The 144,179-nt window shown below is 49.0% G+C and overlaps 2 protein-coding genes across 7 annotated transcripts in view; both read right to left on the bottom strand.

The window, feature by feature from the left end:
• Positions 1-24,608: 24,608 nt before the first annotated feature.
• LOC119975688 (HEPACAM family member 2-like) lies at positions 24,609-114,335 on the bottom strand. Of its 5 annotated transcripts, none has more exons than XM_038815473.1 (12): positions 114,043-114,334; positions 68,065-68,176; positions 58,128-58,466; positions 53,544-53,804; positions 37,931-38,047; positions 37,052-37,141; positions 35,686-35,790; positions 34,323-34,448; positions 34,139-34,234; positions 32,105-32,203; positions 27,257-27,321; positions 24,609-24,762 (listed from the first exon to the last, which is right to left on the bottom strand). In XM_038815473.1, the coding sequence occupies exons 2-12, from the start codon at positions 68,114-68,116 to the stop codon at positions 24,718-24,720; spliced, it is 1,395 nt and encodes a 464-aa protein (XP_038671401.1). In that variant the 5' UTR covers positions 68,117-68,176; positions 114,043-114,334; the 3' UTR covers positions 24,609-24,717. The 5 variants fall into 5 exon arrangements, with proteins under 5 accessions (XP_038671401.1, XP_038671403.1, XP_038671402.1 ...); XM_038815475.1 differs by lacking the exon at positions 114,043-114,334 and adding an exon at positions 99,581-99,635; XM_038815474.1 differs by lacking the exon at positions 114,043-114,334 and adding an exon at positions 70,881-70,938.
• An 8,019-nt stretch (positions 114,336-122,354) lies between these two features.
• Positions 122,355-144,179, bottom strand: part of LOC119975689 — a 45,144-nt gene continuing 23,319 nt past the window's right edge. Inside the window, exons 5-9 of one of the 2 annotated variants that reach the window (XM_038815480.1) lie at positions 132,680-132,799; positions 128,792-128,890; positions 126,159-126,260; positions 124,503-124,573; positions 122,355-124,057 (exon numbers count right to left, since the gene is read on the bottom strand). In XM_038815480.1, coding sequence (XP_038671408.1) covers positions 123,983-124,057; positions 124,503-124,573; positions 126,159-126,260; positions 128,792-128,890; positions 132,680-132,799 — 467 coding nt within the window. In that variant the 3' untranslated portion in view covers positions 122,355-123,982. The remainder of the gene's footprint in view (positions 124,058-124,502; positions 124,574-126,158; positions 126,261-128,791; positions 128,891-132,679; positions 132,800-144,179) is intronic. The other variant, XM_038815479.1, reaches the window with a different exon arrangement.

The raw sequence follows: 144,179 nt of genomic DNA, 5'->3' as shown, positions 1-144,179 counted from the left end.
AGTCACCGCTGGGAGAGAGTCACTGCTGGGAGACTCTCTGCTGGGAGAGAGTCACCGCTGGGAGAGAGTCACTGCTGGGGACTCACTGCTGGGAGACTCACTGCTGTGAGAGAGTCACTGCTGGGAGAGACTCACTGCTGGGAGAGAGTCACTGCTGGGAGACTCACTGCTGGGAGAGACTCACTGCTGGGAGACTCACTGCTGGGAGAGAGTCACTGCTGGGAGAGACTCACTGCTGGGAGACTCACTGCTGGGAGAGAGTCACTGCTGGGAGAGAGTCACTGCTGGGAGAGACTCACTGCTGGGAGACTCACTGCTGGGAGAGAGTCACTGCTGGGAGACTCACTGCTGTGAGAGAGTCACTGCTGGGAGACTCACTGCTGGGAGAGACTCACTGATGGGAGAGAGTCACTGCTGGGAGACTCACTGATGGGAGAGAGTCACTGCTGGGAGAGAGTCACTGCTGGGAGACTCACTGCTGGGAGAGAGTCACTGCTGGGAGAGAGTCACTGCTGGGAGAGAGTCACCGCTGGGAGACTCACTGCTGGGAGAGAGTCACTGCTGGGGAGACTCACTGCTGGGAGAGAGTCATTGCTGGGAGAGAGTCACTGCTGGGAGAGAGTCACTGCTGGGGAGACTCACTGCTGGGAGAGAGTCACCGCTGGGAGACTCACTGCTGGGAGAGAGTCACTGCTGGGAGACTCTCTGCTGGGAAAGAGTCACTGCTGGGAGAGAGTCACTGCTGGGGAGACTCACTGCTGGGGGAGAGTCACTGCTGGAGAAGAGAGTCACTGCTGGGGGAGAGAGAAAATCACTGCCAGGGAGAGGGTTAACACTAGGGAGGGAGGGTCAATGCTGTAGGAGAGAGTCACTGCTTTAGGAGAAGAGTGATTACTGGGGGAGAGTCACTGCTTTAGGAGAAGAGGGATTGCTGGGGGGGGGGGGGGTGGGAGAGTCACTGTTGGGGCAGGGGTTTAATCTTGGAGATAGTCACAGCTGGGGTAGAGGGTGGCTGCTCTAGTGGAGAGTCAATTCAGGGACGATGGGACGAGAGGATCACTGCTGGGGGACAGTCTGCTTCGGGAAAATGTTAGGCTGAGCAGAGAGAGAGAGAGAGTTAGTACGGGAGAGTCGTTGCTGAGGGACAGGTGATCCCAGTGGTTGAAAAAGGTCTGCTGAGATGAGGAGGAAAGAGAATTTTAAATGGTCTTATTTCAAAAATTCAGCTTCCACTTTAGAACTCGAGCCAGCCTTTTCACAACTTAGACGCTAAATTGTGAAATGGCGCCCCCACTGGCTGTGAGAGGGTTGACACGTTGGTATTACTGGAGAATATGTTCAACTAAAATAAAACTCTTACACAATGAGAAACTTTATTCACTTGAATTTGAATCAAATGCAATATCGAGAATAATGTCGGTACAATTAGTGTGACAATAGTGTGAGGAGTAATGAGCTGGCTCCCCTTCTTTATTCAAATCTGCCCCTCACTCCTTCATTGGTCGCACCAAGGTTAATTCAAAAGGGATTCCTTCCCCCACGGATACCAATTCCCAGTCCAAATGTATTTAACTTTTAGAAGGAATCCATTTAACCAGGCTTTTTTGAGTCAAGCTTATTAATTACTAAAATCACTGGCTTTTAAAGCAGACCAAGCAGGCCAGCAGCACGGTTCGATTCCCGTACCAGCCTCCCCGGACAGGTGCTGGAATGTGGCGACTAGGGACTTTTCACAGTAACTTCATTGAAGCCTACTCGTGACAATGAGCGATTTTCATTCATACCAGAACCCAGGAACAAAGTACCCATCCATCTTCGGTTTGTCCACTATTGTAGATGGTGGTACTTTGCAGTTCTTCAATTGGGTGTTTCTGGTAGAGCTGACTTTAGCAGTTAGTTTGGAGAGATCGAGTTCTGCACGTAGCTAAAGAGGGTTGCCCAATTTCCTTTCGATGGTGGCTTCTGCTGAAATGTTTTCCATTAATGCAGCTCGAGTTCCTTTGCCTGCTTGTCTTTTTGCAGAGGTTACTGACGGCTGTCTCTTGGAGTTTCACAATCAGCCTCCATAGTGGGAACTTCAAGAGATTAAAGTTCAGTCTTTTGCATCTTTCATATCCCCCCTTAAAAACCTGTTTGAAAAAGTCCCTGTCACCTCTCAGTTATGCTCTTGGGACTGGTCAAATATAATCCACATAAAAAATTTCCAGAAAGTGGTTACTTTACATTTGCTACAGTTTATGTCTGAAAACAGCCGTCCACTCTTACCCTCCAAGATCCTCCTATCCTCCTCCACCTTCATCACATCCAAACTCCCATTCCTCTGATCACTCTCCCGCCTCCCCAGCCACCACATTCATTTATATTCATATTTCTGTCCTCCACGCAGAACCTTTTTCCGTTCATGTGCCTATTCTTTAATTTAATAGCCTTCAACAATTGTTACATGATGACTGGACTGCTTATTCTCACTGGGTTTTCACTTGACTCATCACACCATTACAAAACAAAAATCTCCACACCCATCAGCTAGAATGCCAAGTTGGGAAAGCCTCAGCGTGATTTCTGACAATATAAAAATGTGGGAGTGAATGAAAGTTGCCAGGTGTTCGGCACGTATATATGATCGTGAATCAGACGGGGCAAATTACCCACTGGTGGGGCATTCAGATGTGGAGGAGTGAGAACGTGATTCTGGTGTGTGTTAGTCACCACTGTTTGTATAATACGTATATTAAAGGTAATACGGTAAGGCTCCTGTATTACAGGTACGGGGGTAGATCCCTGCCTGCTGGCTCCGCCCAGTAGGTGGAGTATAAATGTGTGTGCTCACCGAGCTGCAGCCATTTCAGTAGCAGCTGCAGGAGGCTACACATCTCTGCTTAATAAAGCCTCGATTACTCTCTCGTCTCGTCTCGTCGTAATTGATAGTGCATCACGGTGCATCAATTTTTAATGATCATTCAGGAGTTGGAAAGGGATGCAAACGTGTTCACCACAGGCATCAGCAAGAAACCTAACCTGCCATCCAAATCGCAAAACCGAAATTCCAAACTAATTTCCCACCCGTGGGAAGCTGACTTTTCATATCACTCCATGCTTGTTCTCCCACTCTCCACAAACGTGCCGCTGGTGAAAGCAGAAAATTCCACCCTACAAGTTCCTTCGGCATTCCCGGGATTCATTTGCCTATTCATGCTGGTTCCAATTCTGTCTTCAACTGTAATCGACAAAACTCCTCAAGATGTTTCCATCCTCATCCCATTTGTCTTTAATCCTTCCATTGAATTGATACAGGCGTCCAGTACCTGGACCATTTTTAAAATGTAGCATTCAGCAATCCTCTATTCTTTCTGGTACTGCAGAATATCTGGGGCAAGATTCTCTGGTTCCCCCCAGCCATGAGTTTCTCGTTGGCGTGCTGTTCGCTGGTGGTGGAGTTCTCCATTCCCGCTGCTTGTCAATGGGATTTCCCATCGATGCCACCACATGCCTCCAGGAAACCCTGGGGGCAGTAGTGCGCTGCCGGCGGGAACAGAGAATCCCAACAGCCGGAGAATCCTGCTTCCTGTTTATTCAATGAAGGCTGCCCAAGTGACTATTTCCCTGGGATTTTTTTCATGGCAGCAGTTGTTTGATCCAACAGGTTCTCCCTTCCCAACCAACCAGACAGCTGTTAGATCCGGAGCCTCACCATTTGTGTGGCATAACCTAGCAATTTAGGTGCCAGTACTCAGTCGTGATGACCACGCTGGGGTCACGTAGGTGCCTGGAGCTCCTGGTGGTTGAGGGACAGGCCTAGCAATGCCCACCGACAGTGCCCCCCAGCTGCCCTGCTCCATTGAGGGTGGCGGGGGGCACCCCTTCTGCATAAGTGGGAGGGCTCCCCTTATCAATGGTGGGAAAGGAAAGATGTCCTTTTCTGTGTGTGGGGTGTTGGCTTCTATATTTGATGTGAACCACAATCTTTTGGAGCTGCTCCAGACTTAGGGTAGAATAACTTTTATTTTTTTTAAAAACAGGCTTTTCCACAGGCATGACTTGCTGGGAGTTCAGCTTTTCCTGCTGTGGGCTACGTTCTCAAAACAGCCAGTTTGCGTATGGTGAGCTTACTCCTTAGTTTTTCTCCTATAGATTTTCTTTTTGATGGATCCCTTATTGGAACCAAGTCACTCTTTATTAACCTCATTTTGTGAGTGGTCCTTTTAGAATACAATTGTGGAATTAACACCCCCCCATCTCCTTTGAACTTCTGACACGTAATTTAAACCGCCCTTGACATTCTATTCGCCATTGTTATCAACTTCGCTTGAGCTGTTCACAGTGGTCAGAGAATCTCTGCAATGCAGAAGGAGGTCATTTGGCCCATCAAGTCTGCACGACCTTTGAAAAGGCCCTACCAATGCCCATAGCGATTTGGGCACTAAGGGGCAATTTATCACGGCCAATTCACCTAACCAGCACATCTTTGGACTGTGGGTGGAAACCGGAGCACCCGGAGGAAACCCACGCACACAGGGGGAGAATGTGCAAACTCCACACAGTCAGTCACCCAAGGTCAGAATCAAATCCAGCTCCCTGGTGCTGTGAGGCAGCAGTGCTAACCACTGTGCTGCTAGGCTTATCAACATATCAAAAGCACCATTTCCATCAACTCAGACAAACTGTCTCCACTACACAGTTTCCATTCTGAAATAGCTCCTAAAAATGTACAATCAATGAAGCACACTTGCTTCACACTTGATTTCCTTGATTTTTATATTAGCATAGTTTCTTATCACTACACTTGAAGCCCAAAGTTAAAATGCACATTTACATTTCAAGTCAAACATTCTCTGGTGCATACAATCTGAGGGAATTTACAGAGGTTCCAAGTCTCTGTATATATTGATGGGAGAGTATGGGACAACAGCCTGTGGCTACATGGCTGGTATAGGAGGGAAGGCTTCAGATATGTGGTAGCCATGATGTGGAGATGCCGGCGTTGGACTGGGGTGAGGACAGTAAGAAGTCTTACAACACCACGGGGCAGCACGGTAGCATGGTGGTTAGCATAAATGCTTCACAGCTCCAGGGTCCCAGGTTCGATTCCCGGCTGGGTCACTGTCTGTGCGGAGTCTGCACGTCCTCCCCGTGTGTGCGTGGGTTTCCTCCGGGTGCTCCGGTTTCCTCCCACAGTCCAAAGATGTGCGGGTTAGGTGGATTGGCCATGCTAAATTGCCCGTAGTGTCCTAAAAAGTAAGGTTAAGGGGGAGGGTTGTTGGGTTACGGGTATAGGGTGGATACGTGGGTTTGAGTAGGGTGTTCATGGCTCGGCACAACATTGAGGGCCGAAGGGCCTGTTCTGTGCTGTACTGTTCTATGTTCTATGTAACACCAGGTTAAAGTCCAACAGGTTTGTTTCAAACATGAGCTTTCGGAGCACAGTCACCTGAAGAAGGAGCTGCGCTCCGAAAGCTCGTGTTTGAAACAAACCTGTTGGACTTTAACCTAGTGTTGTAAGACTTCTTACTGTGCTCAGATATGTGGGTCATAGGGCAGCACGGTGGTCTAGTGGTTAGCACACCCGCCTCACGGCGCTGAGGTCCCAGGTTCGATCCCGGCTCTGCGTCACTGTCCGTGTGGAGTTTGCATATTCTCCGCGTGTCTGCGTGGGTTTCGCCCCCACAACCCAAAAATGTGCAGAGTAGGTGGATTGGCCACGCTAAATTGCCCCTTAATAGAAAAAATAATTGGGTAATCTAAATTTTAATTAAAAAAAAAAAAAAAAAGATATGTGGGTCATTGGGATATCTTCTGGGGAAGGTGGGACCTGTACATGAAGGACGGATTGCACCTAAACTGGAGGGGCACCAATATCCTGGGTGGGAGGTTTGCTGGAGCTCTTCGGGAGGGTTTAAACTAGTTTGGCAGGGGGATGGGAACCAGAGCTATGGATCAGAGGATAGGGCAGCTGTTGAACAGGTAGAAATAGTATTCAGCAAGTTTGTGAGGAAGGATAGACAGTTGATAGGGCAAAGTTGCACTCAGTAGAATGGGTTTAATGGTGTCTGTTTCAATGCAAGGAGTGTCAGGAATAAGGGAGATGAACTTAGAGTATGGATCAGCACTTGGAACTACGATGTTGTAGCCATTACGGAGACATGGATTTCACAGGGGCAGGAATGGTTGTTAGATGTTCCGGGTTTAGATGTTTTCAGAAGAATAGGGAGGGAGGTAAAAGAGGAGGGGACTTGGCACTGTTAATTAGGGAGTGCACCACAGCTACAGAAAAGCAGGTAGTTGAGGAGGGTTTGTCGACTGAGTCAGTATGGGTGGAAGTCAGAAACAAGAAAGGAGCAGTCACTGTTTTGGGAGTTTTCTGTAGACCCCCCAATAGCAGCAGAGAGATGGAGGAACAGATTGGGCGGCAGAACAGAAGGTTCAGAAGTAACAGAGTTGTTGTCATGGGTGACTTCAACTTCCCTAATATTGACTGGAACCTCCTTAGTGCAAATGGTTTGGATGGAGCAGATTTTGTCAGGTGCGTACAGGAAGGATTCCTGACTCAATATGTAGATAGGCCGACTAGGGGGGAGGCCATATTGGACTTGGTGCTCGGCAATGAAGCAGGCAAGGTGTCAGATGTCTCGGTGGGAGAGCATTCTGGTGATAGTGACCACAACTCCTTGATCTTTACCATAGTCATGGAGAGGGATAGGAACAGACAGTATGGGAAGGTATTTCATTGGGGGAGGGGAAATTATACTGCTATTAGACAGGAGCTAAGGAGCATAAAGTGGGAACAATTGCTCTTGGGGAAATGCACAGTAGTAATGTGGGGTTGTTTAAGGAGCACTTGCTACAAGTGCTGGATAGTTTTGTCCCACTGAGATGAGGAAGGAATGGTAAGGTGAAGGACCCTTGGATGACAAGAGAAGTGGAGCTTCTAGTCAAGCGGAAGAAAGAAGCTTAGGTAAGGTTGAGGTAGCAAGGATCTGGCACGGCTCTAGAGGGTTACAAGGGAGCCAGGAAGGAACTCAAAAATGGACAGGAGAGCTAGAAGGGGGCATGAAAAAGCCCTGGCGGGAAGGATTAGGTAAAACCCCAAGGCATTCTACACTTATGTGAGAAATAAGAGGATGATCAGAGAGTAGGGCCGATCAGGGATAGTAGAGGGAACTTGTGCCTTGAGTCTGAGAAGATGGGGGAGGCCCGAAATGAATATTTTGCTTCAGTATTCACGAGAGAGAGGGGCTTTGTTGCTCATGAGAACAGTGTGAACCAGGTTAATAGAATCAAACAGGTTGATATTAAGAAGGGGGATGTACTGGAAATTTTGAAAAGCATCAGGATAGATAAGTCCCCTGGGCCAGACGGGATATACCCAAGGTTACTATGGGAAGCAAGGGAGGAGATTGCTGCGCCGTTGGCGATGATCTTTGCATCCTCACTCTCCATTGGAGTAATATCGGATGATTGGAGGGAGGCGAATGTTGTTCCCCTGTTCAAGAAAGGGAATAGGGAAATTCGTGGGAATTACAGACCCGTCAGTCTTACGTCTGTGGTGAGCAAAATATTGGAAAGGATTCTGAGAGATAGGATTTATGATTAGTTAGAAAAACATAATTTGATTAAAGATAGTCAACATGGCTTTGTGAGGGGCAGGCCATGCCTCACAAGCCTCATTGAATTCTTTGAGGATGTGACGAGACACATTGATGAAGGTCGGGCAGTGGATGTGGTGTATATAGATTTCAGCAAGGCATTTGATAAGATTCCCCATGGTCGGCTCATTCAGAAAGTTAGGGGGCATGGGATACAGGGAAATTTGGCTGGCTGAAAGAAGACAGCGAGTGGTAGTGGTTGGAAAGTATTCCGCCTGGAGGTCGGTGACCAGTGGTGTCCCGCAAGGATCTATTCTGGGACCTCTGCTCTTTGTGGTTTTTATAAATGACTTGGATGAGGAAGTGGAAGGGTGGGTTAGTAAGTTTGCCGATGACACGAAGGTTGGGGGAGTTGTAGATAGTGTTGAAGGTTGTTGCAGGTTACAGGAGGACATTGACAGGGTGCAGAACTGGGCTGAGAACTGGCAGATGGAGTTTAACCTAAATAAATGTGAAGTGATTGACTTTGGAAGGTCTAATTTGAATGCTGAATACAGGGTTAAAGGCAGGATTCTTGGAAGTGTGGAGGAACAGAGGGATCTTGGGGTCCACGTACATAGATCCCTCAAAGTTGCCACCCAGGTTGATAGGGTTGTTAAGAAGGCATATGGTGTGTTCGCTTTCATTAACAGGGGGATTGAGTATGAGAGCCACGAGATTTTGCTGCAGCTTTATAAAACTCTAGTTAGACCACACTTGGAATATCGTGTCCAGTTCTGGTCGCCTCATTATAGGAAGGATGTGGATGGTTTGGAGAGGGTACAGAGGAGATTTACCAGGATGCTGCCTGGAATGGAGGGCAATTCTTATGAAGAAAGGTTGAGGGAGCTAGGGCTTTTCTCACTGGAGCGAAGAAGGAAGAGGGGTGGCTTGATAGAGGTATACAAGGTGATAGAGGCATGGATAGAGTGGATAGCCAGAGACTTTTCCCCAGGGTGGAAATGGCTGTCACATAATTTTATGGGACATAATTTTAAGGTGATTGGAGGAAAGTATAGGGGAGATGTCAGAGGTAGGTTCGTTGCACAGAGAGTGGTGGGTGCGTGGAATGCACTGCCAGCGGAGGTGGTGGAGTCTGAGTCATTAGGGACAGTTAAGCGACTCTTGCACAGGCACGTGGACAGCAGTAAATTGAAGGGGTGTAGGTTAGATTGACGTTAGATTAGGATAAATGGTCGGCACAACATTGTGGGCCAAAGGGCCTGTACTGTGCTGTACTGTTCTATGTTCTATGTTCTAACAGCCTTTCCCCATTGAGCCTTGGCAGTGCCTGCCCCAAGCTTTAGTGCATCCTTCAGCCCTTGACATTGGAATATGCCAGCCTGTAAGACTGGGTCATGGACAGCTCTTAGACCTGGAAGATCAACAGGCTTCAGCCAAATCAAAGAGTGTCTTTCAGGGAGTTGATGGTCCTCCGGCAGTGATTGATGTTTGTGTCAGTGTGCATCCTGCATCCTGGAGCTGTTCGGGGTGAGCATGGACAAAGAAAATCCTGCATCTCTTTCCAGACCTGGATTTGCAAAAGCACTTTCCAGAAATTGATGGGCAAAGGACTCTTTCCCACAGCAGCCAGCTCGTGGGCAATGTGCAGCTGTGTGGGAAGGTAGTGAGGATCCACGTGCGCAGGAAAGATCTGGTGGGGTAAGTGCTTCCCACCAAGCTACATCTTGTTTTTTTTTTTAAATTCTGGCAATGAAGCATTCTGCCAAATGATTTTGACAGCGAGCTCAGAAAGCCATCCAGCAGGACATCATCTTTTCCCGGGGATGGGACGTTTCGGCATGGCCAGTTCGGCGTGGCCGATTCGGCGGGGCCAGTTCGGCGTAGCCGATTGGAATGGGACGTTTCGGCGTGGCCGATTCGGCGGAGGAGTTTTTCGGCGGAGGGACGGAAATTTATTTAAAAATCTATGCTAGCGCTTCCCATTGAGAGTCTACTGGGGGCGGGGGGAGAGGTCAGACCCCCGTAGACTCTCAATGGGAAGCGCTAGCATAGATTTTTAAATAAATTAAAAACCCCCTAAATTTCAGCGGCCGGAGAGGGAAGCTGCTCTCTCACTGAAACAATCAGCCGGCCGCTGAAATTGACACTGCCGGCTGCTCTTTCTCTCCAATCCAACTTTTAAGTTTTAATGTTTCTGATTGGAGGGAGAGAGCAGCGGGCAGTGTCAATTTCAGCGGCCGGCTGATTGTTTTAGTGAGAGAGCAGCTTCCCTCTCCGGATCAAAGTGAGCCGGCCGCTGAAATTGACACAACTGACAGTTGGGGTCCATAAGCTCCCCCGCGGAGCACCAAACCGGGTCTGACTTTACACAGCCGGTTACTGAAGATATTGTGACTTTACACAATGTGTTAAGTCAGACAGCAGTGTAGATCACTGGGCAGCTGCTTCAATACTTTCAGTAACACCGGCTTTCTTTAAGAGTTTAACGTTGGTGCCTTTCTTTAAGAGACCCGGTTTGGTGCACAAACATGATATCTGAGGCGGCTGGAAGGAAAAGATACAAGAAATGGGCTGCACAAACATTTTGCGACTATAACTAATTTGACGCCGAAACGTCCCTCCGCCGAAAAATTCCTCCGTCGAATCGGCTACGCCGAACTGGCCACGCCGAATCGGCCACGCCGAACTGGCCACGCCGAATCGGCCACGCCGAACTGGCCACGCCGAACTGGCCACGCCGAATCGGCCACGCCGAACTGGCCACGCCGAATCGGCCACACCGGACTGGCCACGCCGAATCGGCCACACCGGACTGGCCACGCCGAATCGGCCACACCGGACTGGCCACGCCGAATCGGCCACGCCGAACTGGCCACGCCGAACTGGCCACGCCGAATCGGCCACGCCGAACTGGCCACGCCGAATCGGCCACGCCGAACTGGCCACGCCGAATCGGCCACGCCGAACTGGCCACGCCGAAACGTACCAAACCCTCTTTTCCCGCAGGGCGTCATCTTTTCCCGCAGAGCCTTGAGGAGGTGTGGACTACTGGCTTGAGGCCTTGTGTTTTTCTGCACACACTTTTCCACAAGGTGTGGAACTTGTGAAATTGGCAGCTCGTCCTCACCCCACTTTTTTTGTTTCTTTGGATTACGACCTGAGCCATGAGCAAATGGGCATCGGGTAAATATGATAGAAGAGTCAAATGCATGGCTCCAAGGTTGGTGTGGGCCAAACGGGTTTCAGTTCATGGTCAGTGGTACCAGCACACAGATAGATGGAGCTGTACTGTTCCCCTGAACTGGGCCAGGGCCATTGTCCTGTCAGGTTGTACAGCTAGGGCTGTGGAGTGGGCTTTAAACTAAATTGTGAAAGGGCGTGGGGGTGGGTTTCAAACGAGGACAGTTTTGGAATGGTAAACAGGCGTGTTGAGGAAATAGAGCAAGACCATTATCGATATTCTTCGATGGATGTCGCTAGCTAGGTTGGTACTGCCCATTGTTATGGGCCAGAGTTTAGAGAACCCCAAAGTGTATCATGGAGTTCCCCTGACCACAACTTTTAATAGATTGTGGTATGGGGAGCACACAGCCCACTCTACAGGTGTGGTAGAGCAGAAATGGAAAAGTATTTTTTAAAGCAAAACAATGTTTATTCCATGAACTTAAGTTAACCTTTTCAAAACATACAGTGAACATCTTAGCAACCATCAATTCAAATACAACCCCCAAAGAATACAACACTAAGTAATCCTTAATAACCTCCCACACAACATCCAGAAGACTTAAAACACCTTTTACCAGAAGCACGTCAGGTTAAAGTCACGACTGTTATTAGTTTTAAATCACCAGGATCGATTTACAGTCTTTAGGTTACAGAGAGAGATTCATACACCTTCTGGCTGTGACTGCAGCCATCCAGCTCTGAAAAAGAAACTAAAACACACCCTGCAGCAAACAACCTAAAATGAAAGTTAAAATCTGACAGGCAGCCCAGCTCCACCCACACTCTGACATCACTGCAGTAATATGAGCAGCCAAACATTTCTTAAAGCGACATTCTCATGACACCATCCACACTTGCCCTTTGGGTGATGATCGTGAGCTGCCTTTTCAAAAACAATTAATTTTTTCCAGTTAAGGGGAGAATGTGCAAACTCCACATGGGCAATGACCCAGAGCCTGGATCGAACCAGGGACTTCGGCGCCGTGAGGCAACAGTGCTAACCACTGCACCACTGAGCTGCCATGAGCTGCCTTTTTGAGTCATTGCCGTGCATGTGGTGTAGGTATGCCCACATTGCTGCCAGGGGGGGTGTTCCAGGATTTTGACCCAGCCACAGGCTGGTACAGCAGAAATGGAAAAGTATTTTTTAAAACAAAACAATGTTTATTCCATGAACTCAAGCGAACCTTTTTAAAACATACAGTGAACATCTTAGCAACCATCAATTCAAATACAACCCCCAAAGAATACAACACTAAGTAATCCTTAATAACCTCCCAAACAACATTCAGAAGACTTAAAACACCTTTTACCAGAAGCACATTGGGTTAAAGTCACGACTGTTAGTGAAGAAACGGTGATATATTTCCAAGTCAGGGTGGTGTGCGCCTTGGCGAGGAATGTGCAGGTGATAGTGTTCCCAGATATCTGCTCACCTTGTCCTTCCAGACGGTAGAAGTCTCTCGGAAGGTGCTGCCCAAGAAACTTTGGTGAGATGCTGCACTGAATCTTGTAGATCAGGGGTGGGCAAACTACGGCCAACGGGCCGCATGCGGCCCGCCAAAGGTCTTTATGCGGCCCACCAAGATCAAGTCATAAAAAAAAATTTTTTTAATTAAAAAAAATTTTTTTTTTTAAAATTAAGATTAATGTGGGGGCGCTGTTGAGTTACTGGTATAGGGTAGATACGTTGACTTGAGTAGGGTGATCATTGCTCGACACAACATGTGTTTCATGTGAAGTTTCTACTTTAAAATATTAATTAATAAAAATTAATTGCTTTTTTTTCTTTAAACTGAGTTACTTTGTTTTTCAAATAAATGTGTTTCATGTAAAGTTTCTACTTTAAAATATTAATTAATAAAAATTAATTGCTTTTTAAAAAAAAAACTTTTATTTTGGCTATTTTAAATATTAATTATTTTACTTAATATACTATGCGGCCCTTTAAAATTTTGAATTTCTGAATGTGGCCCTTGCACAGAAAAGTTTGCCCACCCCTGTTGTAGATGGTGCACACTGCTGCCACTATGCATCGGTGGTGGAGGGAGTGGATGTTGAAGGTTGCGGGTGGGGTGCCAATTAAATAGCTTCTTTGTCCTGGATGGTGTGAAGCTTCTGGAGATGTGCTCATCCAGGCAAGTGGAGATTTTTCCACCACACTTCTGACTTGCGCCATGGAGATGGTGGACAGGAGTTGCTCTCCGCAGAATTCCCAGCCTGCGCTTGTGGCCAGTTTTTATATGCCAATCCAGTTCAGTTTCTGGTCAATGATAACCCCCTGGAAGGTGATGGTGGGGAATACAGCAATAGTAATGCCAATGAATGTCATGGGGAGCCGGTTGCGTTGTATGGCAGGAATGAACAGCACATAGAAAAATAAGAGCACACCAGCTGATTGGTTCAGAGCAGGCTTTCAGTAAAGTCCCACACGAGATTAGTAAAATAACAAAATTAAATCAGCAGGGATTGAGTCTGATTTCAGATAGAAAACAGAGTAGGGGTAAGTGGATCAATCTAGGATGGCAGGCTGTGACTAGTGGCGTTCCGTGTTTTTGATCAGTGTTTCAGCTCCAGCTACACACAATATAAATATTTATGCATACACATCAATAATTTGGATGTGGGCACCAAATGTAATCTTTCTATGTTTACCAATGACAGAAAACTTGGTGGGGAGCAGTGAGGAGGATGCAGAGAGCCTTAAACAGGATTTATACAGTGAGCAAGAACATGGCAGAATTCATAAAATTGATGTTTTCCACTTGACAGGAAAAACAGAAATGCAGAGGGCGGAATTCTCCGTAGCCCAACACCGAAATCGGGATCGGGCGGAGAATGGCTTCTGACACCAGAATTGGGGCAGGCGCCGATTTGACGCTCCGCCCCCTCTAAACTGGCATCAACGGGGTGCGACCGCCACAACGCCATTGCCACTTCATTGGCCGGCCCACTCGCAATGCTCCACCCTCGATAGGCCGAGTTCCTGACGGCGCGGGCCTCGTGTGGTCCCAATGCTCGGGAATCAGGCGTGCCGGCTGCAAACAGTATCCTGTACCGCCACATTCAGCCAGGTTCCGTGTCGCTGGTCAGGGGGTTTCTGTTAGGGCTGGAGGGAGTGGTGGGGAGTGGCCATGGGGTGGGCATTGGAGTCGGGGTGGGTGGGTACGTGGTCCAACATGGCCACCGCCATGTTTTCCGGCATGACGGGTGCAGCTAGCCAGCCCTGCGCATGCGTGGCCCGGGACCTGCGATTCTCCGGCCATTTTCCACGCAATCCGCGGGCATTTCACGCAGTGCTAGCCCCTCACGGATACCGGAATCAGTAAGGAATTCGCGGCGATTTTCCCGTCGTGAAACTCCCGCAGATTCTTCTTTGGCGCCGGCACTTAGCCTCAGGAATGGAGAATTCATGAGCGACTGGTAGAAAGGGCCGATACCGTACTGGACGTAACCAGGAAGAAATGGGAGGAAAACCTGGGGATGGAAATAGGGTGGGGACTCTGGAGCGAAGCACTGCATAGGGTCAACTCAACCTCCACGTGCGCAAGGCTCAGCCTGACGCAACTAAAAGCGGTACATAGAGCCCACTAAACAAGAATCCGTATGAGTAGGTTCTTCCCGGATGTGGAGGACAGATGTGAACGGTGCCAAGGAGGCCCGGCCAACCACACCCACATGTTCTGGTCTTGCCCCAAACTTGCGGGGTACTGGACAGCCTTCTTTGAGGCAATGTCCAAAGTGGTGGTGATGAGGATGGAGCCATGCCCGAAAGTGGCGGTCTTCGGGGTTTCAGACCAGCCAGATCTATTCCTGGGGAGGAGGGCGGCGCCCTTGCCTTTGCCTCCCTGATCGCCCGCCGTAGAATCCTGTTCGGCTGGAGGTCAGCAGCACCGCCCAGAGCTGCAGACTGGCTGTCCGACCTCTCGGAATCTCTCCAAATGGAGAAAATCAAATTCGCCATCTGAGGGTCAGACAGAACGTGGGAGCCATTCACCCAACTGTTCCAGGACCTTTTTGTGGCCAACGAACAAGCAGAAGAATAGCCAGGTAGCCAAGAATCAGGGGAAAGTAGCCAAGGTGTGAGAGGGAGGGATAGACCAGGGGGGGCGGGGGGGGGGGGGGGTGGGGGGGACAGCGAAACCTAAGAGAAAAGAAAGGCGAACCATCGGAGGGGAGGGGAGAAGGGGGACAGAAGGGAGGGAGGGGAGAGAGGGAAGAGGGAGGAGACAGGGAACAATAGAGGGGAACCAGAGGGGGGGGGGGGGCGGAGAGGCAAGGGAATGAAAACCGGAAGGAGAGCACCAGAAACGATAACAAACTCAGCAACCGCAAGAAAAAAAGCAAGGAAAATACGGGCAAAAGGCGGGACGAACGGCCGAAGCGGAGGTGAACGCGAGATGACAACGGCAGCAAAAACCGTTCGGGAGAAGCAAGTGACAACACCAACACTAGATCCATTCGCATATTACCCTCTATGTATTGGACATAACTACTGTAATTGTTTCTCTGGCACCCAAATGTATATGTCCCTCCCCAGTTCACTCCCCCCCCCCCCCCACAAACAGGTGCCTACTCATGTATTAAAAATAATATTGCTAACTGTACAGAGTTGCTGTTCTTGAGCTAGTGCACAATATCCTCCCAATCTTTTTTTCTTCTCTTCTATACATATTTTTTATTCTGTGTACATAACTGTAAATATACTTTGTTCAAAACCCCAATAAAAACATTTATATAAAAAAAAGGAATGGAGAATTCCTCCTGTGTTGTTCCTCGTGTCTTAATAAAGCTCGTAGTCTCAAATGTGGAGAAGATGCTTTATTGTGAATTTGTTCTCTCTTCAGAGCTTAACTTACAGCTACCTCAAATGCTGCCTGCTTGTGTGTCTGTGTCCTGCTACCAGTTCTACCTTCCGTGAAGTGTGTTGTCACTTTCTGTCCCTGTGTGTATATATCTCTCCCGTGCTCCCTCTAGTGCTTGCTCAGTTGTATTGCATCTAGTCAGATCTACAATCACCACACCTCCCAGAATTTTTTAAAAAATGGGATGTGTTGATGTCGAAAGAAAATTCTGTGTCCTTGTTCATAAGTCACAGAAAGCTAAAGTTCAAGTACAGCCAGCAATTAGGAAGGCAAATTAATGTGAACAGCAAAAGGATTTCTGTATATGACTAAGGATTGCTGCAATTATATTAAGTCAAGTCACCATAGTCCAAGATGACCATAGGCTGCTTTCCCCTTTGAGGGCAGCACAGTAGCACAAGTGGATAGCACCGTGGCTTCACAGCGCCAGGGTCCCAGGTTCGATTCCCCGCTGGGTCACTGTCTGTGCCGAGTCTGCACGTTCTCCCCGTGCACTTTCCAGGAGACTCATCCGGAGTGAGACTCGTACAGAGTGGAGGATTGAAATTTGGTAATTTGGTGCAGTGAGGTAAATCAGCAAAGGTAAGTGGAAAATCTAATTCTGCTGTTTTTCAGTTAAAAGTGCAGTGTGGAGCTTAGTGTCTGATTGGTTGAAGCTGCCCCACCCTAATTGCTGAGAGGCAGTTATCTGGCAATCACTTGAGGCCTGTTGAGGCCTGTTTAGGGGCACATTGTATTCTTCTCTTTGAAGTTAAGGTATTTTTTTGAGTCATCGGTTAGCTGAGGTCTGTATAAAAGACAGAGAGACTGCGCACAAAGTAAGCAAGCACTTTCCAGGAGACTCATCCGGAGTGAGACTCGTACAGAGTGGAGGATTGAAATTTGGTAATTTGGTGCAGTGAGGTAAATCAGCAAAGGTAAGTGGAAAATCTAATTCTGCTGTTTTTCAGTTAAAAGTGCAGTGTGGAGCTTAGTGTCTGATTGGTTGAAGCTGCCCCCACCCTAATTGCTGAGAGGCAGTTATCTGGCAATCACTTGAGGCCTGTTGAGGCCTGTTTAGGGGCACATTGTATTCTTCTCTTTGAAGTTAAGGTATTTTTTTGAGTCATCGGTTAGCTGAGGTCTGTATAAAAGACAGAGAGACTGCGCACAAAGTAAGCAAGCACTTTCCAGGAGACTCATCCGGAGTGAGACTCGTACAGAGTGGAGGATTGAAATTTGGTAATTTGGTGCAGTGAGGTAAATCAGCAAAGGTAAGTGGAAAATCTAATTCTGCTGTTTTTCAGTTAAAAGTGCAGTGTGGAGCTTAGTGTCTGATTGGTTGAAGCTGCCCCCACCCTAATTGCTGAGAGGCAGTTATCTGGCAATCACTTGAGGCCTGTTGAGGCCTGTTTAGGGGCACATTGTATTCTTCTCTTTGAAGTTAAGGTATTTTTTTGAGTCATCGGTTAGCTGAGGTCTGTATAAAAGACAGAGAGACTGCGCACAAAGTAAGCAAGCACTTTCCAGGAGACTCATCCGGAGTGAGACTCGTACAGAGTGGAGGATTGAAATTTGGTAATTTGGTGCAGTGAGGTAAATCAGCAAAGGTAAGTGGAAAATCTAATTCTGCTGTTTTTCAGTTAAAAGTGCAGTGTGGAGCTTAGTGTCTGATTGGTTGAAGCTGCCCCCACCCGAATTGCTGAGAGGCAGTTATCTGGCAATCACTTGAGGCCTGTTGAGGCCTGTTTAGGGGCACATTGTATTCTTCTCTTTGAAGTTAAGGTATTTTTTTGAGTCATCGGTTAGCTGAGGTCTGTATAAAAGACAGAGAGACTGCGCACAAAGTAAGCAAGCACTTTCCAGGAGACTCATCCGGAGTGAGACTCGTACAGAGTGGAGGATTGAAATTTGGTAATTTGGTGCAGTGAGGTAAATCAGCAAAGGTAAGTGGAAAATCTAATTCTGCTGTTTTTCAGTTAAAAGTGCAGTGTGGAGCTTAGTGTCTGATTGGTTGAAGCTGCCCCCACCCTAATTGCTGAGAGGCAGTTATCTGGCAATCACTTGAGGCCTGTTGAGGCCTGTTTAGGGGCACATTGTATTCTTCTCTTTGAAGTTAAGGTATTTTTTTGAGTCATCGGTTAGCTGAGGTCTGTATAAAAGACAGAGAGACTGCGCACAAAGTAAGCAAGCACTTTCCAGGAGACTCATCCGGAGTGAGACTCGTACAGAGTGGAGGATTGAAATTTGGTAATTTGGTGCAGTGAGGTAAATCAGCAAAGGTAAGTGGAAAATCTAATTCTGCTGTTTTTCAGTTAAAAGTGCAGTGTGGAGCTTAGTGTCTGATTGGTTGAAGCTGCCCCCACCCTAATTGCTGAGAGGCAGTTATCTGGCAATCACTTGAGGCCTGTTGAGGCCTGTTTAGGGGCACATTGTATTCTTCTCTTTGAAGTTAAGGTATTTTTTTGAGTCATCGGTTAGCTGAGGTCTGTATAAAAGACAGAGAGACTGCGCACAAAGTAAGCAAGCACTTTCCAGGAGACTCATCCGGAGTGAGACTCGTACAGAGTGGAGGATTGAAATTTGGTAATTTGGTGCAGTGAGGTAAATCAGCAAAGGTAAGTGGAAAATCTAATTCTGCTGTTTTTCAGTTAAAAGTGCAGTGTGGAGCTTAGTGTCTGATTGGTTGAAGCTGCCCCCACCCTAATTGCTGAGAGGCAGTTATCTGGCAATCACTTGAGGCCTGTTGAGGCCTGTTTAGGGGCACATTGTATTCTTCTCTTTGAAGTTAAGGTATTTTTTTGAGTCATCGGTTAGCTGAGGTCTGTATAAAAGACAGAGAGACTGCGCACAAAGTAAGCAAGCACTTTCCAGGAGACTCATCCGGAGTGAGACTCGTACAGAGTGGAGGATTGAAATTTGGTAATTTGGTGCAGTGAGGTAAATCAGCAAAGGTAAGTGGAAAATCTAATTCTGCTGTTTTTCAGTTAAAAGTGCAGTGTGGAGCTTAGTGTCTGATTGGTTGAAGCTGCCCCCACCCTAATTGCTGAGAGGCAGTTATCTGGCAATCACTTGAGGCCTGTTGAGGCCTGTTTAGGGGCACATTGTATTCTTCTCTTTGAAGTTAAGGTATTTTTTTGAGTCATCGGTTAGCTGAGGTCTGTATAAAAGACAGAGAGACTGCGCACAAAGTAAGCAAGCACTTTCCAGGAGACTCATCCGGAGTGAGACTCGTACAGAGTGGAGGATTGAAATTTGGTAATTTGGTGCAGTGAGGTAATTCGGTGCAGAGTGTGAGGAGGTGCTCTTTAACCCTGGTAAGTGACTGGTAAGTAGTCTCTCCTTTTCTTTTCATTGTCTAATATACTTATTTTTATTTTGAAATTGTAGTTGTTTAAGTTTACCAAGGGTTTAAGACATGGCAGGAGATCCCAGACCCGTGTCATGCTCCTCGTGTGCGATGTGGGAGCTCAGGGACACGTCCACTGTCCCTGGCTCTTTCACGTGCAAGAAGTGTGTTCAGTTGCAGCTCTTGTTAGACCGCTTGACGGCTCTGGAGCTGCGGATGGACTCACTTTGGAGCATCCGCGATGCTGAGGAGGTCGTGGATAGCACGTTTAGCGAGTTGGTCACACCGCAGGTGAAGGTTACTGAGGGAGATAGAAAATGGGTGACCAAAAGAAAGAGCAAGAGTAGGAAGGCAGTGCAGGTGTCCCCTGTGGTCATCTCCCTGCAAAACAGATATACCGCTTTGGATACTGTTGAGGGAGATGGCTCACCAGGGGAAGGCAGCAGCAGCCAGGTTCATGGCACCGTGGCTGGCTCTGCTGCACAGCAGGGCAGGAAGAAAAATGGCAGGGCTATAGTGATAGGGGACTCGATCGTAAGGGGAATAGACAGGCGGTTCTGTGGACGCAATCGAGACTCCAGGATGGTATGTTGCCTCCCTGGTGCAAGGGTCAAGGATGTCTCGGAGCGGCTGCAGGACATTCTAGGGGGGGAGGGTGAACAGCCAGCTGTCGTGGTGCACATAGGCACCAACGATATAGGTAAAAAACGGGATGAGGTCCTACAAGCGGAATTCAGGGAGTTAGGAGTTAAACTAAAAAGTAGGACCTCAAAGGTAATAATCTCAGGATTGCTACCAGTGCCACGAGCTAGTCAGAGTAGGAATGTCAGGATAGATAGGATGAATGCGTGGCTCGAGAGATGGTGCAAGAGGGAGGGATTCAAATTCCTGGGGCATTGGGACCGGTTCTGGGGGAGGTGGGACCAGTACAAACCGGACGGTCTGCACTTGGGCAGGACTGGAACCGATGTCCTAGGGGGGGTGTTTTCTAGAGCTGTTGGGGAGGGTTTAAACTAATGTGGCAGGGGGATGGGAACCAATGCTGGAAGTTGGAAGGTAGTAAAACAGGGACAGAAACAAAAGGAAGTAAGGGGAAAGTGCAAGGCAGAGAAGACATAGTCAGAAATCCATAAGGGCGACAGTACAAGGTACAGTGACTGAGGGGAGCACAGTGAATAGGCCCAGTAATAACAAAAGGAATAAAACTGGAGATGTTAAGATTCAAAACAGAGGTAAAAAAACCAACATAAGTGTACTTTACCTGAATGCTCGTAGTATTCGGAATAAAGTAAATGAGTTGGTGGCACAAATCATCGTGAAGGACTATGATTTAGTGGCCATTACTGAAACATGGTTAAAGGATGGTCACGACTGGGAGTTAAATATCCGAGGGTATCAAACTATTCGGAAGGACAGAGTGGATGGTAAGGGAGGTGGTGTTGCTCTGTTATTTAAGGATGACATCCGGGCAATAGTAAGGGATGACATCGGTGCTATGGAGGATAAGGTTGAATCCATTTGGGTGGAAATCAGGAATAGTAAGGCGAAAAAGTCACTGATAGGAGTAGTCTATCGGCCACCACATAGTAACGAGATGGTGGGGCAGGCAATAAACAAAGAAATAACTGATGCATGTAGAAATGGTACCGCAGTTATCATGGGGGATTTTAATCTACATGTCGATTGGTTTAACCAGGTCGGTCAAGGCAACCGTGAGGAGGAGTTTATAGAATGTATCCGTGATAGTTTCCTAGAACAGTATGTAATGGAACCTACGAGGGAACAAGCGGTCCTAGATCTTGTCCTGTGTAATGAGACAGGATTGATTCATGATCTCATAGTTAGGGATCCTCTCGGAAGGAGCGATCACAATATGGTGGAATTTAAAATACAGATGGAGGGTGAGAAAGTAAAATCAAATACTAGTGTTTTGTGTTTAAACAAAGGAGATTACAAGGGGATGAGAGAAGAACTAGCTAAGGTAGACTGGGAGCTAAGACTTTATGGTGGAACAGTTGAGGAACAGTGGAGAACCTTCCAAGCGATTTTTCACAGTGCTCAGCAAAGGTTTATACCAACAAAAAGGAAGGACGGAAGAAAGAGGGAAAATCGACCGTGGATATCTAAGGAAATAAGGGAGAGTATCAAATTGAAGGAAAAAGCATATAAAGTGGCAAAGATTGCTGGGAGATTAGAGGACTGGGAAATCTTTAGGGGGCAACAGAAAGCTACTAAAAAAGCTATAAAGAAGAGTAAGATAGAGTATGAGAGTAAACTTGCTCAGAATATAAAAACAGACAGTAAAAGTTTTTATAAATATATAAGACAAAAAAGAGTGGCTAAGGTAAATATTGGTCCTTTAGAGGATGAGAAGGGAGTTTAATAATGGGAAATGAGGAAATGGCTGAGGAACTGAACAGGTTTTTTGGGTCGGTCTTCACAGTGGAAGACACAAATAACATGCCAGTGACTGATAGAAATGAGGCTATGACAGGTGAGGACCTTGAGACGATTGTTATCACTAAGGAGGGAGTGATGGGCAAGCTAATGGGGCTAAAGGTAGACAAGTCTCCTGGCCCTGATGGAATGCATCCCAGAGTGCTAAAAGAGATGGCTAGGGAAATTGCAGATGTACTAGTGATAATTTACCGAAATTCACTAGACTCTGGGGTGGTCCCGGTGGATTGGAAATTAGCAAACGTGACGCCACTGTTTAAAAAAGGAGGTAGGCAGAAAGCAGGAAATTATAGGCCAGTGAGTTTAACTTCGGTAATAGGGAAGATGCTGGAATCTATCATCAAGGAAGAAATTGCGAGGCATCTGGATAGAAATTGTCCCATTGGGCAGACGCAGCATGGGTTCGTTAAAGGCAGGTCATGACTAACTAATTTAGTGGAATTTTTTGAGGACATTACCAGTGCAGTAGATAACGGGGAGCCGATGGATGTGGTATATCTGGATTTCCAGAAAGCCTTTGACAAGGTGCCACACAAAAGGTTGCTGCATAAGATAAAGATGCATGGCATTAAGGGTAAAGTAGTAGCATGGATAGAGGATTGGTTAATTAATAGAAAGCAAAGAGTTGGGATAAATGGGTGTTTCTCTGGTTGGCAATCAGTAGCTAGTGGTGTCCCTCAGGGATCCGTGTTGGGCCCACAATTGTTCACAATTTACATTGATGATTTGGAGTTGGGGACCAAGGGCAATGTGTCCAAGTTTGCAGATGACACTAAGATGAGTGGTAAAGTGAAAAGTGCAGAGGATACTGGAAGTCTGCAGAGGGATTTGGATAGGTTAAGTGAATGGGCTCGGGTCTGGCAGATGGAATACAATGTTGACAAATGTGAGGTTATCCATTTTGGTAGGAATAACAGCAAACGGGATTATTATTTAAACGATAAAATATTAAAGCATGCCGCTGTTCAGAGAGACTTGGGTGTGCTAGTGCATGAGTCACAGAAGGTTGGTTTACAAGTGCAACAGGTGATTAAGAAGGCAAATGGAATTTTGTCCTTCATTGCTATAGGATGGAGTTTAAGACTAGGGAGGTTATGTTGCAATTGTATAAGGTGTTAGTGCGGCCACACCTGGAGTATTGTGTTCAGTTTTGGTCTCCTTACTTGAGAAAGGACGTACTGGCGCTGGAGGGTGTGCAGAGGAGATTCACTAGGTTAATCCCAGAGCTGAAGGGGTTGGATTATGAGGAGAGGTTGAGTAGACTGGGACTGTACTCGTTGGAATTTAGAAGGATGAGGGGGGATCTTATAGAAACATTTAAAATTATGAAGGGAATAGATAGGATAGATGCGGGCAGGTTGTTTCCACTGGCGGGTGACAGCAGAACTAGGGGGCATAGCCTCAAAATAAGGGGAAGTAGATTTAGAACTGAGTTTAGGAGGAACTTCTTCACCCAAAGGGTTGTGAATCTATGGAATTCCTTGCCCAGTGAAGCAGTTGAGGCTCCTTCATTACATGTTTTTAAGGTAAAGATAGATAGTTTTTTGAAGAATAAAGGGATTAAGGGTTATGGTGTTCGGGCCGGAAAGTGGAGCTGAGTCCACAAAAGATCAGCCATGATCTCATTGAATGGCGGAGCAGGCTCGAGGGGCCAGATGGCCTACTCCTGCTCCTAGTTCTTATGTTCTTATGTGTCTGCGTGGGTTTCCTCCAGGTGCTCCGGTTTCCTCCCACAGTCCAAAGGCGTGCAGGTTAGGTGGATTGGCCATGATGCATTGCCCTTAGTGACCAAAAAAAGGTTAGGAGCGGTTATTGGGTTACGGGGATAGGATGGAAGTGAGGGCTTGGTGCAGACTTGACGGGCCGAATGGCCTCCTTCTGCACTGCATGTTCTATGGGGAGAGCTGACTGGTGGTGATTCAACCTGATGGTCACCACACGGCAAGCTGCGCATTCATGAATAACCTCACCCTGTTTGGGATTGAACCCACGCTGCTGGCTTCACTCTGTCCAGCAAAGCAGCTGTCCAGCAAAACGAGCTAAATCAGCCACAACTTTACTCTGAGGGAACGCCCGTGCCGGAATTGCACATGGTTTGTGAGCAGGCGCTCTTGACCAGACAGTGCGTGAAATTGCACAAGAATTGGGCTGTGTGCCCTGCCATCACTTTTTCCCGGCGGGTGTGCATGGGAGTCAGAAGTAGTTGTTGACAATTAAACGGGCAATCAGCCCTTTACATGGCCTGTCTACTCTTACAGTTGGGCCAATCGGGCAGGCAGCCTTCACATATTCACTACAACTCAATACAGAGCAGGAGGAAATGCCCAGAGTGAAATAGTGCATGTGCGCCCACGGAGCAGGCAATTCTCCAGCCGTATCCACATCTGGAACCAGGGGCTCTATGCTGCGTGCCTGCTCGCCCCCCACCCCCCGCCAGACGGAGAATCAGTGCAGCTTTTGTGCCATTCTTTCAGGCGTGACGGTGGCCTAGTGGTTAGCACAACCGCCTCACGGCGCTGAGGTCCCAGGTTCGATCCCGGCTCTGGGTCACTGTCCGTGTGGAGTTTGCACGTTCTCCCCGTGTCTGCGTGGGTTTCGCCCCCACAACCCAAAAATGTGCAGAGTAGGTGGATTGGCCACGCTAAATTGCCCCTTAATTGGAAAAAATAATTGGGTAATCTAAATTTAAAAAAAAAAAATTCTTTCAGGCGTGAAACATCACTGTTCCCACCCCGACATGAGCCCACGGTCTCTCAAACGGAGAATCCAGCCCACAGAGTCACCCAGCAGGGCATGCCAGAATAAAAAGCACCAATCCACAGCGAGGATCTGCTTAGCCCCAGGATTACAATGGAGTTGATTAGTTGCTAGCGAACTCCATCAAAACGACATCACGGGCTATGCCAGAGCATCAAGGGAGAGGCCTGAGGCAGTACATTAGACCAGGGCTGTTTCCAGTTTGACCAAAGTCTACAGTTTAAAACAAAATCTGCAGTGTTGCAGGACAGAAATTTTAAAAAAAGAAACAGGGAACAGGCAAGGATTTAAAAAGTTCCTTACACAGAGAACAGCTTGTTTCTTGAGCTGAGTGTTTGATTAACATGGTAGTTCTTGATATGACAGAATTCAGTCAGTCCGTCCCTAAGAAATAATTAAGTCAATTTTTTATTGTGACCTAAAAAGCTTGTTGCTGGTAGTAATAAATTAGAAAATTGCTACAATCTTGCATCTTCTAAGAGTGTGAAGATTCAAGTTCTCAATTTGGATCTGGAATATTCAATGGTTCCAATTCTCTGCCAGCCTATAATGAATGAAACACATTAATTATTTGCAATGATTAAACATTCACATACAAACAATGGAAACATAGACAAATGAAGACATGTGGATAGTACAACGAGACAGTAATAAACAGACAAAGAGAGACAGAGTAGCAGAGAGAGAGAAGAGAGAGAAAAATGAGGGAGAAAACATTTAATTATGTGAATAGATCAAAGTAAACAATAATCTGCTGAGCCTGATACAAACTGGAAGAAAATGTCCTGATTATAGTAAGCCCATAAGTTAAAGGGCTGATATGTCTCGGCGCAGAAACAATGAAATAATAATCAATACTATACACCAAAAGAAATCCAACAAACATTTATGCACCACCATAAAAAAATAGCCCAGAGGCCAAATGTTACTTCTGATCTGTGTATGTATATGTAAATTACATTATAAATAGTGGTCAGGATTTTTTGAGTGGGAGAGTTTCCCTTTCTACCATCCAAGTGTCAGTGTAGAACACATCCCTACCGTTACTGCCTGCTCCGCAGCCATTTAACGCTCCAACAGGCATTAATTGGCTTGAGGCAGGCCTTTTACACTCCACTTGGTAGGAAGCCCTGCCTTAGAGAGCTATGGTCAATCTGATAGGCCAACAACTCTCTCGTCCCTGCAGTGCTGGAAGCTACAATGGCCAGGACTGGGGCTGCAAGCAGTCCTCAGCACCAAGGCCTGGGATTCCTGGGCCAGGTATGTATGGAGATCTTGGGGCAGAGATGGAAGGCAAGGCTGAGAGAAGTAGGCCGAGGGGGGGTTGGGGGTTTTGGCCGAGAGGCAGAGGTGGAGGGAGCCCCCAGGAGTCAGAACCTTTGAGGGGGCAGCCCGTGTTAAATGATATACTGCTGGTGGAGGCCCCACCCTCTCATCTAGATACCTGGGAACATCACCACCTGGAGGTTCCCCTACAAGTCACGCAACATCCTGACATCCTGATTTGGAAATGTATCGCTGGTCCTTCACTATCACTGGGTCAAAATCCTGGAACTCTCCCTGACAGCACTGCAGGTGTACCTACATCTCATGGACTGCAGTGGTTCAAGAAGGCAGTTCATCACGCCTTTCTCAAGGGAAATTAGGGATGGGCAATAAATGCTGGTCTGGCCTGTGAAACCCACATCCCGTAAAAGTGAATGAATTTTATAAAACCATGAAGTCCTCCCACCAGCCTGAAAATGGAGACCGGAGCAAAACTGCTCGAAGTGGTCTAGTGATTAGCCCCTTGAGGGCCTCAATTGAGGCAAGGGCAGTCCAACCAGCCGAGGCCTCGCCTGTCCAATCATAAAGTTGAAGAGGCCACAGGCGGGAGCCCAGTTGGAAGGCCATCAAAAAATGTTACGGTCAGCACCAGTTCCAAACTCACCGGGGGGAGATTGTGAAACTCTGCTCAGTGGGAAGACGCCCTCATTTTTAATAATAATAATAATCTTTATTGTCACAAGTAGGCTTACATTAACACTGCAATGAAGTTACTGTGAGAAGTCCCTAGTCGCCACATTCCGGCGCCTGTTCACGGGTACACGGAGTGGAATTCACAATGTCCAAATTACCTAACAGCATGGGCGGAATTCTCCGACCCCCCTGCTGGGTCAGGGAATCGGCGCGGCACCGCAGAAATCGCAACACGCCGCCCCAAGACCGGGACGCAATCCTCCGGAGTGCGGAAAATCAGCGCCCTGTCGGCGCCGCGTTAGTCAGGGTATGCGCCGACTCTCCGGCCCGGGCCGGCGCGCCAATTCTCCAGCCCGGATGGGCCGAGCGGCCATCACCAAAAAGCCAAGTCCCGCCGGTGCCGTTCTAACATCCTCTGAGCCAGCGGGACCTCAGCCTTGAAGAGTCTGGGGGCGGCCTGTGCGGAGAAGGGGGGGGGCCTCCATAATGGCATGGCCCGCAATCAGGGCCCACCGATCGGAGGGCCAGCCTCTCTGCCCCCGGCCTCCTTTCCTCCGCGCCGGCTTCTGTAGCCCTGCGCCATTTGGCATCGGGGCCGGCGCGGGGAAGCAGGCCACTGCGCATGCGTTGGTTGGCGCCAGCCCAACTGCGCATGGACGGACCCCGCGGCTCTGGGTTCAGGCCGGGCTCGGCAGCTGGAGTGGCTTAATTCTCCAGCACCATCCTAGCCCCCCTGTGGGCCGCAGAATGGGGTCCCGGAACGGGCGCCGACGCTGGAGTAAAACACTCCTGTTTTTACTCCGGCGTCGGCACTTAGCCGCCCAATGGGAGAATCCCGCCCCATAATCTTTCGGGACTTGTGGGAGCAAACCGGAGCACCCGGAGGAAACCCACGTAGACACAAGGAGAACGTGCAGACTCCGCACAGACAGTGACCCGAGCCGGGAATCAAACCTGGGATCCTGGAGCTGTGAAGCAACAGTGCTAACCACTGTGCTGCCATGCTGCCCACATGTGCGTGTGTCTGTGTGGTATATTAATTAAGAACATTGTAGAAATCTACATTGATAATAACATACTTGCTGTTCTTGATGGTTTTCGGCACCATTGTTTTCGGCCCCATTGTTTCCATCTTTATTTCTGCCTATAATGAATAAAATGATCCTTTGTAAAATCCAGACACCTGCCAGAATATTATGAGACTTGGTGTCTGTTTCATCACCAGAACTGTTAAAAGTTACAATGGCCTCAGATTTGCCTCTGAAGTAGGTTTTGGACATTTCCACGGGACAATGTGAAAAGACTAAGCCATCAATGGAGACTACCAATCTTCTCATCTGGTCCCTCAGGAATAACGTCAGGGGTGTTTTCACACAATGCCAATCAGGAAGCTGTGTAAACCTGGGCTGGGATTTTAGCGGGATAGAACTTCCTGAGCTCAGAGAACAGAGAGTCCGGCTGCAGACTTCTAATGCTCACTGGGGAGTCAAAGTAGAGAGACTGCTCACTCTTTATAAATCCGCTCACAAAATGTTGAGTCTCCCTGGCAAAAATCACTTTGGGACTTGAATCATAAGAATTATGCTCTGAATCCAATCTTTCAACCGAGACTGATATTTCCACATTCCAGCATACCATGTTTTCCAAATATTTATTGTGAGGGCTCATTTCCCAAGTTCTGATAATTGCTCCCATCCACGAGGACCCCCCTCCACTACACTAACCATTGTGTGTGCGCAGACTGCGCATGTCTGTGTATGCATGCATATATGTGTGTGTATCTGTGTCAGTGTTGTCATAAGAGAGGCTGTCTAGAAAAAGCCTTCGGCACATTTGATCTCATCATCCCAGGATCCTACAACCCTACCACTTGCCCATTGAGGGAATTTATTTACATAAACCAGCCATGCCCATCCATCTCTTCCTGGTAATGGCTCTGATGTACCATCAATTGGACTCGAGTCGTGAAGAAGTTCCATATATCAGGCTTTAATCAACTAGTTGTGTGCCCGGCAGTCAACTTACAGAGAAAGCACGTTAGCACAGGCCTCAATCTCGCTGATACCTAAGAAAGACAAAGACCCAACGGAATGTGGGTCATACAGACCCATATCTCTGCTGAACGCAGACGCCAAAATACTGGCCAAAATCCTAGCCAAAAGGCTAGAAGACTGTGTACCTGAGGTGGTCACAGAGGACCAGACGGGCTTTGTCAAAGGTAGACAGCTGACCGCGAACATCAGGCGCCTGCTGAACGTGATAATGACCCCCTCCGGGGAGAGAACACAAGAGGTGATCGTCTCCCTGGACGCAGAAAAGGCCTTCGACAGAGTCGAATGGAAATACCTCATAGAGGTACTGGAGCGGTTCGGGCTTGGAACAGGGTTCACCGCTTGGGTAAAGCTCCTGTACAACGCTCCCATGGCGAGTGTACAGACCAACAATACCAACTCCCAATACTTCCAGCTGCACAGGGGCACCAGACAAGGATGCCCACTGTCCCCGCTGCTGTTCGCACTAGCAATCGAACCGCTAGCAATCGCGCTCAGGGCAGCAAAAAATTGGAGGGGGATCCGAAGGGGAGGTAGAGAGCACAGAGTCTCACTCTATGCGGATGATCTGCTCCTCTATATCTCGGACCCACAAAGCAGCATGGACGGAATCATCGCGCTCCTGAAAGAGTTTGGAGCCTTCTCGGGCTACAAACTCAACATGAGCAAAAGTGAGATCTTCCCATTACACCCGCAAGGGGGGGGGGCAGCACTAAAGGGGCTGCCGTTCAAACAAGCCCGACATAAATTCCGCTACCTGGGGATCCAAATAGCCCATGACTGGAAAGGGATCCACAAATGGAACCTCACCAGCCTGACGGAGGAAGTTAAAAAGGACCTGCAAAGATGGAACACACTCCCGCTCTCCCTCGCGGGGAGAGTTCAGACGATCAAATGAACGTACTGCCCAGGTTCCTCTTCCTGTTTAGATCCATTCCGATCTACATCCCCAAGGCCTTTTTCAAAGCGCTGGACAAACTCATCATGGCGTTCGTATGGGGGGGTAAAAATGCTAGGATCCCAAAGAAGGTCTTACAAAAAACAAAAACCAGGGGAGGGTTAGCCCTCCCGAATCTACAATTCTACCACTGGGCAGCAACAGCCGAGCGAGTAAGGGGATGGATCCAGGAGCCAGAAGCTGAGTGGGTGCGTGCGGAGGAGGCCTCCTGCATGGGAACCTCCCTCCGGGCCCTCGCCACGGCAGCACTCCCATCCCCACCCAAAAAACACTCCAGCAGCCCAGTGGTGACAGCCACCCTCCAATCCTGGAACCAACTGCGGCAGCAACTTGGCCTGACCAAAATGTCGAACAGGGCTCCCATCTGCAACAACCATAGGTTCAAACCAGCACTGACCGACGCCACCTTCAAAAGGTGGAGGCAGGACGGGGGGACACTGTCAGTCAGGGACCTGTACACGGACGACAGGATCGCAACACTGGACGAACTGACAGAGAAATTTCAGCTAGCTGGGGGGAACGAGCTACGGTACCTGCAGCTCAAAAACTTCCTACGAAAGGAGACAAGGACGTACCCACAACCGCCACGACAGACACTACTGGAAGACCTACTGGACGCAAGTATCCTAGAGAAAGGGAACTGTAGTGACATGTATGACCGACTGGTAGATAGGGACGACACCGTACTGGACGCAACAAGGAGGAAATGGGAGGACGACCTGGGGATGGAGATCGGGTGGGGACTCTGGAGCGAAGCACTGCATAGGGTCAACTCCACCTCCACGTGCGCAAGGCTCAGCCTGACGCAACTAAAAGTGGTACATAGAGCCCACTTAACAAGAACCCGTATGAGTAGGTTCTTCCCGGAGGTGGAAGACAGATGTGAACGGTGCCAAAGAGGCCCGGCCAACCACGCCCACATGTTCTGGTCCTGCCCCAGACTCGTGGAGTACTGGACAGCCTTCTTCGAGGTAATGTCCAAAGTGGTGGGAGTGAGGGTGGAGCCATGCCCGATAGTGGCGGTCTTCGGGGTTTCAGAACAGCCAGATCTATTCCTGGGGAGGAGGGCGGATGCCCTTGCCTTTGCCTCCCTGATCGCCCGCCGTAGAATCCTGTTTGGCTGGCGGTCAGCAGCACCGCCCAGAGCTGCGGACTGGCTGTCCGACCTCTCGGAATCTCTCCAAATGGAGAAAATCAAATTTGCCATCCGAGGGTCGGACGACGGCTTCCACAGAACGTGGGAGCCATTCATGCGACTGTTCCGGGACCTATTTGTGGCCAATGTACAAGAGGAAGAATAGTCGGGGGAAGGTAGCGGGAGGGGGGGGGGGGGGGGCTACAGGTTCGTTACGGGGGTTCGATGGCTAGCTAAGGCCCAAAACCAAGCTAAATAAACATGTTGAGGGGGGGAGGGGGGGGGGGGGGCGCAGTTACTACTACGAAGATGCTTACCTGTAAATATGTGTGTTAATTTTTGCGTGTTTGTTTTTGTTTGTTTTTTTTTTCTCTCTCCTAACAATTTGTAATTTGTTCAATATAAAATACGAAAACTGAATAAAAACATTTATAAAAAAAAAACTTACAGAGAAAGGCCGACTGCCGGGTCGTACTGGTTCTTATACACCGCCTCGTAGGCGGGACTACTTCACATGACTAGCCTCAACCAATCAGCAGAGAGGCACATGACCGACCTGAGCCAATGGGCAGCGAGTGCTCTACACCAATGGCAGATAGGTACCGTAAATCTCCTAGTTGTACCACCACAGGTTCCGAAGGTTGAACTTCCTGTGTGAATTAAATACTTCCTGACATCTCTTCTAAATCTTCTCTTCACAACACAGAACGTGCACCTTAAAGGAATGTTGCACGTTCGCTACATTAGAATTCATGCAGCATGGTAGCACAAGTGGATAGCACTATGGCTTCACAGCGCCTGGGCCAATGTCCCAGGTTCGATTCCCCGCTGGGTCACTGTCTGTGTGGAGTCTGCACGTTCTCCCCGTGTCTGCGTGGGTTTCCTCCGGGTGCTCCGGTTTCCTCCCCCAGTCCAAAGACGTGCAGGTTAGGTGGATTGATCATGATAAATCGCCCTTAGTGACCCCAAAAAAAAGGTTAGGAGGGGTTATTGGGTTATGGGGATGGGGTGGAAGTGAGGGCTTAAGTGGGTCGGTGCAGACTCGATGGGCCGAATGGCCTCCTTCAGCACTGTGTGTTCTATGTTCTATCAAGTCCCACCTATGTCACCAGCTACGAGGCTGGCAGCCACGTGAGACAATGCTTAGAGAACTATTAAGTAATCGCTTCAAAGGGCAGCACGGTGGCCTAGTGGTTAGCACAGCTGCCTCACGGCGCTGAGGTCCCAGGTTCGATCCCGGCTCTGGGTCACTGTCCGTGTGGAGTTTGCACATTCTACCCGTGTCTGCGTGGGTTTCGCCCCCACAACCCAAAAATGTGCAGAGTAGGTGGATTGGCCATGCTAAATTGCCCCTTAATTGGAAAGAAAAAATAATTGGGTAATCTAAATTTTTTTTTTTAAACTAATCACTTCAATCACTATCAGATTGTCCACAGCCCATACATGACATGAGGAAAATCCCAGTGGTGGAGAGATTTGGGAACCAGTTAGGAATCTCATTCACTTCAATCAGGTCCCCGGAGACATTTCTCCTTCAGGTTCTGCTCACTCACATTGCTGCACACAACTACATTACCAAGTCAGTGCAACCTGCCTATGCTTTCAGCCTTTACCTTATACACAAAGATGTGAAAATGAGTAGTGTACTCATGAGGTTTCTTTTGCAATTTTCCATTTGAAAGATATAGGTGATGGCAAAAATCACTGGTTAAAGCTTTCATTATAAATGAACTCCTTAGAATGTGACTAGACTGGTAAATCCTTGGATTGATTTGATACTCACGACACCATATTGCAGAGGCTATCGACAGGATGATAAGAAAGATGATCAGTATTGAGCCCACTATCCACCAAGTTAAATAGACAGCATGGCAACCTTGATCTGAAAATGTACAACAACGAATGCAATGAGTTAATTCACACAGAATATCTCCCTTTCCGATTTGCATTTATACAGAAACTTAAGCATAGTAAAACATCCCAAGGTGTATAAAGGAGTGTTTCCAAACAAATATTGACACAGAGCTGTAACAGATACACAGGAAAACTAAGCTAGGTGACCAAAGCTACGAACCCTGCAGAAAACCCTGACTCCCCAAATTGTCTGCCATCTGCAAGGTGGATGGTCAATTTCTTTTTGGGATGTAACTAGTAGAATAGATAGGGGTGAACCAGTGGGTATGGTGTATTTAGATTTTCAGAAAGCTTTTCATAAAGTCCTACTGAAGAGCTTAGTGTGCGAAAGAAAAGTGCAATGGGAGTGGGTGATATATTGTCATGGATTTAGAATTGGTTAGCAGACAGGAACCAGAGCGTAAGAGTAAACGTTTTTTTTTTAAGTGGCAGGGAGTGACTGGTGGGATCAGTGCTTGGGCCCCAGCTATTCACAAGATACATCAATAGAATAGACAGTGCAGACTGAGGCCATTCGGTACCGACACTCTGAAAGACCACCCTACCTAGGCCCACACCCCACCCTATCCCCATAACCCCACCTTTTGGATACTATGAGGCAATTTTAGCATGGCCAATCCACCTAAACTTTGGACTGTGGGAGGCAACTGGAGCACCCTGAGGAAACCCATGTAGACATGAGGAGAACGTGCAAACTCCACACAGACAGTCACCCAAGGCAGGAATTGCCCGGCTCCCGCCCGCTGTGAGGTAGCAGTGCTAACCACTGTGCCACGATGCTTTGGATGAGGGAACCAATTCCGCGATGGCCAACGCAGAAGGAAAAGAGTGCTCCCGCGGTTGGCCCCGATCACAGGCCAAGCCACCGTGGGAGCACACCCCCCCCGGGGCCAGATCGCCCCACGCCACCCCCCCCAGGACCCCAGACCTGTCCCGCCGGTAAGGGAGGTGGTTTAATTTACGCTGGTGGGACCGGCATTACAGCAGAGGGACTTCGGCCCATTGCGGGCCGGAGAATCGCCGGGGGGAGGGGGGGGGCGCCGACTGGCGCTGCACGATTCCCGCCCCCGCCGAATCTCCGGTGCCGGAGAATTTGGTGGCCGGCGAGGGCGGGATTCACGTCGGCACCCCCCCCCCCCCGCCAATTCTCCGACCCGGCGGGGGGCGGGGGGGGGGGGGGGGGGGGTCGGAGAATCCAGCCCCTGTTCATTGAAGTTGAGTGAGGAACAGGGAACCATTCATTAAAAGACAGAACTGAGTTTAATACCTTCACAATGAGAGCTGCCAGGAAACCGATCGCAGTGAACAAAATACCTCAATTTTATTCTCCATTGACTTCAATGCGCTATGAAATTATCTTCCCAGAATGTCACTGAATGGCCATCAGGATTGGGAATACCGCTAATTTTACCCTCCCTAATTTGGGTTGGAAGAGGGTGGAGTGGGAGAAGGGGGCACCGAAGTTTAATTGTATCCGCCCTGCTATTGCCCCCATTGAGACTTACTTACTCAACACAAACCTGGAGCCTTCCTATTTATTCTACATGGTTCAGCCATTTAATGGAGAAACTTACTGAAAACAGACAGGTAACACAGAAGAGGATTCAAATGTTATGAAGAGTTGGGAGGCATGGTGGCACAGTGGTTAGCATTGCTGCCCACGGCGCTAACGATCTGGGCTTGATCCCGGCCCCGGGTCACTGTCCGTGTGGAGTTTGCACATTCTCCCTGTGTCTGCGTGGGTCTCACCCCCACACCCAAAGATGTGCAGGATTGGTAGATTAGCCATGCTAAATTGCCCCTTAATTGGGAAAAAATAATAATTGGGTACTCTAAATTAAAAAAGGGAACAAAGAAAAAAGAAATGTTCTGAAGAGTAATGAAAAGTTTGCAGTATACTCACTGTTTTGCTGAATTTCTTGTACTAGGATGACGATTGAGATGGCGATCACAATAGAGGGACATGTGTCAAAACTTGCATCAAGTAAACCACGAAAAGCTGTCAAGTGCAAACCACACAATGATTTAGTGGTGCAGTTTCATTTTTAGGATTGGAACTTTGTCGGATAAAGAAAGTGTTTTTTTACCTGCACATTTCAAAAATGCTGTAGTGCATTGATGTTCCAAGCTCCAAAGTTGTATGGCGAATGCCAGAGCCAAAACTAGCAGGCCAACCACAAAGATTAAAGCCATCGCCGACACCGAGGCAGTACCTGTACAATAGATCCAAAATAATGGGAGTTAGTCTCATCTAATGGCAGACTAAGAGGTGCACAAATGTTTTTGTCCAACACTGGCTCGGATATTAATTCCCCATTCCTTTTTTTTTAGCGTGGTCAATCCACCTAGCCTGCACATCTTTGGGTTATGGGGGCAAAACCCACGCAAACACGGGGATAATGTGTAAACTCCACATGGACCCAGAGCTGGGATCGAACCTGGGACCTCGGCGCCGTGAGGCAGCAGGGTTAACCCACTGCGCCACCGTGTTGGCTCTTCGACTAGAAATGCTGTTGCCCTTATTCTGAGGGAGCTGTGAGCTTTTAGGTAGGGAATTCCAGGCTACAAACCCAGTGATGTGTATGTGCTGATATTGTGATATTGTTCTTACCAGGAATGTGCATGCTGGTATTGTGATATAATCGTTAGTAGGAGTGTACATGTTGATATTCTGATAATATTGTTACTAGGAATGGATATGTTGACAAGTGTTCTTGCTGATATTCTGATGTTACCATTGATGGAACCATTAATTCAGCGAACTCGTGTAGTTGGATCTGAACAGAGGCTTTAATACACTTACAACAGAGCCAGCCTATTCATCGTTGAACTTCAGATGAACTGGCAGGCTGGCTCTAAGGCACTGATCTTTATACATCGGTCCCAGGGGGAGGAGTCCTGGGCAGAGCCAAGGGAGGAGCCCAGTACAAACTCTCGCGTACTCCCAGAGCGACTCCCCCTGGTGGTCGGGTGGTGCAACTGCACTTACAATGGTGGATAGTGAATATATATACACGGAGTTATATTGGCAACTATATACAGCATTCAACTTACAACGGGTAGATAACGAACATATATACATGGAGTGATATTGGCAACTATATATAGTGTGAATCACATTCACCACAACCATTATTAGGGGCAAATGTGTCGACACAATGACAGGAACTAAGGAGCCACAGAGATCTCTGCTGGTGTGTCTGATTATTCAGCGTGGCGAAGACCAAGGCTAACACTAAAAACAGGGTCATCAGCCGACAGAATCCAAGAGATGTACCTGCACTTCGCAGAGGGTTATGTGGGCCAGGACCACAGTAAGCTGCTTTTTACAGACCACCATGTATTGACTAAGCTGCTCATTCTTTTTTGAATTTACCCTGCAGAATACTAGCTCGCCTCACCTTAACTGATTATTTTCACATAAATAAATCATTTTTTCTGAACACATACCTTTCATTGCTATCCAGGAAGTGAGAGCAACAACAATGGCAACAAGCGACACGATGTTACTAAACAACAGGATCATAAACGCATGTCTGCCATAGTTCGCTGGGGCTACAAGGAAAGGAACAATAATTAAAGCTATTTAGCATCCAGTTTAACCTACCTTATAACAATACTACATAAGAGAAAGTGAATTGTACACACAGCATCTGGACAGTGCATAACTGGTTACAATGGTGATCTCTGGGTTGGACGTGCTGCAGGTGTTACTGGTATCGCAGTCTTGGGGTAAACTAACTACTCATCAATGACATTAGATACAACGCATTAGAGCAGTAGATTGAAGAAACTCAATGAGCTGACTTTCACCAGAGGCACCGATGAGAGCCCAAAACAACATATCACGTCATTCAGAATTTCTGGACACAATTTACATTTCAGAGCCAATTTTATAAGGTGCACCACTAATGACGCCCCTCGCCCAGAGAATGAAATGGAGGATATGCCATCACCCTTTCCCTATGTACGTCAGCAATGGATGAGGCTCCCTTTTAAGCAAAGTCCACTGCAGAAGCAGGCCTAGCCTGCTATATCACTCTACTGATCGCGAGGCCTAAAATTTATATCGTTCTGAATAATATGGGGCAAGTACTGGGCAGCACGGTAGCACAAGTGGCTAGCACTGTGGCTTCACAGCGCCAGGGTCCCAGGTTCGATTCCCCGCTGGGTCACTGTCTGTGCGGAGTCTGCACGTTCTCCCCGTGTGTGCGTGGGTTTCCTCCGGGTGCTCCGGTTTCCTCCCGCAGTCCAAAGACGTGCAGGTTAGGTGGATTGGCCATGATAAATTTCCCTGAGGGTCCAAAAAGGTTAGGAGGGGTTATTGGGTTATGGGGATAGGGTGGAAGTGAGGGCTTAAGTGGATCGGTGCAGACTCGATGGACCGAATGGCCTCCTTCTGCACTGTATGTTCTATGTTCTACTGATTCTCAATTGCTCTATCCAAATTAGACTGTTTGCCAGTGAAGCCTGTTCTAATGGCTGGAAATAGATCATAACTGTGGACGCTTACAGGCACTAAAATAGGTCTTATCCTGGATGGAAAATTTAACACTCCAGCGTACAAGATTGTCCAAATGGTCAGAGCCTAAAACATACACGTTAGAAAGGAGCTCCAAATTCAAAAATTAAATAACACAGATACTGGAAAATCTGAATGAAAACCAGAAAATACTGGTAACATTCGATACGTCTGACAGCATCTGTGGAGGGAGAAACTGAGTTAAGGTTTGGCATCCATAATTTCCACACAGGGAAGACGAAATGTAGACTGGGTGACCGGTTTATGTAACATCTCCACTGGGTGGAGTCATACCTGACACAGATGAGGATGTTTCTGGAAGTGGGGGACCATTCATCTCGGATGCAGAAAATCGCTGCAGGAGTTCCACATGAGAATAGCGCCCTAGTTTAATAAGGACATGGGGAGTCCACACAGAGTACAATAAGAAACAAAGTTTTATTTATACAAACAATATGTACACTAACCGGTAAATCCCTGCCAGTTTCTAACCTGCCTTACTGGTCGACCTTATATATAGATAATGATTATTGAGATGCGCAACCCCTAGTGGGGGGAGCCCGTATTCCACAAGGAACACGGGGAAGACAATCATCCCCACCCCGTAGGTCGCATGTGGGATATTATACCTCGAGCCAACCATCTTCAGCTGCTTTACCAATGATCTACCTTCTGCCAAAAGGTCAGAAGTGGGGATGTTCGCTGATGATCGCACAATGTGCAGCACCATTTGCGACTCCTCAGTTACTGAACCTGCCCATGTTCAGCTGCAGCAAAACCCGGACAACATCCAAGCTTGGGCTGACAAGTGGCAAGTTCTATTCACGCCACACAAGTGCCAGGCAACAACAATCTCCAACAAGAGAGAATCAAAACCGTCACCACTTGATATTCAATGGCATTACCATCAGGGAATCCCACGCTAGGGAATGGGCCGAGGTAGGGCGCTCGGTTTGGAGGGTCGGTTCAGACTCGATGGGCCAAATGGCCTCCTTACGCACTGAAGGGATTCTATGATAATTACACTTTGCAGGGCAAAGGGATGGGGTGAAGTTGATTTGTCTCTTAATCTCGATTCAGTAAGCAGAAAATTTGTTTAAATGTCACTGAGAGGAAACTATGAATTAATATTTATGTGCATTCTTAATGTTTATTAGATCTATTGACACATACCCTGCCTGGACCGTCTCTTCAAGCAGCAAAGAAGCATTAATCCAATAAAAGCTACTGCAGAAAACACCAATGCTGCGATAGCTGCAACAATGATTGTGCTCTGCTCTGGTGGAATGCCTGATGAATAGAACACATAATTAACATGGAACCTCAGAAAATGGCATTAAAGCTATCAATTGTCACAACCCAACATTTCACGGATGGCCTTCGGAAAAGGGAATCTGCCTCCCCCTACCTCAGTCTGGTCTGGCCTACATAGAGCCATACAAAGGTTATGGTGCGATAAAAGGCCATTCTGTCCATTACGTTTGCACTGGCCAGAAAAAGAGAAAAAAAGAAATTAACCACTCATTTTAATCTTAATACCATTTTCAGCACCAGGTCAGTAAATGTGCAGGTTTCAGATGCAGATTCAGGTACTTAATAAATGAATCGAGTATTTCAGCCTCAACCACCTACTTAGGCCGTGAATTCCAGTCGCCCTCCACCCTCTGGATGAAAATTTTTTTCCTCATGTGCCCTCTAATCCTTCTACCAATCTGTGCCACCTGATACTTAACCCTTCGGGGAAACAGGGGCAGAATTCTGTGGTAATCGGCGGGGCGGGCAACTCCGGCGCTGAGGAGTGGTGTGAACCACTCTGGCATCGGGCCTCCCCAAAGGTGTGGAATCCTCCGCACCTTCAGGGGCTAGGCCGGCGGCGGAGTGGTTTGCGCGGGGATGGAGCTTGGCGCCATGCCAACCGGCACCGAAGGGTCTCCGCTGGCCAGCACGAGGTTGGCGCATGCACGGGAGCACCAGCGTGTGCTGGCGTCATCCCAGCGCATGCGCAGGGGGGGGATCATCTCCACGTCGGCCATCGCGGAAGAATAGAGTGCCCCCACGACACAGGCCCATCCGTGGATCGGCGGGCCCCGATCGCGGGCCAGTACATCGTGGGGACACCTCCCAGGACCAGATCCCCCTGCGCCTCCCCCCCCCCCCCCCCCCGCCCCCCGAGGACCCCGGAGGCCGCCCGCGCAGCCAGTTCCCGCGTGTAAGTACCTATTCTAATTTACGCCGGCGGGACTGGCCGAAAACAGGCAGCCACTCGGCCCACCGTGGGCCGAAGAATCGTTGGGGGGGGGGGGCACGCTGCCAGCGGTCGCCGACCGGCACGGCACAATTCCCGCCCCCGGCAGCCGGAGAATTCGGCAGCCGGCGGGGGAGAGATTCACACCGCCCCGCCCCGGCGATTCTCCGACCCGCCCCAGATCTTTCCTGTCTAGGCTCCTCAGTTTTGTACATCACAATGAGGTCACTCCTTAACCTCTGCCATTCTGAGGAAAACAATCGGAGTCTGTACAATCTCTCTTCGTAGCTGCAATTTTCAAACTCTGGCAACATTCTTATCAATCTCCTCTGCACCCTCTCCAGAGCAATTATGTCCTTCCTGTAATATGGTGACCAGAACTGTGCACAAAACCCCAGCCATGGCCTAACCAGCATTTTGTACAGTTCCATTGTTACATGCCTGCTTTTGTATTCAGTACCTCAACCAACAAAGGAAACCATTTATATGCTTTATTGATCACCTTGTTGACCTGTCCTGCCATCTTCAAGGTCCTGTGGACATGCACTCATAGGTCCCTCACTTCCTCTACCCCTCTCAGACTGACCACCATATAGTTTTCTGGCCTGTCCTCTGCACCCAATTTACATAACGGTGCAATATTCGTAGACCTCCAGTCTTCTGGTACCTCGTCTGTTTGTGAATATTGGAAAATGATCCTCGGAGCATTTGCTATTTCCTCCCTGGCTTCCTTCAACAGCCTGGGATATAAGTCATCTGGTTCTGGTGATTTATTCACCAACAAGGATGCCAGTTACTCCAGTACCTCCCCTCTCTCTGTGCCTGCAGTACCTAATATTTTGCAATCCTCCTCTTTAACTAGAATTTCTCAATCATCCCTCTCCTTAGTGAACACAGAGACAAAATACTCATTGAGAACGCTGCACACTTCTTCTGAATCAACACACAAGTTACCATTTCTGATAGGCCCTACCTTTCCCTTCGTTATCAAAGAACAAAAAAACAAAGAAAATTACAGCACAGGAACAGGCCCTTCGGCCCTCCCAGCCTGCACCGATCCAGATCCTTTATCTAAACCTGTCGCCTATTTTCCAAGGATCTACTTCCCTCTGTTCCCCGCCTGCTCATATATCTGTCTAGATTCATCTCAAATGATGCTATCGTGCCCGCCTCCTGCTCTTCACATATTGGTGAAACATCTTAAAATTTAATTTGATTTCACGCGCCAATCTTTTTTCATCTCCTCTCTTTGTTTTTCTCATTTCAATTTTTTCTTCATCCCATGCACTTTCTATACTCTGAGGCTTTCTGCAGTATTAAGTCTTTTGTGACTGTCATAAGCTTTTTTTTCTGCTTTTATCTTGGCCTGTACAGTATTCTTCTGAATGACCGAGAAGCTCTAGATTTGGCAATCTGCTATCTGTGCCCTCAGCTCAATGGATTTATTTACCATGCTCCTTGCATTTACATATACACCTATTAACACCACCACATAGCTGTGCTGTTACCTTTTAACCTCTTTGTTGCTTGTCTTTCAGAACCACTCATTAATCCTCTATCCCCCGTTCCCTACTCTGAATAGGGGCTGGTTTAGCACAGGGCTAAATCGCTGGCTTTGAAAGCAGACCAAGCAGGCCAGCAGCACGGTTCGGTTCCCATACCAGCCTCCCCGAACAGGCGACGGAATGTGGCGACTAGGGACTTTTCACAGTAACTTCATTGAAGCCTACTCGTGACAATAAGCGATTTTCATTTCAGTTCAATTTGCTCTGGGCTTTCCTTTCCTCTGCCAAACTAGCTTAAACCCTTACAACAGCACCAGCAAATTTCCCTGTGGGATATTCGTCCCAGTTCTGTTCAGGTTATGGAGTCAAGAGTTTATACAGCACGGAAAGAGGCCCTTTGGCCCATCAAGTCCACGCCAGCCATCAAGCACCTATTAACCCGAAACCCATTGACCAGCACTTGGCCCGTAGCCTTGTAAGCTGTGGCATTTAAGTGCTCATCCAAATACTTGTTAAATATTGTGAGGGTGGTTCCTGCCTCTACCACCCTTTCAGGCAGTGCATTCCAGATTCCCATCACCCTCCGGGTGAAAAGGCTTTTCCTCACGTCTTCTATAAATCTCTGCCAATTACCTTAACTCTATTGCCCCCTCCACTAAGGGGAAAAGCTCCTTCCTAATCACTCTGCCTATGCCCCTCATAATTTCATACACTTCACTCCGGTCCCCCCTCAGCCTTCTCTGTTCCAAGGAAAACAGCCCCAGCCCATCCAGTCTCTCTTGATCGCTGAAATGTTCCAGCCCAAGCAACATCCTGGTGAACCTCCGCTGCACTCTCTCCAGTGCAATCAGTTCCCTCCTATAGAGTGGCAACCAGAACTGTACACCCTATCCAGCATTTTATACACCCCCATCATAACCTCCCTGCTCTTAAATGTTTTGGTTAATAAGTATTAAAAATTGCTTTCCAGCCACATTATCGCCCTGACCTGCTGTCTTCAGGAATCTATGAACATGCACACCCAGGTCCCTCTGATCCTCTGTACTTCATAGAGTCCTGTCATTCATTGTATATTTTCTTGCCTAGTTCGTCCTCCCAGAATACAGACTAGCCATCTTGCATTGGTCCCACCTTCCCCATAACTGGTCCTAATACCACAGAAATCTGAAGCCCACCCTCCAACACCAGGTTCCCAGCCACATGTTTAATCGTTCCTGTTTCTATACTCACTTGGACTGGGACTGGGAGTAATCCTGAGATTACTGCTTTCGAGGTCCTGTTTTACAATGTCCTCCCAACTCCCTAAAGTCTGCTTTCAGCATCTTATCCCTTTCCAACAGAAACCATTGTTATCAACATGAACCACGACCTCGGCTTGATCGCTCTCCTTCAGAAGAATATCCTACAGCCGCTCTGTGACATCCTTGACCCTGGCACCAGGAAGACAACATACCGTCCTGGAGGTAAGTTAACTTCCGCAGGAACCACAGAAATGCCTGTATGTTCCCCCAACTAATGAATCCTCTATCATTACTGTTCTTCTCCCCCTCCACCTCCCTCCTGTAGAGCAGAGACATTTGTGGTACCACAAATTTGGCTCTGACTGCACTCCTCTGAGGAACAAACACACTCACCAGTAAAAAGAAATGAGCAAAACTTGATTGATGAGCGAGGCCCTAGGCGATTCTTGCACTACCTGACTAGGTTTCTTGGGCTGCCTGGCAGTCACTGTTCACTTTCTACCTCAAGACCTGAAAGATGCGGTGTGACCACCTCGCTGAACCTGCTACCCATGTAACTCTCAGCCTTGCGGATGCGTTAGAGTGACTCCGACCACCGCTTGAGCCCCAAAACATGGAGCGCAAAGTTCTGCAGCTGGTGACACTTCCTGCGCATGTGGTCGTCTAGGACACCAGGAGTGTTCACAACTTCCCACATGCTACAAGACATACATTCCACATATGTTGTCCTGCCATGACTTCAGTTTACTTCCTTATGTTAACTTTATTTTACTTGATTATTTCCCCATTACACATTATTTCTCCATAAAGTAAGTAACCCGTTCTTTTAAAAATAATGGGTGGGATTCTCCATCCCACCTCACCTATATTCTGGTGCGGTGCGTCCCCGTCCCACCAGCCGACCAATGCGGTTTCCCATGGAAGGCACCCCCACGCCATCCAGAGGTCTGCAGGCGTGAGTGCGCTGCCGATGAAATTAAAGATCACGCCGATGGGGAATCCAGACCAATGTGTTTTTTTCATTTTCATCTACTTGATAATCCTCCCTGTTATGGGCCAGGGTTCAGAGAACCCCAAAGTGTATCATGGAGTTCACCTGACCCACAACTTTGAATAGATTGTGGTATGGGGAGCACACGGCCCACTCTACAGGTGTGGTACAGCAGAAATGGAAAAGTATTTTTCAAAAGCAAAACAATGGTTATTCTCTGACCTCAAGTTAACCTTTTTAAAACATAGTGAAACATCTTAGCAACCATTAATTCAAATACAACCCCCAAAGACTGCAACACTGAGTAATCCTTAATAACTTCCCAAACAACATCCAGAAAAGAAAAGAAACACCTTTTAACAGAAGTACATTAAGTTTACATTCATTTCTGAGAACATTTGTAATTCTGAATTCACCAAATGATCAAGAGATAGTCTTTTCATGGCAGAAAGATCAACAATACACCTACTCTGTCTGGCTTCAGCGCCAACACTGAAAACGAAACTAAAACACACCCTGCAGCAAACAGCCTAAAACAAAAGTAAAAAGCTGACAGACAGCCCAGCTCCACCCACACTCTGACATCACTGCAGTAATATGAGCAGCCAAACATTTCTTAAAGAGACATTCTCATGACAATGTCCTCCTTTATTTGGGCGGGTAAGACTCCAAGGATCCGTGGGCTTTGCTCTAAAAGAGACAGAAAATTGGGGGGGCTTGTTGTATCCAATTTATTGTTTACTATTGAGCAGCCAGAACTCAGAAGATATTGTTGAGTTCAGAGATCCTGGTTCAATATAGGGACAAATGGAGGTGCGCTCCTAAATAATTTCTAGCCTTTGTGCAATAGTTATTACATTGTTGCCTTTCTCTCCAGTGAGAATGACCCTGAACCCTGTGGTGGTCTCCATCCTGAGTTCAGGCGGCATTTCTATTTGTTTCCGTTGGTCCTCATCATCAATAACCACCTTTTTCTACCAGCCGGTTTGGACTCGAAGTTTATGTCAAGGGAGGGCAAGGGTCTGGAGAGGTTTGGAGACCTGTCATGGAGGGGAGGTTTGCTAGTTTTAAGGAGTTAGCGGAGAAATTCCAATTGCATGGTTCCGGTCTTTTCAGCTCTTTTCAGATTCAATATTTTTCATGGAGGGCTTTCCCCTCCTTCCCCTTGGCACGAACCTGTGTAAGAGGATATTGTCTTTGGCCGGGTCTGATGAGGGGACTATTTCCGGCATTTATGGCCAGATCCTGTCAGCGGAGTCAGCTTTGTTGAGTGCGGTGAGCAAGAAATGGGAGGGTGGATTGGGTCCCATTCTGGATGGTGAGGTATGGAGTGAGGCCCTTCACAGGGTCAACTCCACGTCTTCATGTGCTCGGCTAAATGTGATACAATTCAAGGCTGTGCACAGGGCGGATTTAACTGAAGCGAGGATGAGCGAATTCTCCTCTGCTCTCGGGGGCCGGCTAACCACACACATACAATTTGGTCTTGTCCCAAATTGCTAGGCTTCTGGGACTTTTTCTTTAACACCACGTCGGAGATACTAAAAGTAGATTCGGATCCATATTCGCTGGTGGCCAGATTTAGGATGTCAGACTCGCCGGTGCTTCTGTTGGGGGTGAAGGTGGATTTTCTCGCCTTCACCTCGTTGATAGCCCAGAATGCTGCTTGGGTGGAGATCTCCCACTCCGTCCAGTGCCTCAGCTTGGCTGGGTGACCTCATGTCCTTCATACATTTGGAGAAGGTTAATTAGAGGGGGGGTAGAAGGATTCTACCTAAAATGGCAGCTATTCATTTCCTTCTTTAAGGAGCTCGCCTCTTTGATCTATTGTGTAATTTTGGTTCATTGTTTTGTATGGTTTTGTTTAATATGAAAAAAATTCAATAAACATATTTTTTTTAAAAACAGAAGGACGAAGTTAACTTATCCAAACCAAAAATAAAAAACTTGCATCCAGTCCTTTGGTAGTACAGAACTTGAATATCCCTGAAGCGAGTCATGCTGCCGAAGCTTTCATTTTGTACAAGAATGCCAAATTTAAATGATCACAACAATTTACAGTATTGGAGGAAAGGCTGCTGATTGGTTGACAAATCAACTCTCGCTGGCTGAGCCATTACCATGGAGACAAAAATGCCAAGCTCCGCAAAACTTGGAAAGCCAATAAAGGTGTGAGGCTGGAACGGATTCTTTTTGCAGGGAATGGCCCCCTGCTTATGAATGTTTGTCACTTCTCACAAGCACAACCTGTCTGAACATGCCTGAGTTTCTTGAAGTGGTTGTTAGAGGGCAGGTTTAGCTCAGTGGGCTAGGAAGCTGGTTTGTGATGCAGAACACTTCCCGTACCAGCTGAGAATTCTGAATTCTCCCTGCGTTCCCGAACAAGTGCCGGAATGTGGTGACTCGGGGCTTTTCGGAGTAACTTCATTGCAATGTTAATGTAAGCCTACTTGTGACAATAAAGGTTATTTATTTATTTATTAGAGTAGCTGTTATAACATTCAGGATTGTTGAGTAAGTGCTGCCCAATCATGGAATTATATCCAACAGCATGGGATGCTTTGAGTCCAGTCTGTAATCTGCCTCTTATGAACAACTGAAGGAACATGCTGTTTGAATCAAATCGGCCAACTGCTGGGACGTACAGGTGTCTCTGTGGCATAATAGGTCAGCACGTTCTGCTGTTAAACAAGAGGTTGGTGGTTCGATTCCCCCCAGGGACGAAGTGATTTTTACACTTTAGTACTTCATATCACATTGATTTGGTCCTTTGGTTCCAATACTACATTCCAAATATCTGGAAGCAGGAAATATAATCATAGAATCATAGAATTTACAGTGTAGGAGGAGGCCATTCTGCACCGGCTCTTGGAAAGAGCACCCTACACAAGTCCCACCCTATCCCCGTAGCCCAGCAACCCCATCTAACCTCAGGGCAATTTATCACCTAACCTGCACACCTTTGGACTGTGGGAGGTAACTGGAGCACCCGGAGGAAACCCACGCAGACACGGGCCGAACGTGCAGGCTCCACACAGACAGTGACCCATAATGAATGGCTCGAATATAGAAGGCTGGAGGCGCGTAATTGGCAGGGATGTGGATGTTGCCGTCTTCATTCTTTGACAAAGAGTCATCCAGGCTTGAAACGTCAACTCCGGTCTCTCTCCACAGAAGCTGCCACAACTGAGACTGCCCAGTTTTTTTTTACACAGAGGGTGGTGAGTGAATTGAATGTATTGCCAGGGGAGGTGGTGGAAGCAGATACATTAACGGCGTTCAAAAGGCATCTTGACAAATACATGGATAGGATGGGTATAGAGGGCTACGGCACAAGGAAGTGCTGAGGGTTTTGGCCAAAGTTAATATCCTGACCAGTCCAGGCTTGGAGGGCCGAAGGGCCTGTTCCTGTGCTGTATCATTCTTTATTCTTTATATAGCCTACCAGCACTGAAATTCGTTCATGATGTTTCTCAATTGTGTGGTATGCAGAACTTATTTTCACAGCAGCATCCTATTAGTGGAAAATACCAAAGTAACCACTGCATAGCTGCAGTGTGAAACAACTTGGCTCAAATTTGTGGGAATACTATGCTTTTCTAAGGTTATTTGAGGTGCATGGACCAATATTTAATCAGCTTCCTGTTTTACACTGTGCCCCAAATTCTTCTCCATTTTGAAGTGTGGAAATGATCATTGGGTGGGTCTAAAATGGGCAGCAGACGCTCATGATGCTGCCCAACACAATTTTACCACTAATTCCAATCTGATCTGTGCTTTCTGGACATGCCCGAGCTGGAGATTTCCCAGACGTTTCTTTCTTCAATGTGACTTGTGTTCCATTGTTGAGAGAACGGTCGCGATTCCTCCAAACAGAATCAATGTCCCTAAGCGAGTGCGTTTAGCTGCGCTCGCAATACCGAGAAACAAATGGCTATTCAACATGACTCGTGTCATGCCCGGCAACCACTGCCCGATTGTGCACGTGCAAAAAATGCTCACTTGGCACCTTGGCAGTGCAAACCTGGCACCCTGGCAGTGCCCATGCCAGTTATCAATGCCACCCGGGCACCCTGGCAGCAGTGCCAGGGTGGCATCCAGGTGGCACTGCCAGGGTGCCAGGCTGGAACTACCAGGGTGCTCTGGTGGCACCAGCAGTGCCAGGGCAGGGCATGCAGCTGAGAGCTTCTTGGAGACCCCCACGCGTGCCTTCTGGTCCTTGTTTGTGGGGACCAGTACCAACGGCGCTCCCCCGATGTTTCCGGGGTGAAGGGATTGAATCCCAAAGCATCAGGAATCTGCACTTTAGAGGCTTAATACGCTTTAATACGCAGGTTTGCCAAAAAGTGATGCCGCCCATTGTGGGCGGGATTCACATTGCAACGTCTCGGGGGATCGCGTTGAATCTCGCGAGGCGTTTCGAGCCGGGTAGATCTCGGGCAGCTTCTGCTGGTTTTCATGCTGATGGAGAATGAGGAAGTCCGATTGCTTTTTGGAGGGCTGGCAAAGGGGTATTTTTGCTCCACTAGAAACGGGAATTGTTGGAAATGCTCAGCACATCATGAAACCCAGCAGAAGCTGCCCGAGATCTGGTTTGGCATAACATTGAAAATGAATTTCGAAAAGAAAGCTGAGGTAGCAAGAGAGCATAAACAACTCGCTGAGCCACAGAGAAACACAAAGCGGGATTTTTCAGTCGTTCCCGGAGGCCGGATCGGCAGGTTGGGCTGAGGGTGTGAACAATGGGAAACCACGTTCACAGTGGCGGGATCAGAAGGTTTCCCCCCTGCCAAACAACGGCGAGCCACCTCCACCACCGTATAACACGCCATGGGGGAGGAGGAGGTGGCAGAAAGTCCCACTCACAATGTCAAAGCAATAATTGATAACTTTAAAATAAGAGAAAGTGGACGGAATTCTCCCCCCCCCCCCCCCCTCCCCCCCCCCCCCACCACGCCGGGTAGGAGAATCTCCGGGGCGCCGGGTGAGTCCCGCCACGCCGCCCCGGCACCCGCACGCGATTCTCCCACCCCCCCCCACAAACCGGCACGGTGTAATTCACGGCTGGCAACTGGAAGAATCGCCGCTCGCCGTTTGGAATGGGCGAGCGGCGATTCTCCAGCCCGGATGGGCCGAGCGACCTGCCCAACACGACAGGTTCCCGCTGGCGCCGTCCACACCTGGTCGCTGCCGGCGGGAACAGCGTGGGAACGCTGGAGGGACGGCCTGTGTGGGGGGGAGGGGGTTCTTCCACCTGGGGGGGGTACCTCAAAAGGGGTCTGGCCCAGCGATCGGTGCCCACTGATCGGCGGGCCAGCCTCTCTGAAGGAGGACCTCCTGAAAATGAATCCTCCACCGCCCCGCAAGATCCATCCGAGATCTTCTTGTGGGGCAGCCGCGGGGAGGACGGCAACCGTGCATGCGCGGGTGACATAATTTACGCGGCGCCGGCTGCAACATTTACGCGACGCCGCTCCTCGCCCCGCGGGGACGGGAGAATAGGGGGCTGGGAGCGGCCTCTGACACCGGAGTGAATCACTCCGGGTTTCACTCCGGCGTCGGGACTTAGTCTCCCGATGGGAGAATTGCGCCCAGTACGCCTGGAGATTTTATTGCTGAGGGGGAGCTCAGGGTGGTTTTGAAGGGGGCAAGTAAGTCGGTATTAGGGGTATTACGGTACCCAGGCTGAGGCTGTAAGACCATTGGCGTGGGAGGTACTTGAGACAGCAAGATCATTGGTGAAGCCTGCCTGCTGGTTCCGCCCAGTAAGGCGGAGTATAAGAGCCTGTGTCTCCCCAGCTGCTGCATTCTGTACCTGCACTGCTGGGGGAAACATCTAGTCCAATAAATCCTTTAATTGTCATCCAATCTCGCTTTTGGAGTCATTGATCGAGCATCAGCAAGATATGCTTCCCACCCTGTCAATCACACCAGCCACCCCAGCTTTCAGTTTTGCTTCCAACAGCTGCCAGCCTAGTCAGCCATCTTGACTCCTGGAGATCTTTAGTGGATCGTCAACTGCGCAGGAGGGCAACAGCCTGGCCAAGATCAGACTATATAACCCAGAATGCATCCTGGCTGTCAAAACAAATGGCTGCGAGGATTTGGGCTCTCACTTCAGAAACCTCTTATAATCAAAGAGCTTTGTCCCAGAGCAAAGTGTCCACTGTGTACATGGGCATAAGCACATTGAGGCATGAGGGAGTCACTTGAGAGAGGGGGGTGATGTTGGTTGAATCCAGGCACCCTCACATTGCCCCCAGCCCCGAATGAAGTCTCCCCTGCCTGCTGATCGGCCCTCTCCTGACTGTGGTGGCCCCGGACTGATTCCCGAATGGCTGGGACCAGGAGAGTCTCACACCGTGGGGAATGCGGCCGGGGACGGAGCATCGTCGGGCGGGCCTCAGGCAGTGGATAATTGGTGCGGAGTCCGCCGCTTTTCAGGGGGCAGAGAATTGAAAAACTGGCGCCGTTCCCGATTTTGGCACCAAAACGGATTCTACGTCCCGTCGCCAAACGTGATTTTGCCGTTGTGGGCGTTTAGAATCCAACCGCATGAGGGAGAGCCCATGGCCGGTGGCGGCTAAGGTGTTCAGGGGATTTATTGGCCAGATGGGCGGGGTGGATCCCTGGAGGTTTGCGAGGCCAAGGGTCAGGGAATACTCGTTTTTCTCCCACATACATAAGGCCTATTCGAGGATTGATTTCTTTGTCCTGAGCAGGGGGTTGGTTTCGAGGGTGGAGGATGCGGAATACTCCACCATTGCCATTTCAGATCATGCCCCGCACTGGGTGGACCTCGGGCTGGGGGAGGAGAGGGACCAACGTCCGCTCTGGCGCTTGGAGGTGGGGCTGCTGGCAGATGAGGAGGTGGCCGGGAGGGTTCGGGGGTGTATCGAGAGGTACCTTGAGGCCAATGATAACAGGGAGGTCCGAGTGGGGACGGTCTGGGAGGCATTGAAGGCGGTGATGAGGGGGGAATTGATCTCCATCCGAACCCAGAGGGAGAGGGGGGAGCAGAGGGAGAGGGAGAGACTGATAGGGGAGATGGAGGGTGGATAGGAGATATGCGGAGGCTCCAGAGGAGGGATTGCTGGGGGAGAGGCGTAGCCTTCAGGCCAGATTCGACCTATTGCCTACCAGAAAGGCGGAAGCTCAGTGGAGGAAAGCACAGGGGGCGGTGTATGAATACGGGGAGAAGGCGAGCAGGATGCTGGCACACCAGCTCCGGAAGCGAGATGTGGCCAGGGAGATTGGGGGAGTGACGGATAGAGCTGGGAAGGTGGTGCGGAGGGGGGTTGATGTTAATGGGGTCTTCAGAGACTTCTATGGGAACTGTACCGGTCGGAACCCCTGGTGGAGGGGGGTGGAATGGGGCACTTCTTGGACAAGCTGCAATTCCCGAGGGTGGAGGAGGAGCAGGTGGAGGGACTAGGGGCGCCGATCGAGCTGGAGGAGGTGGTCAAAGGGCTAGGGAGCATGCAGTCGGGGAAGGCGCCGGGACCGGACGGGTTTCCAGCGGAATTTTATAAAAGGTATTTGGACCTGTTGGGCCCCCTGTTGGTCCGGACCTTTAACGAGGCAAGGGAGGGGGGGGGCTCTGCCCCCAACTATGTCACAGGCGCTGATTTCCTTGATCCTGAAGCGGGACAAGGACCCTCTGCAGTGTGGGTCATATAGGCCGATTTCGCTGTAAACACCGACGCTAAGCTGCTGGCAAAGATCCTAGCCACTAGAATAGAGGATTGCGTGCCCGGGGTCATACATGAGGACCAGACGGGGTTTGTGAAGGGAAGGCAGCTGAATACAAACGTACGAAGGCTCCTCAACGTTATTATGATGCCGGCTGTGGAAGGGGAGGCGGAGATAGTGGTGGCATTAGATGCGGAGAAGGCCTTCGATAGGGTTGAGTGGGAGTATCTGTGCGAGGTGTTGGAGAGGTTTGGGTTTGGGGAGGGGTTTGTCCGGTGGGTGAGGCTGCTCTACGAGGCCCCGATGGCGAGTGTAGCCACAAATAGGAGGAGGTCGGAGTACTTTTGGCTGTACCGGGGGACGAGGCAGGGGTGCCCTCTGTCCCCCTTGCTCTTCGCGTTGGCGATTGAGCCCCTGGCCATGACGTTGAGGGAGTCAGGGAACTGGAGGGGCCTGGTGCGAGTAGGGAGGAGCATCGAGTGTCGCTTTATGCGGACGACCTGTTGCTGTATGTGGCAGACCCGGTGGGGGGGATGCCGGAGGTGATGAGGATTCTTAGTGAATTCGGGGGTTTCTCTGGGTATAAGTTGAACCTGGGCAAGAGCAAGGTGTTTGTGGTGCATCCGGGGGATCAAGAGGAGGGGATTGGTAGGCTCCCATTGAAGCAGGCAGGGAAGAGCTTCAGGTACCTAGGGGTCCAGGTGGCGGGGAGTTGGGGGGCCCTGCACAAGCTCAACCTCACAAGGTTGGTGGAGCAGATGGAGGAGGAGTTTAAGAGGTGGGATATGTTACCACTGTCACTGGCGGGGAGGGTGCAGTCCGTTAAGATGATGGTGCTCCCGAGGTTTTTGTTCCTGTTCCAGTGCCTCCCCATCCTTATCCCGAAGGCCTTTTTTAGGAGGGTCAACAGGAGTCACGGGATTTGTGTGGGCGCATGGGACTCCGAGGGTGAGAAGAGTGTTCCTGGAACGGGGCAGGGATAGGGGGGGGCTGGCGTTGCCCAACCTCTGTGGGTACTATTGGGCTGCCAATGCAGCGATGGTGCGTAAGTGGGTAATGGACGAGGAAGGGGCAGCATGGAAGAGGATGGAGGCGGCGTCACGTGTGGGCACGAGCCTGGAGGCGCTGGTAACGGCGCCGTTGCCACTCACTCCAACGAGGTATACCACGTGCCCGGTGGTGGCGGCTACCCTCAAAATTTGGGGGCAATGGAGACGGCATAGGGGATAAGTGGGGGGCTCGATGGAGGCCCCGATACGGGGGAACCATCAGTTTGTTCCAGGGAGCATTGATGGTAGATTTCTGGGCTGGCACAGGGTAGGGGTAGGAGGTTCAGGGACCTGTTTGTGGAGGGGAGGTTTGCGAGCTTGGGGGAGTTAGAGGGGAAGTTTGGGCTCCCCCCAGGGAACATGTTTAGGTACATGCAGGTAAGGGCGTTTGCCAGGCGGCAGGTGGATGGGTTCCCCTTGCTGCCCCCACGTGGGGTGCGGGACAGGGTGCTCTCGGGGGTGTGGGTTGGAGGAGGGAGGATTTCGGACATATACCGGGTGATGCAGGAGGTAGATGAGGCCTCGGTGGAGGAACTGAAGGATAAATGGAAAGAGGTGCTGGGTGAGGAGATTGAGGAGGGGATGTGGGCGGATGCCCTGGAGAGAGTGAATTCCTCCTCTTCCTGTGCGAGGCTTAGCCTCATACAGTTCAAGGTGCTGCATAGGGCCCACATGACTGGGACGAGGATGAGTAGGTTTTTCGGGGGCGAAGACAGGTGTGCTAGATGCTCGGGGAGCCCAGCGAACCACGCCCATATGTTCTTGGCATGCCCAGCGCTGGGGGAGTTTTGGAAGGGGGTAGCAAGGATGGTGTCGATGGTGGTAGGATCCAGTGTCAAGCCAGGCTGGGGACTCGCAATTTTGGGGTTGCAGTGGAGCCAGGAGTGCAGGAGGCGAAAGAGGCCGGTGTTCTGGCCTTTGCGTCCCTAGTAGCCCGGCGGAGGATCTTGCTCCAATGGAAGGATGCGAGGCCCCCAAACGTGGAGGTCTGGATCAATGATATGGCAGGGTTCATCAAATTGGAGAAGGTGAAATTTGCCCTGAGGGGTTCAGTACAGGGGTTCTTTAGGTGGTGGAGCCTTTCCTAGATTTCCTGGCGGAATGGTAGGGAAATAGGCCGACAGCAGCAGCAACACGGGGGGGGGGGGGGGGAACACGGGGGGGGGGGGCCTAAGTGACATCAGCCGCGCATGCACAGATTGGCCGGCGCCAACCCACGCATGCGCGGTTGCCGTCTTCCCCTCCGCTGCCCCGCAAGACATGGCGGCTTGATCTTGCGGGGCAGTGGAGGGAAAAGAGTGCGTCTTTTAGAGACGCCGGCCCGGCAATTGGTGGCCATTAATCATGGGCCAGACACCTCCTGAGCACGCCCGTGCTGCTCGATCCTCCCTCCGCCCCCCACAGGCCCCACACACAGCGGTCGCGCGCTGTTCACGCCTGCAGCGACCAGGTGTGGTTGGCGCTGGCGTGAACCGGTCGGGTTCGGCAGGCTGCTCGGCCCATCCGGGCTGGTCGCCGTTAGATTCTCCGACCAGCCTGTCGCAAAACGCGACATGCCATTTTGGGGGGGTAGGAGAATCGCGGGGGGTGCCAGGGCGACGTGGCGTGATTCGCCCGGCCCTCCCGCGATTCTCCCACCCAGCGTGGGGGGCGGAGAATCGCGCCCCATTACTTGGAAAGTTAATAGATTACACTGTTTAAATATTTGGAAATCGTTACATTGTAAAATCAATTGGCTCTCCCTTAAAAGATGGTCTTTGTCTTTACAAGTCCTTGTGGCAAAAGATTTCAATAACTCTAGCGAAGGAATTGCTTCTAAATGAAATCCCATCTCTGAGTGGGAATTTAAAATAAAGATCCTTTCTCATCAAAGTCCCAGCCAAAGTTAATCACCTGCATTTCTTCACGCTTAACAATATCCTTTACAATTTATTTTAACATTGAAATTAATTCTGGTCTCAACACTCTCTGCCCCAGCACTGACTTGCTGAATTCGAAAGTTCACCAGTAGCAAAAGATGTTACAAATTTATCTTCAAAGTTTCATCTATAAATCAAGCTTACCATAAATAGTTAATGTGTAATCTGCCTGGATAGAGCTGATGGGATTGACTGCGAGGCAGGTATAGATCCCACAGTCACCTTTCATAGAGCTCGGGATAATGAGGCTTCTGTTGCCATTTATTAGCCAGTGACGCGGAGAGATTTCCCCTCCGTCCTTCTGCCATTTATACCCATGAGGTTTTCCAGAAACATCACAGGTCAGCGCAATGGTGGAAGCGAGAGAGCTGGTGTTGCTCAATATTGAAGCCTTTGCCAGTTTATCTGAAGAGAAAAAAATACTGATTAAAGAACTGTGATGTTAAAATCTTCATTTGCAATGAAATATCTAAGTACAACATGGCAGCAAAATGTCTGCAAGAGAATTTTAGACAATAAGGCCATAAGACATAGGTGCAGAATTAGGCCACTTAGCCCATCGAGTCTGCTCAGTGATTTGGCCTCCACAGCCTTCTGCGGCAAAGAGTTCCACAGATTCACCTCTCTCTGGCTGAAGAAATTCCTTCCCATCTCTGTTTTAAAATATCTTCCCTTTAGTCTGAGATTGTGCCCTCTGGCTCTAGTTTTTCCAACAAGTGGAAACATCGTCTCCACATCCACTCTATCCAGGCCTTGTGGTATCCTGTAAGTTTCAATAAGATCCCCCCTCATCCTTCTAAACTCCAATGAGTACAGATCCAGAGTCCTCAACCATTCCTCATACGACAAGCTGTTCATTCCAGGGATCATTCTTGTGAACCTCCTCTGGATCCTTTCCAAGGCCAGCACATCCTTCCTTAGATACGGGGCCCAAAACTGCTCATAATACTCGAAATTGGGTCTGACCAGAGCCTTATACAGCCTCAGAAGTACGTCCCTGGTCTTGTATTCTGGCCCTCTCGACATGAAGCTAACATTGCATTTGGCTTCCTAACTGCCAACTGAACCTGCACATTAACCTTAAGAGAACCTTGAACAAGGACTTCTAAGTCTCTTTGTGCTTCTGATTTCCTAATCATTTCCCCATTTAGAAAATAGTCTCTGCCTCCATTCCTCCTTCCAAAGTGCATAACCTGACACTTTTCCACATTGTATTCCATCTGCCACTTCTTTGCCCACTCTCAGAGCCTGTCCAAGTCCTTCTGCAGCCCGCCTGCTTCCTCAATACTACCTGTCCCTCTACAGATCTTTGTATCATCTGCAAACTTAGCAACAGTGCCTTCAGTTCCTTCTTCCAGATCGTTTATGTATATTGTGAAATGTTGCCTCTATACAACACTTTATTACATACACAGTACATCCCCAAGTGTTTCACAGCTATTTTTAAAGTTGTAGTGCGGTGAACATGGTTGTGAATTTGACCACAGTTTTGTCACAAACAGGACTGGGATGAATGGTCAGTTGATGTGGTTTTAAAGGATTAAGAAGAAAGTGGAACGGACAAAAGGTGAATTTTTTGGTCTTTGAAGAATAGAATCCCCACAGTGCATAAGGAGGCCATTTGGCCCATCGGGTCTGCAACAACCCTCTGAAAGAGCTCTCTACCCAGGCCCACTTCCCCACAACCCCATCTAACCTTTGGGTGCTAAGGGGTAATTTAGCATGGCCAATCTACCTAACCTGCACATTGTGGACTGTGGGAGGAAACCGGAGCACCCGTAGGAAACCCACGCAGACACGGGGAGGAAGTGCAAACTCCACACAGACAATCCCCCAAGAACGGAATTGAATCCGGGTCCCTAAAGCTGTGAGGCAATAGTGCTAACCACTGTGTCACCATGACATTCCTGAAACAGGATCTTCAGTCTCCACTTGAATCATTGGAACAGAAAATCTAGGCCTCAGTTTAAAGAGTCATCTGAAAAAAATGACACCTTCAACAATACAACACTCCTTTAGTAATGCACTGAAATGTAACTATATTAGGTGCTTTGGAATCTGTTCACGTGTTGTTCTTTCAGCCTCAAAAAGGGGGTCAACGTTTACATTTTAGCAGGTTAGGCACGGTAGCACAATGGGTAGCACTGATACTTCACAGCGCCCAGGTCCCAGGTTCGATTCCCAGCTTGGGTCACTGTCTGCGTGGGGTCTGCACGTTCTCCCTGTGCCAGTGTGAGTTTCCTCCGGGTGCTCCGGCTTCTTCCCACAAGTTCCAAAAGACGTGCGGTTTGGTAATTTGGGACATTGGTGACCCTGGCCCTGCCGCCCGTCCCTGCTGCCAGTGGTATCGTCGGCTGGCGCTGCCCTTACCGGAGATATGCTCCGTGGCCCATGCCCGCGCCCCCATAGAGGCTACAGTGGTTGTTGCCCCGGGTGGCCTGCCTGATGCCCCACTGGCGGGAGGCGGCCTGTTGTGGTGGGGGGTATGCCAGATGGTGGGATGGTGTGGTGAGGGTACCATACGGCCAGTGTCACCGCAGAACTAGGGGCCAAGGTGGGTGGTCAGTGGGATGTGCAGCAAGGTGGCTGTCTTTCAGGCCACGGCAATGGCGGTCCGTGCCTGGGGTCACCCTGACCACATGGCCCGTTTCCCCCATCACTCCGTGCCCACCCCCAACCCCCCAAGCCCCAGCCCTGGCAGGGATTCCGCCACCCAAGCCAGCCTGGCCAGTGTCTGGCCAGCAGCCCACAGTCGCTCCTCTCTGTGTCCTACCTCCTCTCCCTCTCCCTCATCAGCCACGATGGAGAATCCCGCCCCCCATTTGTCATACATGGCTGATTTTCATATTCGTGAGTTTGGAGGAATGTCGATTCATTTTATAAATAAACAATTTTTCTTTTCACATGCGGCTCCAGCTGCATTTGTGCATTATTTTCACATGATGTGATGATTTTGAATTGGATTGACTAGTTGTGTTCATGTGGGTCTCTCTTCTCAGCAATATTTTGTGATTCCGTATTGACGGACGGCTCGGTAGCACATGGGCCGCACGGTGCACAGTGGTTCGCACTGTCGCTTCACAGCTCCAGGTTCGATTCCCGGCTTGGGTCACTGTCTGTGCGGAGTCTGCACATTCTTGCCGTGTCTGCGTGGGCTTCCTCCGGGTGCTCCGGTGTCCTCCCACAGTCCAAAGATGTGCAGGTTAGGTGGATTGGCCATGGTAAATTACCCTTCGCGTCCCAAACAAAAAGGGTAGGTGGGGTTACTGGGATAGGGTGGAGGTGTGGGCTTAAATTGGGTGCTCTTTCCAAGGGCCGGTGCAGACTTGATGGGCCAAATGGCCTCCTTCTGCATTGTAAATTCTATGATTCTATAATTCTATGATTCTATAATTCTATAATTCTATGATTCTATAATTCTATGATTCTATGACTCTATGATTCTATGACTCTATGATTCTATAATTCTATGACTATATGATTCTATAATTCTATGATTCTAAAATTCTATGATTCTATAATTCTATGACTCTATGATTCTATAATTCTACGAGTCTACGATTCTATAATTCTATGATTCTATGATTCAAAAACTCTATGATTCCATGATTCTATGATTCTATAATTCTATGATTCTATAACTCTATAATTCTATGATTTTATAATTCTATGACTCTATGATTCTATCATTCTATGACTCTATGATTCTAAAATTCTATGACTCTACGATTCTATAATTCTATGATTCTATGATTCAAAAATTCTTTGATTCCATGATTCTATAATTCTATGATTCCACGATTCTATGATTCTATAATTTTATGATTCTATAACTCTATAATTCTATGACTCTATGATTCTATCATTCTATGATTCTATGATTCTATAATTCTCTGATTCTATGATTCAATAATTCTATGATTCAATAATTCTATGATTCTATAACCCTATGATTCTATGATTCTATGCAGTCAAGACCCTAATGTTCATGAGAAGGATGTAACAGGAAAAGTAGACAATGACCAATAAGGTCCTGTTTGACTTTTGTTTATTTAACTGCTAGTTAAAAAATGCTAGTTCAGCCTCAACTGGAGTATTATGTAGAATTCTGCACACTATGCATTTTAAAAAACGTGTGAAGGCTTTAGAGAGGATGCAGGGAAGATTTGCAAGATGGTTCTGGGGATGAGAGACTTCAGTTAAGTGGATGGATTGGCAAAGGCGTGTCTGTTTTCCTCAGAGAGGAGATTTGATAGATGTATTCATAATCTAGATAGATCTGGGCAGAGTAGATTGAGAGAACGAGTTCCCATTTGAGTTTAGAACCAGAAGGGCAATGACGAGTGAACCAATGGTGACACAGGGATTTTCTTTTGACAATCAGTGTATATGGTCTGGTATGCACTGCCGAAGAGTGTGGTAGAGACAGATTCATACATGGCTTTCTTGGGGGAATTGGATTATTATCTGAAGAGAACAAATTTGCAGGACTACACAAAGGGCAGAGGACTGGGACCAACCGAGAGCTGCCAGAAACATGATGGGCAGAATGGCCTTCTTCCATGCTGCAACAATTCTATGATTCTTTGATCAGACTCACTCACCAATGTGTGATTACTGACTGAATCATTGACTAATAACTGACTAATATATTGTCAGTGATAAAAACGTCAATTTTTTTTGCCATAATTCAAATTATTGCTGCTGAAAAAAAGAGGCAAAACCTACCTATTATCGAAAGCCTAACTTCTTGAACAATGGTATTCTGTAAATTGATGAAAAGTTCATAATGACCCTGATCTAAAAAAGTTAAATTATGAAGGACAAATGATCCATTTGATGATCCATTTGATGATGAGAAGTCAACGCGATTGATGTACTTTTTCATTAAGGAAGGTTCTGTAGCTCCTGCATGAAATTGTAGCACTCTCATTCTTGTTCCATTCTCCGTATTTCCATGGGATACTTTCCATTGGAAGACCTTGGCCTGGTCCCTTTGATCTTCATTCACTCCAGGGAAGTGCACAGAACTGCCAGGAGCACGGAAGACTTCAGTTTCAGCCAGAGCTAGGAAAAATAGAAACAATGGTTATCACAGCCTCTTGTGAAATGCAGAATGCATGTTCAATGTTGTTTCATATGCTGAGCGCAGATTTTGCTCTTCTGAATCATCACTATGTTATTTCCAATGATACAGCTGGTGAATATACAGAGACACCGCCTGAGGAAGCTAGTAATTAAGATAATATCCACAAGGGCAGCACGGTAGCATTGTAGAACATAGAACAGTACAGCACAGAACAGGCCCTTCGGCCCTCAATGTTGTGCCGAGCCATGATCACCCTACTCAAACCCACGTATCCACCCTATACCCGTAACCCAACAACCCCCCCTTAACCTTACTTTTTTTTTAGGACACTACGGGCAATTTAGCATGGCCAATCCACCTAACCCGCACATCTTTGGACTGTGGGAGGAAACCGGAGCACCCGGAGGAAACCCACGCACACAGGGGGAGGACGTGCAGACTCCACACAGACAGTGACCCAGTCGGGAATCGAACCTGGGACCCTGGAGCTGTGAAGCATTTATGCTAACCACCATGCTACCCAGCTGTGGTTAGCACAATTGCTTCACAGCTCCAGGGTCCCAGATTCGATTCCGGCTTGGGTCACTGTCTGTGGGGAGTCTGCACAGCTTCCCCACGTGTGCGTGGGTTTCCTCCGGGTGCTCCGGTTTCCTCCCACAGTCCAAAGATATGCAGGTTAGGTGGGTTGGCCATGACAAATTGCCCTTAGTGTCCAAAATTGCCCTTAGCGTTGAGTGGGGTTACTGGGTTATGGGGATAGGGGGAGGTGTTGACCTTCGGTAGTGTGCTCTTTCCAAGAGCCGGTGCAGACTCGATGGGCCGAATGGCCTCCTGCACTGTAAATTCTATGAAAGTTCACATTGCCAGTGTGAATTGCCTGGGTTGTCTATGGTGCATATTCCCAGGTGCTGAATCACTGGATGGGACTTCACAAACAGCAGACTGCGGATTTGAAAATCCAAGGAGCAGGGCCCATAATTTCCCATCCAACACTGGACAGTAATTTACAGGCGTAGTTTTCTGATAAGGCACCCGTAGTGTGAGAGTAACAGAGCAGGACCCGTGAAAACTCAACCCGCAAAGCTTTATTCTACATTGAAGTATAAATCCTGCTCAACTTATTTACATTGTAAATTTAATTTTGGTGCCAACAAGTGATGTCAGATTTTAAGAAAACAGAAAGCGAGAAGACACGTGTTGTACATCGCACCTTTCACGACCTCAGGAATTCCTAAAGTGCTTGACAGCCAATTACTTGTGAAGTACAGTCACTGCCGTTATGTAGAAAACACAACAGACAATTTTTACCCAACAAGCCTCCACAGACAGCCACCTGATAATGAGCAGATAATCTCTTTACAGTGATGTGGATTGAGGGATAAATATCAGCCAACACACCAGACAAAACTCTTTTGATCCTCTTCTAAATAGTGGCCAGGAGATTTTATAACTTCAGCCTGAGATGACAGTCAGGATCTTGGATAATGTTCCGTCTGAAGGAGGAAGCCACAGAAGGCATTATGCAAATACAAGCTATTTTATTCTGTTTGGCCCACACCTGGGAGAATTTCTGTCTCTGATTAGCTCCCCTACCCGGCAGAATCCTCCACACCTTCAGGGGCTAGGCCGGCGCCGGCGGTATTGGAGCGGAATGGCCTCCGCCAGCCAGTGTGAGTTGGCGCATGCGCAGGAGCGCCAGCGTGTGCTGACGTCATAAGAACATAAGAACTAGGAGCAGAAGTAGACCGTCCGGCCCTTCGAGCCTGCTCCGCCATTCTATTAGATCATGGCTGATCTTTTCATGGTCTCAGAAACACTTACCCGCATTCTCGCCATATCCCGTAATTCCTTTATTTTTCAAAAAAACATCTACCCTATCTTTAAATATATTCAATGAAGTAGCGTCTACTACTCCTTTCGGTAGGGAATTCCATACTTTAACCACCCTCTGGGTGAAGAAGTTCCTCCTTGATTCAGTCCTAAATCTGCTCCCCCTAATCTTGAGGCTATGCCCTCTTGTCCTACTTTCACCTACCAGAGGAAACATCCTTTCTACTTCTATCTTATCCATTCCCTCCAAAATGTTATATGTTTCTATTAGATCCCCCCTCAACCTTCTGAATTCCAGTGAATATAATCCCAATCTACTCAGCCTCTCCTCATACGATAACCCCCTCAACTCCGGAATCAGCCTAGTGAACCTCCTCTGCATACCCTCTAGTGCTAGCACATCCTTTCTCAAGTGTGGAGACCAAAGCTGCACACGGTACTCCAGGCGTGGCCTCACCCGCACCTTGTACAACTGCAACATTAACTCTCTACTTTTAAACTCAATCCCCTTCGCAATGAAGGACAGAATTCCATTTGCCTTCCTAATTACCTGTTGCACCTGCAGACCAACCTTCTGTGACTCATGCACAAGTACACCCAGGTCCCTCTGCATAGCAGCATGCTGCAGCTTTTTACCATTTAAGTAATAATCCGTTCTATTGTTACTCCTACCAAAATGCACAACTTCACATTTATTGACATTATACTCCATCTGCCAGACCTTTGCCCACTCACTCAATGTGTCAATGTTCCTCTGTAAGGTTTTACAGTCCTCAGTACACTTTGCTCTGCCACACACCTTCGTGTCATCTGCAAACTTGGATACCTTACACGTAGTTCCCAACTCCAAATCGTCTATATAAATTGTAAATAATTGTGGTCCCAACACCGATGGCTGAGGCACACCACTCGTCACTGATTGCCAGCCACCTGTTAGACAACCAATCCTCTGTCCATGCTAGTACTCTACCCTTAACACCATGCATCCTTATCTTATGCAGCAGCCTCTTGTGCGGTACCTTGTCAAAGGCCTTTTGGAAATCTAGGTACACCACATCCACTGGGTCCCCTTTGTCTACCTTGCTCAAAATCCCAGCGCATGCGCAGTGGGTTCATCCCAGCGCATGCACAGTGGGTTCTTCTCTGCGCCGGCCATGGCAGAGGTTGACAACAGCCGGCGGGGAGGGAAAGAGTGCCCCCATGGCACAGGCCTGCCCGCGGATCGGTGGGCCCCGATTGCGGGCCAGGCCACCGTGGAGGCCCCCCCGGGGCAAGATCCGGCAGGGGGTGAGAGAATCCCACCCCAGGTCTGGCTCCTAACACATTCTCTCTTTTCCTTTCAATCACTTTTCCTCTCATTCTCTATCTCACATTCTCTCCATTGCCCTCCATCTCTTTCTCCCACTCTCTACCCTCCTCTCACTCGTGCTCTCTCTCTCACTCCCACTCTCACTCAGCCCGGTGCTCTCTCTCTCTCCCATTTCTCATTCCCTTTTGTTCTGATATTAACGTTCTCTCTCGCTCCCACTCTCCCGCTTCTCTGCTCTCATGTCACCTTCCCACTCAGTCTTTCATTTCCCCCTCTCTCTTCCTCACACCACCACTCTTTCATCACTACCCCTCCATATCTCACCTCTCCCTCATTTCCCGCCTCTCTCCCCATCACTCCTAATTGTCACTCTCACTTCACCCTTCTCACCTCCCCTCTTACTTTCACATTCCAACTCTCTCACGTTGCATTCCCTCTCCTGCAGGCACTCACATTCCTGCCCTATCCCTCGCTCCTTCAACACTCCCATCCTGTATCTCTAACCATAACCCACTCTCCCCTCTCTCTTTCTATTGCTGTCAGTTCCGCCATGGGATTATTTATCTGCATGAGGCTTAGCCTTACGCAGGTGGAGGTGGCGCTGACCCTGTGCAGTTCTCCCCTCCAGAGCCCCCACCCAGTTTCAAACCCAGATCTTCCTCTGACTTTTCTCTTGTCTCATCCACTGTTGTGTGTGCCCTTTCCAGTAGTTGCCCATACAGGTCACCACAACGCCCCCTGCCCAAGATGCCCGCGTCCAGTAGGTCCTCTAACAACGATTGCAGCGGTGGCTGTGGATATGTCCTCATTTCCCTACGTAAGAAGTTTTTGATCTGCATATATCTTAGCTCATTTCCCCCTGTCAGCTGGAACTTCTCTGTTAGTTTCTCTAGTGTTGTCAGTCTGTTGTCTATGTGGAACTCCCTAACCATCAACATCTCCCTGTCCTGTCTCTGTCTTGTTATGCTCTCGACATAGCATAAGCTGCTTCCTTGATGTGCAGTCTGACAAAGGAAGGTTCAGACATGGAGATAGCTTCAACACATTTATTAAACTATTATCAATTCTCCTACACAGATTCTACTCTACTGTTAATCCATCTATAGCTACTCAGACTGACGAACCAGTCTGCTACAATCCACGTGGTGGGTGTGATATTGAATCAACCCTGTGTCTGTACTCACTGAGTGTCTCCACTGGAAAGAGGAAGATCATGTGTGCTGTGTCCTTTATATATGGGTTGGTGTAATGCCCCCCTGTGGTAGTGTCACCTCTGTGTGTATCGTGAATGCCCAATTGTCGTGTCCTATCTTACTGACCTATTGGTTGAATGTGTGTGTGCCATGTCTCTGGTGCTCCCTCTAGTGTCTAGCTAGTCTACATGTATTTACATTAACCCCTTGTGTATTTACAGTGATGCATATCACCACAGTCTCCAGCTATTAGAGGTGGCGTCCATTTTGGCTGGCACAAACCTGTGGTTGTTGCAGATGGGGGCTTTAATGGGCATTTTGGTTAAACCAAAGTGCTGTCGAAGTTGGTTCCACGACCGGAGTGTGGCTAACATCACTAGGCTCATTGAGTGCTTGATCGGTGGGGATGGGGGCACTACCATGCCCAGGTCCCAGAGGGAGGTACCCGTGCCGGAGCCCTCTTCCATTCTCACCCATTCGGCTTCCGGCTCCTTTATCCATCCCTTTACCCTTACTGCTGTTGCTGCCCAGAGGTAATATTACAGGTTGCGGAGGGCCAAGTCCTCCAAGCTTCTCGTTCTCTGCAGGAATTTTTGGGGGATCCTTGGATTCTTCCCAACCCCACACAAACGCCATGATCAATGTTTCCACTTGAGTTGAAGAAGGCCTCGGGGATGTAGATCGGGATGGATCTGAACAGGAAGAGGAACTTGGGCTGTACGTTCATCTTGACCAGGGAGAGTGGGAGTGTGTCCCACCTCTGCAGGTCCTTTCTAACTTCCTCCACCAGGCTCACCAGATTCCTCTTGTGGATCCTTGTCCAGTCAGAGGCGATTTTGGATCCCCAGGTAACAGATTTGTATCGGGGCTGTTTGAATGGTAACCCCTCTAGCTCTGCCCCTCCCCCCTTTGCGGGTTCGCCGGGAATATTTCACTTTTGCTCAGGTTGAGTTTGTAGCCCGAGAAGGTTCCAAACTCTTTTCAAGAGCGCCATGATCCCCTCCATGCTGCTTCTTTGCGGGTCCGAGGTGTAGAGGAGCAGGTCATCCGCGTAGAGCGAGACTCTGTGCTCTCCGCCTCCTCTTCAGATCCCCTTCCAATTCTTTGCCACTATGGGCGCGATCACGAGCGGTTCGATCGCTCGGGTGAATAGCAGCTGGGACGGTAGGCATCCCTGCCTAGTACCTCTGTGCAGCTGGAAATAGAGTTGGTGGTGTTCATCCGTACACTTGCCATGGGAGTGCTGTACAGGAGTTTCACCCAGGCGGGGAAAGCCCAAACCGCTCCAGAGGGAGTCCCATTCGACTCTGTTGAAGGCCTTTTCTGCATCCAGGAAGATGATCTCCTCTGGTGTTCTCTCCCTGGGTGGGGTCATTATCACATTCAGCAGAGGTCTGGGATGTTCAAAGTTTTGTTTTTAAATTTAGAGTAACCAATTTTTGTTCCAATGAAGGGTCAATTTAGCATGGCCAATGCACCTAACCTGCACATCTTTGGGTTGTGGAGGTGAAACCCATGCAGACACAGGGAGAATGTGCAAACCCCAAACAGTCAGTGACCCAGAGCCTGGGATTGAACCCGGGTCCTCAGCTCCGTAGGCAGCAGTGTTAACCACTGCGTCACCGTGCCACCCCTGATGTTCGATGTTAGCTGTCTACAAAGCCCGTTTGGTCCTCTGCTACCACCTCTGGCAAGGATCTTGGCTTATATTTTCGCATCTACATTTAGCAGCGAAATGGGTCTGTAGGACCCGCATTCTGTTGTATATTTGTCTTTCTTGGGTATCAGTGAGATTGAGGCTTGTGCTAACATAGGTGGCAGGGTGCCCCTCGCCAGCAAGTCTGAACATCTTCCATAGGTGTGGGCTGTCGCAAATTTTTTGTAGAAATCCACCTGGAATTCGTCTGGTCTCGGCGCCTTCCCCGCCTGCATGGAGTTGATGACTTCTCCCAGTTCTAATGGTACTTTCAGCCCTCGTTTCCAATCCTCCCCCATACTGGCATGTCCAATCCATCGAGAAACTCTTTCATCCCCAAGTCCCCTGAGGGGGGTTCGGAGGTGTACAGCTCCCAGTAGGCCTCAAATGCTTTGTTGATCTTTTCTCGCTCTGCTACTAATTTGCCCTTGTTGTCTCTAATCTGTACCATTTCCCTCGTGGCTGCCTGCTTTCTCAGCTGGTGAGCCAGCAGGTGGCTGGCTTTGTCTCTGTGCTCGTACAGAGTCCCCCGTGCCTGGCAGACTTGGTGCATCTCTTTCCTCATGGAGAGCAGGTCCATTTGTAGCATTTTCATCTCTGCCAGGAGCACTAGGGTAGGGGCCTCGGAGTATTGCCGGTCTATCTATAGTAGGGAGTCGACTAGCTGTTGCCTAGCCACCCTCTCTTCCCTATCTCTACATGGCTTGTACGCAATAATTTCACCTTTGATCACATCCTTCAGCGCCTCACGTGGAGGGTGAGGCCTTCCCATTCTGTTTTATTTTCTAAATCTAGAGTGCCCAATTCATTTTTTCCAATTAAGGGGCCAATCCAGCTAACCTGCACATCTTTTGGGTTGTTGGGGCGAAACCCACGCAAACACGGGGAGAATGTGCAAACTCCATACAGACAGTGACCCACAACAGGGATCGAACATGGGACCTCGGCACCGTGAGGCAGCAGTGCTAACCATTGCGCCACAGTGCTGCCCTCTTCCCTGTACTCATCTATGGCCTGTGACATTTTCTTGCAGAAAGCCTTTTCAGCCAGGAGGGCCATGTGCATCCTCCAATTGGGAGTGTTGGGCACAGCCCATCTCTAACATCACATCCACGTACCTCAGAGCATGGTCGGAGGTCTGTGTGGAGTCTGCACATTCTCCCCGTGTCTGTGTGGGCTTCCTCCGGGTGCTCCGGTTTCCTCCCACAAGTCGTTAACATGGGCGTTTCTCCTTTGTGATGATGTTGTTGATTACTTCTGTCATAACCCCAACAGGGCCCATGGGGAAACCACTGTGGGTGGCACAGGAGCACAGTGGTTCTCCCTGTGTCTGCGTGGATTTCCTTTGGGTGCTTGTTAGGTGAATTGGATATTCTGAATTCTCCCTCAGTGTACCCCAACAGGTGCCGGTGTGGTGAGCAGAGGATTTTCACAGTGACATCATTGCAGTATTAATGTAAGCCTACTTATGACACTAATAAAGATGATTATTATTACAATTGCGCAGTATTTCACTCTTACTATCCCTGGAAGCACCGATTCCCCCACTACAAAGACGTTGATCCGTGAATATACATTGTTTCCCTGGGAGAAGAATTCCTTCTCCGCTGGGTGTGTGAACCGCTACGGGTCCACCGCCCCATATCTGCTCCATGAATAGGCGGAGTACTTTCGCCATTTAGAGATCTTCCCCGTTTTGGGATTCGGCCTGTCTGTCCCTGGGTCCTGTAAACAGTTAAAGTCCCCTCCCATGATTAGTCGGTGCGTGTCTATGTTGGGAATTTCCGCCATGTCCTTCTTTATAAACTCCGTGTCATCTCAATTGGGCGCGTACATGTTCACCAAGACTACACCGGTGCCCCTGAAAGGACATTTGTGAATCAGATGGAATTTTACGACAATTGACAATATGGTCATCTTTAGACTTCTAATCCCAGATTTTTTCTGAATTCAAATTTCACCAACTGCCATGGTGGGATGAACCCTGAATCTCGGGATTAACAGTCCAGTGACATTACCAGTCCAAAAGCCCTCTGAAACGGCCCAGCAAGCCACTCAGTTGTACTCAACTGCTACTGAAGTAAACAAAAGGAATGAAACCGAACAAACCGCATCAAACTAGGTGCCAGAAACAGCAACGGCAAACCCAGCACTGTTGACCTTGCAGAGCCTTTACTAACACGAGTCCCGCTTGATTGCTACTCCTTCCTCAAACATTCATTCCCTCCATAACCGATGCACAGTAGCAGCCATGTATACCATCTACAAGATGCACTGCAGGAACTCATCGAGGTCCCTCAGACAGCACCTTCCAAACCAACGACTACTATCTTCTTGCAGGACAACAGCAGCAAACGCCTGAGGGACCTGGAAACATATCACCATTCCTTCATTGTCGCTGGGCCAAAATCCTGGAGTTCCCTCCCTAACGTGTACCGCCGGCGTTGGACTGGGGTGAGCACAGTTAGAAGTCTGACAACACCAGGTTAAAGTCGAACAGGTTTGGTTCAAACACTATCTTTCAGAGCACTGCTCTTGCCTCAGATGGAGCCGAGGAAGAAACAGTGCTTCGACAGCTAGTGATTTGAAACAAACCTGTTGGGACTTTAACCTGGTGTTGTAAGACGTCTGACTGTGCTCCCTCCCTAACAGCACTGTGGGTGTACCGACAACTCATGGACCGCAGCGGTTCAGGAAGACAGCTCATCACCACATTCAAGGGCAACTACGGATAGGCAATAAATGCTGGTCTGGTCAACATCACCCATATCCCTTAAATTAATTTTTAAAAGATGATGTGCTGAGGGGCAATACGATCATCATAGAATTATCATAGAATTTACAGTGCAGAAGGAGGCCATTTGACCCATCGAGTCTGCACCGGCTCTTGGAAAGAGCACCCTACCCAAGGTCAACACCTCCACCCTATCCCCATAACCCAGTAACCCCACCCAACACTAAGGGCAATTTTGGACACTAAGGGCAATTTATCATGGCCAATCCACCTAACCTGCACATCTTTGGACTGTGGGAGGAAACCGGAGCACCCGGAGGAAACCCACGCACACATGGGAGGATGTGCAGACTCCACACAGACAGTGACCCAAGCCGGAATCGAACCTGGGCCCTGGAGCTGTGAAGCGATTGTGCTATCCACAATGCTACCGTGCTGCCCCATACCCGTCCCTTGGTATTCCCCGCCCCTGCCTGCCACTGGTGGGAGTGGAAAATTCCAGCCTAAGTTTTGAGCTTGACAAGCATGGGTTTGTTGGGTACAGTCAGTACATTTGCCTGTTGCAAAGAGCTGCAGGGATATGCAGTTAGACACAGTCCTCCAGTTGTTGGGCCTATGTATTTGGCATTGCGCTGACGCTAAAATTCATATGCCACATTACTCAATTGTGTGATGGGAAAAGCATCTTCTTGACTTGATGGCGGTGTCTGTTTTATTCAATGCACCAACCCTGCATCCTTCAGAGAATAAAACTGGTGGCCGAAACAACTCCGAAAGCAAAACATTCACATTTATCCCAGGAAATACTACTTACCTGTGAAAGGTTGTACAAAATAATTCAGTGCAATCAATTGTAGGCAGTGCATTCTGTCTCGGATGTCTCAGTCAAGATAGAAAAATCCTTGTGAAATTATTTAATTTGCAACCTGTGAAATTAGAATTCAAAATATATTAGAGACTGTGATGACATGTTTTTAAAAATCTTGCATTTAATCTTGCATTTGATCTCAGAATGTCCCAAAGCATTTTCCAGTCAATAAATTACATTTCACAATTGAAAAGTACACAATATAATAATAATAATAATCTTTAGTGTCACAAGTAGGCTTACATTAACACGGCAATGAAGTTACTGTGAAAAGCCCTAGTCGCAACATTCCGGCGCCTGTTCATGTACACAGAGGGAGAATTCATAATGTCCAAATTACCTAACAATATGCCTTTCGGGACTCGTGGGAGGAAAGCAGAGCACCCAGAGGAAACCCATACATAGAATTTACAGTGCAGAAGGAGGCCATTCAGCCCATCAAGTCTGCACCGGCTCTTGGAAAGAGCACCCTACCCCCTACCCAAGGTGAACACTTCCACCCTATCCCCATAACTCAGTAACCCCACCCAACACTAAGGGCAATTTTGGACACTAAGGACAATTTATCATGGCTAATCCACCTAACCTGCACATCTTTGGACTGTGGGAGGAAACCGGAGCACCCGGAGGAAACCCACGCACACACGGGGAGGATGTGCAGACTCCGCACAGACAGTGACCCAAGCCGGAATCGAACCTGGGACCCTGGAGCTGTGAAGCGATTGTGCTATCCACAATGCTACCGTGCTGCCCTAACAGACAAAGGGAGAACGTGCAGACTCCGCACATACAGTGACCCAAGCCGGGACCCTGACGCTGTGAAGCAACAGTGCCACCCATGACAGCTAAGCTACCACAGACAGAAATGTGATAATGATCAAATTGCTTGTGGGATGAGCATTAACCAGAATCTCAGAATGTCCTGGTTCTTCTTCGAGACAGTGTCAGGAGGATTATTTTTTGTCCTCCTGAGAAAAACAGGGCCTGAGTTTAAATTCTATCTGGAAAACAGCACTCTCAACAGCACAGCATTCAGGTCAACACTACTGTGCAGTCATCCAGTATGGATCCAAAGCAAGTGTCCACAGATTGACATTGATTTATCATTGTACAAACACACAGAAGATTCAACGCATTCACATAATTTCCTATCAAGGAAACTTGCCATCTGAAGTCTGATAATTTAACCAATGCTCTCAAGTACAGTGCATTCTGTACAAAGCCATTACTGGAAAGTTGAAAAAGAATAAAATCAGGCAGAGAACGCTGTCTTGGCCTGGGCACCAGATGGGAGTGGTGGTAGTGCAGTGGTATGCAGTCAGTAGGGAGTGACCCTGAGAGTCCTCAACATTGACTCCATAACCCATGAAATCTCATCATGAGCAAGGAAACTTCCCGCTGATCATCGGTGTTGATCCTCCATGTTGATGGAAGAGCCATTTTTTTTCTTTCCTTACAGTGATGTATTACTTTGCAATATTGCGTGTTGTTTTCCAAAACGTAAAACCTCAATAAAGATGTTTCAAAATAATGATTTTCACAATGTTAAAACCTCAGATACTGAAACAGGATCTGGACAATATTTAGCTTGGGTTGGCAAGTGTCATGTGTTCCGGCATTCAGTCTAACTTCCCTGATATTACACCTCTCTTTATGAAGCCCCAGAGGTCCAATAGGCTTCGCTGATAACTTCCTCAAACTCTCCTCCCAAAGATATGGGCACACAAACCCATTTCTCCATTGCACTTTCTTGCAGTTTAGCTGTTTCCTGTTGAAATCAATTCTTGCCGCCCCCACAGTTCGGCACACCTCCCAACTTCGGTATGTCCACAAATATTGAAATTATATTTTACTTTCAATCTATAGATGCTGGGAATATGAAATTAAAGAGAAAATGCTGGATAAACTCAGCGGTAACTGGCAGCATCTATGGATAGAGAAACAGAATGAACGATTGGATTCGGTATGGAGAAGTCATTCGCTCTGATTCTGTCAGAACATTTAGCACCAGCCGCTTTAACTGTCCTAAAGCCTATTTTAAAATTCAAACTGACATGAAACTTTCCATGACAAAAGCAGCCTCAGCTTTGTCAGTCAGACTTCTCTGAGATACATGTCCACACTTTCTCAAAACCCTTTAGATAATAACCATTGTATTCCTTCCCTTAACCTCCACCCTTACTCCAAAATAACATTCAATCAGATTCGCTGATAACATAAATAACATTCAATCAGATTCGCTGATAACATAAATAACATTCAATCAGATTCGCTGATAACATAAATAACATTCAATCAGATTCGCTGATAACATAAATAACATTCAATCAGATTCGCTGATAACATAAATAACATTCAATCAGAACTTTGCTTTCATTAATCTTTTCTTCACCAAATCTAATTTTTAAAGTACCTGTTGATATTTTCCTGGTTAGACACTCCCTCTGACACCAAACAGCCAGAGAATCATTTTCACATCATTATGTGAAATTTTCACCTCTATTTAATGCATCGACTGTAAATACCGTTCAAACATTTGTCCCTAACACGCGGGTAAACGCTGGTAAAGGAATGGGTGACGCCGCGATACATAATATTCAATGGTGTTAAAGTCTGTGCAATCTGCCCAGCACTCGCTTTGCACATGTTTCATTCAAACATGTTCAATTCAATATTCCCCCGGCCGCGCCTCTGACCTGCTAAATGCTGGGCCAGCCATTCACAAGCGCTGATGTCCCGTTGCTGGTGAAGAAGTTACTTACCCCAAAAGCAAGAGGAAATTTAGAACCGACCAGCTCTGCTCCGCGTCTGCAGCAGACTGACAGAAAGAGCTAAGCAAGGGCTTCGACAGCAACTCCCCAGGAGGTGGAAATATTTGTGATTGCGGAAACCTTGGCTGATCTGTGACTAATTTCTATCTCTCGCCTTTATTCCTCAGCTCAGTTTCAGTATTCGAAATGTCTCTAGTAATCTATTTAATAACATTCAGTCAGTTTATTTTAGCTACATGTAACAAAGAACAAAGAACAAAGAAAATTACAGCACAGGACCAGGCCCTTCGGCCCTCCCAGCCTGCGCTGATCCAGATCCTTTATCTAAACCTGTCTCCTATTTTCCAAGGTCTACTACTCTCTGTTCCCCACCCGTTCATATACCTGTCTAAAGAACAAAGAAAACAGTCTGGTCTTTCAATTAATAGAAATCATAGAATTTACAGTGCAGAAGGAGGCCATTCGGCCCGTCGACTCTGCACCGACCCTTGGAAAGAACAACCTTCTTAAACCCACACCTCCACCCTGTGGCAGTAACCCCTCCTAACCTTTTAGGACACTACGGGCAATTTATCATGGCCAATTCACCTAACCTGCACATCTTTAGACTGTGGGAGGAAACCGGAGCACCCGGAGGAAACCCACGCAGACACGGGGACAACGTGCAGACTCCGCACAGACACTCACCCGAAGCCGGAATTGAACCCGGGATCCTGGAGCTGTGAAGCAACTGTGCTAACCACTGTGCTGCCGTGCCGCCCAATTCGACACTCTTATTACATGCATGTCAAACACTTTCTTCAAACCCTTTAGATAATAACCATTGTATTCCTTTCATTAACCTCCACCCTTACTCCAAAAAACATTCAATCAGATTCACAAGCATGAGCTTGCCTTTCCTTAATCTTTCCTTGATTAAATCTAATTTTCAGGGGCAGCACGGTGGCCTAGTGGTTAGCACAACCGCCTCACGGCGCTGAGGTCCCAGGTTCGATCCCGGCTCTGGGTCACTGTCCGTGTGGAGTTTGCACATTCTCCCCGTGTCTGCGTGGGTTTTGCCCCCACAACCCAAAAATGTGCAGAGTAGGTGGATTGGCCACGCTAAATTGCCCCTTAATTGGAAAAAATAATTGGGTAATCTAAATTTTAAAAAAAAAATCTAATTTTCAAAGTACCTGTTGATATTCATTCCGAACAGTCTTCGATGGGTCCAAGCGATGGAAAATGCAATTAGAATAAACAAGTGTTTGCTGGCAGGTACAGAAACAATGGGCCGAACAACCTTTCTGTGTGCTGTCAAAGACCTGCTTTAGTCGCGCGTCTGCGATCCATCCCTTTTCCACCAACATTGTAATTAACATGGTGACTAAGGAGACCAGATACAGTCTCTGCTGTTTGTTTTATTACAATCGTTGATCTTTTCCAATGCACTGTGATTTTTCCCAATGGTTTTCTCTCCGCCTGTTTGTGATGTGCGAGTACACAAACTGTGGTGACAGCTGACCGCCATCCAGTAACTGGATGTGCTATCCAGTTAAGGATAGCACATTCTTTGGAAAGGGCGCAGAGGAGATTTACCAGGCTGGAGATTTTCAGCTAAGAAGAGAGGTTGGATAGACTGGGGTTGTTTTCCTTGGAGCAGGGCAGATTGAGGGGGGATATGATCGAGATGTGTGAAATTGTGAGAGACTTGGACAAGAAAAAACCTTTCCCCTTGGTGGAGGAGTCAATGACCAGGGGGCATAGATTTAAGGTGAGGGGCAGGAGATTGAGACGGGATGTGAGGGAAAACATTTTTACCCAGAGGGTGGTGGGAGTCTGGAACTCGCTGTCTGAAAGGGTGGTGGAAGCAGAGACCCTCATCACATTGAAGAAGTATTTAGACGTGCACTTGCAATGCCAAGGGAATACAAAGCTATGGGCCAAGTGCTGGGAAATAGGATTAGAATAGTTTAGTTGGGGCAGCACTGTGGCACAGCGGGTGGCACTGCTGCCTCAGGGCACCGAGGTCCCAGGTTCGATCCCGGCTCTGGGTCACTGTCCGTGTGGAGTTTGCACATTCTCCCCGTGTTTGCGTGGGTTTCACCCCCACAAGCCAAAAATGTGCAGGGTAGGTGGATTGGCCATGCTAAATTGCCTCTTAATCGGAAAAAAAATAATTGGCTACTCTAAATTTATTTTTAAAAAACGATAGTTTAGTTAGGTGGTTATATTTGACCGGCACAGAGGCAATGGGCCGAAGGGCCTTTCCTGTGCTGCGGGCCTCAATGACTCCAGCACTCTGCACACTGTTTCTGACCGGTAGCTGGCGGCATCGGTCCCATTTTCTGAGCCTCTCCCCATCATTCAATTCAATAGTTTTCCCTGTGTCACAGCACTTCAACTGTACCCCCAGGGTCCCCAGGCTTTTTTTTAAATTTATGGCAGAGGGGGAAAGTGGAGGAGGAGGGCGTATCAATGAACGGGAACATAAAGCCGCTCAGAGTGAGCTGGGAATTTCCCATACCCAATTCTGAATGAACATTTTGCAGCTTCTGCACAGGTCTGTATCTGCGTGGGTGTAGGCGCGGGGCTGATGTTGAACAATTCTCAGCCAGCAGGGTAAACACTGGACTGGAGACACGCGAGTTCACAAATTATTGAAAATAATGTGCAATCTCCGGGTGTCCTTTCACCACGGGGATTCAATCCCATTTGGGCTCCTCGGCGATGCCATGACTATTTTTTTTTGAACCGTAAACAATGTTCGCTTTTGCTCCACCCTGCGACTGAATCTTCTCCGATCCCAGTCTGCTCTTCCGCAAGAAGCCGCCCAACTGACTGAACTCTTCGTGCTGTTTATTCTTCCTCACATCGCCCGAGAGATATTGCTTTTTGCAGTTCCTTCCATTCTCAGAGTTACCTGCTTCACTGCTCAAATCTTGCCCGACCCGTTCTGAATCCACCCCGCCCCCCCCCCCCCCCCCAACAAGTTGGCAACTCTAATACTTTATTTTTTAACTTTTACGGGGATGCACGGGCAGCACGATAGCACAATTGCTTCACAGCTCCAGAGTCCCAGGTTCGATTCCCGGCTTGGGTCACTGTCTGTGCGGAGTCTGCACATCCTCCCCGTGTGTGCGTGGGTTTCCTCCGGGTGCTCCGGTTTCCTCCCACAGTCCGAAGATGTGCGGGTTAGGTGGATTGGCCATGCTAAATTGCCCTCAGTGTCCAAAATTGCCCTTAGTGTTGGGTGGGGTTGCTGGGTTGTGGGGATAGGGTGGAGGTTTTGACCTTGGATAGGGTGCTCTTTCCAAGAGCCGGTGCAGACTCGATGGGCCGAATGGCCTCCTTCTGTGCTGTAAATTCTATGATCTATGTCAGTGACAAGTTCTTCCAGTTGAGCGAACCACAGATTGCTGTGTGCCCAGGTCCTTCCTGACATCGCTTTAATGATGCCTAGTTTCCAATTCCAGATGTTTTCAAATTCACATTCCACCCGCTTTGAACCAATGACCCAATGGGCAATAATCTAAATTTCAGGATTACTATTCAGTGCCCTTCCCATTACATGTCAGCCTTCCCTGTGGGCACAGGGAATTCCACTGAAAACACCTACGTAACCCATTTTTTCCAAATATTTTTGTCTGGGACCCATTTTTACCACCCGGCTATCCTTCAGGACCCTTGCCGGCCGACCGTCTCGACTCACCATTTTCACTTACCCTTTAATGTGACAGGTGAGCCTGCTTGGTCCTCATGATGTCACTTGCTTTTTTATTCAATGTTACATTTCTGACAATGACTTCAGCTGATGATTTAAGCTGTCACTGTAGGCGTTGAAAAAAATTAAGAGTTTTGTCCTCTAACTTTTCGTTTTGAGGTTTTAAACTTTCATTTGTAGTGCTTCCTTGCGTACAACACACATGAACTTTGAATCTTGATTTGCAGTGACTCAAATTAATAAACGCACAACCCAAATAATCATCTTTATGCTGCTTTGTTCCTGTTTTCAGCTTCCTCTTCATGAGTTGTTCACCAGTAGTCCTGGAGTTCACACCAACATTGCTGGCAGCTACAAAACGGAGGCATCTCTCTCATGCCCAGAACACGTGACATCAGAACACTTGCTCTGCGTGATCTGCTCTCCGCCGCTGATCCAGGCAGGAAGATTCCAGCAATTTAAAAACAAATCTCTTCCTGGGTCAGCGCACTATCAGGAGGGAGCGTTCTGCCCTCCTGGGCCTGTGCACTGCTGAGGGGGCACGCATGCATGGAACGGCCGGCATTCTGACAACCAGTCGCATCGGGAATGCCACAACGCATGGCCCCACATTGGGAATGCCACAACGCATGGCCCCGCATCGGGAATGCCACAACGCATGGCCCCGCATCGGGAATGCCACAACGCATGGCCCCGCATTGGGAATGCCACAACGCATGGCCCCGCATTGGGAATGCCACAACGCATGGCCCCGCATCGGGAATGCCACAACGCATGGCCCCGCATCGGGAACGCCACAACGCATGGCCCCGCATCGGGAATGCCACAACGCATGGCCCCGCATCGGGAATGCCACAACGTATGGGGAACGCCACAATGCATGGTCCCACAATCAGGAACGCCACAATGCATGGTCCCGTGATCGGGAACGCCACAATGCATGGTCCCGTGATCGGGAACGCCACAATGCATGGTCCCGTGATCAGGAACGCCACAATGCATGGTCCCACGATCGGGAACGCCACAATGCATGGTCCCGTGATCGGGAATGCCACAATGCATGGTCCCGTGATCGGGAACGCCACAACGCATGGCCCCGCATTGGGAACGCCACAATGCATGGCCCCGCGATTGGGAATGCCGCAACGCATGGCTCCACAATTGGGAATGCCACAACGCATGGCCCCGCATCGGGAACACCACAATGCACGGCTCCACGATTGGGAATGCCACAACGCATGGCCCCGCATCGGGAACACCACAATGCACGGCTCCACGATTGGGAATGCCACAACGCATGGTCCCGCGATTGGGAACGCCACAATGCATGGCTCCACAATCAGGAATGCCACAACGCATGGCCCCGCATCAGGAACGCCACACCACATGGCCCCACATCGGGAACTCCACAATGCATGGTCCCGCGATCAGGAATGCCACAACGCATGGCCCCGCATTGGGAACGCCACAACGCATGGCCCCGTGATTGGGAATGCTGCAACGCATGGTCCCGCGATCGGGAATGCCACAACGCATGGCCCCGCATTGGGAACGCCACAATGCATGGTCCCGCAATCGGGAACGCCACAATGCATGGCTCCACGATCGGGAATGCCACAACGCGTGGCCCCGCGACCTCCTGACACCCGCCCATGACCCACCCGCATGTCATGACCCGGGGTTTGAAAATGACTGATGTAAAACGTATACTATCAGCTTATTATGTCGTGAACTGTAACACTGTGAATATTTCTTTAAATATGTTGTACTCTGTTGTTTAAACAATTTTTGTTTATTGTCACTGGTTAATCCCAGAGTAAGGGCGTCGCCCATTTAAAACAGAGATGCAGAGGAATTTCTTCTCTCAGAAGGTAGTGAATGTGGGAAATTCTTTACCGCAGAGAGCTGGGCTGGGTTATTAATGTTCAAGGCTGAGATAGGCAGATTTTTAATCAGTAAGGGAATCAAGGGATAAGGCAGGAAAGCGGAGTTGAGGATTACATCAGTTCAGCCATGATCTCATTGAATGACGAAGCGGACTCAATGGGCCGAATGGCCCACTTCTGCTCCTACAACTTATCATCTGGTGATTATTGATTTTTATCAATTATTATCTCCACCTTTTGCTCTTTTGACACAGTGTGCACCTGGTCAGGAACCATTGGTCAGTATGTGCTCTTATCCACCTAGAACATAGAACATAGAACAGTACAGCCCCTTCGGCCCTCGATGTTGTGCCGAGCCATGATCACCCTACTCAAACCCACGTAACCACCCTATACCAGTAACCCAATAACCCCCCTTAACCTTACTTTATTAGGACACTACGGGCAATTTAGCATGGCCAATCCACCTAACCCGCACATCTTTGGACTGTGGGAGGAAACCGGAGCACCGGGAGGAAACCCACGCACACACGGGGAGGACGTGCAGACTCCGCACAGACAGTGACCCAGCCGGGAATCGAACCTGGGACCCTGGAGCTGTGAAGCATTTATGCTAACCACCATGCTACCGTGCTGCCCACCTCTCTCATCGTCTTATATTTGGGATGGAATTTTCAAGATGGCGACAACTCAGTGTCTGTCATCAGGATTCAGGGGAAAATGCATCTAAAAGGCCTGCTGCCATTTCACCCTCAGTTGGGCATCGATAGGCAACAGGTGGGACTTCTGTCCACACTTGGAAGGAAGAGGGATGGCTGTGCAGTCCTGAGACTAAGTTCTAGGACCATAGTTCTGGTAACTACCGTGGATTCTGGTGAGGGAAGGGGGATGCCCATGGGGCTTGTGAGGTAAGCAATCTTGGTGTTCAGAGGCCTTGGAAGGGGAGGGAGGGTTGGAGTTCTTCAGGCCCTGAGGGAAGAGCACTCCAGTCAAAGGGGCCAGGATCAAGGCTGAGAATTGTTTCTGTTTCCCACTCACAGTCATCGGGTAACGGCCTAAAAATTGAGGCTGGGTGGGAAAAGGCCCTTAAGGCAATTAGATAGCCACTTAAGGGCCTTAACTGGATGGGTTCAGCACCACACTCCAGATCTACAGCCACCTGGTGCGGAGGAAGCGGGGAAGGACCTCATGAACCTGCTCCTGGGCGTGACTATCGACAGGTCCAGGAAGTGGGCAACCTGGGGGTTGTTTGATCCGGCTGTCTGCCCCTCCTCCGTGGCTACGTTCACGGTTGGATGTCCCTGGAGAGGGAGCACACCTCGAGACCTTCCGTGCCCATTGGGCACCACATGGGCTGGTGTGCCTTACTGACCCCATTAATCACATTTTGGTTGAATGTTTTAAGTCTCATTTCTTATTAATTTTTTGTTTAAGGCAGTTTCCCTTTGAGGGACTGTTTCTTTTATTTGTCCCTCAGTTTATTTGCTTTTGTTTACTTGGTTCTTTATGTTAAAATCGTTGGGCTTTTTATCTCCACCATAAAACCACTTCCTGGTGTGGGCAGGTGGGAAACTGGAGAGAATCCTGTAATCTTGGCCGGGATTCTCCCCTACCCGGTGGGGCGGGGGTCCCGGCGGGACGGAATGGCATGAACCACTCCGGCGTTGGGCCTCCCCAAAGGTGCGGAATTCTCCACAAGGTCTAGGCCCGCATCAGAGTGGCTCGCGCTCCGCCGGCCGGCGTGAACGGCCTTTGGCGCCCCGCCAGCCGGGGCCGAAAGGCCTTCGGCAGCTGGCGGAAGTCCGCGCATGCGCCGGTGCGTCAGAGGCTGCTGACGTCATACCGGCGCAGGCGCAGGGGAAGGGGCCTCTTCTGTCCCCGCATTGTGAAGGCCATGGCGGGGCGGAAGAAAAAGATTGTCCCAACGGCACAGGCCCGCCCATCGGTGGGCCCCGATCACAGGCCAGGCCACCGTGGGGGCACCCCCTGGGGCCAGATCGCCCCATGCCCCCCCCCCCCAGGACCCCGGCGCCCCCCCCGCGCTGCTAATCCCGCTGGCACCAGACGTGCTTTGATTCCCGCCGGCAGAAAAGGCCTGTCAGCGGCGGGACTTTGGCCCATCGCGGGCCGGAGAATCGCCGCAGGGGGCCCGCCGACCAGCGCGGAGCAATTCCCGCCCCTGCCGATTCCCGGGTGGCGGAGAATTCGGGCCACGGAGGGGCGGGATTGACGCCGGTCCCGGGCAATTCCGCCCCTTGTCTCTGTTATTTTATGCTCACCCAGAGGAAACCTGTGCAGGTACAAGGAGAATGCGCAAACGTCGCACAGTCACCCAAGGCAGGAATTGAACCCGGGTGCTTGGCACTGTGAGGCATGAGTGCTAACCATTGTGCCACGTGCCGTCCCTTGAGAAAGGTTAGTGGGCTGATTGTCAACCTGTTGAGCCATATTATGAGCATGCCTTTCTTGTCTTGATGGCACGATTACTGAGACACAAACTCTGTATAGCAACTGGGAATGATAGGAGACCCCGCTCCAGGGATCTACCTGGTTCACCATACCTCGCGAAATATAATGCGATCTTGTGAGACGTCGAGTTGTGAAACCCGCCCATTGTGGGGGATATCTTTTTCGCAAATCTGCTTATTAGAGTGAGACAGCTACTCTCACTTTAATATGCAGGTCCCTGGGGTAACCAAGGCATTGGGATCTATCCACTTCACTTTGGAAACCTCGGGTGAGTGCCATTCAGTAACGGCTGTCGTGCTCTTGGCCTTCTGGCTAAGATCAAGTCTAGGCCTTTTGGCTAAGACTGTGCGTAGATTGAGCCTTTTGGCTCAGATCTGGTATGTCTCCTTTATGGGGACCATGAATTGGATTCAATTTGAATTGTTTTTTGGAGCAGGCAAGGAGCTGGATTAGGGGTTCGCCTCTGTCCACACTCTGAGCCCTGGCTGTGTAACTAAGATAAAGTAATTTATAAAAAAAATAAAAAATAAAAAATAAAAATAAAAAGCCGTGCTCCACGGACTGTTTCCAGGGACACACACCGAGACAAACATCAACTGCTGCTGGAAGGTCATCAACTCGGTGAAAGACGCTCTTTGGTCTGCCCGAAACTTGCTGATCTTCCAGGGCAAAGAATTGTCCTCGACCGAGTGTTGCAGACTGGCACATTCCAAGGTCCAGGACTACGTGCTGAGGGACGCACTCAAGCTTGGGGCAGCTGCCGCCAAGGCGCAATGGGGAAAGACCACAGTGTAAGGTCTTACCACCAAATGTACACCAAGGGGTGGGTAACAGTGTAAAGCCCCTCGGTCTGGGTCATTAACACTCCAATGTATAAAAGAAACATGACAATGTAAATATCTAAGAAAGAACTGTAACGTAAAGAGGGATACCAACAAAAAGGAAGGACGGAAGAAAGAGGGAAAATCGACCGTGGATATCTAAGGAAATAAGGGAGAGTATCAAATTGAAGGAAAAAGCATATAAAGTGGCAAAGATTGCTGGGAGATTAGAGGACTGGGAAATCTTTAGGGGGCAACAGAAAGCTACTAAAAAAGCTATAAAGAGTAAGATAGAGTATGAGAGTAAACTTGCTCAGAATATAAAAACAGACAGTAAAAGTTTTTACAAATATACAAGACAAAAAAGAGTGGCTAAGGTAAATATTGGTCCTTTAGAGGATGAGAAGGGAGTTTTAATAATGGGAAATGAGGAAATGGCTGAGGAACTGAACAGGTTTTTTGGGTCGGTCTTCACAGTGGAAGACACAAATAACATGCCAGCGACTGATAGAAATGAGGCTATGACAGGTGAGGACCTTGAGACGATTGTTATCACTAAGGAGGGAGTGATGGGCAAGCTAATGGGGCTAAAGGTAGACAAGTCTCCTGGCCCTGATGGAATGCATCCCAGAGTGCTAAAAGAGATGGCTAGGGAGATTGCAGATGCACTAGTGATAATTTACCGAAATTCACTAGACTCTGGGGTGGTCCCGGTGGATTGGAAATTAGCAAACGTGACGCCACTGTTTAAAAAAGGAGGTAGGCAGAAAGCAGGAAATTATAGGCCAGTGAGTTTAACTTCGGTAATAGGGAAGATGCTGGAATCTATCATCAAGGAAGAAATTGCGAGGCATCTGGATAGAAATTGTCCCATTGGGCAGACGCAGCATGGGTTCGTTAAAGGCAGGTCATGACTAACTAATTTAGTGGAATTTTTTGAGGACATTACCAGTGCAGTAGATAACGGGGAGCCGATGGATGTGGTATATCTGGATTTCCAGAAAGCCTTTGACAAGGTGCCACACAAAAGGTTGCTGCATAAGATAAAGATGCATGGCATTAAGGGTAAAGTAGTAGCATGGATAGAGGATTGGTTAATTAATAGAAAGCAAAGAGTTGGGATAAATGGGTGTTTCTCTGGTTGGCAATCAGTAGCTAGTGGTGTCCCTCAGGGATCCGTGTTGGGCCCACAATTGTTCACAATTTACATTGATGATTTGGAGTTGGGGACCAAGGGCAATGTGTCCAAGTTTGCAGATGACACTAAGATGAGTGGTAAAGTGAAAAGTGCAGAGGATACTGGAAGTCTGCAGAGGGATTTGGATAGGTTAAGTGAATGGGCTCGGGTCTGGCAGATGGAATACAATGTTGACAAATGTGAGGTTATCCATTTTGGTAGGAATAACAGCAAACGGGATTATTATTTAAACGATAAAATATTAAAGCATGCCGCTGTTCAGAGAGACTTGGGTGTGCTAGTGCATGAGTCACAGAAGGTTGGTTTACAAGTGCAACAGGTGATTAAGAAGGCAAATGGAATTTTGTCCTTCATTGCTAGAGGGATGGAGTTTAAGACTAGGGAGGTTATGTTGCAATTGTATAAGGTGTTAGTGCGGCCACACCTGGAGTATTGTGTTCAGTTTTGGTCTCCTTACTTGAGAAAGGACGTACTGGCGCTGGAGGGTGTGCAGAGGAGATTCACTAGGTTAATCCCAGAGCTGAAGGGGTTGGATTATGAGGAGAGGTTGAGTAGACTGGGACTGTACTCGTTGGAATTTAGAAGGATGAGGGGGGATCTTATAGAAACATTTAAAATTATGAAGGGAATAGATAGGATAGATGCGGGCAGGTTGTTTCCACTGGCGGGTGACAGCAGAACTAGGGGGCATAGCCTCAAAATAAGGGGAAGTAGATTTATGACTGAGTTTAGGAGGAACTTCTTCACCCAAAGGGTTGTGAATCTATGGAATTCCTTGCCCAGTGAAGCAGTTGAGGCTCCTTCATTACATGTTTTTAAGGTAAAGATAGATAGTTTTTTGAAGAATAAAGGGATTAAGCGTTATGGTGTTCGGGCCGGAAAGTGGAGCTGAGTCCACAAAAGATCAGCCATAATCTAATTGAATGGCGGAGCAGGCTCGAGGGGCCAGATGGCCTAACCTGCTCCTAGTTCCTAGTTCTTATGTGTGCAATGTCATCCCAATTGAATGGAAGAAAGTCAAGGGAATGTGTAACTTTGTGGAAATGTACAGGCAAGACCATTCTAAATGTTCTGTAATGTTTATTACAGATTTTATGAATAAAGTATATTTTTTGAAAAGAAAACGGTAGTCGTTTAACTTCTGCACGTAGCGCAGGTCTGGCCCATTACCCGACCCTACGCTGCAGCAGTCACCCGGGCCAGTCACCCATCTTCAAATTCATCTGGAGATCCAAGATGGACCGTGTCCGAAGGGACACCATGTACAAACCTCTGGATAAAGGAGGGAGGAACGTACCGAACGTCTCCCTCATCCTGATGGCCACCTTGAAATGTTCTGTAATGTTTATTGTAGATTTTATGAATAAAGTATATTTTTGGGAAAAAAACCAGGTCTCCACAAATGGGACCAGATGGAACAGCACTTGTGGGGGTCTCCTAGGGGGCAGGAAGCCCCTATGTGCTTTCCCTCTGGGCAGGATGGCCCCCTGACACTGCTGGTGCCACCCAGGCTTTGCTAATGACACACTGGCAGGGGCACTGCCAGCATGCCATGCTGGTGATGCCATGCTGGATGCTGGCATTTCTGGTGTTGGTGGGGGCGGGGGGAGGGGTGTGATGAGACCATCAATTCACGAGACATGTGGTTTAAGATATGAACAGTGGTTTTAGTCTACTTACAACAGAGCCAGCCTGTAACACGATGAACCCTGGATGAACTGGTCGGCTGGCTCTGGGCATCGATCTTTATACAGCAGTCCAGGGGGAGGAGCCGTGGGCGGAGCCAAGTGGAGCCCTGTACCAACTCCTATGCATTCCCAGTGCTACTCCCCCTAGTGGTCGGGCATCGCAACTGCGCTTACGATAATATGGTATCATATATATTACAGTGTGAATTACATTCACCACAGGGTGAATGACCTCCCTTGTGAGTTGGGGGTTGGGTCGGGAGATCAAGAGATCGGGATGCTGTTTAAAAGGCGTCCCAATCTCTCGCTGCACTGAGCAGTTCCGTAGAGCGGAGCTCTACAATGCAGAAAACTGGGCTGACTGGCCTCGTGCACACATTCCCTGCTGAGGCCCCATATCTAACGGGTGGCCGTTAGATAGCAGGGTGTTAAGCACCGGGAAACATGCAGCTAAATGCGCTCGCTATGGGACCCATTCCTATTTGGTTAGATTGGGCCCAAAGATTACCTGATTATCATCACATTGTTGTTTGTGGAAGCTTTCTACTAGTAAATTAGCTTGTGTTTTCTTTTTTTTAAATATATTTTTATTCGGGTATTTGCAATTTTTATAATAATAACAGAGACATAAACATGGCACAATAAACATTTCCACGCCCATCACAATCTTCACACCCCCCCCCCCCCCCCCCACAACAATAAAACAACAGTTTGGCCCTCCCCTCCCCCGCCCCCTTTTTGGGATTCTGCTTCTGCTGATATTTTAATTTGCCACGAGAAAGTCGACGAACGGCTTCCCCATCCGGGTGAACCCTAAGGCAAACTTAATTTTCTCGAGACTGAGAAACCCAGCCATGTCACTAACCCAAGTCTCTACACTCGGGGGCTTCGAGTCCCTCCACATTAACAAGATCCGCCTCCGGGCTACCAGGGTGGCAAAGGCCAGGGCGTCGGCCTCTTTCACCCCCTGAACGCCCGGCTCTTCCGACACTCCAAAGATCGCCACCTCCGGACTTGGCACCACCCGTGTTTTGAGTACCGCGGACAACACCTTCGTGAAACCCTGCCAAAACCCTCTAAGCTCCGGGCATGCCCAAAACATGTGGACAAGCCGGAACAAGCCTTCTCAAAAAGTCTCGTAGCTGCAGATAAACCCATTCCCTGCTGGCAGTTCAAATTTATCCTCCAAGGCTTTCAAGCTGGGGAAGTTCCCGTCTATAAATAGATCCCCCATCCTCCTATTAGCTTGTGTTTTCTAAACATTCACTTCATTTTCAAAGTGTTTTGGCAGTCCCTGATGTGATAACTGCTTCAAACATGCAAGTCTTTCCTTTTTATTATTCACGGGATTAGTGCGTCATTAGGTAAGGTAGCACTTATTACCCAACTCTAACTGGCAAAAGGTTTCTAAATTCTATGTGGACTTCTTCATTCCGTTATCATCTCAAGGAATTCTGTGAGGTTTGCCAAGCAGTCATATCGCTTTAAAGTCTGCATTTTCTACTTCTGATGTTGTCTCTTAATCTAGATATTTAATCATTTTGTGCTCCATTAAAGGCTCTAAAATGTTCCTTACCACAGAATGTAAATCTAATTGGCTCTTTCCCCTTCTTTGACTAGGGTCCCATCTTCGTTCACTCTCCAGTTCTCATAGACATTAATGCCCTGGAAACATTTTAACTAAATTCACATCCACTGAAGGGTGAGTTACCCGTTTTATATCTGTCTGGTTTCATGTTGCTTCACGATAATGAAAAGTCAATTTGAGCAAAGTGTACAAATGGCTTTCTGCCCCATCGGTATCAAGCTGTGAGGTTTTGGTTCAAATTAATGCCATCTTTTCCAGGACCTCAGACATTTCTTGCTTCATCTTCCTCAGGATCCTGTGAGCTCTCGCATTTTATCTTCCTGGGTTTCTCTGGCTTTTAATCCCTCTCAATCTCTTGTCCCCTACTGTCCGTCTTATCCTCTCACTCAGACTAACTCCTTTTCAGTTGTCCTCTCTCTCTGTGACTTTTTCTCCACTCCATCTCTCTGATTTTCCTCTCAAATCCCCTGCCTTTCTTCCCCTTCCTCCATATCTTTCTCCTCCTCTCGTTATTTCTCACTTTCTCTCTTTCCGGCTCCGAATGCAGAAAATAACTCAAGAAAGTGAAACTGATCATAAAGGATCGGTGGAGACCGAAGAAATGGCCAAGACACAGTGAGAGTGACAGAGAATCACAAAGCTTCAATATAGCATTGCTAGCTACATTTAAAGTGCTCCATGCTGCTGATCTTGCTCTTGTACTTTTCAGGAGAATATTTCCCCTTGTGATTCGACAGATTTATGATCAACAAGACAGTTGAAGCATAGAACATAAAGAAATACAGCACAGAACAGGCCCTTCGGCCCACGATGTTGCGCCGAACTTTTGTCCTAGGTTAATCATAGAATTTTGGACAATTTTTCATGGCCAATCCACCCAACCTGCACATCTTTGGACCGTGGGAGGAAACCGGAGCACCCGGAGGAAACCCACGCAGTCACGGGGAGGATGTGCAGACTCCACACAGACAGTGACCCAAGTCGAAATCGAACCTGGGACCCTGGAGCTGTGAAGCAATTGTGCTATCCACAATGCTACCGTGCTGCCCTTAAGAAGTTAACCTACACTCCCTTATTCTACCCTAATCCAAGTGCCTATCCAATAGCCGCTTGAAGGTCCATAAATTTTCCGACTCAACTACTACCACAGGCAGTGCATTCCATGCCCCCACTACTCTCTGGGTAAAGAACCTACCTCTGACATCCCCTCTATATCTTCCACCATTTATCTTAAATTTATGTCCCCTTGTAATGGTGTGTTCCACCCGGGGAAAAAGTCTCTGACTGTCTACTCTATCTATTCCCCTGATCATCTGATAAACCTCTATCAAGTCGCCCCTCATCCTTCTCCGTTCTAATGAGAAAAGGCCTAGCACCCTCAACCTTTCCTCGTATGACCTACTCTCCATTCCAGGCAACATCCTGGTAAATCTCCTTTGCACCTTTTCCAAAGCTTCCACATCCTTCCTAAAATGAGGTGACCAGAACTGCACACAGTACTCCAAATGTGGCCTGACCAAGGTTTTGTACAGCTGCATCATCACCTCACGGCTCTTAAATTCAATCCCTCTGCTAATGAACGCTAGCACACCATAGGCCTTCTTCACAGCTCTATCCACTTGAGTGGCAACTTTCAAAGAACTATGAACATAGACCCCAAGATCTCTCTGCTCCTCCACATTGCCAAGACCCCTACCGTTAACCCTGTATTCCACATTCAGATTTGTCCTTCCAAAATGGACAACCTCACACTTGTCAGGGTTAAACTCCATCTGCCACATAGAACAGTACAGCACAGAACAGGCCCTTCGGCCCTCGATGTTGTGCTGAGCAATGATCACCCTACTCAAACCCACGTATCCACCCTATACCTGTAACCCAACAACACCCCCCTTACTTTTTAGTACACTACGGGCAATTTAGCATGGCCAATCCACCTAACCCGCACATCTTTGGACTGTGGGAGGAAACCGGAGCACCCGGAGGAAACCCACGCACACACGGGGAGGACGTGCAGACTCTGCACAGACAGTGACCCAGCCGGGAATCGAACCTGGGACCCTGGAGCTGTGAAGCATTTATGCTAACCACCATGCTACCGTGCTACCCCTAAGCCTGTGGAAAACGGAGATAAAATTGGAACTAAGGCCATGATCAGATCAGCTATGATTTTATGGGATGGCAGAGCAGGCTCGATGGACCAAATGGCTTACTCCTACTCCTATTTTGTATCATCACCATGAGTGTCATTCCGTCTGATCCTGCTTGTAGAGACCAGTTTTTTTTCCCCAAAAAATATACTTTATTCATAAAACCTCTAATAAACATTACAGAACATTTTGAATTGTCTTGACTGTACATTTCCATCAAAGTTACACATTCCCTTGACTTTCTTCCATTCAATTGGGATGACATTACACACATGTCCTCTTTACGTTACAATTCTTTCTTAAATATTTACATTGTCATGTTTCTTTTATACGTTGGAGTGTTAATGACCCAGACCGAGGGGTTTTACACTGTTGCCCACCCCTCAGTGTACATTTGCTGGTAAGACCTTACACTGTGGTCTTCCCCCATTGCGCCTTGGCGGCAGCTGCCCCAAGCTTGAGTGCGTCCCTCAGCACGTAGTCCTGGACCTTGGAATGTGCCAGTCTGCAACACTCGGTCGAGGACAATTCTTTGCTCTGGAAGATCAGCAGGTTTCGGGCAGACCAAAGAGCGTCTTTCACCGAGTTGATGACCTTCCAGCAGCAGTTGATATTTGTCTCAGTGTGTGTCCCTGGAAACAGTCCGTAGAGCACAGAGTCCTGTGTTACTGAGCTGCTCGGGATGAACCGGGACAAATCCCACTGCATCTCTCTCCAGACCTTCTTTGCCAAGGCACATTCCACAAGGAGGAAGAGACCAGTACCGAACCTCGCTGGCCTGTGAAATATCACTTTAGGATCTGATTCCAGTTTTGTTTAATTTACGGTTGCCGGTTGTTGGTGAGACGTTGCTGAAACTCAGTAGAAATTCAAGTTAAAAACTTGTCAGGTGCAAATAAGAATTGTTTTATTCAAAGTTCATTGGTTACAACTTGAAAATGATTTAAAAGGTAGTTTGTAGACAATTTGATTTTCTTCAAAGAATCACAGGAATTATCTTCTGAGACAATAGCCTGAACACAACTTTAAAAGTCAAAGGCTGAAGTCAAAGTATGAAAATGAAATAGGAATACAGAACTCTTTTCTAATTCTCTTCCTTTACTTTCTCTCTCTCTCTCTGTCTCTGTCTTGTTCTCTTTGTCTCTCTGACTTGTCTGTCTTCTTGCCTTTCTGACTTGTCTGTCTTCTTGCCTCTAGTCTTCTGTCTCTGTCTCTCGTCTCTTCACTCCTCACCCCTTAGTTTCCTCACTAAAAATGGTGGTCAAATCATCCATGGATATACTATTTGATATCTGTCTTAAGCGATCCGATCACACCCCAATATAATCCTAATTGGTTTAAGCTATATTCAAAACACATTTGATTTGATAAAAAGCCGTCCATCATGACAATGTAACGCCACTTCTAATTGTTGCTTATTGGTATGTTTCTCATGGGATATTGTGCTTTATCAAAACCAGCAAAAACTGGTCTAATGCTAACCTACCTATTGCCACCATGGAGACCTCATGTTATCTCATCTTGCTAGGCTAGGCATATTTCAGAACATACAACTCAAACTGTCTTTTATAAGATTGTTTCACTGAGAATGTTGGAATCAAATATATACATATATATATTATATTTGAGTCGATGTTTTAACTGTCCATTTATTAAAAACAAGGCAATATAGTTAAAGATATTATTTTAGCTTGTATAATTTATGGGATATGATTCAACCTAATCTCGAGCGGCGTGAGAACCGTACAATACTTCATCCTTATCCCTTGTTGCTATGGATTCCGCCCTTGCCCTTGGAAAATGTGATGTTTTTATCAAACTTCTGTGTTTTGCAAACTCATGACTGAGTTTGGAAATTGTATGGTTCTTTCATTTTAAAACTGGGAATTGATATTTCTGTCTTAAACAGTCTTCTTACCTATATTAAGTGTATTTAAAATACCTGACTTCTACATGGCCCAAGGTCTCCAAAGCGAAGGAGCTAGATCCCAATTCCTCGGGTGCCTTGGGAAACAGCATATTAAAGTGAGACTAGCTGTCTCGCTCTAATATGCAGATATGCCGAAAAGATAGGCCCACAATGAGCAGGATTTACATTGCAACGTCTCGCGCTCCATCTCGCGAGGTGTTGCGAGCCGAGTAGATCCCAGGAACGGGGTCTCCCGTTCTATCGCTCACATTGTGCCCAGCGCGCGGGCTTTTAGGCGCAATGTGGCCATTCGATCACGCCCCATTATCTGTCTCCCCAACCTTATCCAAATCTGCCATAATCTTGTACACCTCCATCAAATTTCCCCACAACCTCCAAGAACAAACCTGACTTCCCCAATCTAACTTTGGCGTGAAAATCCCAATCCATGACTAAAGATCCTCTGTGTCCTTGCAGGGACCCTTAGAGAGAATATGGTGCCATAGTGGTAATGTCACTGAACTAGTAATCCAGAGGCCCAGTCCTTGGAGACATGAATTTGAATCCCCCTATTGCACTGGTGGGATTCGAACTCCATTAATAAGTCTGGAATATAAAACTAGTCAGCAATGGTGGCCATGAAACTATTATCGAAAAAAACCCATCGGGTTCACTAATGTCCCTTAAGGTCGAGCTTGCATGATGTGACTCAGACCCACAGCAATGTGGTTGATTCTGAACTGCCCTCGGACATGAACTGAAGAGCCACTCGTCCCATAAAGGAATGAAGAAGAAAAAATCCTTCCAAATATATGGTCACCAGAATAGAATGTAATGCTCTGCGTGTGGCCTCAACCAGATCTTTATAAAGATTCAACATAACTTCCCTGTATTGTGCCAAATGCCTTTATTAATGAAGCCCCGGGTTGCATATGCTTTACTAATCAAGTCCAAACACCTTCAAAGATCTATGCACATGAACTCCCAGCTCCCTCTCTCCCTGCACCCTCTTTAGATTTGCGTTAAAATATATCAACTCAAATTACTGTATTAAATTCCATCAGCCACTTGATCTCATAGACATTATCATAGAATTTACAGTGCAGAAGGGGACCATTCGGCCCATCGAGTCTGCACCGGCTCTTGGAAAGAGCATCCTACCCAATCCCACACTTCCACCCTATCCCCATTACCCAACACTAAGGACAATTTTGGACACAAAGGGCAATTTAGCATGGCCAATCCACCTAACCCACACACCTTTGGACTGTAGGAGGAAACCGGAGCACCCGGAGGAAACCCACGCACACACGGGGAGAATGTGCAGACTCCGCACAGACAGTGACCCAAGCCGGGAATCGAACCTGGGACCCTGGAGCTGTGAAGCAATTGTGCTATCCACTATGCAACTGTGCTGCCCATTCTGCCTTTTCTGCTCGCCTATACCCTGCTGCTGTCAATTTGTATTATCCTCACAATTTGTCACACCTCGAAGTCCGCCATCATCCACAAATACTAAAATTCAACACAATATGAAAATTGTTCATATACCTCAGAAAACAGAAGTGGTCACAGCACTGACCCTCAGGGAACACGGCTGTCCCCATCCTCAAGTCAGAGACAGACCACTTACCACCATTCGTTTTCCATTATTCTTAAACTAATTTTTTATCCAAGCTGATACTGACCCCCCACCTATTCCATGAGCTTCAATCTGGTTAGCCAGACTGTTGTGATAAACATTATTGAATACTATCTTCAAACCCATATGGATAGTTATTCCATTCCTTCCTTCAATCTTCTTTTCTTTTTGTTTATAAATTTAGAGTATCCAATTATTTTTTTTTTCCATTTAAGGGGCAATTTAGCAGGGTCAATCCACCTAATCTGCACATCTTTGGGTTGTGGGGGCAAAACCCAAGCAGACACGGGGAGAATGTGCAAACTCCACACGGACAGTGACCCAGAGCCGGGATCGAACCCGGGACCTCGGTTCAATCTTCTTTTCTACTTTGTCAAAAAAAAACCTCAGTCAAGTTAGCAAGCATGACCTCGCTTTTACAAATCCATGCCGGCTCTCCTTAATTAATTTAAACCTGTCGCTTCTCGGCCTTTTGGCTCAGGTGAGTGTGAGGTCAGGTGCGATGCCTGGATTTGGTACGTCTCTCTTGCGGGGACCATGAATTGGATTCAATCTGAATTGGTTTTCGGAGCAGGCGAGGAGCTGGATTAGGGATTTGTCCCTGTCCACACTGAGCTCTGGCTTTGTAACTCTGATAAAGTAATAAAAAAACATTAATTCAAACCTCCCCAAATGCCTGTTGATATTTTCTCTGATTATTGTTTCTTTAAGTTGTTTCAATGAGTTGAGGTGGCATACTTTACCATTATCTAAGGTCCTCCTAAACTGTACACTCACACACCAGTCCATCAGATGCTGTGCACTTGATTATTAGCACCAGGCACATGGCATGTGGAGAGTATTCTGCTTCTCGCACACTTGCTGCTTTGTGAAGCTGTGACACCATTGCATGACTGCATTTCCATTGGATCCCGCTGGATACGGCCAGCCAGCCAGTGGGAGGCAGTGGTGTAGTGGCATTGTCACTGGATTAGTAATCCAAAAACACTGGGCAATGCTCTGGCGACCCAGGTTTGAAAGTCACCACGGCAGATTACATTTTTAAATAGAAATATGGAATTAAAAGTCTAACGATAACCAAAACCATTGTTGATTTCGTGCACATCTATCAGGTTCACCAATGCCCTTCAGGACAGGCAATCTGTCACCCTTGCCCATCATGTGACTCCAGACTCACAACAATGTAGTTGACTCTTTTTTTAAAGTGACAATTTAACGTGGCCAATCTGCACATCTTTGGGTTGTGAGGGTGAAACCCACGCAGACACGGGGAGAATGTGCAAACTCCACACGGACAGTGACCCAGAGCCGGGATTGAACCCGGATTATCGGCGCCGTGAGGCAGCAGTGCAAATACTGCGCCACCTTGCCGCCCCCAATGTAGTTGACACTTAACTGTCCTCAGGGATGGGCAATAAATGCTGGGCCAGCCAGCGATGCCCACATGCCATGAATGAATTTTTTAAAAAGGCTATGTAGCAACAGCTAGTTGTCTGACTGTGGCAGTGCAGGAAGAGGGACAGGACTCCAACAGCAGGAGATTGTGGGAAAAGGAGCTGCCATTTGATGAGTTGTGGAGTTTTTCTGACTTGCTGTTTCCGTGAGCACAAACATTGTTTTTGAACATGAGCTTCACCAAAAAGACCATGGCAGGAATCACCGACATAGCAACGCACCGACTAATCATGGGGGGGGGACTTCAACTGTGCACAGGTTCCAGCTGACAGATCAAGCTCCAAAACGGGGAAAACCTCAAGCATGGCAAAGGAACTCGGTCACTTTATGGAGCAGATGGGAGCGGTGGACCCCTGGAGGTTCGCCCACCCAGGGAGAAGGAATTCTCCTTCTTCTCACCAGTACACAACGTATACACCAGAATTGACTTCTTTGTGGGGGGGGTAAACGGTGCTTCCGGGGATAGACAAAGTGGGATATTCCGCAATTGTGATATCCGACCACGCTCCACACTACTTGGACATGAGGCTGGAGAGGCTCAGGGCACAATGCCCCACGTGGAGGTTGGACACTGCCCTACTCGCTGACAAGGACTTCAACGAAAAGATATCGCGGGCCGTAGCAGAGTACACGGAGAACAACCAAAATGGGGAGGTCTGGGGCAGCACAGTGGCACACTGGTTAGCACTGCTGCTTCACGGCGCCGAGGCCCCATGATGAGGGGAAATCATCACTTTCAAAGCACGAAGAGTTAGGGAGGAAAAGGCGGCTAGGCCGCAGCTGGTCGACTCCATACTGGAGGTAGACCATAAATACTCCGAGGCCCCGACCGTAGAGCTCCTGGCGGAGAGGAAAGAGTCACAAAGGAACTTTGACCTGCTCTCCACCAGGAAAGCAGTGTACCAACTCCGCCAGGCGCGCGGGACCCTGTACGAACACGGAGACAAAGCCAGTCGCCTGTTGGCACACCAGCTGAGAAAGCAGGCAGCCACCAGAGAAATTGCACAAATCAGGGGTACCGGAGGCACATTAGAAACAGAACCAGAGAAGATGAACAAAGCCTTCAGGGCCTTTTACCAAGAGCTGTACACCTCAGAGCCTCCCAATGGGGGAGTCCGGGATGAAACAGTTCCTTGATGGACTGGACATACCAGTCGTGGGAGAGGGCAGAAAACGGGGCCTAGAGCACCACCAGCACTGGGAGAGATCATGGACAGCATTAGCTCCATGCAGGCGGGGAAGGTGCCGGGACCAGACGGATTCCCAGCGCACTTCTACAAAGATTTGCACAGCGCTGGGCCCAAACCTGCAGGAGATGTTCACAGACTCGCTAGCTCAGGGCACACTGCCACCCACGTTAGCACGGGCCTCAATCTCGCTGATACCTAAGAAAGATAAAGACCCAACGGAATGTGGGTCATACAGACCCATCTCGCTGCTGAACGCAGACGCCAAAATATTGGCCAAAATCCGAGCCAAAAGGCTAGAAGACTGCGTACCAGAGGTGGTCACAGAGGACCAGACAGGCTTTGTCAAAGGTAGACAGCTTACCTCGAACATCAGGGGTGAGAATAGCAGAGGTGATCATCTCTCCAGATGCAGAAAAGGCCTTCGACAGGGTCGAATGGAAATACCTCATTGAGGTACTGGAGCGGTTCGGGCTTGGAACAGGATTCACCTGGGTAAAGCTCCTATACAACGCTCCCACGGCGAGCGTACGGACCAACAACACCAACTCCCGATACATCCAGCTTTATAGGGGCACCAGACAAGGATGCCCACTGTCCCCACTGCTGTTCGCTCGAACGATCGAACCACTAGCAATCATCGCGCTCAGAGCAGCAAAAATCTGGAGGGGGATCCGAAGGGGCGGCAGAGAGAACAGAGTCTCACTCTATGCAGCTGACCTGCTCCTCCACATTTCAGACCCACAGAGCAGCTTGGACGGGATCATTGCGCTCCTGAAAGAGTTTGGCGCCTTCTCGGGTTACAAACTCAACATGAGTAAAAGCGAGATCTTCCCGGCACCCCCGCAAGGGGGGGGGGGGGCAGCACTAAAGGGTCTGCCGTTCAAACAAGCCCAACACAAATTCCACTACCTGAGGATCCAAATAGCCCATGACTGGAAAGGGATCCACAAATGGAGCCTCACCAGCCTGACGGAGGAAGTAAAAAAGGACCTGCAAAGATGGAACACACTCCCATTCTCCCTAGCGGGGAGAGTCCAGACGATCAAAATGAACGTACTGCCCAGGTACCTCTTCCTTAGATCCATTCTGATCTACATCCCCAAGGGCCTTTTTCAAAGCGCTGGACAAACTAATCATGGCGTTCATATGGGGGGGGGAAGAATGCTCGGATCCCAAAGAAGGTCCAACAAAAAAAATCCGGGGGGGGGGGGGGGGTGGGGGGGCTAGCCCTCCCAAACCAGCCTAAGGGCTGGTTTAGCTCTGGGCTAAATCGCTGGCTTTTAAAGCAGACCAAGCAGGCCAGCAGCACAGCTCGATTCCCGTACCAGCCTCCCCGGACAGGTGCCGGAATGTGGCGACTAGGGGCTTTTCACAGTAACTTCATTGAAGCCTACTCGTGACAATAAGCGATTTTCATTTTCATTTCAATTCTACCACTGTGCGGCGACGGCCGAGCGAATAAGGGGATGGATCAAGGAGCCAGAAGCCGAGTGGGTGAGGTGGAGGAGGCCTCCTGCATGGTGACCTCCCTCCGTGTCCTCGCCACGGCGGCACTCCTAGCCCCACCCAAAATACACTCCAGCAGCCGATAGCCACCCTCCAATCCTGGAAACAACTACGGCAGCAATTTGGCCTGACCAAAATGTCGGACAAGGCTCCCATCTGCAACAACGATAGGTTCACAGCAGCGCTGACTGATGCCTCCTTTAAAAATTGAGAACACGACGGAAGGACACTGTCAGTCAGGGACCTATATACGGAAGGCAGGATCCCAACATGGGACAAACTGACGGAGAAATTCCAGTTAGCCAGGGGGAACGAGCTAAGGTACCTGCAACTCAAAAACTTCCTACAAAAGGAGACAAGGACATACCACAACCGCCACGACAGACACTACTGGAAGACCTACTGGACGCAAATGTCCTAGATAAAGGAAACTGTAGTGACATGTATGACCGACTGATAGAAAGGACCGACACCGTACTGAACGCAACAAGAAAGAAATGGGAGGAAGACCTGGGGATTGAAATAAGATGGGGACTCTGCAGCTAAGGATTGCATAGGGTCACCTCCACCTCGACGCGCGCAAGGCTCAACCTGACACAGCTAAAAGTGGTACATAGAGCCGACTTGACCAGAACCTGAATGAGCAGGTTCTTCCCGGAGGAGGAGGACAGATGTGAACAGTGCCAAGGAGGCCCGGCCAACCACACCCACATGTTCTGGTCTTGCCCCAGACTTGCTGGGTACTTGACAGTCTTCTTCGAGGCAATGTCCAAAGTGGTGGGGGTGAGGATGGAGCCACGCCCGAAAGTGGCGGTCTTCAGGGTTTCAGACCAGCCAGATGTATTCCTGGGGAGGAGGGCGGACGCCCTTGCCTTTGCCTCCCTGATTGTTCGCCGTAGAATCCTGTTCGGCTGGCAGTCAGCAGCACCGCCCAGAGCTGCAGACTGGCTGTCCGACCTCTCGGAATCTCTCCAAATGGAGAAAATCAAATTCGCCATCCGAGGGTCAGACAACGGCTTCCACAGAACGTGGGAGCCATTCACCCAATTGTTCCAGGACCTGTTGGCATGAGAGGGAGAGATAAACCTAAGAGGAAAGAAAGGTGAACCACAGTAGAAGGGGCGGGCGGAGGGGGGGGGGAAAGAGGGAAGAAGGAGAATGCAAGGAACAATAGAGGGGAACCAGAGTGGGGGGCGGGGGGTGCAAGGGAATGAAAGCCGGAAGGAGAGCACGGGAAACAACTACAAACTTGACAAATACAGTAACAGAGAGCAAGGAAAATACGGGCGAAAGACGGGACGAACGGCCGAAGCGGAGGTGAACGTGCGACGACAACGGCAGCGAAAACCACCCGGGAGAAGCAAATAACAACACCAACACCAGATCCATTTGTGTATTGGACATAATTACTGTATTTTTTTCTCCAGCACCCAAATGTATATGTACCTCCCCAGGCCCAACCCCCCCCCCCCCCCCCCCCCCCCCCACAAACAGGTGCCTACTCATATGTTAAAAATAATGGGCGTAATTCTCAGACCCCCCACAGGGTCGGGGAATCGCCCGGGGCCTTCGTAAATCCCGGCCCCGCCGTGGCCGGAATTCTCCACCACCCGGGAATTGGTGGGGGCGGGAATCGCACCCCGCCGGTTGGCGGTCCCCCCGCAGCGATTTTCCGGCCCGCGATGGGCCTAAGTCCCGCTGCTGTCAGACCTCTCCCGCCAACGTGGTTTAAACCACCTCTGTGCCAGCGGGAGCAGGCGGCGCGAGCGGGCCCCGGGGTCCTGGGGGGGGGGGGGCATGGGTGATCGGACCCCGGGGGATGCCTCCACGGTGGCCTGACCCGCGATCAGAGCCCACCAATCGGCGGGCGGGCCTGTGCCGTCGGGGCACCCTATTTCTTCCGCCGCCGCCACGGCCTCCTCCATGGCGGAGGCGGAAGAGACCCCCTCCACCGTGCATGCGCTGGTGGTGACGTCAGCGGCCGCTGACGCTCCGGCGCATGCGCGGACTCACGCAGACCGGCTAAGTCCTTTCGGCCAGCCCTGACGCCGGCTGGCGGGGCGCCAAAGGCCGTTGGCACCAGTCGGCGGAGTGGGAGCCACTCCAGCGAGGGCCTAGACCCTTAAGGTGTGGAGAATTCCGCACCTTTTGGGGAGGCCCGAGGCCGGAGTGATTCTCGCCACTCCACAATGCCGGGACCCCCCGCCCCGCCGGGTAGGGGAGAATACCGCCCAATATTGCTAACTGTACAGAGTTGCTGTTCTTGAGCTAGTGAACAATATCCTCCCAGTTTTTTTTTCTTCGCTTCTATACATATTTTTTATTCTCTGTACATAACTGTAAATATACTTTGTTCAAAAATCCAATAAAAAACATTAATAAAAAAAAAACATTATTTTGAGACATATTGTGATCTGGGAATGTGAGCATTTGGAGAATTAGCGGTGTCCTTTAATACTGACGACTAATTCACAGTGATATGTTCATGCAGTCGTTCCATTACCTGCTCTCCTGCTGCTAATTTAATTGCCTATTCCACCACCAATGGCACCCCCCCCCCCCCCCCGCCCCCGCCCCACCAAAATAGGGGCACAGATGAAATAGTTGTTTTTAGCGCAACCAATTTTTTTTCCCAATTAATGGGCAATTTAGCGCGGTCACTCCACCTACCCTGCACACCTTTGGGTTGCGTGGGGTGAGACCCACAAAGACACAGGTAGAATGTGCAAACTCCACATGGTCAGTGACCCGGAGCCGGAATTGAACCCGCGTCCTCGGCGCTGTGAGGCAGCAGTGCTAACCACTGCGCCACCGTGCTGCCCGACAGATGAAATAGGCCTTCCATCCAATCTACCCTGGGAAATAAAATGTGATCAAAAGTTTGAGAATGGAAGCCCCATGTCCAGACCCAAACTCAGCTCATGTCTTCTGTCATGTGAGAGTACCTTTAAGAACTGGCTGTTTATTAATGGGTGTGCATATAAATATCTGTAGTGCGAGTACCTTTAAAAAATGGATGTTTACTACTGCAGTGATGACAGTGTATGGAGCTGGGCTGTCTGTCAGCTTTTTACTTTTGATTTAGGCTGCAGGGTGTGTTTTAGTTTTGTTTTCAGAGCTGGATAGCTGCAGTCACAACCAGAAGGTGTATTAGAGTCTCTCTCTGCAACCTAAAGACTGTAAATCGATCCTGGTGATTTAAAACTAATAACAGTCGTGACTTTAACCTGATGTGCTTCTGGTAAAAGGTGTTTTAAGTCTTATGGATGTTAAAAGAACAGCTTAAAGGATTACTTAGTGTTGTCTTCTTTAGGGGTTGTATTTGAATTAATGGTTGCTACGATGGTCACTGTATGTTTTAAAAAGGTTAACTTGAGTTCATAGAATAAACATTGTTTTGCTTTTCAAAAATACCTTTCCATTTCTGCTCTACCACACCTGTAGAGTGAGCCGTGTGCTCCCCATACCACAATCTATTAAAAGTTGTGGGTCAGATGAACTCCATGATACACTTTGGGGTTCTCTAACCCCTGGTCCATAACCCTTGCTGGATCTTTACAAATTGTAGCCACCGAAGTTGGCCATTCCCTAAATACAAAATGGAGGAACGCAAAGCATACAGGTTAAAATGGACAATGTTTGCAGCACCAGCAGGCTGCACCAAACAAATTTGGATTCTGTCTGCTAAGAGAGCAGACAGCACCGAAACGAACATTCCGCATACTAATGAGGCAATCTCCGAGGCAGTTAGCATAGTAATGGAACGATCCCAGAGACAATGGGCACAAATGGGGAAGCAACTGTAACAGTGTATGGGAAACCAGACACCCCGGCACCAGCGGGGTCCGAAAACAAAGCACCTGAAAGCCCGCCTAGTAGCCAAAGAACAGCCTCAGTATTGGGGGGATTCAAACATATCGAGGATTGGGAAGAGACCCAATCGATTTCGAGCAGGTAAAGGGGTCCGCCCAAAGGGGCGCGGATCCATGGGACCTATAAAAGACAGGTCCCACACTTAGTTCGCTCTTCTTGTCCAGCCCTCCTCTCTCCTTGACTAGCCCTCCTCTGTGGACCAGCACCTCGACCAGCTTTTGCCAAGAAGACCTTGAACGAAAGAGAGGAGAGGTTTGGGACAGCAGCCGCCAGCAAGTAAGTGTCTCACGATCGCTACCAGAGATAGACACTCCTGACCCCTTTTTAACCCGTACCAACCTGAAGTCTGCAGACCAGAGCAGAGCAAGAGGCCTTGCCCTCCCTGATCCGGCAGTTCCTTCGAGACAAGTATTTGTTTATTTAGCGGTAGGAATAGTTTAATCCTCTTAGCGTGTGCATGGGTAGTTATTATAATTGTATTATAATAAACTCAGTTGTTTGAACTTACTAATTGGTGTATGGTTTTATTGCTTTGAACTTCATCTTGAAACTTGTGGCGGTATCTTAACATTACCTGGCGACTCCAGAGCTAAGTAACGAAACAGAGCCAAATTGAGTGTTAAGCACACTCACCCAGAACGAGCAACAAAATATCAGAGAAAAATCACAGCGGATCAATACAGTCGACCTGCTCCCCAAATTTTTGAATGGGAGAGGTTTTATATGAAACTCAATATCTATTGACTGTCAGCTATAATTTCTAAGAATTATTGAATGAGTAGTTAACAGTCTTTCCTGAGCATCTCCCTCACCAGGCGAATCATCTGCTCTCTCTATGGTGGCAGGTTTAGAGGAGGGAAGGGCATTAATTAGTTGGGCTGATGTACCTCAATCCTGTTACCTTGTGGCCTCTGGCAGAATTAATTTCTGGGTGGAAAGGTCCATGGTGAAACATCCTTTCCCGCTGCCAATTGAGTCCCTTAATTAATGACCAACTTATCTGCCTCCGCCTGCCATACCTGGGATTAACCCAGTTGTAGGGGGGCCTGCAGTCATAGATCATAGATTATACAGTGCAGGAGGCCATTCGGCCCATCGAGTCCGCACCAGCTCCTGGAAAGAGCACCCCACCCAAGTCAACACCTGCACCCTATCCCCACAACCCAGTAACCCCACCCAACACTAAGGGCAATTTATCATGTCCAATCCACCTAACCTGCACATCTTTGGACTGTGGGAGGAAACCAGAACACCCGGAGGAAACCCACCTACACACGGGGAAGATGTGCAGACTCCGCACAGACAGTGACCCAAGCCGGAACCGAACCTGGGACCCTGGAGCTGTGAAGCAATTGTGCTATCCACAATGCTACCGTGCTGCCCCACAATGCTACCATGCTGCCCCGTCATGTGACATGTTTGGCAACTTCAACCTTTTGGGCACCTTATCAATTTTGGGGTGGGGAGGGCACTTACATCAAAGGCATCCTGTGCCTGATTGAACAACTGGACATTGGGAAGGGATTGCCCGTTGACAGGTATGAACCCTGCATCCTCCGTTCCACCGGTCCCCCACCTGGAGGAACCCCTAGATTACTTCCTCATTTACTTACCTGTGACCTGGTTGATCTGAATTACTGGGACTCAAGTGCCTGTACTTCCAGCAGCAGCCAGATTTTTCTCAGTATCACTGCTGAACACAAGAGCTGCCGGCCTCTGACTAGCTGGTTGCTCTTGCTGGTCAGGACCCTCCCTCCCTTGGGGTCTTGATTCCAGGGGAAGGGCACACTGATGGCCTCACCACTGCCTGATTGGTTTGTGGTTTGGCAGGTTTTACCAAGAAGGGGCGTTATGTGCCTCTTTCTGGCTCTCCGCCAGCTGAGGAACCTTCAAGAAAATTCCACCCAACAACTTTATTCAGTTCTGTATAACTCTGAGCTCATCTTTTATACAGGAAGTGCTCATATCATCAAAATGCTGCATTCCTCCTGTTCTGCCATTTTACGCAGGATACCCAACCTTACATAACTGACAGCCGTTCAAGATAGGTATTTTTTAACTAAAGTGGGCTCTAACAGACAGATCGATAGATTTGAATTCAATGTGTTTCAGTTGGGTGTGGTGAGATTTTGTTGGTTTCAGTAACCGTAGCCTTTTAACAACCACGTTTAATTGAACGCCAACCATCAACCTCCCACAAGTCCCAAAAGACGTGCTGTTAGGTAATTTGGACATTCTGAATTCTCCCTCAGTGAACCCGAACGGGGGCTGGAATGTGGCGACTAGGGGTTTTCCACAGTAACTTCATTGCAGTGTTAATGTAAGCCTACTTGTGACAAAAATAAAAGATTATTATTATTATAACCAACAAAGTGGGAAGTCCTACAGAAAGCGATGCTTCGTCAAGTTCAAAGGTGAAATAGTCGGAGCAGAATCTCAACAATCTAGATGCAAGATTTGTGTGCAACTGGGGGAATTATTCCAGGACAGTGGTGGTGTGGGTCTGATCTGCAACATTTGTGCTGAAGTTACAATATCCAGCAACTTTGACACTGGCAAGAATTTGTAAGGTGGATGCAATTTGGACTACTTGAAGAGGCATTTATTCAGCAAATGTCATAAATCTACACATTTCTAGAAGCATGAATTCTTGTGCATGGAGACTTGACTCATGGGTTCGTACAAAACTATGTAACGAAACTGCTACTGGTGGGAACGGAACTGCTACCGGTGGGAACGCAACAGTCAATGAAAGTAGCTTTTGACAATGCCTCGCTTTCATCACAGGAAATCAGTTATGAATTTAGCACTGAAAACGAGAAAGCTAGTTAACACATATGGAGAAAGAATGGCCTTTAATCATGATGGAGAAGTACAATGTCCTTAAACCAGTTAAGTCATGATAAGTACATAATTCCAAAGAAGTAAAGTTGTTGACACATTTTCAAGAGAGCTGGATTCTCCGCACCCTCACACCGAAACCGCGGTTGGCGCAGGGGAGGAGAATCCACGTTCCCGCAAGAAATCGGGACTGGCGTCGGTTCACCGATTCTGCAGGCCCCGAAAAGCGGCATACTCGGGAAGTACGCCACACCGCCTGGGGACCTACCTGGGGTCACTGCCGCAGGCCCGCTCAGCCGTTCTCTGCCCCTGACCGGCCGAAGTCCCGTCGGCGTGGAACGAATGTGCTCCAGCCAGTCGGGATACTCGCTTGATGGCTGCGGACTCAGTCCATGGACGCCCTGGTTGGGGGTGGGCGGATTGGAAGCCAGGGGGAGCCCCTGCAGGGCTGAGAATTCGTGTCCCATTGACCCAAGTTCTTCAGGCGTAAAACTCCACCGTTTTGACGCCGGAGTGGGGACATAGTCCCAATGATGGAGAATCCAGCCCTGTGACTTCCAGTCTACATCAGCAAAACAGGTATATTTTCTCAACTGGTGGAAATGGGGCAAACGTTGAGCGTCTATTTTGATTTGAACATAGTTTCAGCCTTATGAATAATATCAAAACTAAAGCATGAAACAGATTCAAAGAAAATCGCTTGAATATGTTCACTGGGATAAAATTTTACACACTATTTATAAACACTGAAAGTGTGGTTAAGACAAAAGAGTAAAAAGATTCCTGATCCTGATTATCGCGTGGTCTGAGATCACAACCGCCCAATATCCCGAGTTTACCACCTCCGCCAGTACTGACTCACCACAAAAAAAATCAATCCACGAGTAGACCTTATGCACATAGAACATGCAGTGCAGAAGGAGGCCATTCGGCCCATCGAGTCTACACCGACCCACTTAAGCCCTCACTTCCACCCTATCCCCGTAACCCAATAACCCCTCCTCACCTTTTTGGTCACTAAGAGCAATTTATCATGGCCAATCTACATAACCTGCACGTCTTTGGACTGTGGCAGGAAACCGGAGCACCCGGAGGAAACCCACGCACACACGGGGAGAAAGTGCAGACTCCCCACAGACAGTGACCCAAGCCAGGAATCGGACCTGGGACCCCAGGAATCGGACCTGGGACCCTGGTGCTGTGAAACCACAGTGCTATCCACTTGTGCTAACTCCTTGTGAAAACTCCTTCGCCCTCGGCCTCCCAAATGGTTCCACTCCCCACTTGCGCTCCATAAATCCCTTCAGCTCCTTCACCACCGCCAACACCCTCTCCGATATTGAGCTCGACTGGTCCCTCCCCAAGTCAATGACCGTGTTAAAGTCCCTCCCAACATAATCAGCCGGCACTAGTCCAGGTCCGGGATCTTCCCCAATACTCGCCTTATAAACTCCACATTGTCCCGATTTGGGCATAAACATTAACCAGGACCACTGGCATCCCCTCCAATTTCCCGCTTACCATCACAAACCTCCCCTCGAATCCGCTACGATATTCCCCACCTCAAACACCCTTATTGACCAGCACCGCCACTCCATGAGTCTTCATATCCAATCCCGAATGGAAAACCTACCCTAATCACCCTTTCCTTAGCCTTGACTGGTCCCCAATCTTGAGATGTGTATCAGGCATCCCCACAATTCTCAGGTTCTTCCTCCGGGAGCGATTATCAAGGTCCTCCACCTTCTTCTGCAGCTGCCTCTGGTTATCTAGCATTACTCCCAGCAAAGCCACCTGCTCCACGTGCTCCCCCACTGCCTCCTCCTCTTTCTGGCAGACCTAACCCTTGTACTCCAGCCTCTGTTCCACTCGGTCATTCCCAGACTTCAACAGGTCTACCGTCTTGGCTAAGTCCTCATGTGCCCCTCTCCTCTGCTGGCTGAAATTCTCATTTGAGAAAGCCATCAGTTGGTCCATTGACCATTATTAATTGGGTCATCAGCGCCGGCCCGACACACTCCGCCATCTTAGGTTATGGCGCACTAAGATTCTCCTGCTCCAGCTGCTCCCTTCTTCTTGACCCACCTCTGGCCCTTGGATCCATCCACCAGTCCCACCAGTGGAGTCAGACTTCCCTCTGGCAAACCCTACACCTTGTTCAGCCTCACACCCACCCTCCGAACAGGGAAAAGGTCCGAAAAAAAACAGCCTCCAGTGGGAGCTGCCAGATTTGCAGCCGTTCACACCATGGCCGCCACCAGACGTCAAAGGATGTCAAAAATTCAGAAAAAGGATCATGGGAAAAAGGGGCGAGCGAAAGTCCGCCAGCGATTTCGGTGGATAGTCCAGCGGGTGGACAGATGGCGGGTGCAGGCTTGTCGAGTGGGGCCGTGTCCATTACGGTGGATAAGCGGGCAGAAGTGATGGTGCGGGGAGTATGAGTAGTTGTTTTCTAAGCACTTTGACAAGCACCGCAAGGAGATGATTACCTCACTCAAGGAGTGGGTGCATGAGACTCTTGCCCCGATGAAGGAGGCTTTGGCAAAGACGTCGATGGCAGTGCGGGAACAAGGAAAGGTGTTGAAAAGGGTGGAGGAGGCAAGGTCACAGCACAACGACCAGTCCACCTCGATGGGAGAGGAGCTGCGAAGGGTGGTGGAATGTAACAAAGGGCTGAGAGATGAAATGGAGGACCTGGAGAACAGGTCACAAAGGCAGAATCTAAGGTGGGGCTGGAGGGCCGGAGGCTGAGGAGTGCTTTGAGGAGATGTTTGGCATGTTGATGGGGGGAGGAGGAGGACCCCTCCCTTTATGAGCTGGACAGCACTCACCGGTCGCTCCGGCCGAAACTAAATAAGCCGCCGAGAGTTGTGATAGTTTGCTTCCACAGCTATCAGGTGATGGAAAAGGTGCTGAGATGGGCCAAGCTGAATCTGCAGATGAGGTGAGGAGACGTTGCTATTCAGATATACCAGGATCTCACGGCGGAACTGGCGACGAGGAGGGCAACCTTTGATCGGGTGAAGGCGGCATTGTATAAAAGCAATGTGAGGTTCGGGGTGGTCTTCCCGGCAAAGCGGAGGGTCACACACAACTCCAAGGATTTCTACTTTGAGACGGCGGAGGAGGCTGAGGCACTGTGAAAGCTGAAGGACGGGGACTGAAATGAGTTTGGACTTTGGTGGTGATAATCTTTTTTTCTTTTGTTTTGTCTCCTCTTTTCGCTTTTGTTTCTTTTTCCTGCCTTAAGTTGTATTTCGGAAGGGATGGTTTGGGGCTTTGTACTGATTGGTTGGGATTTGTTTCTTTTAGGTTTGAGGGATTAATAATAATCCTTATTGCCACAAGTAGGCTTACAGTAACACTGCAATGAAGTTGCTGTGAAAATCCCCTAGTCACCACATTCGGCGCCTGTTTGGGTACACTGAGGGAGAATTCAGAATGTCCAATTCACCTAACAACACATCTTTCGGGGCTTGTGGGAGCAAACCGGAGCACCCGGAGGAAACCCATGCAAACACGGGGAGAAGGTGCAGATTCCACACAGACAGTGACCCAAGCCGGGAATCAAACCTGGGACCCCGGCGCTGTGAAGCAACAGTGCTAACCACTGTGCTACCGTGCTGCCCATGGCACTGTGCTGGGAGCTTGGAAAGGTTTGGGTGTGTTGATGTTGGGTTTTTTTCAATGTGGGGGAGAGGGCTCTGCCAGGGGCTACCTTGCCAGCCAACGTGAGTTGGCGAGTGAACGGGAGCGAGGTGGGGGAAGGGGCCGCAGTCATTGGAAACTGTATGGACAGGTTTCAATGGATCTGGGAGGTGTGACTGGTGGGGGGATGGCGACAATACTGGGTGAGGTGGTTCAGAGAGTAAGTGGCTGGGGGGGTTCTGGGAAGGGGGAACGGTAGGGGGCTGACGGTGACGAGAGGCAGGGCTGGCTCCTGCCTGCTGGATAGGGCTAGGAGCAGTGGCTATACTTGATAGGAGGGGCGGAAGTTGAGAGATGTGGAACATGTGATGCGCTGGAGGGAACCGGTGAAGCGAGTGAGAATTTTCTCGCATTTGAAGAGTTTGAAAGCCAACGTGGTGATGTTGCAAGAGGTCCGCCTGAGGGTGAAGGACCAGATGTGGCTTCGAAAAGGCTGGGTGAGTCAGGGGTTCAACTCTGGCTTTGATAGCAGGACCCGGGGGGGTTGCGATTGTGGTGGTAAGAGGGTGAGGTTCCAGATGGAGAAGGTGTTGGTGGCTGATCAGGGGGGGTAAGTACGTTATAGGAGCAGGTGCTTTAGAGGCGAGGTTGGTGGTGTTGTTTAGCATATACTCCCCGAATTGGGACGGAATAGGATTTATGAGGACGATGGCTGCCATATCAAGTTTGGATATCCACTAGTTAACACTACAGTGCTGGATCCAAACGTGGACCGGTCCAAGCAGAGTTCACTGACCCCCCTCAAGGGAGGTGAAGGTGTTGGCTCCATTTATGAGGAAGATGGGAAGGTGGGCCAGTGGAGGTTTCTGCACCCATGGGATAGGGAGCACACGTTCTTTTCAGCAGTACACAATGTGTATTCAAGGATTGATTTATTTTTTTGTTATGGGAAAGGCGCTGTTGCTCGGGGTGAGGAAGGTGGTATATTCTGTGATTGTTATCTCGGACCATACTCCACATTGGGTGGATGTGGACCAGGAGAAGGGGCCAGCTCAGAGGCCTGCATGGAGCTGGGATGTGGGGTTGCTGGCAGACCCAAGTTTCTGTACCAAAATGGGGAAAGGTGATTGAGGATTACGTAGGGTTCAATAGGAAAGGGGAGGTTTCGCTGTCAGTGGTTTGGGAAACGTTGAAAGCAGTGGTGAGGGGGCGAGGTCATCTTGTTTAAGGCTCAGGTGGACAGAGAGGAGTGGCAGTGGTTGGCTGAGGAGATTTTGGAGCTGGATATAAGATCTGAACTCAGTATCATTAGTGGAGTGGTACTTCGTTTGAACACTATAGTTATACTGCAATCTCTTCGCTAGGATGTACTAAAGAGGATATGCGAAGAATATCTTGGGATTGTAAAATGTATATGGAGAGCCTCGAGGCTCTGTTTACTGGAGGTATAAACCAGGGTATTGACAGAATGATCATTTGTTGTGACACATGCCAAACACATTGTTGGAAGCAATCAAGAGAACTTAAGTAAATATCTGATTTACCTACGGAACCATGGCAGAACAAAGCTACTGATCTCTTTCACCTATGAGGGAAAGATTATTTACTTATCATAGACTATTTTTCAAACTATCCCGAAATGGCTCTACTGTCCAGCATAACAGCGAGCAGCGTAATATTGCATACCAAGTCAATTTTTGCTCGACACAGAATCCCGCATGTCGCCGTGAGTGACAGCGGTCCTTGTTTTAATTGTAAAGAGTGGCAACACTTTGCCGTCACGTCTGATTTCAATCACGTCACATTGTGTCCATTGCACCCTCAAGCCAATGGACAGGCCGAAAAAAGGTGCACATATTGTTAAGCAATTGTTGAAGAAAGCAATGGACAGCCAATCTGATCCATATCCTGCGAGTTACAGAGCGTTACCATTGTCACATGGTAGATCGCCAGCAGAGTTACTCATGAATAGTAGGTTGCGTATCACACTTCCCTACTCGGAAAAGGAGGAGAATGCAGTGGTTTGCAGGAAATGCAAAACATTAAAGAGAAACAAAAGCAGTTATATTGTAGACTGTCTAGAACTTTACCACCTGATTAGCGATGACATTGTAAGAGTAGAAGATTTAAGCAATTCGTTGAAAAAAGCCATTGTACTTGAAGAAGTAGCACCTCGTTCCTACATTGCACAGAGGATGGGTTAGTTTTAAGAATAAATCATTGCGCACTCTTGAAAACCAGAGAAGACTTTCACAGCAACCTGATGGATGGTGAATGAAGGTCAGAATCAACATCAGCTGTAGTGTCCAATAGTTCAGCAGGCTGTCATGGAGAACATTGAATCCACAAGTTCTGAGCAGCAAAGTCACGCAGAGTCGGAAGAAAACCTGATCGACTCAATTTGTAGATTTAGACTATTTACACTTGCTGTGCTTGTGTGTGTGTGTAAATATAGATATATGTATATATATATATGATACATATATAGTTGCTAAATCAGTTTTAAAAATTAATACTCAGAGACTCATATCACATGTAAGTATACTGATGATAATGTATTAATTTATTCTGCAAAGGAAAGGGGATGTAGTGATATCATGGTTGTGTTGTAATTCATCAACTGACCACTAGGACTCTCAATAGTACATAAGTGAATGCTAGTCAGCTGACCCTTCAGACTGGCTCGAGGAAGTCAAAGAGAGACGCTGCTTGTGCATGATTTTACTCTTTTTCCACTGGTTATTTTGCAGATAGTTTACCACATTTAAAGTAAATAAATCATTTATAACTTTAGCGACAAGTATTCTTGTAATAAATTAAGCCATCCGACAAGAACATTGCACTCATGTGCAAGGCTGGGGTTGATTCAGCTGAAGGTAGTGCACAGAGCGCACCTGCCGAAGTCGAGGATGAGCCGGCTGTTTGAAGGGTGGAGGATATTTGTGAGGGGTGTGGGAGGGGCCCAGCCAATCACATACATATGTTCTGGTCCTGCACGAAGTTGGAGAAACTTTGGAGGTCATTCTTCAGCACCATGTCGGTGATCTTGCATGTGGGGTGAGAGACCTGTCCCCTGGGAGCCATATTTGGGGTGTAAGACTTTAGAACATAGAACAGTACAGCACAGAACAGGCCCTTCGGCCCTCGATGTTGTGCCGAGCCATGATCACCCTACTTAAACCCACGTAACCCGTATACCCGTAACCCAACAATCCCCCCATTAACCTTACACTACGGGCAATTTAGCATGGCCAATCCACCTAACCCGCACATCTTTGGACTGTGGGAGGAAACCGGAGCACCCGGAGGAAACCCACGCACACACGGGGAGGACGTGCAGACTCCACACAGACAGTGACCCAGCCGGGAATCGAACCTGGGACCCTGGAGCTGTGAAGCATTGATGCTAACCACCATGCTACCGTGAGGCCCCGAATATGTTTTCGCCTTTGGCTTGTTGATCACTCGCAGGCTGGTCCTGTTGGGGTGGGGGTCAGCTACTCCGCCCTGTGGCACAGTGTGGCGAGGGATTTAATGGAGCTCTTGCGCTTAGAAAAGGTGAAATTCGTTCTAAGAGTGTTGAATGAGGGACTTCCGGTGACGGCGGGCGGGAGGCAGCCGTGCAACGGAGGGCTCCCGTTCGGGAACGGCATTGTCGGAGCTTTAAGCCCGCTCCCAGGCTCCATGGACGCAGATAAAGCAGGCAGAAGGCACGTAGAAGCCACACAGAAGGCACAGCAGAAGAGGATGTCCCGGATCAGCAAGAAGACGGCCATTAAAAAGGCAGCTGAGGGTCCGTCAGGGAGTGGAGAGGTCACCACGGGGTCACCTAGGAAAATGGAGGCTGGAGCACCAGGGGAGGCCGCATTGCCTACGGCTGACGATATAACCAAGGTGATGGCTCCAGAATTCGAAAGGCAGTTTACAAAACACTTGGAGGTGATGAGGAAGGAGATGAGGGAGGTTTTGAGTGTGGTGGTGACGGGTGCTGTGGCGGAGGTGCGGGCGCTAGGTGAGGCGCTGAAGGAAGTGGAGGAGATGGTGTTGCAGCACGGTGATCAACTTACCTCGATGGGGAAGGAGATGCGGAAGGTGATGGAGATTAAAAAGGATCTGCAAATGGAAGACCTGGAAAACAGGTCCAGGTGACAGAATTTGAGGCCGAGCCCGACTGAGTATTTTGCTGCGATGCTGGTGAAACTATTGGGGGAGGGGTAGGATCCCTCCCGATATGAACTGGATCGGGCTCATCAGTCGTGGAGGCCTGTACCAAAGGTGAGTGAGCCGCCAAGGGTAGTGACTCTGTGCTTCCGTAGGTACAGTGTGAAGAAGGTCCTGTGCTGGGCCAAGCAGAAGCGGGTGGTGCAGTGGGCTGGAGCTGGTATACGTGTATACCAGGACTTTACGGTGGAGCTGGCAAGGAGGCGGGCGGCGTTCAACAGGGTGAAGAGGGCACTGTACATTAGCAACATGCAGTGTTGCATTGTATGTCCAGCGAAGCTGAGGGTGACTTATAAGATCAAGGACTTTTATTTTGGAACAGCGGAAGAGTTTGCGAAGACAGAAGGACTGTGGCAGAACTGAGAAATTGAGAAATGGCCATGTGCCGATGTAACCTCAGGACTTTATTTTCTTCTTTTTTGTTTCACTGCGTGCGGATGTGTGGGTTAAAGGAGGTGTAGCCACCGAAGTTGGCCACTTCCCGACCCAAAATGGTGATTTACAAAGGTTGCAGGGAAAACTGGACAATTATAAAGAGACAAGCAGTTTGCAGAAGTTCATGTGTATTCTGGCTGCAAAGAAAGCAGACAGCACCTAAACCAGCAGTTTGCATATTAATGAAGCGATCCCCGGGAACAATGGATACAACGATTAGCTACAATTGGGACATTCTATGGTAGGTCAGACTTCCCGGCGCCAACGGGGTCTGAAACAAAAGGAAACAAACCAGTTAGGGAGAACCGCCCCACGATCGAGGGACAGCCTCAGTATTGGGGGATTCGTACCAATCGATTGGGATGAGACCCAATCGATTGACAGTAGGATCGGGGTCCGCCCAAAAGGGCCCAAGGTCAGGTCCCAAGTCCAGCTCGCTCTCTTAGCCGGCCCTCCCAGCAGAACACCTTTGCAGCAGCTCTCTAAGAACTTGAACGTGAGAAGGAGAGGCCTGGCCAACAGCTACACCGACAAGTAAGTGTCCAACCAACGCTCCCTACGAGAATAGACACCCCTGACCCCTTAGCCCGTACCAACTGGGAAGCCTGCAGTCTCAGGAGAGAACAAGAGGCCATTGTTCCCTGATCCAGTGGGTTCCCTTATCGAAGATAAGTATTGGCTTATAGTGGTAGGAATAGTTTAGTCCGTTAGTATTAGTTGCATGAGTATCGATTTACTGTGTAAATAATAAACGTGTTTGATTGAACCTTACTAATTGGTGTATTGAGTCATTGATCTGAACTTGAACTTGAACCTCGTGGTGGTATCATAAGGATACCTGGCGACTCTAGAGCTAAGGAATAAAACAGAGCCATTTGAGTGTAAAGCACACTCACCAGAACGAGCAACAGAGCCAATTTTGTATATACTTCGACAAGGGAAGTGGGAGGACTTTCACTCGATGTGAGGGCTCTTTGGGGTGTAGGTGGATATGCGGGGTTTATGTGCTAAAAGGGGATTTTTGGGCTTTCCTAGGACTGGGTAAGGGGGAAAGGGACCCGGGTGGGGGCCTCCTCGCTGGCTGGTTTAAGCCAGCCAGTGAACGGGAGTGAGGTAGGGGGGAGGGGCTGCGGCCATCGGAGCCTGGCAGAACAGGGTCCGGGTGGTCTAGCCGGGGTGGAAAGTTGGGGGGAAGGAACCGAGGTTGGAGGGGAGGAGTTTTACAAGAGGCGTGGACGGGAGGAGTTGGGGGGGGGGGGGGGTTTACAACTCTTGGGTATCATGTATGACACTCTTTCAGAGGTTGGACGGCGTTGATTGTTGGGGGGGAGGGGCGGCGGGGAGCGGACTCTATGGTGACCATGGGCGGTCCCGGACTCCTTTCTTCTTTTTTGTCCTTTGTCTTTTTTTCCACCGTGGGAGGGTTCATTTTATTGGATGCATATATTGACCGGTGGGCTGTTGTTTGGGGTGGTGGGAGGATGGGATCATTGTTGTTGTTAAGGGGATTGACTTTGTATTTGTTACCGTTTACTGTTCGGGGGTGGGGTGTGGATTTTGGAGGAAAATGTGAAAATGGAGAATAAAAACATTTTTTTTTAAAATGTCGAATGAGGGGTTCCATAAAAGATGGGGTTTGTTTATACGACATTTCGGGGAGCTGGTTACTGTCAACTACTGGGGGGGTGGGGGGCAAAGGTTGGTTGGGTGTTACAGGGGGCGGTGGGTTTGTGGTTGGCTGTTGGGTTTATTTTGTTTGTAATGTTATGTTTTTAAATGTAAAAATGTGAAAATTTGAATTAAAATACTTTTAAAAAAACACTATACCCTTATTAATATTGTTTTTTATTCCATACATTGCCATTTTTTTCAAATATTAAAATTAGATTTTTTTTGTTTCCACCACATATCAGCTCGACACTGTTGTATGTGGATAGGGGAAAATAATAGACCAAGCATTTGCCCATCGATGAGTTTAAACCCACGGAAGTCTTGTCTTGCATTTAAAATTCCATCAGTTATTTCATACAACAGAGGGATAAAGCCTGCCACAGATACAAACACCTCATCCTTGAATTATTTTGGGGGGGGGGGGCTAAATGATTAAACTCTACCATTGGAATTCCCAGGGGTTGGAACTCGGGAGTTCTGGTAGTCACCGTCGCTGCCCATGGGGCGGGCCCAGGTTGGCACTCAGTGCCCCCTCACTCCAGTCGCTGCCCATGGGGCGGGCCCAGGTTGGCACTCAGTGCCCCCTCACTCCAGTCGCTGCCCATGGGGCGGGCCCAGGTTGGCACTCAGTGCCCCCTCACTCCAGTCGGTGCCCATGGAGTTCACATTGGGATGGGTGGGCAGCTGGTTCGGGGCCCCGGCTGCCCCTGCATCATCTGGCTCTGCTCGCCGTGGTGTTTCCCCATGGTCCGCACCATCGTGTCGACCCCTTCGGCGATGCTCGTCAGTGACTCGGACACATCTCCCAGTGACCCGGGCCATGCGCCACAGTGCCTCAGCCATGTTCACCTGCAACTGGGACAAGCTCCACAGCACCATGGCCATTCCCATCTGAGAGCGGTACCACATCAAGGCCGGCCTGCTACTGGGAGACATCCCCCAGCGAGACCCTCAGCCGTGGCCGCCACCGACTCCGCGACGCCTTGGACACCTTCACTCATGGTGCCGACATCATGCACCAGGCTGTCCACTGTGGTCACCACCTTAGCACTGCTGGCCTCGGTGCCACGCATTGCCGGCGCCATCTCCTGCGCCAGTACCTCTGGGAGTCCTCCAATCAGCTATAGATCTGCTGGAGCAACGCTGACATCTGGGCGGCTCACTATCGTCTCCATCAGCTCTGGGTAAATCTGTGCCAGGGGCGCAGCATCAGGCTGGGACCCAGCTGGGTCCAGGGATCCAGCAGATCTCCGACTGCTGCCTCACCTGGGGCTTCCTGCCTCCACCCGATGTGCATCATCAGCAGTTGTGCTCACCAGATGGTGCCCCAGAAGCCCGATCAACAACATTTCCCACCGAGGTATGTGTATCTGCGGCTGGTGGAGGGTGGGGATGGCAGCTGGGCCACGGATATAACAGTTGCATCCTAGGGAGCATTTTAATTTGCAGGGTGCTGCTGGGAATGAACAGCAGAGTTTCCCCAAGAGAGGAAAAGATCACCTGGAAGCCCAACATCGGCAGACACTTGATTTGAGAAGAATCCGCAACAGAATGAGAAGCGAGATGCCAAACACAGGCAGAGGTCCCACAAAAACAACATAGAAACATGGATATAAAAACATATAGGGGACAGGGTGAACATCTCTTTAGCAGCCCAGAAGTCGGGTGATTAGCGAAGGCCGAGAAGGAGGAGGAAACTTTTAAACCATTTTGAAACTACCTCAAACAAGCAAAATTAAAAATATACCGAGTGAAGCTAAGTTTAAATATTTTGCCTGGTGTTGAATTGGAGATGGGAGTTGATGGCAAGAAATTGCTGAGAGAGGTGGTTCACAGAGCCACCCAGTGGCCAGATTGTGCTGTTAGATTGGGTGAAAATCTGCAAGAATGAATCTTGCTATTAGTTGTAAGATTTCCCTCGTTATGATCAGATCACAAGAATGCAATTACAATATTCCTTCGTCCGGCACTTTAACCTAATTATTGACCAATTCGCTTTAACTGCGCCGGACAAAAGAGCACAGCTACAAACTGACCAGGGGCAAAATTCTCCGGTGACTGTCGCGACGCCCGGGACCCGGCGGCAAAAACGTCGCTGATGACTCCAGCGTCGGGCCCCGCGGAACATCGCATATTCTCCGGGCCCGAACGGGCCCGCAGCGGCGTTACGCCATTCACGTCGGCGTCACCCACTGACATCGGGCGACGTAATCAACGCCTCCCGGCGTGACTACACAAAAGAGGCCCACCCCAACCCACCGGCACCCGCACTCTGTGATCTCTCCCCCCCCCCCCAACCCACCGGCACCCGCACTCTGTGATCTCTCCCCCCCCCCCAACCCACCGGCACCCGCACTCTGTGATTCCTCCCCCCCCCCCCAACCCACCGGCACCCACACTCTGTGATCTCTCCCTCTCCCCCCCCCCCACCCTCCGAACCCACCGGCACTCGCACTCTGTGATCTCTCCCTCCCCCCCCCAACCTACCGGCACTCGCACTCTGTGATCTCTCCCCCCCCCCCAACCCAACGGCACTCGCACTCTGTGATCTCTCCCTCCCCCCCCCCCAACCCACCGGCACCCGCACTGTGATCTCTGCCCCCCCCCAACCCACCCCCCGCAGCCTGTCACCCACCTCCCCAATGAACGGCGTCAATCATCAGCACTGGTTGACGCCGTTAAATACCTGTTGTGATTAACGCCGACGTGACCCGTGGCCACGTCGGCGGGACTTCGGCCAATCGCGGGCCGGAGAATAACGGCAGCACAGAAACCCGTAGCGTCCCGCAGGCCCCCCCCCCCCCCCCCCCATTCTCCGAGGCGGGCGGCGGGATTGGCGGCACGCCAACTTTCTGCGGGTGGGAGAATTCTGGACATGGCGGGGGCGGGATTTTCGGCGGCCCCGGCCCCCTGCTGGGGGTGGCAGAATAAAGATGTGAGTTCAGGTCTGATATCACAAAGTGCTTCCTCGTGTGAGAGTAATTCAACTGAAGTTGCCTTGGATCATGGAAGAAAAATTCTTGAGTTATGCAAGGGCCAGATAGGTTCTGTAAATAATACCTGAAAATAATGCGTGATTCTAAACTAAATGAAGCAGTCACACCGTTTTGTACAATCGGACTTTTCCCTGGTCCTGCCCTCGGTGGCATAAGTTAAAGGCTGCGGTTCAAACAGGCGGCACAGAGCTTAATGCTGGAGCAGTGTTTGACAGAACCTCACACATCAAGCGGTATGTTCAGTCTTTGTAACAGGTACTTACCCCAAGACCGCAAACCCGGAGTTTGTGAAGCCTGAACTACCAGCGCTGATCCAGCCGTTGCTGCAAGTGGAGGGGAGGAGCTGTTATATATTGATGCTGACTCCTCCCACGATTGAAAACAGAAGTAGGCTATTTGGCCCCCAGAATCTGTGACTCCCTTGAAAATCAAAATTATGTCTTCCTTGAGTAGACTCCAAAGATGAAGGTCCCTCTGAGAGAAGCAATTTCTTCTCATCACCATCAGACCCCCTTATTCTTAAAGTGTGCCCAGTATTCCAGCTTCTCCCACATCCTGTGAAGCCTGAACTACCAGCGCTGATCAGTCATTGCTGCAAGTGGAGCGGAGGAGCTGTGTATATACTGATGCTGGCTCCTCCCACGATTTGAAAACAGAAGTACTCTATTTGGCCCCGGAGTCAGCTCGACCATGCAATATGATCAAACTTTGTCAGATTTTGGCTGGTTCTCCTGCACGTCCTTCCCTTAAACTTTGACTGCCTTGTAAATTAAAATTATGTCTTCCCGGAGTAGATTCCAAAGATCAACCTCCCTCTGAGAGAAGAAATGTCTTCTCATCACCATCAGACCCCCTTATTCTTAAAGTGTGCCCAGTATTCCAGATTCTCCCACATGGGGAGGGATTCTCCCATCCCACGGCAGAGTGTTGACGCCGTCGTAAATGCCTTCGCGTTTTACGACGGCGTAAACGAGCCGCTATGAGGAGCGATTCTGGCCCACAAACGGAGCCAGCGCGGCACTGGAACGACCCACGCCGCTCCAGTTGCCGATACCGCCGTCAAATGGGCACCGCGGGTCTGCGTATGGGCACTGCGATCGGCACAAACTCGCGCATGCGCAGAAACTTCCTTCTCTGCACCAGCCCCGATGCAACATGGTGTAGGGCTACAGGGGCCGGCGCAGAGCAAAAGAGGCCCCCACCTGGAGAGGCCGGCCTGTCGATCGGTAGGCCCCAATTGCAGGCCGGGCCATGGTGGAGGACCCCCCCCCCCCCCGGGGTCAGACCCCTCCCCCCTCTAACAGGCGGCCCTCCGCAGGATGGATGACGAGGTCCCGCCGGGTAAGACCAGGTGTGAAGGCGCCAGCGGGACTCGGGCTTTGTTGGGCGGCCACTCAGCCCATCCCTGGCGGAGAATCGTCAGTGGGGGCCCCGGCCATGCCGGCGCCAATGGCGACGATTCTCTGGTCACCGGAGAATTGGCGGACTGGTGTCGGGGCGGTGTCGCGCAAATCGCACCCGGCCCGGCGATTCTCCGAACCGGCATGGGCTGAGAGAATCCCGCCCATCCTTTCAGCATCCACCCTGTTCAGCCCCATCAGAGTCTTGTACGTCCCAATAACATCACCTCTCAGTATCATAAACTCCAATGTGTAACAGGCCCAATATGCTTAACCTTGCATTCCGAGATAACCCATTCATCCTTGGAATCTACTGAATTAACAATATCTGAATTTTATCCAAGGCAAATATATCCCTCCTTAAATCAAGGAAGGCAAACTATACACAGTGGCCGGAATTTTTTGGGCGTTGTGATTCACTTCTCCCACCAGCAGCACACCCCCATGGGTTTCCTGGTGGTTTGGGATGATTTCAGTGGACATCCCATTGTCAAGCGGAGGGAATAGACAATCCCGCCGCTAGTGAATGGCACACAGCTGAGAAACACACGACGGGGGAGCTGGAGAATCCAGCCCTGTAATGCAGTTTAGCTTTCACCAATGGCCTGTAAAGTTGTGACAAGATTTCCCCATCTTTGTGCTCCATCCAGTTTGCCGACACTCCATATTCTATGGAACCCCAACCACCACCTCCAACACCCACTCCCTCCACCAGCAGTTCACAGTGGCAGCAGTGTCTACTATTTACAAGATGCTCTGTAGCAACTCACCAAGACAGCATCTTCCAAACCTACAACCTCTAATATTTAGGTGGCCAAGCACAGTGGCTGCATGGGAACCATTGGCTCCAAGTCACTCACCATCCTGACCTTGGAAAAATATCACCGTTCTTCGCTGTCACTGGGTCAGAATTCTGGAACTCCCTCCCTAACAATGTATCTACAGCGGGTGGACTGCAGCGATTCAATACAACATAAGAGTAGGAGCAGAAATGAGCCATTTGGCTGACTATGCCATTCGGTGAGATCATGGCTGATCTGCAATCCCATCGACCCCTCATAACCTTTGATGCCCTTACCCAACAAGAACCTATCTGCCTCTGCCTTTAAAAAAAATCATTAACCTCGCCTCCTCTGCCATCTGAGGCAGATAGTTCTGAAGTCACACAGCATTCTGACAGAAAGAGTGGCACGGGGGACGCAGTGGGTAGCACTGCTGCCTCACGGCATCGAGGACCTGGGTTCGATCCCGGCCCTGGGTGACTGTCCGTGTGGAGTTTGCACATTGTCCCCCCCCCCCCCCATGTCTGCGTGGGTCTTACTCCCACAACCCAAAGATGTGCAGGGTAGGTGAATTGGCCACGCTAAATTGCCCCTTAATTGGAATAAAAAATGAATTGGGCACTTTAAATTTATTTTTTTTAATTTCTGACAGAAAGTTTCTCTTTAAGATGGTGACAATTAGGGATGGATATTAAATGTTGGCCTGGCCAGCTAACAAGCACGTCTTTCTGGACTTGTGGGAGGAAACCGGAGCACCCGGAGGAAACCCACGCAGACACAGGAAGAGCGTGCAGACTCCAGACAGCGACCCAAGCCGGGAATCGGACCTGGGACCCTGGAGCTGTGAAGCAACAGTGATAACCACTATGCTGCCGTGCTGCCCTTACTTCAGCAGAAGTAATAAACCTGCTCACTGAACACATACAAAAATGATCTGCAGATAAGGATAAAGGGTATTAATAAAGCTGAGATTCTGTTCAGTCCCTTAAAATATCATTGCAGGATGTTTCTTGTAGTTAAGTGTTCGTTGTCTAGAGCGAAGGGAAAAAGTTGAAGGATGGTGCTCTGCAGCTGCGATGTGGTGTTCTGCAGCTACGATGGCGTTTGTACTCAAAACATTGATGGTTTCCTCTTCGGATAGACTCAGCAAGTACAGCATCTTTGGAGAGCAAATGAAGATCCTCTTTTCTTTTGCTGATTCTGCTGGCACATGAAGACTGTTTGGAATTTATTTTTCAGCAGAACAGTACAGATTTGGAAACAATCTCCTCGGTGAGTCTGGTGGCAGAGGGAACCATGACTCACTCATGCTGTGCACAGTTCAGCTGAGAGCTGTGGTCTGGAACTGATGTGCTGAGATCTTCTTTGTTCTCTGCACAAAATGGCCGCTCTCAGCCAGACTTTATACAGTTTAAAGTTCTAAGTGCCTGCAATCCCAAACTGTCCAATTGTACTTCCATGTTAATTATTTGGTTAGCCCAGGACATTGGCTAGAATTTTACAGTGCCAGGGCCCCTCCTCTCTGCCTTTGGGGGCTATCCTTACCTTTGCACCCCTGGAAGGTTCCTCTCAATAGCTTCACGGTTTCTAGAAGCTGTTGTAGATTGTTCCACACCTTGGGGCTGAGGGAGGGGAACATTTGGCCGTGGCAAACGCCTGCTGAAAATCACCCCCTTCCCACCCACATATGTCAATTTGCAATCCACTTTTTAGGCCCGATTTACGTATTAGCTTTTTTTAAAGAATCTGTATCACAACCTGTGGTGAATGTATTCACCTAATGCATGTATGATACTGTAACCTATGACCTATGGCCTGGAAGTGGTGATACGAGCTGCTTCCAGGTACTGTACTGTAACCCCCGGTGGGCTCCGCCACTGGCCCCGCCCTCACCGGGGCCATATATAGACCGGCCGCCTGTGGGCAGCACTCACCTGTACAACCGACTCTGGCTAGGCAAGTTCATGATTAATAAAGCCTCATGTTCGCTCGCTCTCTCTGCCTCTCGGTGAATTGAAGGTATATCACAACCGCATGTTCATGACAAAGGAATTCAGGAAAACAAAGAGAAGGCATGAAAAATACGTTCTGACGGAATCTCAGGTTGACCCGAAACATTCAGCTTCCAGTCTCGGGATTTACCGCTACGGCCAAAGTCAATGGACGTTTGGCTGGTCTGCTGTATCCACCGTGATTCCCACCCCAGCGAGGTGGGAAAATCCAAGCCAATACCTCTGTTACCGCACATTCTGCCTGACTGGTCAGTAGTTCCAGCAGTTTTTACTTTTATTTCTGATTTCCAGCATCCCCTGTATTTTGCTTTTGTAATGCGGGAGTACCTTTAAGAAATGGGTGTTTAAGAAATGTACCTTTAAGAAATGGGTGTTTATCAGTGATGTCAGAGAGTGGGTGGAGCTGGGCTGTCTGCCAGCTTTTTACTTTCGTTTTAGGCTGTTTGCTGCAGGGTGTGTTTTAGTTTTATTTTCAGTGTTGGAGCTGAAGCCAGACCAAACAGGTGTCCTGCTGTTCTCTCTGCCATCAAATGACTATCTCTTGATCATTTGGTGAATTCAGAATTATAAATGCTCTCAGTAGTGAATGTAAACCTAATGTGCTTCTGTTAAAAGGTGTTTCTTTTGTCTGGATGTTGCTAAGATGTTCACTGTATGTTTTAAAAAGGTTAACTTGAGTTCACAGAATAAACATTGTTTGGCTTTGAAAAATACTTTTCCATTTCTGCTGTACCACACCTGTAGAGTGGGTCGTGTGCTCCCTATGCCACTAATGCAACAATTAAAACGACTAAGGGTGGCACAGTGGTTCGCACTGCTGCCTCACAGCGATAGGAAACCGGGTTCTAATCTGATCTTGGGTGTCTGTGTGCGTTTCCTCCGGGTGCTCCGGTTTCCTCCCACAGTCCAAAGATGTGCAGGTTAAGTGGATTGGCCACGCAAAATTGCACTTTAAGTGTCCAAAGGTTCAGTGTGGTTGTGGGGATAGGGCTAGGTCGGGTGCTCTTTCAGATGGTCGGTGCAGAGTCGATGGGCCGAATGGCCTCCTTCTGAACTGTAGGAATGCTATGATTCTACTCAACTGGTAGAAAGTACAGCCAGATAGGTTCAGGTATTTGGGGATTTAGGTAGCGAGAGAATGGACTGGGCTCCATAAGTGGCATTTAACGAAGCTGGTAGAGGAGGCCAGGGAGGATCTTAAGAGGTGGGATACACGGCACTTAACGTTGGCGGGGAGGGTACAAGTGGTGAAAATGAATATTCTACCGAGGTTCTTCTTTATCTTTCAAGCTCTCCCGATCTTTATACCAAAGGCCTTTTTTCGGAAATTGGACACGATCATTTCAGACTTTGTATGGGCGGGAAGGTGCCATGGGTGGGGAAGACTCAGCTACAGAGGCAGAGGCAGCAGAAGGGGGTTGGCGTTGCCGAACCTGCTTCATTATTATTGGGTGGCGAATGTGGGCAATGTGCAGCGGTGGTGGGAAGGAGAAGGGGTAGAGTGGGTTACGATGGAGGAGGAATCTTGTAACGGGTCTAGTTTTGTAAGGGCTATGGTGACGGCAGAGTTGCCAATGGCTCCGAGTAGGTATTCAAGGAGCCAGGTGGTGCAGTCCACAGTGAAGATGTGGAATCAGTTGAGGAGGCATTTTAGGGTGGAAGGGATGTCGGTGCTAACACCACTGTGCGAGAATCATGAGCTTGAGCCGGGGGGGGGGGGGGGGGGGGGGGGGGGGGGGGGGGGTGTGATGGTAGTGTATACAGGAGGTGGAGGGAAGTTAGACTGGTCAAGGTGAGGGATCTGTATTTGGAGGCAGGGTTCACTAGTCTGGAGGAGCTAAGGGAGAGGGTAGAGCTGCCGAGGGGGAGTGAGTTCAGGTATCTGCAGGTTAGGGCCTTTGCACGAAAGGTCTGGAGGGGGTTCCCTAGGTTGCCGGGATACATCCTGCTGGAGCGACTGCTGCTTCCGGATGTGGAAGGGGAGGGAAGAATTGGGAATATTTACAAGTGGCTGGTGGAGCAGGGAGGCAGGCGGGTGGTGAAGATCAAGGAGAAATGGGAAGCGGAGTTGGGAGGGGAGATCAATTGGGGAGTATGGAGTGAAGCACTGCATAAGGTAAACAGGACCTCCTCCTATGCAAGGATGAGCCTGATACAGTTTAAGGTGGTGCACAGGGTGCAAATGACTCGGGCGAGAATGAGTGGGTTCTTTCAGGGGGTAGCAGATGAGTGTGAGAGGTGCGGGCGGCTGCCAGTGAATCAAGCGCACATGCTTTGGGGTTGTGGAAAATTGGAAAGATTCTGGGCGGGAGTGTTCGCAGTCTTAGCCGGGATACGGACCCGGAACCTTTGGTGCCGATATTTGAGGTTTCAGAGAAGCCGGAGCTCATGGAGAGGAGGAAGGCCGATGTCTTGGCCTTCGCCTCTCTGATTGCATGGCGACGAATTTTGCCTACAGTGGCGGTCGGCATCGCCACTGGGGGTAGCGGCTTGGTTGGGTGACCTGCACGACTTCCTGCGATTAGAGAAGTCAGAGTATGATTTAAGGGGTGCTTCAGAGGGGTTTGAGGAAAGGTGGGGATGTTTGTGACCGTGTTTGAGGAGCATGTTGGAGAACACTGTCGTGTTTCATGATGGCGCGAAACGGGCGCGGGCAGTACCGATTCTGACCCCACAGGGGGCCAGCAAGGCGCTGGAGCGGTTCACGCTGCTCCCGCCGCCCTTCCTGCTGACAAATGGGCGCCGCGCCAACCCACACATGCACTGGGGACTTCCTCAATGCGCCGGCCCCGACGCAACATGGCGTGGGGGTTCAGGGGCCGACTGCGTAATAAAATAGGGCCGGGGCTGGAGAGGCCGGGCCGCTGATCGGTGGACCCCGATCGTGGACCAGACCCCATCAAAGGCCCCCCCGGTGAAGGAGCGCTTTTCCCAGCCCCACAAGCCGCCCCCCAACCCTACATGCAGAGTTCCCGCCGGCTGTGAGCAGGTGTGAACGGCGCCAGCAGGACTCTGCCTTTTCCGGGTGGCCGCTCGGCCCATCGAGGCCGGAGAATCGGCGGCCCAGCCGCGGATAGTGGCCCGCGACCAGCGCCGCGCCAAACACGCCGGCACAAATGGTACCGATTCTCCGAGGAGCGGAGAATCTCCTGCCGGCGTCAGACCGGCGCCGCGGGTAAAAGTGGCGCAAACGGCGACTCTCCCATACGGCGCAGCATGGGAGAATCCTGCCCATGTTTCATGGGGTGTTTGTTCACTGTAACCTGTTTTGATACATGTTTGTAATAAAATACATTTTTTAAAAAAGAAAATACAGCCAGATGGGGAAAGGTCAGGAAAAGGAGAGTTGTCAACTGCGGTGTGGGCTGGGATTCTCCCCTACCCAGCGGGGCGAGGGGTCCCGGCGTGATGGAGTGGTGTGAACCACTCCAGCGTTGGGCCGCCCCAAAGGTGTGGAAGTCTCTGCACCTTTAGGGGCCATGTCCTAACATTGAGGGGCTAGGCCCACACCGGAGTGGTTGGCGCTCCGCCGGCTGGCGTGGAAGGCCTTTGGCGCCACGCCAGTCGGGGCCGAAGGGACTTCGCCGGCCGGTGGAAGTCCGCGCATGCGTCGGAGTGTCAGCAGCTGCTGACGTCATCCCCGTGCATGCGCAGGGGAGGGGGTCACTTCCGCCCCCGCCATGGTGAAGGCCATGGTGAAGACTGGTGAAGGTGGAAGGAAAAGAGTGCCCCACGACATAGGCCCGCCCGCCGATCGGTGGGCCCCAATCTCGTGGGCCAGGCCACCGCGGGGGCACAACCACCCCCCCCCCCGGGCCAGATCACCCCGCGTCCCCCCCTAGGACCCCGGAGCCCGCCTGCTCCCGCCGGTAAGGTAGGTGGTTTGATCCACGCCGGTAGGAGAAGCATGACAGCGGCCTATCGCGGGCCGGAGAATCGCCGTGGGGGGGACACGCCAACCGACACGCCCCCGCCGAATCTCCGGTGCCGGAGAATTTGGGACACAGCGGGGGCGGGATTGGCGCCGGCCCCCGGCGATTCTCCGATCCGGCAGCGGGTCGGAGAAACCCGTCCCTGGTTTCCATCAAAGGCAGAGTGTAGATAGAATCCTCCACAGGAAACCTGTTCAGAACAAAGGCCTGACATTTTGGAAGGAAACACAATGTGGATTAGAAAATGTTGATCTCCCAACAGCGTTTGTGGGGGTTGGCGGGGGTGGGGGGTTTGCGGTGATTGGTTAACAGCACTGGAAAGAGGGTGCTATGAGCTCATGGCAGTAAAGCTGGCAACCGGTGGATTAAGCCATGTTATATTACGATATTGTAATATATATATTACTCTTTTTGTCTTGCCGAGTTGTTGAAATATAGATGTCGTCTTCCAGTGATGATAAAGTAATTTAATGAGTAATATAAAATAATCTTGTGAGTTCTTTTTACTTAATACTGAACTAGTAAACAAATGACTAACTGTAGATTAAACCATTAAATATGATAATGCTATATACTGATAACTAATAACTTCTTCTCCCTAGCTGTCTCTGTTCTGTTCCCTCTGCACTCCTGACAAACTCTCCTCTAGGAAAGAGCGGGAAAACCTTTATATAGGTCCTGATAGTGTGGCCATCTAGTGTTCAATTGCCTATACTTGCTTATCACAGTCTGATCATGTATTACTAAATACAGAGGTCACTACGGGCAGCTGGGCTTCTTGTTCAAAAAACGGCTGCAGTGACAGCTGCTGGAACAGTCCAAATTGTGAAATCCTAGCAGGGAAATGCAGAGGAACAACAATGTGCCAGGTAGAGAAAAAGGCAAGAAGCGTACCGTGGAAAGAAGCAATTAAACATTATGCTCATAGATGCAAAATGTTAGGCAATGCACTTACCATTTTCTGGTAAGCTATCCACTGAATGCCGGGTCCCACAGATGATGCAAATTCTGAGATAATTCTGCTTCATGAATTGAATAGCATATAGCACAAACAGTTCCCCCTTAATTCCAAAAGACAATAAGAGGCGTAAACCTGAGATTGTTACATTCAGCATAAAACTATCAGAGTGAGAGTGTGAGTTTGTGTTTCTGCACTTGACAAAAACACACAAGTGTGACAATCGGAAGGTGTTAGAAAAATTGGATTGTAAATGCAGTGGGCAATTTAAGGGTTAAAATCCTGGGGTTAGAATGTGTTTGTTTTAAAATAATTCTGTTGTGCAGGAACTGGGTAGTTTCAGCAGCCAGCAGGTGAAATTGACAAAAGAATGTGCTTTGCAGTCTGGGTTAATGCATGGGGAAGTCCCTGGGGAGTTAATGTGCTTTGTAGCCTGCAGAGCTATTGTTTTTCAGCTTGGGGAGATGAGGCCATTGCTGGGTGAAGCCAAGGAATGCAAAGAGACATTTTGAAAGCATTAGAGAGGCAGTTTGTGGAAAAAACTTTGGAGAGAGGAATAGCTTTCTGATCTGCTTGATGCTGAGTCCGCAATTCTCCGAAAGTAAAATGGATTGAGATCTGCACGTTTCTTTTCTTGCTGTTTAATGGAAAATTGTGAGGTAGTGTTTAAGGTGTAAATTGTAAACTCTTTTTGGGTGTGAAGTTAAAAAGTTCCATATTGTAGTTATAATAAAGTTTTGTTTAAAAAATAACCAAGCCTTATTTCTTCATGCAATCACTCCTGGCGTGAATCATTCTTTCCCCACTGTCTTCCAAATCAACTAAAATATTGGGATTTTGATCCAGTGTCCTAGTCACTGTCGGGGTTTGGGATCATAATACAAGGGAAACTGGATAGTCTTCTTACTTTCACCCTTTAAACTTAAAGGGCAAAAAATAATGAACACGGTGCTCACAATTCCAAGGTTTCCAAATGATTGAAGATAGTGCTTCACTTGTAGCAGAGTTCCTTGAATTTAAGCCATTTCTTCACTAATAGCTGTGCTCCTGGATTTAAGTTAGTCCTTCATTCCCGTACCAGCCTCTCCAATGTGGTGACTAGGGGCTTTCACAGTAACTTCATCTGAAGCCTACTTGTGACAATAAGCGATTTTCATTAGTAACTGTGGGTTTCAAGAAGGGTTTCTTCAGATCCTCAGGAAACAAAAAGATAAAAATGTGAATTCAACTGTCTTCAACAACAGCGAAATGTTCTTTTTATTAAATGTACAGACCTGAATAAACAAATCAGTAACAATTGATGATCTGAATTTTATTTGCCTCTTTTTTAAAAAATTTTGAATACCCAATTAATTTTTTCTAATTAAGGGGCAATTTAGCATGGCCAATCCGCCTAGCCTGCACATCTTTGGGTTGTGGGGGTGAGACCCACACAAACACCATGCATGCATTTTGTTCAGTAGATACTGGAACCTCTCATTCTCCACAGTAATTACTCTCAAATGGCAAAAAGAAACAAAATCTTCAATTTCTGACTACAATAATGTGTGACAACTCAAGGAATGTTCATTTAGAGAAAGTCTGAGAGCAAAGGCTGTGTGTTTCTAACCTGTCACTTGTATTTGGCCCAAATACTTACAGAATGAAGACCATCAGAATATTTTACACTGGGAGCTGTAGTTCCAGTTGTCCCTTGCTTGCATTTTCGATCTGTTGACGTGAATATAGATTGAATTATATGGAATGAAAAGTGAACAGAGCAAAGGATTCATTGAATAAATGTAAGTACATCAGTCTGTAACATCGTTCCCAAAAGCATTTTCTCCATCAAATTGTGCCATGCAGACTACCAAGGTCTAGCAGCTCATATGAAACTCCTTTGCCCGTTATATTATTGACTTGCTTATTTTAATGCCTCTGCTGAATTGGGAATAGTCCATTTTACAGTGTGGGCAGCACAGTGAGCACAGTGGTTAGCACTGTTGCTTCACAACACCAGGGTCCCAGGTTCGATTCCCAGCTTGGGTCACTGTCTGTGCAGAGTCTGCACGTTCTCCCCGTCTGTGCGTGGGTTTCCTCTGGGTGCTCCAGTTTCCTCCCACAGTCTAATGGTGGATTGGCTATGATAAATTGCCCTTAATGTTCAAAAAAGGATTACTGGGTTATGGGCATAGGGTGGAGGTGTGACCCTCTTTTTATAAATTTAGAGTACCCAATTCATCTTTTCCAATTAAGTGGCAATTTAGCACGGCCAATCCACCTAGCCTGCACATCTTTCGGTTGTGGGGGCGAAACCCACGCAAACACGGGGAGAATGTGCAAACTCCACATGGACAGTGGCCCAAAGCCGGGGGTCGAACCTGGGACCTCGGCGTCTTGAAACTGCAGGGCTAACCCACTGCGCCACTGTGCTGTCCTGAGGTATGGGCTTTAGTAGGGTGCTCTTTCCAAGACCCAGTGCAGACTCAATGGACCCAGTGGTCTCCTTCTGTACTGTAAATTCTATGATTTTATCATATCCTATCATCGGAGCTGCTTTGGCACAGGGCTAAATCGCTGGCTTTTAAAGGAGACCAAGGCAGGCAAGCAGCACGGTTCAATTCCCGTACCAGCCTCCCCGAACAGGCGCCAGAATGTGGCGACTAGGGGCTGTTCACAGGAATTTCATTTGAAGACTACTTGTGACAATAAGCGATTTGCATTTACATTATTAAAAAAGTAAATCCTAGTGATCACGGGCTGGTTAGAAGGTCTGTCTCGGTTCCGTGGGACTTCATCCCAGTTGCAATAAAACAGTTAAGGAATATTAGCCCTTAAGGAATGTCAAAAATATTGCATTAAGAGATCCTACTCCAGCAGGCCTGTTAAGCAAAGTAATTCAACAGAGATAATTTTTAAATAGTCACTGACAGCTACAGCCAAGTTTTTAATACAGTTTAAAAGGTGGGAGATTTAAAGAAATTTCATTTTATGATATTTAAACAGACATTCTCGGCCTTAAAAAATGTTTATGTCTACAACAATCTGTGACTCCCGAAATGGGGTCTGTTTGAACTCAGCACCGAGTTTAAATGGCCCTGCTGGTATTAGGTTTCCTTCCCATGTGGATCATGCCCTGATCCCTTCACCCTATCAGCAAAATGGGATCTGATGGAAATGGGGGAGGGGCTTCTGCATCCGACCCTGCCTGCCAATTTTTAAAGTCTCGTGGAGTCGTCCTTACTCGAGTTCTTTCAGTTCTTTGTAACCATTACAATAGTTTGAAACAAACTCTAACTGCACCAACATTACTTACATATGAGGCGAAGCGCAATGGATATTAAAACGGAAACTAACAGAATTCCCATAGCAGGAAGTATGGTTCTTTGTAGATTGAACACAGTCTGCCATCCTCTATCTGCAATAGACAACATCATATAACTACATGAACTCCAGTTATAAAAATTGTGCAAATTCATAGAATCATAGAATTTATAGTGCAGAAGGAGGCCATTCGACCCATCGAGTCTGCACCTGCCCTTGGAAAGAGCACCCTACTTAAGCCCACACCTCCACCCTATTCCCGTAACCCCACCCAATCTTTTTGGACAATTTATCACGGCCAATCCACTTAACCTGCACATCTTTGGACTTAGAACATAGAACATAGAACAGTACAGCATAGAACAGGCCCTTCGGCCCTCGATGTTGTGCCGAGCAATGATTACCCTACTTAAACTCACGTAACCCGTATACCCGTAACCCAACAATCCCCCCATTAACCTTACACTACGGGCAATTTAGCATGGCCAATCCACCTAACCCGCACATCTTTGGACTGTGGGAGGAAACCGGAGCACCCGGAGGAAACCCACGCACACACGGGGAGGACGTGCAGACTCCACACAGACAGTGACCCAGCCGGGAATCGAACCTGGGACCCTGGAGCTGTGAAGCATTGATGCTAACCACCATGCTACCGTGAGACTTGTGGGAGGAAACCGGAGCACCCGAAGGAAACCCACGCCGACACGGTGAGAACGTGCAGACTCCACACAGACAATAACCCGAGGCCGGAATTGAACCGGGGGTTCCTGGAACTGTGAGGCAGCAGTGTTAACCACTGAGCTACCATGCCGCCCTTTAACTGAACTCTTGGTTGCGTCACCACCACCAAAAATCCTTGGTTCCCAACTTTTGCTGCTTGGATTATTATCTCCAGCACATTTGGTATGACCGGCATCTCATTCATTATAACAAAGTGACTGGCCAGAACATTGTGCTTTAACACCCTAAGCACATCTGGAAGCATGCATCATGAAGTCATGCGTTTCCTGCCCTTGATTTCCAACTGTCAACATTAATTAGCTCAACAAAATGGGCACCTTTGAGGAATTTCCCAACCTTCACTTCCAAGGTGACAAGAAACACTGAAAATGCCACCGATCAGCGGGCATTTCTTTTTTGTCACATTTTAACATGTTTTTTGCACTTCATAAAAAAACCCGCAAAAAAACGTTATTTTAATCGCATCCCGGATTTTTAATTGCTCACAATCGTTGACCATTCCTTCAGCAGCCAAGGCCCTAAGCTCTGGACTTCACTCCCTAAATCCCTGTTGACTCTCCTTCTTTCTTTATGACACTCTTTAAAACCTACCTCTTTGGTCAACTAATAACTCCGTCTGTGGCTTTGTGTCACATCTTGTTTCATAATGTCACTTCGAGAGAGAAAAGTAGAGGGCAGAAGGGAACGATCTAGGTGTAGCTGGATGATGGGCATCACAGAGCTGTTGCAGATGAACTACAGTGATTGTATGAGGAGTGTGACATATCATGACACCAGATCTCCTGGTAGTAGCTACATGCAGCAGCAGGAACAATGGCCGTGGTTCTCCCACCCCCCCCGTCGGGTTGGAGAATTGCCGGGGGCGGCATGAATCTCGCCCCACCGCACCATCGCCGGCTGCCGAATTCTCCGGCGCCGGGGTTTTGGCGGGGCGGGAATCGAGCCGCGCCCGTTGGCGGCCGTTGGTACAGGCCCTCCCGGCGATTCTCTGGTTTGTTTTGTCTTGTTTTGTTTTGTTTGCAGAGTATTCAATTTGTTTTGTTTTGTATGTCTTGTTTGCAGAGTATTCAATTTCCTGATACTTCAATCATGTGGGAATTGTGGAGTGTACACTCTAATTAGCTTTACACAAGGTTCCCTGAAGCAATTACAATCCAGACACTACCGATCGGATAAGTTAAAGTGCTCCATTTCCATTATTGGAGGAATTTACACACTACATTTAATTAATTCAAGTATTCATAATTTAAAAATTGCTAATTATTACTCTATATAGGAACAGAATACATCCAAAACTCACTGCCTCAAAACGTGCACTATTAAACTGGTGCCAAAATAGAAAGTAAGTTCATTCTGACAGGAATGAATTTACCTAAACCTTAACCTGCATGCTGGTCTGGCAAAGTAACAAATAGCCAGAAGCTCCAAGCATGTTAACCAAGTTCTTGAACTACATTCAACTATTTTCCCTACTCAATGTCCTCCACGCCATACATCAGCCATGACCTAAAATGGTGAAGTGTCAACTTAATATCTGGGGCTGGATTCTCCGATCCCCCGCCGGGTCAGAGAATCGCCGGGGGGGGGGTGCGTGAATCCCGCCCCCGACGGCCACCGGATTCTCCGGCACCGGAGATTCGGCGCGGGCGGGAATCGTGCCGCGCCAGTTGGCGCGCCCCCCCCCCCCCCCCCCCCCCCCCCCGCGCGATGGGCCGAAGTCCAGCTGCTGTAATGCCTGTCCCGCCGGCGTGAATCAAACCATTGCAATGAAAACATTAGCAAAAATGACTATATAATTAGCTCTCCTGGTCAGACTGTTTATGACAGGATGTTACTTGTGGAATTAGTTTGTTGACCAAAGTTTTATCATTGAACACTCACCAGCCTGTTTCGCAATTTCTGTAATCAAGCAGCCTGACAGAGATATCACAATGATTCCGCTCAGTGGAGCTCCTGCAACCACTAGGATCAGACGGCAAACTGGCAAGAAATAAAAACAGAATCACAGAGTGCACACGTACCAAACACACATCCTGATCCATCTGCTGCACTTGGGAAAATATAACTGGTCAAGAAAAGCACAGAGTTGATTTTCCTGATCCTGAGCTTGGGATTATTACGACACCTGGCTACAGTGAATGCAGGGCAATTGGAAGAGGATGACTGCAGATTTCTAGCAGTCTGACAACTATACCCTCTATTTAAAATCAACAAATAGAAAATCAAGTGGCCTGGATTATAGATGCATGCGCCTTTCTATCTGATTGTCCCGAATTTGCTGATCCCAGGTATAAACTTCTTGATGGATGGCCTGATTTATATTGTAGCTAAAGCTATAAATGATTTAATAACATTAACTGTGGGTCAAATATATACAAAATAACAGATGAATAACAGTATGAACACGCACAAGCAACCTCTCTCCCAGCTCCTTTGTCAATCTGAGGTCACCTGACTCCAACATTCACCTATACACTATTGAGACTCCTAGTGGTCAGTCGGTGAATTACAACACCACCAGGTGGTCTAATAGTCCCAGGAAGAGAAACATTTGTCCAATTATCTTCCTGCTTGTGTTCCTTTCTGCGATCCAGATTTCTCTCATGGAGTTGGGGAGCAGGGGCAGGAGAGAGGGGGTCAGATGGTCCAATCCATATGTTCGTATGCATGAATGTGTGCACATGTGTGTCACCCGTGGTTCCGCTGACGCTACTTCTGCAAAGTCAGAAAGAAGCCTGTGGGATAATAGCCATTGCAAAGACTTGAACACATAATCTAGTCCAGCACTTCAGTGAGGTAGTGAAGGAGAGTGACGCTGTCAGTGGTGCTGTGCTTTGAATGATATTTTAAACTGAGATCCCTCACTCTCCCATCAGCTCAATACAAAGGATCCCACAGCACTATTTTAAAAAGAAGATCCAAGAGACCCCCTGGGGTCCTGGTCAATATTCTTCCTTCAAACATCAAACAAAATGACCTGGTTGTTTATCTTATTGATGTTTGTGGGTTATTATTGTGCCCACGCTAGCTGTTGCTTCCCACATTACAAAAGTAACCTTTCAAAAATTAATTCGTTGGCTAGTGAACTTCTTGAGATTCTGAAGCGTGCAATAAAAATGCAAGTGTTTTTATACAATTTACAGTGCAGAGCATACTCAGTCTTGTTCAACTTGTATAGAAGAAAATCAATAATACACCCATAACATTCACAAACCATGCCCCAGAGAGTTCCAATCTCCTGCAGTCCCGGCTCCCGGCACCTCAAGATCACTCCATTTAAATTTACAACAATGGGAAATAGCTTGAAAAACCTCATGTTATTTCAGTCGGCCCTTGCCCCCAGTTTGTTCCTGTTCACTCAGATAGTGAAGTAATAAAAAGTGATTTATGCACTCGTAGAAGGATCAAGAACGAGAGGGCACAGATTTAAAGTGATTTGCCAAAAGACGCAAACGCGAGGTGAGAAAAATCTTTTTCGCAGAATGAGTGGTTCAGGTCTGGAGTGCGCTGTATGGAAGTGTGGTGGATGCAGGTTCAATCGAGGCGTCCAATGGGGCGTCAAATGACTATTTGAATGGAAACAATGTGCAGGGGTATGGGGAATGGCACAAAGTCATTATGCTTGTTTGGAGAGCCAGTGTAGGCATGATGGACATGGTATTTTGTGGCAAGACCATGGGACCAAACCCGGGGGTGGGTCCAACCCGGGGGGGGGCCTCCACTGTGAAGGAGCTGGGGGCCTCTATTGTTCTGCGCCGGCCCCTGTAGCCCTACGCCATGTTGCGTCGGGGCCGGCGCGGAGAGGGGAGCCACTGCGCATGCGTGCATGGCCGCCGGTCCCACAGCGCATGCGCAGACACGCGCCGCCCATCTGACACTGGGATCGGCAGCTGGAGCGGCGTGGGTCACTCCAGTGCCGTGCTGGCCCCCAGCAGAGGTCAGAATTGCTGCTCCTGAAGGTATGTTGATGGCATCGAGAAACCCGACGGCGTTTACGACGGCGTCAACACTTAACCTCAGGATCAGAGAATCCCGCCCTTCGTCTCCGAACACTCCATTGACTCCAGGGGCAAAATTCTCTGACCCCCAGCAGGGTCGGAGAATCGCCTGGGGGCGCCTAAAATCCCGCCCTCGCCGTGGTAGAGATTCTCCGCCACCCAGGAAGTGGCGGGGCAGGAATCTCGCCCCGCCGATCAAAGTGGCCCCTGCGGCGATTCTCTGGCCCAGATAGGCCGAGGTCCCGCCGCTGGGAGGCCTCTTGCGCCGCCGAGGTTTAAACCACCTCTGGAACGGCGGGCTCAGCGGCGCGAGCAGGCTCCCGGGGTCATGGGGGGGGGGCGATCGGACCCCGGGGGGTGCCCCCACGGTGGCCCGGCCCGCGATCGGGGCCCCCCGATCAGGGGCCGGGCCAGTGCCCTAATTGTACTAGTTTCTTCCGCGGCCGCCACGGCCTCCACCATGGCGGAGACGGAAAGGAACACCACATCGCGCATGAGCCGGCAGTGACGTCAGCGGCCAGCTGCCGCTGCCGGCGCATGCGCCGACCGGCGAAAGCCTTTCGGCCAGCCCCACTGCCGGCGGCGACGAGTGTTTGCGCCAGTCTTCTGGTGCAAACCGCTCCAGCGCGGGGCTGGCCCCTAAAGGTGGGGAGAATTCCCCATCTTTGGGGAGGCGCGACCACTGAGTGGTTGGCGCCACTCCCCTACTCCGGCACCCTCCGTCACGCCGGGTAGGGGAGAATGCCGCCCCATTTGAGCAACTACAGACGACGTCCAAACTAAACCAAAAACAACAGAGGTTGCAGTCAACATGAAAAAGCAGAAGCCAGAGGTTTGCCAACAAGCACACAGATATTGACGCCCTCTGAAATGTCTAACTTTTTGACTGTTGAGTTTATTCTGTTGTACATATTCTGCAGGGTTCTCTGTGTGATTCACCGGTAGCCCAGGGGTTTCCCGATGGCGTCGGCTGGCCACAATAGGAAACCTCGTTGGGGCAGCACGGTAGCATGGTGGTTAGCATAAATGCTTCACAGCTCCAGGGTCCCAGGTTCAGTTCCCGGCTGGGTCACTGTATGTGTGGAGTCTGCACGTCCTCCCCGTGTGTGCATGGGTTTCCTCCGGGTGCTCCGGTTTCCTCCCACAGTCCAAAGATGTGCGGGTTAGGTGGATTGGCCATGCTAAATTGCCCGTAGTGTCCTAAAACGTAAGGTTAAGGGGTGGGGGGTTGTTGGGTTACGGGTATAGGGTGGATACGTGGGTTTGAGTAGGGTGATCATTGCTCGGCACAACATCGAGGGCCGAAGGGCCTGTTCTGTGCTGTACTGTTCTATGTTCTATGTTCTCATTGGCCGGCTGCGGGAACGGAGAATCGTGCCCATTGTAAATTTTGATTGCTAACGTTATATTGTGTTTCATTACAGGAACCTCAAATGTAAAGGGGGAGGAAAGTGTTGTATATTCATGTTTATTCCGAGTTGGAACAAGGTCACTTTCAGAGTCCGATCATGTGACATACTGATGACATCATCAGCGCGGGAAAATGAGCATTCTATCTGAACAGCCTGTACAGTAAACACCTTTCCAATAAAGCTCTTGTTTGTTTGTACCTTTGTGGTTGGCAAACCGATCCTTTAAATAGACCAAACTCACCAATTTCTCCCCCTCATCCCCTTCCACTTTAAAACTAACCTCATCAACTCCCCACTCCCCACTTAACCATAAGGTTTTGATAGTGTGATCTGAATATATAATCTGCATCTGAACTTACGCTTGGCAAACTTATTTAACCTTTTTGTGTCACAGGCCTTCATACTGCAAGTCAAAAATAAGGGTGCCATTGTCAGGAGACACAAAAACACCAACGTGAACACTGTTACTTCAGAAGCTCCTGTTAAAAAAACAAAAAGGGAACAGAATCAGATACATTCATGGATTGGAAAGTAAAAGCCACTGCTATTTCATCGACCACTGTGTCTTTGCCAACAGATTCTCCTGTGCCGCTGCAGTGAATGGGAGCTGAGCGCCAAATTCTCCGTCCTGGTTAGCAGCAGAAGCAGGATAGACTCGCAACAGAGATTCCTGGCCAATATACTTGATGATAGATTTTGATGACATATTTTGTCTTCCCTGCTAGGCTCCTTTTCCAATCAACCCTGGCCAGCTCCTCCCTCGTGTCTTTGTAGTTACCCGTATTTACTCGAATTCTTACTAAATTGCATATTTATGACTCCAAACATTGTCCATAAGTGGGGAAACATTCATTGCATCTACTCTATCGAAGAACCCCAGTCTTTCCTCACAGCTTAAACTTTTCAGTTCTGTTATAATTTTTACAAATTAATTTTGTACATTCACAGCTTTGCTGTCATTTTCTTTTAATGAGGTGACCAGTACTCCAAATATGGTCGACCCAAAATTTGGTTTCTTCGATAGAGTAGATGCAATGAATATTTCCCACTTATGGACAAAGTCTGGGGTCATCAATATACAATTTAATAAGAATTCAAATAAATAAGGGTACCTACAAAGACATGAGGAAGGAGCTGGCCAGAGTTGATTGGAAAAGGAGCCGAGCAGGGAAGGTCAGTAATGGCAGGAGCTTTTCAGGGTTAGTCATGAGGCACAACAGAAATTCATCCCCAGGAGGAGGAAACATGGTAAGGGCAGGACAAGGCAACCATGGTTGATGAGGGAAGTCAAGGACAGCATACAAGCAAAAGAAATGCATACAAAGTGGCGAGGATTAGTGGGAATCCAGGCTCAGTGGGAATCCAGGCTTAGTGGGAAGCCAGAGGATTGGGAAGCCTTTACAAGCGAGCAGAGGACAACTAGAAATGCAATAAGGGGGGGGGGGGGGGGGGAGATGAACTATGTGTAAACTAGCTAGTAATATAAAAGACAACAGGAAGAGTTTTTTCCATCTATAAAAGGTAAGAGAGAGGCAAAAATAGACACTAGACCACTGAACATGAGGCTGGAGAAGTAATAATAGGAAACAAAGAAATGGCAGAGGAACTGATTAGTTACTTTGCATCAGTCTTCATGGTGGAAGACACCAGTGGGAGGCCAGAGCTCCAGGAGAATCAGGGGGCAGAGGTGAGTGTAGTGGCCATCACTAAGGAGAAGGTTCTGGGGAAACTGAAAAGACTGCAGGTGGATACATCACCTGGACTGGGTAGACTACAGCCCAGGGTTCTATCGGAGATAGCCGAGGAGATTGTGGAGGCATTGGTGGTGATCTTTCAAGACCACTGGAGGCAGGGAGGGTCCCAGAGGACTGGAAAGTGGTTAATATAGCACTGCTACACTAAAAAGGGAGGGAGGCAGAAGACAGGAAATTATAGGCCAGTTAGCCTGACATTGGTAAGATTTTAAAGTCCATTATTAAAGATGAGATTGCGGAGTACTTGGAAGTGCATAGTAAAATAGGACTGTGCCAGCACGGCTTCGTCAAGGGGAGGTTATGTCTGACAAATCTGTTAGAATTCTTTGACGAGGTAACAAGGAAGTTCGACAAAGGAGAACCAGTGGACGCAATTTATTTAAATTTCCAGAAGGCCTTTGACAAGGTGCTGCATAGGAGACTGTTAAATAAGCTAAGAGCCTATGGTGTTAAGGGTAAGTTCCTGGCATGGATAGAGGATTAGCTGACTGGCAGAAGATAGAGAGTGGGGATAAAAGGATCTTTTTCAGGATGGCAGCCAGTGACTAGTGGTGTGTGTCAAAGGTCGGTGCTGGGACCACAACTTTTCACAATATACATTAACGATCTGGAAGAAGGAACTGAAGGCACTGTTGCTAAGTTTTCAGATGATACAACGATGTATAGAGGGACAGGTAGTATTGAGGAAGCAGAGGGGCTGCAGAAGGACTTGGACAGGCTAGGAGAGTGGGCAAGGAAGTGGCAGATGGAATACAATGTGGAAAAGTGTGAGCTTATGCACTTTGGAAGGAGGAATGGAGGCAGAGACTATTTTCTTAATGGGAAAATACTTAGGAAATCAGAAGCACAAAGGGATTTGGGAGTCCTTGTTCAAGATTCTCTTAAGCTTAACGTGCAGGTTCAGTTGGCAGTTAGGAAGGCAAATGCAATGTTAGCTTCATGTTGAGAGGGCCAGAATACAAGAGCCAAGGATGTACTTCTGATGCTGTATAAAACTCTGGTCACAATACTCTCCATTTGGAGTATTGTGAGCAGTTTTGGGCCCTGTATCTAAGGAAGGATGTGCTGGCCTTGGAAAGGGTCCAGAGGAAGTTCACAAGGATGATCCCTGGAATGAGGAGCTTGTTGTATGAGGAATGGTTGAGGATTCTGGGTCTGTACTCGGAGTTTCGAAGGATGAGGGAAAAATTTTATTCAAACTTACAGGATGCTGCGAGGCCTGGATAGAATGGACACGGAAAGGATGCTTTTACTTTTAGGAAAACCTAGAACCAGAGGGCACAATCTCAGACTAAAGGGACTATCCTTTAAATCAGAGATGAGATGGGATTTCTTTAGCCAGAGGGTGGTGAATCTGTGGAACCCTTTGCTGCAGAAGGCTGTGGAGGCCACATTACTGAGTGTCTTTAAGACAGAGATCGATAGGTTCTTGATTAATAAGGGGATTAGGGATTATGGGGAGAAGGCAGGAGAATGGGGATGAGAAAAATATCAGCCATTATTGAATGGCGGAGCAGACACGATGGGCCGAGTGGCCTAATTTTGTTCCTATGTCTTATGGTTTTTATCCAAAGGGTGATGCAAAGTGGATTTGAGGGGAATAGTGTAGATTTAGATCAGGCAAAGCATACGAGGGAGAATGGAATAGAAGGAGGTGCTAGTTGCATATACTGAAGAGGATTGAGACGAGGTTCATGCGGGTCTGTTTCTTTGCTGAAACGCAAGTCAACCGCGGAGTAAAGTATTTCCTCGGGGGAGCCAGTCGGAAATGCTCACTGGTCAGGTGGACAGCACGATTGTACTGCACACCATGCCAGCATTCCCAATCAGGGCCGGCTCAAGGCACCGGCAACTCGGGCAGTCGCCCGGGGCGCCATCTGCTAGGGGGCGCCAGAGACTCGGGTCCCGCACATGCGCTGTTGGGCCGGTGCCAACCAGCGCATGCGCGGTGGCCGCCCTCCCCCAGGGCGGCCCCCCCCGGCTCGGTCCGCCCCCCCCGCTCGGTCCGCCCCCCCCCGCGGTCCCCCCCCCCGCACCCCCCTCGGGTCCGCCCCCCCGCACCCCCTCGGGTCCGCCCCCCCCGCACCCCCCCCGGTCCCCCCCCCCGCAACCCCCTCGGTCCCCCCCCCCCGCACCCCCCTCGGGTCCGCCCCCCCGCACCCCCTCGGGTCCGCCACCCCCGCCCCGCCCTCGGTCCGCCCCCCCCTCGGGTCCGCCCCCCCGCACCCCCTCGGGTCCGCCACCCCCGCACCCCCCTCGGTCCCCCCCCCCCCCCGCAACCCCCTCGGTCCCCCCCCCCCCGCACCCCCCTCGGGTCCGCCCCCCCGCACCCCCTCGGGTCCGCCACCCCCGCCCCGCCCTCGGTCCGCCCCGCCCTCGGGTCCGCCCCCCCCCCCCCCAGGTCCGCCCCCGGGGGGGATTCAGAACGGGTCGGGCAAGATTTGAGCAGTGAAGCAGGTAACTCTGAGAATGGAAGGAACTGCAAAAAGAAATATCTCTCGGGCGATGTGAGGAAGAATGAACAGCACGAAGAGTTCAGTCAGTTGGGCGGCTTCTTGCGGAAGAGCAGACTGGGATCGGAGAAGATTCAGTCGCAGGGTGGAGCAAAAGCGAACATTGTTTACGGTTCAAAAAAAATAGTCATGGCATCACCGAGGAGCCCAAATGGGATTAAATCCCCGTGGTGAAAGGACACCTGGAGATTGCACATTATTTTCAATAATTTGTGAACTCGCGTGTCTCCAGTCCAGTGTTTACCCTGCTGGCTGAGAATTGTTCAACATCAGTCCCGCGCCTACACCCACGCAGATACAGACCTGTGCAGAAGCTGCAAAATGTTCATTCAGAATTGGGTATGGGAAATTCCCAGCTCACTCTGAGGGACTTTATGTTCCCGTTCATTGATACGCCCTCCTCCTCCACTTTCCCCCTCTGCCATAAGTTTAAAAAAAAGCCTGGGGACCCTGGGGGTACAGTTGAAGTGCTGTGACACAGGGAAAGCTATTGAATTGAATGATGGGGAGAGGCTCAGAAAATGGGACCGATGCCGCCAGCTACCGGTCAGAAACAGTGTGCAGAGTGCTGGAGTCATTGAGGCCCGCAGCACAGGAAAGGCCCTTCGGCCCATTGCCTCTGTGCCGGTCAAATATAACCACCTAACTAAACTATCGTTTTTTAAAAATAAATTTAGAGTAGCCAATTATTTTTTTTCGATTAAGAGGCAATTTAGCATGGCCAATCCACCTACCCTGCACATCTTTGGCTTGTGGGGGTGAAACCCACGCAAACACGGGGAGAATGTGCAAACTCCACACGGACAGTGACCCAGAGCCGGGATCGAACCTGGGACCTCGGCGCCCTGAGGCAGCAGTGCCACCCACTGTGCCACAGTGCTGCCCCAACTAAACTGTTCTAATCCTATTTCCCAGCACTTGGCCCATAGCTTTGTATTCCCTTGGCATTGCAAGTGCACGTCTAAATACTTCTTCAATGTGATGAGGGTCTGTGCTTCCACCAGCCTTTCAGGCAGTGAGTTCCAGACTCCCACCACCCTCTGGGTAAAAATGTTTTTCCTCACATCCCGTCTCAATCTCCTGCCCCTCACCATAAATCTATGCCCCCTGGTCATTGACTCCTCCGCCAAGGGGAAAGGTTTTTTCTTGTCCAAGCCTCTCACAATTTCACACATCTCGATCATATCCCCCCTCAATCTGCCCTGCTCCAAGGAAAACAGCCCCAGTCTATCCAACCTCTCTTCTTAGCTGAAAATCTCCAGCCTGGTAAATCTCCTCTGTACCCTTTCCAAAGAATGTGCTATCCTTAACTGGATAGCACATCCAGTTACTGGATGGCGGTCAGCTGTCACCACAGTTTGTGTACTCGCACATCACAAACAGGCGGAGAGAAAACCATTGGGAAAAATCACAGTGCATTGGAAAAGATCAACGATTGTAATAAAACAAACAGCAGAGACTGTATCTGGTCCCCTTAGTCACCACGTTAATTACAATGTTGGTGGAAAAGGGATGGATCGCAGACGCGCGACTAAAGCAGGTGTTTGACAGCACACAGATGTTGTTTGGCCCATTGTTTCTGTATCTGCTAGGTGTGGGTTATTAATTAATAGTCCCGGTTGTAACCAATTAGCGTGCGGCATATATCTCAGCGCTTCCCCCGGTGGCATTAAGTAAAATAATTACTTCACCTGGTTATGATTCTGGGCGCCTCATATAGAACATAGAACATAGAACAGTACAGCACAGAACAGGCCCTTCGGCCCTCGATGTTGTGCTGAGCAATGATCACCCTACTCAAGTCAACATATCCACCCTATACCAGTAACCCAACAGCCCCCCCCATTAACCTTATTATAAAAAAAATTATTTTAAAAAATTTTTTTTAATTTTAAAAAAAAATTTTTTTGATGACTTGGTTTTGGTGGGCCGCATAAAGACCTTTGGCGGGCCGCATGCGGCCCGCGGGCCGTAGTTTGCCCACCCCTGATCTAAAGGGTTTAGGGCAGCACGGTGACGCAGTGGGTTAGCACTGCGGCCTCACGGCGCTGAGGTCCCAGGTTCGATCCCGGCTCTGGGTCACTGTCCGTGTGGAGTTTGCGCATTCTCCCCGTATCTGCGTGGGTTTCGCCCCCACAACCCAAAAAGATGTGCAGGCTGGGTGGATTGGCCATGCTAAATTGCCCCTTAATTGGAAAATGAATTGGGTACTCTAAATTTTTTTTTAAATTATCTAAAGGGTTTGAAGAAAGTGTTTGACATGCATGTAATAAGAGTGTCAAATTGGGCGGCACGGCAGCACAGTGGTTAGCACAGTTGCTTCTCAGCTCCAGGATCCCGGCTTCAATTCCGGCTTCGGGTGAGTGTCTGTGCGGAGTCTGCACGTTGTCCCCGTGTCTGCGTGGGTTTCCTCCGGGTGCTCCGGTTTCCTCCCACAGTCTAAAGATGTGCAGGTTAGGTGAATTGGCCATGCTAAATTGCTCGTAGTGTCCTAAAAGGTTAGGAGGGGTTACTGCCACAGGGTGGAGGTGTGGGTTTAAGAAGGTTGTTCTTTCCAAGGGTCGGTGCAGAGTCGACGGGCCGAATGGCCTCCTTCTGCACTGTAAATTCTATGATTTCTATTAATTGAAAGACCAGACTGTTTTCTTTGTTCTTTAGACAGGTATATGAATGGGTGGGGAACAGAGAGTAGTAGACCTTGGAAAATAGGAGACAGGTTTAGATAAAGGATCTGGATCAGCGCAGGCTGGGAGGGCCGAAGGGCCTGGTCCTGTGCTGTAATTTTCTTTGTTCTTTGTTCTTTGTTACATGTAGCTAAAATAAACTGACTGAATGTTATTAAATAGATTACTAGAGACATTTCGAATACTGAAACTGAGCTGAGGAATAAAGGCGAGAGATAGAAATTAGTCACAGATCAGCCAAGGTTTCCGCAATCACAAATATTTCCACCTCCTGGGGAGTTGCTCTCGAAGCCCTTGCTTAGCTCTTTCTGTCAGTCTGCTGCAGACGCGGAGCAGAGCTGGTCGGTTCTAAATTTCCTCTTGCTTTTGGGGTAAGTAACTTCTTCACCAGCAACGGGACATCAGCGCTTGTGAATGGCTGGCCCAGCATTTAGCAGGTCAGAAGCGCGGCCGGGGGAATATTGAATTGAACATGTTTGAATGAAACATGTGCAAAGCGAGTGCTGGCCTGGGCAGATTGCACAGACTTCAACACCATTGAATATTATGTATCGCGGCGTCACCCATTCCTTTACCAGCGTTTACCCGCGTGTTAGGGACAAATGTTTGAACGGTATTTACAGTCGATGCATTAAATAGTTGATGTGAAAATGATTCTCTGGCTGTTTGGTGTCAGAGGGTCCGCCCCCCCGCCGGGTCCGCCCCCCCTCGGGTCCGCCCCCCCCGCCGCCCCCTCGGCCCCGCCCCCCCCCCCCCCGCGGGTCCGCCCCCCCCCTCGGATCCGCCCCCCTCGGCCCCGCCCACCCCGCCCCCCCATCGGGTCCGCCCCCCCCCCCGCGGCCCCCGCCCCCCCCTCGGGTCCGCCCCCCTCTCGGGTCCGCTCCCCCCCCGCCCCCCCCCTCGGGTCCGCCCCCCCCTCGGGTCCGCTCCCCCCTCGGGTCCGCTCCCCCCCCGCCCCCCCCCTCGGGTCCGCCCCCCCCCCGCCCCCCCCTCGGGTCCGCCCCCCCCTCGGCCCTCCCCCTCCCCCTCCCCCTCGGCCCCGCCCCCCCAAGGGCGCCGAAGTTCAGCTTGCCCGGGGCGCCAGCAACCCTAGGGCCGGCGCTGTTCCCAATTCCAGACCACACAGAGCTAACAGTGCCCAAGAAGTGGTAATGCACAGTACAAGTGCTATAACTCAGCTAATGACAACACACAGATTGACACAGAAAACATGTGTAATTTGGATATTCTGAATTCTCCCTCGGTGTACCCAAACAGGCGGGGGAATGTGGCGACAAGGGGCTTTTCACAGTAACTTCATTGCAGTGTTAATGCAAGCCTACTTGTGGCAATAAAGATTATTATTTTAATTACTATTACTGTTGACTGGTCAAGGATGACCTGGCCCTCTTCTTTATCGACAAGGAAGCTGAGCAAGATTATTCTGAACTGCGTGAACTGTTCCCATACTGTCATTGGCCGGTATCGGCACACTCCTGCATTGACAGAATATCTGAAACGGACTTGTGATTTGTTTCATGGAGGACATTTTGTGCGCATCTCAGAAGTCTCCATGACTGATAGCGTCATACATGCATTCAGCCAATAGATGGCAGCATTGCCTTCTAATTCCCAACTGTTTTCCCCATTCATGTTATACCCCATGTAATTTTACACAGTCAGGCAAACTCAAGGGATTAAAAGTGGCTGATTGCTGCTGGAGTACGAAACAGCAGTGGATAATCTCACAAAAGGTGCTGAAAAACCTTATTTAAAACTACTGCACATGTTAAGGGACAAGCAATTGGTTATTTTCCTCAAACATTTCTTTTTTTTTAATAAATTTAGTGGACCCAATTAATTTTTTCCAATTAAGGGGCAATTTTAACGTGGCCAATCCGCCCAGCCTGCACATCTTTGGGTTGTGGGATCAAAACCCGCGCAGACACGGGGAGAATGTGCAAACTCCACACGGACAGTGACCCAGAGCCGGGATCGAACCTGGAACCTCGGCGCCGTGAGGCAGCAGTGCTAACCACTATGCCACTGTGCTGGCCTACTGACTGTAACTGTAAGACATGGAGCGTGCAGATATCATAGCTCCCCTCCCCCATCAATGTTAATTACTCCAGCCCTATAAACCTCCAAGGTCTCAGTGCTCCTCCAATCCTGGTCTTTTAGGCATCCCTGATTTAATCCCTCCAACAATGGTAACCACAGCTTCCGTTGCCTCGGCGCTAGATTCTGGAATCCCTAACTCAAACTCTGCTCTTCTCTCCCTCCTTCAAGATGCTTGTGGGAACATCTCTCTTTGAACTGGCTTTCAGTCACCTGTCCCAACTTTCCTGAGGTACTTTGGTGTCAGATTCTGTTTGAAAATCTGATGAAGTGCCTTGGGGCATCTTGCTCTGTTTTTTTTCTAATCATCATCTTTATTGTCACAAGTATTGTCACATGAGGCAGCATGGTAGCATTGTGGATAGCACAATCACTTCACAGCTCCAGGGTCCCAAGTTCAATTCCGGCTTGGGTCACTGTCTGTGCGGAGTCTGCACATCCTCCCCGTGTGTGCGTGGGTTTCCTCCGGGTGCTCCGGTTTCCTCCCACAGTCCAAAGATGTGCAGGTTAGGTGGATTGGCCATGATAAATTGCCCTTAGTGTCCAAATTGCCCTTAGTGTTGGGTGGGGTTACTGGGTTATGGGGATAGGGCGGAGGTGTTTACCTTGGGTAGGGTGCTCTTTCCAAGAGCCAGTGCAGACTCGATGGGCCGAATGGCTTTCTTCTGCACTGTAAATTCTATGATAAATGAAGTTACTGTGAAAAGCCCCTAGTCGCCACACTCCAGCGCCTGTTCGGGTCCACAGAGGGAGAATTCAGAATGTCCAAATTATCTAACAAGCACGTCTTTCGGGACTTGTGGAGCACCCGGAGGAAACCCACGCAGACACGGGGAGAACGTGCAGACTCCGCACAGACAGTGACCCAAGCCGGGAATCGGACCTGGGACTCTGGCGTTCTGAAGCAACAGTGCTAACCACTGTGCTACCTTGCCACCGGCATCTTGCTGTGTTAAACATGCAATATAAAACAGCTGTGACTGAACCTGGATAACATCTAGTCTTGGGTTGACAAGCGATGGGCAACATTGATGCCACACAGGTGATTAGTGGAGAGCTCAGGAGGGAAAACGTTTTCACCCAGAGGGTGATGGGCACCTGGAATTCACTGCTTAATGTGTTGGTTGAGGCTGAAACCCTCAACTCATTTCAAAGGTACCTGGATCTGCATCTGAGGTGCTGGAACCTGCAAGGCTATGGACCAGCTGCTGGAAAATTGGATTAAAGTGAGCAGCGAGTTTATTTTTCCCCCTTTTCTCTCCGGTGCAGACACATTAGGCTAAGTGGCCTCTTGCGGCACTGTAACATTTTGATGTTCTAGCCTTAATTTCCCATGAGATTATTGTGGTGTGTCACCTTCTTGACAATTGAATGGCTTGCTAGGTAGTTTTAGAAGGGAATTTAAACAACATTGTTTGGGTCTGAAGTCACGTCTAAAGCAGACTGGTCAAAGAGTGTGTCCTTCATTAACTGAGGGCCGAAGGGCCTGTTCTGTGCTGTACTGTTCTACGTTCTATGAAGGACATTAGTGAACCAGCTTTTTGTAACAATTTGACAGTTTCATTGCCACCATTATTGAGCCAAGTTTTTTTAAATTCTTAATTTACTGAATTTAAATTCTAGCTGTCATATTGGGATTCAAACTCATGTCTTCATGTCATTCGTCGCACCTTCTGGATTACGAATCCAGAGACAAGCAACTGTTTCTATTCTCTCATTCTCGGGGCTTGCAATGCGTGAGACCTTATACTAGCCGACTGGACCCTCAGATCAGAGGAAAGAAAGCCAAGTAAACAGTAGGCATTGTTAAAGGCAAAGCTCCCTCGATTAGTTGGTGATTTATGGACGTGTTTTTGACCAGGTGTCATGTGAGAGTACCTTTAAGAAATGGGTGTTCATCAATGAGTGTGTATATAAGTATCTGTAGTGAGAGTACCTTTAAGAAATGGGTGTTTAATACTGCAGTGATGACAGAGAGTGGATGGAGCTGGGCTGTCTGTCAACTTTTTACTTTCGATTTAGGCTGTTTGCTGCAGGGTGTGTTTTAGTTTCATTTTCAGAGCTGGATAGCTGCAGTCACAGCCAGAAGGTGTATTAGAGTCTCTCTCTCTCTCTGTAATCTAAAGATTGTAAATCGAGGGCAGCACGGTGGCGCAGTGGTTAGCATTGCTGCCTACAACGCTGAGCACCCGGGTTCGAATCCCGGCTCTGGGTCACTGTCCGTGAGGAGTTTGCACATTCTCCCCGTGCCTGCGTGGGTTTCACCCCCACAACCCAAAGATGTGCAGGATAAGTGGATTGACCACGCTAAATTGCCCCTTAATTGGACAAAATAATTGGGTACTCTAAAGTTTAAAAGAAAAGATTGTTATAGAACAGTACAGCACAGAACAGGCCCTTCGGCCCTCGATGTTGTGCCGAGCAATGATCACCCTACTCAAACCCACATATCCACCCTATACCCGTAACCCAACAACCCCCTTAACCTTACTTTTTAGGACACTATGGGCAATTTAGCATGGCCAATCCACCTAACCCGCACATCTTTGGACTGTGGGAGGAAACCGGAGCACCCGGAGGAAACCCACGCACACACAGGGAGGACGTGCAGACTCCGCACAGACAGTGACCCAGCCGGGAACCGAACCTGGGACCCTGGAGCTGTGAAGCATTTATGCTAACCACCATGCTACCGTGCTGCCCTAATTGTAAATCGATCCTGGTGATTTAAAACTAATAACAGTACTGACTTTAACCGGATGTGCTTCTGGTAAAAGGTGTTTTAAGTCTTATGGATGTTAAAAGGAAAGC

The sequence above is a fragment of the Scyliorhinus canicula genome, chromosome 13, assembly GCF_902713615.1.
Source record: "Scyliorhinus canicula chromosome 13, sScyCan1.1, whole genome shotgun sequence".
In the NCBI taxonomy this organism is placed as follows: domain Eukaryota; kingdom Metazoa; phylum Chordata; class Chondrichthyes; order Carcharhiniformes; family Scyliorhinidae; genus Scyliorhinus; species Scyliorhinus canicula.
This window is presented reverse-complemented; position numbering and strand designations above follow the sequence as displayed.

Bases quoted from the DNA above. Each gene is read 5' to 3' on its own strand.
- LOC119975688 (XM_038815473.1), bottom strand. From the start codon at position 68,116: ATGCACTGCCTACAATTGATTGCACTGAATTATTTTGTACAACCTTTC. The intron at 53,805-58,127 runs GTAGGTTTTGCC...TTTTCTCTTCAG, and splicing joins AGTTAGGCTTTCGATAATAG to ATAAACTGGCAAAGGCTTCA. The intron at 27,322-32,104 runs GTGAGTATCAAA...TATTCATTATAG, and splicing joins AGCCTCTGCAATATGGTGTC to GCAGAAATAAAGATGGAAAC.